The sequence below is a fragment of the Podarcis filfolensis genome (genome assembly GCF_964270895.1).
Source record: "Podarcis filfolensis genome assembly, chromosome: 8".
NCBI lineage: Eukaryota > Metazoa > Chordata > Lepidosauria > Squamata > Lacertidae > Podarcis > Podarcis filfolensis.
The window spans coordinates 27,353,438-27,497,616 of NC_139611.1; the positions used below are offsets into that span (position 1 = coordinate 27,353,438).

General features: G+C 46.6%; 1 protein-coding gene across 2 annotated transcripts; it reads left to right on the forward strand.

Moving 5' to 3' along the window:
• Window positions 1-671: 671 nt before the first annotated feature.
• Window positions 672-94,822, forward strand: NPHP4 (nephrocystin 4). 2 transcript variants are annotated; one of them, XM_083628453.1, is made up of 30 exons: window positions 672-899; window positions 5,633-5,823; window positions 11,991-12,143; window positions 20,590-20,762; window positions 21,317-21,381; window positions 23,267-23,416; window positions 31,965-32,092; window positions 36,340-36,521; window positions 36,812-36,938; window positions 48,194-48,376; window positions 49,344-49,485; window positions 59,962-60,020; window positions 61,383-61,499; window positions 63,078-63,226; window positions 63,855-64,046; window positions 65,518-65,708; window positions 69,068-69,228; window positions 70,601-70,781; window positions 76,205-76,333; window positions 81,378-81,589; window positions 81,947-82,173; window positions 83,757-83,943; window positions 84,178-84,267; window positions 84,946-85,102; window positions 85,648-85,733; window positions 86,331-86,416; window positions 86,936-87,107; window positions 90,495-90,674; window positions 93,122-93,265; window positions 94,117-94,822. In XM_083628453.1, exons 2-30 carry the CDS (start codon window positions 5,686-5,688, stop codon window positions 94,255-94,257), a joined length of 4,302 nt encoding a protein of 1,433 aa, XP_083484579.1. In that variant the 5' UTR covers window positions 672-899; window positions 5,633-5,685; the 3' UTR covers window positions 94,258-94,822. The 2 variants fall into 2 exon arrangements, with proteins under 2 accessions (XP_083484579.1, XP_083484580.1); XM_083628454.1 differs by having other exon boundaries at window positions 5,637-5,823.
• Window positions 94,823-144,179: the final 49,357 nt, after the last annotated feature.

A 144,179-nucleotide genomic window follows, 5' to 3' on the forward strand; every position in this document is an offset into this window, starting at 1 on the left:
AGACTAAGCCCCCAATTTAAATCTTGCCTCTCCCAGGTAGAGGACACTTATCTAGTTTGCAACTATGGACAATACCGAGCGTGGACAATAAACCATTGGTCTGACTTGGTATAAGACAGCTTCCTATTTCCCTTCTTAGGCCCAAAGCTCAGTGGGCAACGATAGGCCTCACAACCTCTCAGCCTTGCCTACCTCATAGGGTTGTTGTGAGGGGAAAAAGACAGTGGCACAGGTTAACTTTGCATGCCTCCTTTAGCTTCTTTGCTGAAAGTATGAGGTACACGTATAAATGGGATAAATACATAATATTGGAATTAAGGGAAATTGCACCAGTTTTTAAAATAGCTGGAGGGAGGTGAGGAAAGGAATAAAGCTTCCAATTGTAAAATTGGCTGCTTCTCGGGCTGTTTAATTATATCAAAGTAATTGTTGCTAAATTGCACAGGGAGCAGGGACAGGATAATAATAATTTGTGCTTCCATTCTCTTAAGCTATACAGTGCAGCTAAAATTTGAATTTTCTTTTTCCCTCGCGCGTGCGGTTTCCTGCCCGCTTAAGGCCTCGCCCCTTTTCTCCGTTGCCGCGGCAACGCCTATGCTACTACAACGGCCGCCACGCCGGCTCGGGCCGTGCCATTTAGCAAAGTTCGGTGGGGAGGGTAGGTGGCAGAAGAGGAACGCAAGGAGACAAAGAGAGGGCGGGCGGGGCGACAGGCAGAGGAGAATAAACCCTAGAAGGAGATGGAACGATACTGGGCGAAGGGCAGTGGCGAAAGGCAACGTTTGGCCCCTAGTGACGAATGGGTGCCCTGTCCCCCCTCCAACCAATAGGCGAGTGGTTCAGCCCGGACAAGATGGCGGCGGCTGCGCGCCCAAAGAAGGAGAGCATGAAAGCGGCAGGTAACGGGAGGTGGGAGAAAGTGGGGCGAGTACCCCGTCCCATTGAGAGAGGCGATGAAAAGCAGCACGCTGAGTGGCTGGCCGGCTTCCCCTTCCTCGTATAGCTTTAGGGGTGCACTTTGATTTGCCCCTTTCCCATTGGGGAAAAACAGAGGAGCCCGCTGATTGGCTAGCAGATTCCCTTCACACACACCCCCAACTCGCGAACTGTGGCGCCAACTGCCTCTGCCCCTCCCTTAGTCTTCCGCTAGGTTCTAGAAGGTTCCATTGGTTCCTCTCCCTGTAACTTGGCCTCTCTTGACATATTAAATGCTGTAAATATATAAGGTGGTTTGTTTTTTAATCACACACCAGTGCCCTCAAGAAGCTTCCCAGACAAGCTGCTAAAATAAATTGATAATTTCCATGGAACACCCCACATATTATATTATTATTATTATTATTATTATTATTATTATTAAATTATCGCCATATACTATAACAGTGGTTTGCAACCTTAAATTTTGAGTCCATGGCTCCGTGACCCCTTGGCCTGCAGATCTGGCAGCCCTTCGCCCCTTTTTTCAACACCTTCCCTTATGGATGGACGTTTCCCTCAGCCTCCTCTCCTCCCCTCCTTGGGAGTCCTCTGGGCAGCAGCCTCCACCACTCCAAAGAGAAGTGCCTCCTTGTGCCTCTCCACAGGGGCCTGGGAAAAAGATGCCCCCAGCCTTAAGCAGCCCGGCAGAGATTGACTAAAGATGAACATGAAGCCAGCTCCTTAACTTGGGAGGCAGAGATGCAAAAGGGTATCCGAGGAGGGAGGAAAGAGGGACGGAGGCTGGTGTTGCCCACGGCACCCTTGACCATCCTTCAAGGCACCTGGGGTGCCATGGGACACTGGTTGAAAAACCCTGCCCTATACCATCGTACAAACTTAAAAGAAAATAGCCCACCCTGGCCAGTAAGATGAAGTTAAGGCAGTACATCAAAATAAGACAAGTTCCTAACCCAGGTAACCATTTATAGAGAAGGCAATTTATATATAGTTTATGCTATCCAAAAAGTTTCATAATGTGAAGGGAGTGCTCTGTTTTTCATTTTTGGCCGTGTATAAATGTAATAAAGCTGTACCGATTAGTTGTGGAGGAGTCCTTTTGTGCCAAACCTTGTGCTGGTTTTATTATACTATTTCCCACAAGTGCTGTTTGCCACAAGAGCACAAAGGAAAGTTTTTTAAAAAATAAATATTAGTGTTCCAAAAACTTGGTTTTATTGATTTTTGAATGGTACCTATTCAGTTCAGATCTGTTGAACATAATAATAAGGATGTGTGGGAGGAAATGGGAGCTTGGCTAGGTTACTACAGTCATACCTCGGGTTGAAGTAGCTTCAGGATAAGTATTTTCGGGTTGCGCGCTGCGTTACTTCCGGGTTTCGCTGCTCACGCATGCGCAGACGGTCAAAATGACATCATGCACAGAAGCGGTGAATCGCTGCACGTGCAAACACACGGACGCGGGTTGCGTTAGCTTCTGGATACGAATGGGGCTCCAGAACGGATCCCGTTCGCATCCAGAGGTACCACTGTACTTAACTTTAAAAGGTAATATTTGCACACTGATTGGTACAGTGAAGACATACCACCTAATTTTATATATATAACCACAGTGACTGCCTGAGATTTTACATTCTCCATTTCCCTCCCTCCCTTCCTGGTTAAGTCAAACCATAGTTTACTGTTATGTTCAGACTGTGGCATACATTAAGGATGTGGAACTCAATACCCTTCAGATGCTGTTAAGACTGTAACAGTATGATTATTATTAAAATGTTCCTGCTTTTTTCTCAGGCAGTGAAGAGCAAGAGTGGGATTCCCTTCAGCTAGTGTATTATTATTATTTTTTCCCTATGTGATGACTTGCCCATAGTGTCATGATGATTTGCAGTTCTGTAGAACTCAAAAAGCTTGCTTGCAATTTAATTTATTGCACAGTTTCCTCCAACCCTTCCTCCAAGCACAAGGTGGCTGACAGCAAAGAATATACAATGTAATATAAAAATATATACAAGAAAAGCAGCCTAAAATGAAAAACACAAATCAACAACACTAAGAGCCCCTCCAGATTTTCTTTTTACTGCACATTCATTATGATTTATGTTCATGATGCTATTTGGGCAGTCATACACATTCCTGCGTTCAGTTCCCTTTGTCCCTATAAACGTTTTGGGGCAGTCACACTGCTTCATTTTCAATCTGTGCACGCTCAATACCACAAATGCTCTGGTTTATTTTTGTCCCGCTTTTGGTTTGCAATAGTCCTTCTGCATAGCAATAATGTCGCACTGGGGAATCATCGCAGAACAAACCAAAGTAGACTAAATCCACCCCTAATTCTTTATTGTTGGGTCGAGAATATGTTGTAGAATACACCTGTAATAAAATAGCAGTCTGGAGAGCGCCTAAATAGTCTGCTCCAACTTCAGAAGGAACATTGGCTTTAAAAACAAAGGCCTAGATGAATAGAAAACTGATTTGGTCTTGAAGAAAGCTAATGCAGAGGAGAATCTCTTGGGAGGGAGCTGTAAATTGGGCACCACCACCAAAAATGCCTTGTCTCACATTGCTGTCTTGCCCATGGTGCTGGTCATAAGTATTATGGCCAGGGGCCTCTCAGTTGACTGCAGGGCTTGGGGCAGAAAGTATTGCGGAAGGGTGCTCCTTCACGTATCAAGGTTCCAAGAGGGAGAGTGCTTTTGTGCTTGGATCTTGCTTGCTGGTTTCCCTTTGGGACATCTGGTCAGCCGCTATGATCCTGGGAGGCCTTGTTCTTGACATTCCTTGTAGTGGGTCTTACTCTCACATTTACCTGTCCTGTTTCTTTGCTGATTCCTCTGCCTGTCAAAAATGCCCCCCCCCCAATTGGTAGGACTTCAACCTTGATCTGAGGCAGACCTGCGCTGCCCACCCACCTCGCATCCCAAGGAAGTTATTTAGGTACAGATGGTTCCTGTCCTCATTGAAGTGATGGGCCATAGGCCTGCATTGCATACATACAGCCTGGCTTCGGCTTACAATGCCTGCATACATAAGACTCTTGTTGATTTTATCTATGCAGTCAGAAGACTGACCCGACATCTTGGGGCTTTGGCAAGGTGTGTGTGTATGTGTGCCTCCCTATTCCCAAACTAGGGCAGGAGGGGTGCTTGGAAGAGGGAAATCTCTGACAATGAGGAAGGCAGAAGAGGGAAAAGAAAGCTATAGAAAGGCCAGCAAGAAGAGGATGTGAAGGTGCCCTCTTCCACCTGAGCTGGAGCTGCAGGCATATTTCATTTGTACAGACGAGCTCTAGAAACCCCAGCATGTCATCTATGAATGTGCACAGTGCTGGTTTTCCCGGTGGCAGGTCAGCTGCCTGCCCTTGAATGACTTATCTGGCATCGTCTCCAGGCAGGGCTAATTTGGCAGTGAGTCATCCTTAGACTCCTCAGCTGGAAAGCGAGAGGATTTCTGGATGCCCTAGCCCTGTATTTGCCCAGCAAGCCTGTGTTTTTCACTGTCACTGCTCTGTTTACACACGCACCCACCTCCTTCCTGGTAAAATCTTCCTATACATTGTGTGAAATCAGGTGGCAATGTTTATTTTAGATTACCCCCTTCCCCCTCCTTTTTTTACTGCCCTTTACAATACAAAATTCCCAGGGTTGTCAGTGTAAAAAGAAAATGCACAGTTATGATACATATAGAATTCTGTTTACAAATGACAGTGATGGAGTTGGAAATCACATTCCTGGATGCTTCTGCACGTTTGGTTTTCATATATTTCTTATCAAGTTTTAATAGCAGCAGACATGCTTCAGGAAAAACAAACAACAGAAGAAGTAGTGTTGGTTATCACTACTGTTAATAAAAAGTATAGGATTCAGCTCTGCATTTACCTAGTCAGTAAAAAAACATACCGAGAGGAAAAGAATGCGTGGTCTACAATAAGAAAGTGTTCCATGGTCTAAAGGAAAACAACATCCCACCCCCAAACCCCCAAAGGATAAAAAAATAACCTTTGGCTGTTCGAAACCCAGACACTTGCATAGATTTGTGGAACCTAATGCTTCTGAGCAACTTTATTTGTATGTAAAATAGAATTAGACATTTGTTTTAGATAAGGGGGGGGGTTAATTCCAACCCCTTTATATTTAGTAAACTGCTACAGTAGGAAGAAAGATTTGGCCTATATTCCTGAAGTGCTAGAGGAGCACAATTCTCTCCTCAACACGCAAACACCCCTGTAGTCTGAAGTGATGGAGCAGCCTTTGCCAACCTGGTACTGTCCAGATATGTTGGACTACAGCTGCCACCAGCCCCAGCCAGCATGTGAGAAACAGGGTGCTGGACAAGATGGACCATTGGCATGATCCGGCAGGCTTTTCTTACATTCTGCCATGTTGCAATTACTTCTTCTGGAAACTGGAAGAAAATGCATAGGCAGGAAGTGTGGAGCGTGGGCTCCTATGCACGGCCATCTCTGTCAGTAGATAGTGAGGCAGCTGCTTCAAGCGGCAGATGTCAAGAGGCAGGGAACAGCAGTGAGGTAAGTATTACCTTCAAGCAAGAGTTTGTAAACTGGAACTAGCAAAAGCTTTGAAGGGGTTATTGGACCTTGCCAAATGCACAGGAAGACACGTGTAATGGGAGGGTGGACCCAAAACGTTTCTTGAGTCAGATTCCCTTTTTGTTTTTTGTTTCCCTTTGAAAGGCAGAAGTCTCTGTAGCTGAGGTGAAAACGGTGCCAGCATTTCAGGCAGCAGGATGGGGGAGTGGCAAAGGATCTTTGTACAAAACTTGACGGTCCCTCCACACAACCAGAGGAGACGGCACTCTCCACCCAGGGAATCAGTGGCGTTTCAGTTCATCCTGAAGTCTGTGGAGGGAGATGCATTGAAGCTGGTAAGATACCCCTCCCGTGAAGACCAAGGTTGTTGTTTTTTAAAGAAAAAGTATGTCTGTGCAGGGACATTTGGGGCATCGCCTCAGCTGAGATTATTATTAAGATTATAATTATTATTTATTAAATTGTAAACTGCCTGTCATCCGAAATTCCTAGGGTTGTTCACAACAGAAAAATACAATATGAGAATACAAAATACATAATAAAACAAAAACAAACCCATAACCCCAGGGCTTTGATAGGCATGCCAGTCATATGAGCCAGAAAGCCCGCCAGAGCTGTCCGGAAACCCATTAGATCCATCAGCCTCTGAGGGCAGACCATCCTAATAGATCCCCCATCTCTGCAGAGAGGAAGGTGCTGAAAACCTAAATCTCAACAGGGAGTGATCTGACCATGACAAGGGGCTGATGTCAATAAGACGCCAATACAATAACATTTAGATGAAATGCTCATGGAGGACACCACCCCACCGAAGTGAATCTATGATACTTCCACTGTCACAAAGATAATTCCCCACTAGCATCAGTGTCTATAAGTGGTAACCATCACCAACATCAAGTTGTTGGTGGGGAAAAAAGGTCTTTTTAAAAAAGGAGTTTGCAGTGTAGACGATGACATCAGGGACTTGAACTTGGGAACCTTGGGGTCTGTGGGTGGGGTCTGGCACCGGAACTATCTCAAGCATGTATTCTGGCAGAGAAAGAAATAATGTGCTCAGATAGCCAAACATCCTTCCGCTGCAGTTTATATTTTTAACTGGTGCTGCTATTTGGTGTAATCATTTGTGTGCATGTGGCTGTATACCTATGTACTCACTAGTGGGGAGTTCTCAGCCCTGCCTGGGAATTTTTAGCAGCAGCAGGAGCAACAACAACAACAATGGCATCTGCCTGTCTCAGGAGACAATGGAAGAGTGTGCCTTCAGGGGTAAAGTCAAACCATTGGAGAGTTACAGCGCCTGCTGTGGCTGTAGAGACCAATACGGGAGGGACATGTTTTATTGCAGGTGGAGCAGATGAAGGCGTCTGGTTTTGCTGCTGCAGGTGCAGTCTCTATCTATCTATCTAATTTGGCATGGGACATTCTCAAACCTACCTACATTTTTAAACTACATACCATAGAACCTACTTCCCTACCCCATCACTGATTTCTCATTATAATGGCAGAATGTGATCTGGCCAGCTTGCCTTGTCTTTCTCATTTCCCCTTCATTACCCTGTCTGTCTGTCTCCAGAATATGTGGTGCTGCTGGTGCATCTCACTTAAAATAAGTAGGATTCACCTGCTAAAGCAAGCCTCTTTCATGTATAAGGGGGTGTGGGGTGGTAAGTGGGCAAGCTCAGCCCCTTCTGAACCACTTGTGAAAGTATAAAGTGGTTGATTCAACTCCCATCTACCTTATCCAACCTGCAGGCAGAGACCTGAGAAGGTGAACCTGCCACTCTCTAGGCTGAAGTGTTCAGGGGTTTAAAGCCCTGTCATGCTAAATAATGCAGAGCGACTAAATCTTTAATAGCACACTTGGTAAAGTCTCTCTCCTCTAATCCTGGCCTTGCTGATGGTATTGGAGACGAGGGGCAGCTGGGAGTTAAAATACCTTCTTTTGGATCGGGGGTCAACGCTGAATGTACATGGGCTGACCCAGGCCCTAAAGGGAGTCCCTGTGCTCATACCCTCCTCTGCCATGGTCCTGTTCCTTTTAAATCAAGGTGGGATGGGAAATTGCTCACTGATTATTTTGTAAGATAAAGAAACAATAAGCAAAAGAGATGCTGCATGTGTTTAATGCACATTTTATAGGGTTTCTGTCTCAAAACACTGCTGCTGGTCTTGGGACTGGAGTGGGTTGTTGGAAGTGCATGGCTTCAGGGCTCCAGTTTCTGCAGTGGCTGCCTCTTGCCATCCCGGCTCATTTCACAGCGGTGGAGATCAGGGAATGACAAAATCTGTCAGTTTTGGTTTCTGACAGTTTCTTGTTTTTCCAAACCTAAATTCAGGTCACCCACACTTGTGCATCACTTTGTGCCTTTTTAGTAAAAAAAAAGTTGCCACATTAAACTTCCTGCTTCCCTGGCTGTCTGAGGGTTCTGCTTTCCCCAGGGCAGCATGTATATATATATATATATATATATATATATATATATATATATATATTTTTATAAATTTTTTATTGGTTTTTCAACACATATTAAAAGACAATACAACACAATACATAGACAAACAAACATATAAACATGTATAATTTCTTGACCTTTCTTTCCTAAAACCTTCTTTCAGCGACTTCCCCATACCTCCCCTTTCTGCATCCCTGTTTTAAATCATTCCAGCAACCCCTAATTTCAATTTCTTGTAGCACTTTCTTTAACTCTTTTTTTTTATGTCCAATTGTTTGTCACTGCAATTCTATTTTGCATTACCCAAGACATTTTAACATTCATTAATTTTACAGCAATTCTTAAGATAAACTTTAAATTTCTTCCAGTCTTCTTCCACCGTCTCTTTCCCTTGGTCACGGATTCTGCCAGTCATCTCCGCCAGTCCCATGTAGTCGATCACCTTGGTCTGCCATTCTTCCAGTGTGGGTAGTTCTTGTGTCTTCCAATACTTTGCTAAAAGTACTCTTGCTGCTGTTGTAGCATACATAAAAAACATCCTATCTTTCCTTGACACCAATTGGCCTACCATGCCCAGGAGGAAAGCTTCTGGTTTCTTCACGAGCATGTATAAAACTAAACAATCAACGGCAAGTTACTTCCCTTTAACAGCACCTAAAAACCTGGCCAAGATGAGTTGTTCTTCTTGCTGTTATTATTTGTTATGCACCACCCTTTCCCTGCTGAGAGCATGAGACAGACAGGAATAAAAACACAGCATTAAAAACAGGAACAGAACCACGATGTAAAATACAAGGTACAGTAATAAACAACATTATGTTATGCAAATGGTGGCACTTCTCTTATGCTCTAAAGCAGTGGTTCCCAACTGGTGGTCCACAGACCCCAGAGGGTCCACGTAACCCACCTGGGGGGGTCTGTGGCATGATTCACATAACAAAATCTACCATAAAGATATTAAAATTTTCTAAAGTAGGGAGTCTGTGGCTTTTGAAAAACCGGGTGTCTACTGTACTTAGCTAATTGGGAACCTCTGCCCTCCTGGAACAAATAGGTGACTTGCTGCACCTTCTCTTAACTGTGAGGACTAGAAACATGATTTATAAATAAGACTCTGCTCCAGCTTAATCAGATTTCTTCACCAATAGCAGCACACGTCTCCTGCCATGGCCAACCTTGTAAATATTTAAGATGGATGGGGTGTCTAATCTTTTTTTTTTTTGGCCTAAGGGCTATGGTCTGCTCCACAGCCCCCTGCCACCCGCCCCCCCCCGAAGCAGACTTTGAGGATGCACGAGGGTGCTTTAGAGAGGAGGGGAGGAAAGTGAAGCCCCATTGCACAAGTAGAAGCCCAGGCTTATGCACAGACTGCTTTGCGTATAACCCATTGACTGTAGTGTTATTTTTTAAATGAAAATAAAAAGTGTATTATTAGATGCCCACTTAAATTTGTATGAGAAAAGCAATCCGTGAATAATTTAAGCGGCGCTGAGTGCCATGTTCACACAGAGAGCTGCTGTGTGGGCTCTTGACCTTACCATCACCCAAGAGCGCTGCCTTAACTATGCAAATCTCTGTGTCAAGTTTTCAGGACGTGAGCCTGCTTTAAGCAGCTGCTGTGTAATGTGCTGGTGGCTAAGAATTCCAGGGGCCAATTGCTTTCTATTTGACAGAGAGTGAGAACGTCGCCTTGTTTAAAAATCAGATGCAGTTAACTTTAATTACTTTCCCTTTGCTTCTGATACTGGCCAGCTGTTCCCTCTCTATCCTGCCCTCTCATATTACTGTAAGATATTTTTTTTAAAAAATATTTAATCCTAACCTAGTTCCTATTCGACCACATTCAGCTCTCCCCCTTGCATTTGACTTCCCACACCCATGGCTGTCTTCTGCGCTATCTCATACTATATGGAGCCCTGTGCCCCTTGCAATTTATGTTCTTCTGTGTACTTTGCCAGTTTTGCTATAAACTCTTAACTCCCCACGGGGATATTGCAAAGGTGGGTTAGCATTTTTATATAAAACTTATACACCCAGTTCTCTTTAAAGTGGATAAGTATAAACATGCGTTCAGCTGCTATCCTATATTCGTTTACCTATATTTGTTTACCTGGTCAGACTAGGATGGGGAAGAATTGGAGGATTTACCTACTGACAACCATGGGGAGCGGCCCAGCAGGTTATGACAGGTAGCGCCTGGGCTGTGTGAGATGGAGGAACAACCCAGAGGGAAAGCTACAGATGAGGACTCGGACCCAGGGGAGGGTCCCAGGGTTGTGTCACCCCAGTGCTCCACCCGAACCCCTTCCGTGTCACCCAGATGCTCTGTGCCCACTTCTCCACCAACTTCTGTGCCAGCCTTTTCCTCCGCCCCTGGCACCTCTGGAGCTTGCCCCTCGTCCAGCCTTCCAGGAGACACCACCCGTTTGGTCCTGAGCCGGTGGTGACACCTCCTACCTTACATAGGTTGTGAAGAGTCCAGCACTGGCACAGACAGCTTAGGCTCAGCCCATCAGAAGGTATTCCCATTTGCTTGCCAAGTCCAAAGAAATAACCTGCTTGCCACACTGAAGTGGTGCCTTCTACAGTGTTTATATCAGGACGTAAGGGGGCATGCCGTTTGTTGGATCAACGCTGTGCATAACACCCCTTGGGTCATTGGTCCTTGCTTTGCTTATGTACTACACTGATCTGAGCATTAAAAATTTTGGCAGAAAATTTAACCTGAGATTGATTTCTTTATACAGCGGGAACCAGGACATTACCTTGGAGTAAAGGTAAAAGGACCCCTGACCATTAGGTCCAGTTGCGGACGACTCTGGGGTTGCGGCGCTCATCTCGCTTTATTGGTCGAGGGAGCCAGCGTACAGCTTCCGGGTCATGTGGCCAGCATGACTAAGCCGCTTCTGTCGAACCAGAGCAGCGCACGGAAACGCCGCTTACCTTCCCGCCAGAGCGGGACCTATTTATCTACTTGCACTTTGACGTGCTTGCGAACTGCTAGGTTGGTAGGAGCTGGGGCCGAGCAACGGGAGCTCATCCCGTCGTGGGGATTTGAACCACCGACCTTCTGATTGGCAAGCCCTAGGTTCTGTGGTTTAACCCACAGCGCCACCCGCATCCCTTACCTTGGAGTAAGTTCTACCAAATTCAGTTCATCCTACCCTTCTGAGTAGGCACACCACATATACCAGTTAGTTTACGGCAGCCTTCTCTGGCCTGGGGCACGCCAAATATTTTGGATCACAACTCCCATCATCCCTGATATTTGACTGTAATAAATGGGGCTGGCGGGAGGACAGCTGGTTGGGGAAGAAGTAACTTTGCAGTGTTTTCCAAACTTGGGTCTCCAGCTGCTTTTGGACCACAATTGCCTTCATCCCTGACAGCTAGTCGTGCTAGCTAGGGATGACGGGAATTTAGTCCAAAACCAGCTGGAGACCCAAGTTTGGGAAACCCTGAGATTTGTTAAAACAGGTGCAAATAGTTCCCTTTCTCCTTAGGATAGGCCCTTCTCTGTTCTGATGGACAGACCATGCTAATCAGCTCACTGCTACTGGCCTTGACAACTGTGTTCTGCCTCCATGGTCAGAGGCAGCACTGTAAGAACAGGATGCATGGATTGATGGGCCATTGGCCTGATCCAGGAGGCTCTTCTTAAGTTTTTAACAGTTTGCTGCAAATTCCATTTGTAATCTGAGAACTTGTAGATGAACCCTGCATTCTGCATGTTGCTGGAAGGGCCACCTCCTCTGGACCCATGCCTTGAGAGAGGCAATGGAATTTCCTAGTGCTGCACTCTCCATGTTTAAGAACTTAATAAGAATCCTTGTCAACTAGACCAAAGACTTATCCAGCTCAGCTTCCCGTTTCCCTGGAAACCACAGGAAAGGAGGGTGCTCTTGTGCTCAGGTTCTGCTTGCAGGCATTCCATAACTGGCACCTGGTTGGCCGCAGTGATAACAGGATATTGGCCTATATGGTCCACTGGCCCGATCCATTTGGTTCTTCTTACATTCTCATGGTTTGCTTTGGTCTACCACTGGCAGAGAGCGTTGGACGAAATGTCGGACGTGGAATTCCAGCTGCGCCTTTCCTTCTTTGATGTCACCTACCACCATTTCTTTGGGAAGACCTGGAGGAGTGCCACGAAGCCCCTTAAAGCTGGGCTGGGACATCCCCCTGCAGTGGTCTTCCACGAGGTAAGGAAGAGATGCTTTGAGTGATGTCTGAAATTGGGGTGTTGGGGGGCACAGGGTGGTGAAGTAGAATTGGCCCAAATCCACAGGGTGGTTAAAAAGCCTGTAGGCGACTCATTATTTCTGCAGTGGGGTGAGGAGTTCATGCTTATACCATAATAGACGTGATGCTAATTTGAGCTGTTTTTAAGGGCCTTCGACAGGATGGGTGGAAAGCTGGGATCAGGGAAAGCAGGGCAGGAAAATCCACCTCCATTGTACTTTCTGACAAGGTAACAGGACAGAGTTGAAGAACTGAGAGTCCTGATAGCCTGGTGAGGGCTCAGTAGTAGCTCACAGCTTTGCTGTTTCAAAAAAGTTGGCACCTCAGCCCCAAAGACGGGTTCAGTCTGTTCATATATAGGTCCTGCTGCTTTTGTCCATGTGATGGTGGTTCCACTGCATGTACAGAGGTTCCTGTTGATTTCTCAGGGACCTGTGGAAGTTTAGATCGCCAACGTGCCCCAGGATTTCAGCAAGGACTGTGTTACAGGTTGCAAACAATACTTTGCCAGTATCAATTATTAATAATCATAATGAACTAGAAAGATAGGTACGTGTCTGGGACGCGAGGTTAGGAATGGGTCTCCCGCTGTAAATCATGCAGGCACCTGCCATTGCAATATCTCCCCTTAACTGTAATTGTAATCTGGTGGGTGGTATTGATGTCACAGTGGAAAAAAAGTTCTTCCCTTACACTTTTATTAATAGCTTAATAAACATAATACATACCTCTCGGCTTCTTGGTTTCTGAAACTGGGACCAGCGATTCTCTGCCCCCTTAGTCTCCTCCTCCACCACGTTGGAATCGTACGATGTGGGGCCGGAAAGATCCTGGCACCTGGTTGCTTGAGGTGTTAAAAATTGTATGCTGGTCTCTTTTGCGACCTCTTGCAGCCTTTTTGTATGCTTTGTTCTCCTGAACTGCTCTGCCAGTGCATGTGTTGGAGGTATTGTCGGAATGCTCAAATGGAGAGGAAGGCGAACCCCTTTCCCACTAGGGATTGCATAAGTGAATTTTCCCCACATCTACTGCTTTAGGAAGCTGCTAGTGTCTTGATGAAGGCCGCAGCCCCTACTCCAGTCCCCAGCCTCATCTCAGACCTAGTTGCATGCCCGGCAACCAAGTAACATGAAGGCAAAGGGGGATTCTTATCAGACCTGGAACCCGGGTGTTTTCAGTGAATATAGGTGGAGGTCAGCAAAACGTTGGCTGGCCTTGCTAGCCAACCAGCAGTTTGTGGTTGCCAGGAACCTCACCCTGAAGTCAGCAGGAGGTCATGTGCAATCCCGTAAGAATGTAGAAAGAGCCATTCTGGATCAGACCAATGGCTTGCCTAGTCCAGCATCTTTTGTCTGCAGGAGAGCTTCTCTTGCAAGTTCAAGAGGTCTGAGAAGCCCATTCTGCAGTAACTCGGAGCAGGGCTTTTAGTGTGCCTGCCCTTGTTCTGTGGAATATCATCCCAATTGTTGAGCCCTGATCTGCACTTTCTGGAAACAACTAAAAAAACTCCAGATACTATAACCTTTCCTCACAGAGCAGTTGCTCCAGCCCATTGATTTAGGATGCCCCTTTATGTGCTTTTGCTTAGAAGGCTGGTGATCTCTTAGGAGTTGCATGAGGTTAGATGCTGGAGCCTGAATGATCGCAGATACAGCAAGTTAGGATCCTACAATCCTGAGGCTTCATGCATCTGTGATTCTATGGCCATGCCAGCCACAGGGGCAGAGTGGTGTGATCTATTCCTCTCAGCAGCTCAAGTTGAGGGTGGGGCACACCCAGACTTGGCTAGGTCACAGCCTTGGACCCTGCCGGAGTCCCTGAGCTCATGCTTCTTTCCTGGTAGTTTATGTATTTATTGCATTTCTATCACACCTTTTTCTCCAAGGAGCTCAAGGTGGTGTACATGGTTCTCCCTCCTCATTTAATCCTCACAACCGACCTGTATCAATAACTTCTTAATGTTTGATGTTTGCTATGTTTTTATTATGTTGGAAGTCAGCCAGAGTGGCTGGGACAGCCCAGTCAGAGGGGCAGAGTATAATAGTAATAGTAGTAATAATAATAATAATTAATAATAATAATAATAACAACAACAACAACCTTTGAGGTAGGTTAGGATGAGAGCCAGTGACTGTCCCAAAGTCACCCAGTTCCATTCATGGCCGAATGGAAATCTGAACCGTGGTCTCCTACGTCCTATTCCCAAAACACTACCCACTACACCATGCTGTCTTTCCCCCACCCCCATATTATAGGTCTCTCAATATTCTCCTGGATGCCCTGCCTTTCTTCTTTCCCCATTTCTAGTAATGTTAGCTGTAAAATTATACTCTTTCCCTGCTCCTCTGCGGAATGAAGGGTTTGAACAGAACTGGGATTGCTCTTGAGTGTAACTTGGTGGAATTCTCTCCTGCAAGAGGTAGTGATGGCTACACACTTTGATGGCTTTAAAAGAGGGTTAGACAAATTCCCTGAGTTACCCTGGACATAAGTTGTTCAGGGCTTTGTAAATGAACTTGACTCGCTATTGTGCCTCCATTCTGTCTGTCTGCTCTACCCTCACCCCCCAGTCTAGTAAATGATGGAAGAGATTATAAAAAAAAGTAAAAAGTAAAAATTATCACTACTTGTCATGCTTAAGATCAGGCAGCAGATGGTGCTTTTGCTCCAGGAATGACGCAAGGTCAGCAAGCATATCCAACCAATTCAGGGATGGTAGGAGCAGCTGAGGGTGACGGGGTGTCCCTCCCCAGTAACTTTATTCTGTGTTGTCTTAAACTTGGCACCACTAGACCTTGCTCTGAGTAGCCCTGCGTCTTCCCTCCCTCCCCGATGATCCCATTAAGTGGATTGCCTTTCTTTCTTTAAATGCATTGTTGCGTTTCAGTATTGGTAAAGCACAATTCCTGGGAACTTTAGGATTACGGTGCATTTTACCATTTCTCTCTCTTCTCCAGTAGCGAATGGATGCAGTGGGCCAATCAGGTGTTCAATAAGCTCATCACATTTGATATAGAAAAAATAGGGGGGTTGACTTTTGCTGCCCAACTCCCCAAGGGACTGAGTCCTCTCTAAGTTCATGATCAGTCAGAGATGAATGGATGGAGGCAGGATGCAGTGAAAGCAAGGCAGATCTTTATTTTTCTGTTGCAACAGAGTCCACCCCCCCTTGCAAAGAGGCAAGAGAGACCCAGAACCGAGAAGAAACATCTCTTTTAAGGGTTTGCATTTTAGCGTGGAGAAGAAGCACATCCCTGCTACAAACAGTCAGAAATTACATCACGCACAAGGTGGGGTTACTGTGGCTCAGGCAGGCCAAGGTGTGATATTCCTTAGGATTTAGCAAGTTTTGCATAGTTCCAGACACAGTTTACACAAAACATTAGCATTTGATAAGACAATCAGGATACCGTCAGAGATCCCTCAATGCAGAGCATCTGGGCAAACAATGACAATTAATACCAAGGAGGTTCATAGATATAGGAGAGGAATCCCTTCAGGAACTTCCCCACTGAGGTCCAGCTCCGAGGGCCTTCTAGCAGTTCCCTCACTGCGAAGAGTGAAGTTACAGGGAACCAGGCAGAGGGCCTTCTCGGTAGTGGCACCCGCCCTGTGGAACACCCTCCCATCAGATGTCAAGGAAATAAACAACTATCTGATTTTTAGAAGACATATGAAGGCAGTCCTGTTTAGGGAAATTTTTAATGACAGATGTTTTAATGTATTTTTAATATTTTGTTGGAATTTGCTCAGAGTAGCTGGGGAAACCCAGCCAGATGGGTGGGGTATAAATAACAATAACAATAACAATAACAATAACAATAACAATAAGCTCTCCAGACCACTCAGCCAATTTTGATCCAAAAGTAGAATTATGGCAAAGAGTGTCTCTAAGCAGAAAAACCATGTGATTAGTTGGGGTCCTGGAAAGTCAGACCTGCTAGGAAAGCTCTTGGACTGTTGTTTTAAGGCCTCCCCAGCACAGCCACTATGGCAGATATGGGAGGAGCCAGGACTGCTTCAGAAACAGCCTTATGTGGCAGCATTCACCTGTCAGAATCATGCATTGTTTCCGAGCATGCAAAGAGACGCTTCCCTGAAGGCCAGAGAAGCAACAGCGAGCGCTTCTTACTTTAAGGTCCGTTTTTGTTTCTTTAGTAATATAAACAAACAACAGTTTTCAACCTGAGGATCTTCCAGTCTCCATTTTGGCTGGTGGGGAGTCAACGAAGGGAGGGGAGAAGCAAGGAGCAACAAGTGTCAGGATGAGGGCAGCAGTGGAAGGAGGAAGAGGTGATGAGGGCGGATCAAGGACAAATGCAGGCTGGCCTCTGTGGGCTTCTCTTTGGGCGGGAATGAATTATGCTGGAATTGCAATTCAGCATTTTTGTTCTTTCAGTCAAGGGTGGTATCATGCCCAGTGAGATCCACGTCTTACTTGTTGCATTTGCAGTCTTATGATTGAATTGAAAACCACTTTCCTGCCATTCCCATTCTTAATCATACAGAGGTGGCCGCTAACGCTTTCAGCGATGCCAGCATGACCTCACAGGGGGGCGAGGGCATGCCACTTGTGGCTCTGAGACCCTTGCTTCCAGGACAGATTTCCCTGCTAGTCTGAGCAACTCGGACACCTGCTTCAGCTGGCTACCAGGTTCCTTTGCCTTTGCCTCACATTCTCCATCCTTCTGCCATTTGAAGAGGCTCAAGACCTTCTTGCGACCCTTCTTTCCCACAATAATGGCAGTGCAATCCAAAGGAGCCGGTAAAATTGTTCTGCTAAACACTATCAACAGCAACAGAAAAATCCAGGTTTGGTTTTTTTTGTTCTTGTATTGAGGGTATTCCAGGGATTGGAATGCAGCACATGTTAATGGTTTAGAAAGTTGTTTATTCCGTCACAGAGAATAACTGTCAAATCCTGATAAGCCGCTCCAAAGAGGGCAGGAGAACATCGTCTCATCTGTCACAAACACGGTTCCTGCGTGGATAATTTGCTGAGCCCCGTTTGCCATTCTCCCCCAGCCGTTCCGTTCCGGCTAATGAACAGCTTCATATCACTGTGATTATTCAATTATTATTTCCCCCTGATGATAATGGGGGAGCACTTGTGTGGAGAGGTTTGCCAAGGTGCCATTGCAAATAATTACATTTCCCACGTTTACCTTCCTGGGAAGCTGCTTTCAAACCTTTCAGAGAGAGCTGCCTGTGCAGGGGAACCGTCTCTTAATGCTTGTCTTCCTAATGGCAAACAGAGAGAGTTGTCCAAGTTCCTGGATGCCCAGCGGATCCCCCCTGTCGACAATTAGGCATGTGAAATATGCTGCATGCAAGTAATCCTGCTTCCATTACATAAAGCTAGGCAAGCACATAATAAGTAAAAAAAAAAAAATTATTTGGATTTAATCGTGCGTTCTGTGCTGTGGATCCTGGTGGATGCAAGGTTTTAAAGAACTCACATGTTGTTCCCAGGCTATACAAAGTCCAAGCCAAAGAAGGCTCATTTCTATGATGCCTGTGGAAGAACCTCAAGTGATATCCAAGTACAACAGCCCTCTCCCCTCCTGTGGTTTCCAGCAGCTGGTATTCAGAAACATTACTTCCTCCAACTGTGAAGGCAGAGCATAGCCTTCTGGCGGTTCCCTCGCTGCGAGAAGCCAAGTTAAAGAGAACCAGGCAGAGGGCCTTCTCGGGAGTGGCACCCGCCCTGTGGAACACCCTCCCACCAGATGTCAAAGAGAGAAATAACTACCAAACTTTTAGAAGACATCTGAAGGTAGCCCTGTTTAGGGAAGCTTTTAATGTTTAATAGGTTATTGTATTTTAGTGTTTTGTTGGAAGCTGCCCAGAGTGGCTGGGATGAATAAATAACAACAACCACCACCACCACCATCATCATCATCATCATGGCCAGTAGCCATTGATACTCCTATCTCCATGAATTTGTGCAATCCTCTTTTAAAGCCATCCAAGAGAATTGTGATGCCCACAGAGACCAGTATGTGTGCCCTTCCTTGTCCTACTCTGTCCTACTCCAGTGAGGGGACACCACTGCCAAGTTCCCAATCCCTATAAGTACAATTCCACATGAGCAGGGCTTTTTAACTGTTCCCTGTCATGGCCCTCATGAAGATGCCCCACCTTGAGGCTGCAATTTGTGGAAGGAAGGCAGGCCTGATTTTGGCTGAAACCATGGAAGTGGGTGAGGAACAGTGGCCCTTTCTTCTTCAACCACCCAGTTAATGTCAAATGCAACAAGACATTTAACGTAGCCCGTATTGCATTCTCCTTCGGGAGGGAGCTCTGCCAATTTCTCTCCCAAATCTTCATCCCGGTGTAACCCTGGTGGCTTTGACCAGCCATTGTGGTAGCCCCATTCAGGAAAGGAGGTATAAGACTAGGAAAACCAATATTGGCACTTCTGGAGACAGCAGTAGGCTTAGCGACGCAACGGATACCCACTTTGAGAGAGGTACCCAATTCTTCAGGAACCTGCACATAACTCTGCCTTGCCGGTCCGCTTGTCAACGGTTGCTGACAATTTTTTCCATCATTTTGCAATAAAAGATAATAGAATAACGATTTATTTCTGCGGACTGATGCTTTAATGCCTCCCTCCGTTATCCTTCCCTGACAGTCTGTGATTACAGCAAATGTTTTGCCTGTGACACTTGGATAATGACTCTCTAATAGAAGGATTAACCTGCTCTTCAATCACACGCCTGCCAGGGATTGCACCCAGACTTTCCAAGTCATGCTGGTCTAAGGAGAGGCTGCTGGACAAGGTTTGGGAGTGGTCCAGAAGTGATTCCCTTGGACGGGAACTGGCACAGGCTAAATGCCTTCGAGGATCATACCCTTAGTAAGCGCTGCTGCTTTTTGGAATCTTGAGATTGTGCAAATGTGCCAAGATAATCTTAGGGTTTCTAATCTCCAAATGGAGAACTACTTAGCCCTTAGCCCACGTGACCTTAGAAATTGGATTTTTGATCAGGAGGGCAACCAAGACAGAGCATGCATGATTGCTGCCCGTTACTCTACTTGGTACCCCCAAATTAAGACCAATCACTCAAGGCCCCATTACCTTGAGACTCTGGCCTTCGCACAACTACACAGGGCCTTTGTACAACTAAAATTTCAACAGATGCCCTCGGCATATTTGGAGGGGAGATACCGGGGAATTCCCCATATGGATCGCAAATTTATACATGGATGCAATCAGGTAGAGGACATCACACACTACCTGCTGATTTGCCCCCCCCCCCCGTATACAACGCCCAGAGGAAAATTTATATCGCCAATTGGCTTCCAGGTCGATCCATACAGGAAGTGACAGCTGAGCAGATAAACATCGGTACATTATCCACCAGGTAGCCACATTTGCGCTGGCAGCCAAGAAGCTCTGTTCCAGCTATGTGAATGCTCTCCAGTCTTAATGTTGTAAATTTCTTGTTATGTTGTAAACTACTACGAGGTTACGTTGTATGATTTTAGATTAAATTTCATTTTATTCTCTGTCGTCTATTGTAAAGGCCTTTGGCTATATGCAATAAAATGGATTGATTCCCTTTCAACGGGGGTCAAGGCTGGCCCACCCATTAGCCTTGGTGAGGCAGTTGCCTCGGGTGGCAGGCTAGGGATGACTGGGAGGGACAACAGATCCAGCCTTCCCCAGGAGCATACTGCTCACTGTCTCCTGTGCTTGCTTCCCATGGCGGCTAATGTCACTTGCTGCTCTCCAGATTCCTTTTTTTCCAGCTCCACCCCCTTCACTGATTATAACTGATTTTATAATGAATTGATTTTAGAATGTTGTATTACTTTACTGTTGTTAGCCGCTCTGAGCCTGGCTTCGGCTGGGGAGGGTGGGATATAAATAAAAATTTATTCTTATTCTTATTCTTATTATTCAGCATGCTGTGGCTTCTAGTTACCTCAGGCAGAGGTGGAGGCAGTGATGGGCGGGCTCCCCTGCCCTTTTCTGTTTCGCCTTAAGTGGCAAAATGGCTTGGGCTGGCCCTGCCGGGGTTGTTGGGTGTTCATTTTCACTCCCCCCCCCCGGCTACTGCTAATGCCATGACTGATATGGACCCAGCGCTGTGGGTACCCGCTCTGGGCTGCCACGGAGGGCCAAGGACTGCACCCACATGAAAGTTGCAGAAAGTTGGAGTATGAAACCTGAGTGAGAGGTGGGGAAATCAAGATCTCCCAGGGTGGAAGACTAGGAGGTGAAAGGCTTGATTCAGCAGGCTCTTCTTCTATTCTTATGTACCATATTTGTGTCCTTGGAAGAAGTTCCAGATATACAGGCAGCAAGGGTCCGCAGTTTGGAATCGGCTTTAGTTAGCTGTAAGCTGCTATGATAACCCAACTCATCTCCTCTCCCCTCTTGCCCTCCCCTTCCAGACTGTTTATTTCCACACATCTTTGGATTATCCCAGCATCATTTTGGTGGTGGAGGTCGTAGCAACAGCCAGGAGGCGGGACGGGACCCCGCAGGAGATGTCGTGTGGTTTTGGGATCGTACATTTGTTTAACAGCAGATCTGAGCCAACAAACTTGAACTTGAAGGACAAAGGGTAAATGGATAAACTTTTGTAATAGCAGAGGCAGATTTCTGTGTCTTTAGGGCTGTTCACATAGTAAAGATTAGCTGGTTGTTAAGCCTAGAGCTGTGTTTGTGTAGACCTGGTTGGGGAACCTGCAGCCCTCCAAATGTTGTTGGACTTTTAACAACTGACCAGTGTGGCCAATGGTCAGGGATGATGGGAGTTGAAATCCCAACAACATTTGGAGGACTGAAGGTTAAAGAGAGTTTCTGGTTTTTATTTACTACAGTGGTACCTTGGGTTAAGAACTTAATTCATTCCAGAGGTCCATTCTTAACCTGAAACTGTTCTTAATCTGAAGCATTACTTTAGCTAATGAGGCCTCCTGCTGCCGCTGCGCTGCCACTGCGTGATTTCTGTTCTCATCCTGAAGCAAAGTTCTTAACCTGAGGTCCTATTTCTGGGTTAGCAGAAGCGTATGTAACCTGAAGAGGTCTGTAACCCGAGGTACCACTGTACTCTGCACTGGGACAAAAGATGACACCAACCCTCTGTATCAAGTTCTGTCTCCTTTTTCTCCCCAGGCTCAGTTTGTATCATGGGACCCCACGAGCCCTCTTGCACCCACTTCTCCAAGAGCCAGTAGAGAGTAAGTCATGAGGCATATCGCCATTTTCACATGCTAGACAGTGTATTCTTTGCATATGTATTAAGGTGGATCCATAAAATTCTGAGGGAAAGCAGAACATGGACTCAGAGGGGAGGGGATGAATGAGCCCAAAGTACCCACCCACAAAAGAGTCTGCATGCTGTGTCTCTGTATGCTTCAGCAGTCTGGCTTCCCTCCTTCCAATCAGCCCTTCCATGGTAGGTCATTCTGTCTCATCTTTGCACTGAGTGTGACTGGAGTATACGGTCACTTCTGAGACAGATGCACTCTTTGCCCACTCTCAGAGACATCTATCTGCCTGTTGCATCTCACCTTGAAGCACTGCTCTGGGATTGTGTTATTCTAAATACGTGACACACTCAAGCAAGCAAATCATGCACAAACCCAGGGCACGGTCTTGTTTACGACCAGCTAGCCCTTAACACACTCTAAAACTAAATCTCTTGGGAAGTAACAAGAAACATGCCTCTGATTTTAAATCAGATAAAGAGTGTGGTTCAGAAGTCTGGAAATGCCGATCCAAACTGCCTTTAGACAGACTGCTTCTAGGGAACTGTCAGATTTAATTTATTGTTTGTTTTCCATCTTACCTGCTGACCGATTCCTCCCTTATCCCACCCTAATTGTCTGCTCTGGTGCTGCAGCAACCATGTCAACCTTTTACAAGAGCCCAGCTGTTTCTGGACAGTCGCTCTGTGCAGCCCAGACATGAGCCAAATCCATTTGGGAGGGACAAAGATCCTTGTTGGCGGCAGTTTTGCAGGAGGGCACAGTCTCATGCTGAATATTTTATGCAGATTGAATCCCTCCTTGAGGACAGTCCCCAATTGATACATAGCAGCAAATGGGATGGGATGAGCTATTTAGATATGCTGCAATGGGTTTTCCTGCTGCAGATCTGGCTCCTGCCAGAGAGCAAGAACAACCTTGGAGTGAGGCAAGGTTGGCCATGCTGATGGGAAGGCAAGCTAAAAGGAGAACATGAGCAATACAGTGGCCTGCTTTGTGCCTAACACTAATCCACGGTTTATTTAGCCCAAGCTGAACCATGGTTTGTTTGAATGTCTGAACCCAGCCAAGCAGACTAACCTTGCATTGCTTTCTGAGAACAAACCACTGTGTGAAGGCATGGTTTGTCGAATTGCAGACCACTAACAAAACAACAACAAACAAACCTATGGTCAAGTAAAGCATCCTCAATAAACACACGAGAATTGCAGACCACAGCTTGTTTTAAGTGTGGTTTAGTGTAACATCCAAACTAAACAGCTTTGCTTAACCAAGCTTTGTTTGGCCGCCCCAGCCCAGGTGCTTTCTGGCTTACAGAGCCATGAGAGGGAAGAGCAGCAGGAAAACAACAAAATTTGGAGAGTGAAGATGTGGGTTGTTTGTTCATCAGTGAGATGTTGGTCAAACTATGGTTAAAACAAACCATGACTTAGCACTTTGTGGGGACACAACCATTGTCTGCTAAGCCTGTGCTCCTGATTGAGTTCCAGCTCCCTTTAGAACAGTGCAAAAGAAAGAATTTTGGGTGTGATTTGTCAAGCGGGGGTGAGCAAAGACTCACCTCTTAAAAATCCCCCCTTACATATACCCTTACACACATACACAACACACATAAACAGGCTAAAGATCCAGAGATGTCCCCAATTGTACTTTGAGTACACCCCTCAGTATCAACGGCCTTGACTATTTCATTTCATTAATTTTAGTGAGTTTATTCTGAATAAACTTCGTTGAAAACAATCCATAGGAGTCCTGCTGTCTTCCTTTTCAGTGTGACTTATTTTCTTGGGCAAGGCAGGGCCCTTCTCGGTCTCACCGAATTAAGAAAAAAAGTTTCCTATTCTCCTTTTGTTAGTGAACAAGAACCTGATGGTGATTGACAGCTGTCATCTTCAATGCAGCTTGCAGCCACACCCACCCCTGGAGACTGTCTATCACCTCCTGCCAGAGAACACCCCTGTGTCCAGCTTGCAGAGAATCCCTGGCATGCTAGCAGCACATGAAGGTATTGTGAAAGACACACTTTTTCTTTTTGCGGTGTGAAAGACTAGGAGCATAGGATGGAAGCTGCATTATACCAAGCCAGAGCATTGGTCCATCTTGCTCTGTACTGTCAACACTGGTTGGCAGCAGCAGTTCAGGGTTTTGGCACTGTGACTGCTCATCCTTTTGGCCTTCCTCTTGACCGTGCTAAAATTGTATACTTTCCTAGATTTGACCTGCCGAATTCCTCAAGTCAGAAAATGTGTGATGATTGGAAAACTTGCTGATAAATCACTTCAATAAATCAGGCTCTGTGTGGGGCTACCCTTTATGTTAGTCCAGAGGCTGCAGCTGGTGCAGAACACAGAGACTTAGGTTGCTTGAGTAGGCAAACTACTGCCAGCATATAGCATCCTACTTGCAGGATTTGCGGTGGCTACCAATCTGCTGTCGTGCCAGGTTCAAGGTGCTGGCACTAACATGAAAGCCTCTGCAGTGATTGAGAGCAGGGCTTTTAGTGTGGCTGCCAGTGTCCTGGGGAATAGCATCCCTGTCGAGATGTGACAGGCACCCACTATCTGCAGTTTCCAGAAACAGTTGAAGGATTTCTGTTCTGATTGGCTTTACCACAAGTGTCCACCTGTTAGGGCTTTAGTCTTGTTTTGCAGTGGAGGGGAAACTTAACAGACTGTGCTCAGAACGCAGGTAACTTTCAGCTTAGGACAGAGCTCCCTAAATGTGCATTCCCAAAAAGAACTGTGAAGGGGAAGTTCCCTGCTTTCTTGTGCTTGACTGGAGCCTTCTGTTCCTTTGTGGCATCGGTTATACCAATCCCTACCTATTTGCATGCCTAGCAATCAATGAACCTCCCACTCATTAAAAGGGCCAATGACTTCTATGCTTAGCCAAAGCAGTAGGTCAGGAATGTAGGTGGGCAAATGGAGGAGAGCAACATGCAACAGACATCCTGTCCGGTTGCACATTTATGCGACTGTTTGGGAATTGGGAAATGGTTAAAGGTGAGGATCCGAAGGGATGGAGAGGGGAAGGGAGCAGGTTTCTGGGGTTTGTGTGTACCTGTATGCACACACTCTCTTTATCCGCAAACAAGCCAGGCCGCACTCTGTCACATGGCCATTCCCAGAGCACCCAAATTAACATTCATCAGCTGTACTCGTACACCAGGATTTCCTGATTGTTGTCCGTGTTGGCTGTGCTCTGCATCATTTACAGAGCATACCATTATCATGGACAGCTAACAAAGTGACCTGTGTACAGGAAGGTCCTGTATATTGCAGACTTCCTGGGTGGTAGGAAGGGGTAGGGGAGTCATGCCCTGCAACTAGACCTAGTCATGTTTTTTGTTGATTGGTTGGTTAAAATGACTTGCAACCAAAAAGGTTCTCTGAGACCAGTGGCTAGTGTTGGGAGTTTAGACCGGAGACACTAGAGCCATGAAATGGAGGAGGTGAAAGATCCCAACTTGTTTGATCAGACCAGGGCAGAAGGACAGGTTTCGCGGTACTTGTACCCGGCCAGGCTAGTCTACTAGACGCTTCATGTGACCTGTCAGTTGTGGGAGGCAATGTTTTCCCTTGGTCTTTGTACCTGAAGGCCTGAACATGCAGCCTGTGGGAGCTCATTAGACTTGATTCTAGCCCCAGGTCATGAGATCCCTTGTTTGAGTCACAGAAGCCCAGAAATAAAAGCCCTTTCACTTTAATTGGATTTCAGTCTGGGATTTCAGAGGAAAGGGAGGCGGGGTGTCAAATTTCAAAGCTCTCCCTCAATGCACATTTTTGGATTGTGCTGAGCACCCCTTTGACTCCATCTTCATCCAAAAGTTGAAACTCGGGAATGGGGAACTTTTTAGGTAGGGGGCGCAGAAATTTCATTGCTTCCTTGGAAAGCTGTTGAGAGTCTAAAAGTGGGCATTCCAAAGTTCTATGTGGCAGACCCTATGTCATGGGGTCAGCAAACTTTTTCATCAGGGGGCAGGTCCACTGTCCCTCAGACCTTGTGGGGGCCCGGACTATATTTTGATTTTTTTTAAAAAAAGAACAAATTCCTATACCCCTCAAATAACCCAGAGATGTATTTTAAATAAAAGCACACATTCTACTCATGTAAAAACACCAGGGAGGCCCCACAAATAACCCAGAGATGCATTTTAAATAAAAGGACACATTCTACTCATGTAAACACGCTGATTCCCAGACTGTCTGCAGGCCGAATTTAAAAAGCGATTGGGCCGGATCTGGCCCCCAGGCCTTAGTTTGCCTACCCATGCCCTATGTTGAGGGCTTCATTATATACCTTTTGGCAAATGCTGAACATGCACTGATTTACCCTGGCTTTTCTGCACTTGAGATACATATGTTTTTAGGACCCGCCTTATTTCTGCAGTTCAACGTCATTTGAAACTGCTTTTAATATTTATTCATTTATATTTCTTTATTAAATTTATTGGTCGCTTTTTCTTACCAAGGTAACTCAAAACGACTTACAATATATAAACAAGCACACGCATTAAAAGGAAAAAACAAAAACAAACTGAAAGACAAACCTATTTTTAAAAGGCAGGATTAAAACATCTCACCTACTCAAGGAGGCCCAAGGCCTGATGGAAAAGAAATGTTTGTGTAATGATGGTGTCAGGTGAGCCTCCCCGTGGAGAATGTTCCACAAGTGGGGAGCCACCACTGAAAAGGCTATGTTCTCATACGGCTACTCTCCAGACCTGCCAAGGAGGATCCACACGAAGAAGGGTCTCAGATAACAATTGAAGGGTCTGGGTCAGTTCATGTGGAGAGAAGAGGTCTTGAGGTGTTGAGGTCCTTAGCTGCATAGGGCTTTATAGGTCAAACCCAGCACTTTGAGAGGTGATCTGAAAACCAACTTCAAATGTCTGAAGGACTGCCACATTTAAGATTGAGCAAGCTTGTTTTCTGCTCCTCCAGAGGGTAGGACCTGAACCAATGGATTTAAAAGAAAAGAAAGAAGATTCAAACTAAACATTAGGAAGAACTTTCTGATGGGAAGAGCTGTTTAACAGTGGAAGGTGGTAGACTCTCCTTCATTGGAGGTTTTTATGCAGAGGTAGGGTGGCCATCTGTCAATGATTCTTTAGATGTGATTCCTGCATTGCAGGGGGTTGGACCAGATGACCCTTGGGGGTCCCTTCCAACTCTACAATGATAATCATAATAAAAGATCCTCACACACAATCAGAGCACACATAGTTAGACAGACAGGAAAAAAAATCACAGGCACACACACACCCAGGCGCACACACTCTAGAGCCTAGATTCAGAAGGGCTCTTCTTACAGTATATTCTCAGCGGCACTTAGAGAATTTTTAAGTTCTGGGCATGGAATGGCCCTTGCTGGCTGTGTTACTTTGACAAAGATCTGTGTCCTCCAAAGTTAGCACTCCAGCCCTTCTGTTCTTGTTTGTTCTCCTTAACCAAGACGGCCCCACAGTAAATACTACTTGGTTACTGGACAAGACAGAGCCGAGGGCCTGAAATTGGCTGCAAATGGGCACTTCCAGCCAAATGTACCCTGTAATTTGATACACTGAAGCTTTGGATAACAGCCTCTATGAAATTGAGGAGGTATATTTGGCTCCCAAAATTGAATTAAGGCAGATTCTAGTGTTAGCAAAGCTAATTTGTCAGAAACTCTCCGTTCCCAGCACTTCCTGCGGCTCTTAAACTGCTCCGCCAGCCAGAGATGTATTATTTCATTCTATTGCCGGGTGCTTTCTGTGTCGCCGGGGCTGTGCCTCCTAACTATACAGTGCAGGCTCAGTAATGCACAGTTGTGTATCTTGGGGAGGACAAGAAGAATCTTTAATCAGCTGCCTCTTGGGGAGAAAAGCGTTACGGGATGGTTTCCCTTACCACTTTCTTCCCTTCCGGGCATGTAGATTTCAGGCACACCGCAGGTAAGTAGGAGGAAACAACACTTGGCAATAGCTCAAGGATTCTGAAGGTGAGCCGCCTCACCCCAGCAACCATTCTGGGAGAGGAACAAGTCAAGGGGATGATGTGCCTCTTCACAGCTTTCATGTCACTGGAGTAGCGCAAGGCAGGGCTGATCCTGTCCAGGTGTTGCTGGAATCCAGCTCCCATCAGCCCCAGCCAGAGTGGTCAGTGATAATGGGAGTTGTAGATCTGGAGCTCAGCAGGTTGCTCATCCCTTCATTAAAAGGAGGAGGAGATGATGGAGGTATCTAGGCTATTAGTACGTTATGTTCAGTACAGGTGAGTGATGGAGGTAGCTAATGACATTAAATGCAAGTAACAGTCTCATTCAGGGATGGGGAACCTGTGGCCCTCTCTATGTTTTTGGACTCCCAACTTCCATCAGCCCCAGCCAGAGTGGTCAGTGGTCAGGGATAATGGGAGTTTTAGTCCACAGCATCAGGACCGGCACCCTGTTGCCTGCTCTTGCTGTAAGGGCTATCTGTCAATTGAACTGAGAAGGCACTCTTGAGTTAGAATGTTCTGGGTTCAGCCATGAGAACAGCTTCGGTCCCTACTCCTGTAATATCAGGACAATAATACAGATAGTCTTTCTTCTGTGCTCTTTTTAATGCTGTGTCTCTTAACACTGTAGAGTACCTTGCTGTTACTTTTAGGTGCGTGATAAATATTAAAAATTAGTATGTGGTGCTTCAAATGCTTTGAAAAGATATGAGTCATGCGTGGACAACGCTCGCCCCATAAGTCAGCCTGCTGTCTTTTCAGGAATATTCCCACAGCAAGGAAATGTTAAGAATCTCCAACTCTCCTCTGGACACTTCCTTGTCCACAGAATCCAGCTGACATTGCATTCATGCAGATGACTTTCCAAGTGGGTCCTTCTCCTCCTGCCATGCCCTAAAGATCTTTTCTTCTGCAGCTGTATCCTGGGGATTCAAGGAACTTGATCCGTCATCCCCGCCGACAGGCTCATCAATCTCCCACTTGGCTGCTGTTTGGCCGTGAGCTTTTCCCGGCAACGAGCTTAGCAACCTTGTCACTTCATGCAAAGTCACTCTTGGCTGTGCAGAGGGTCGGAATCACACCTCTCCAGCCTCCATTAGCGTAATGGAGATAGATGGGTCGTGCAGGTGAAAGGTGACTCTCTGGTGCTCTGCAAAGCTGTTGGCGCATCACAGGCTGGGAGAGGATCAGGCTAGCTTAGTCCATCCCCCCCCCAACCTTAACTGGCTCTGCTGTAGATTTGCGGTGGCTAAGCTCTCCAGCACCCCCCTCCGGTTAACTCAAATAATTAGCCAAGATCTTCCAACCCACCTCTATGAAATCTGGTACTTTTATCCTAGCGATATACTTTTTATAATTTTTATTAAAGGTTTTCCTAATTTGAGGGGCTCAGAAAATATGCCTACCCATCTCTGTTGCCTTCTTGCATTTCCAAAATGCATTTGCCACCTAAGAAGAGCTACTGGATCAGGCCAACGGTCTATCTACTCCAGCCTCCTATTCTCACAGTGGCCAACGTGTGGGAAACCAGCAAACATGATTTGAGCGCAAGAGCATTCTCCCCTCCTGCAGCTTCCAGCAACTGGTATTCAGAAGCATTTGCCATGGAGGTAGAGCATAGCCATTGCGGCTTGTAGCCATTAACAGCCTTCCCCTCCATGAATTTGTGTAATCCTCTTCTAAAGCCATCCAGGTTGGTGGCTGTCACGGCCTCCTATGGGAGTGAGTTCCATAGTTTAGCTGTGCGCTGTGAGAAGCCTCTGTTGCTGTCTGGAGGCTGCTCCTTGCTGGAGATACCTTTGAGTCTTAGTGCTGGCTCCTTACCTTTTCACCCTGGAGAGCTCTCTTGCCTCCAAACCCAGGCTAGAAGCATCCTTCATGAATCTGCCCAGTTCTGTTTTCAAAGCCATCTGAACTAATACCCTTCCACCTACTACCACTACAGCATTTCTGGCTGCCGGCCTACATTTCATCTCCCGCCCTCCTTCTCCCTGGCAGATGCCTTTGGAAGGGCCCCAGGTGTTGACATGGTGGGCCCCAAGGCTTTCTGTTGGAAAGACCAGCATGGAACCTTACAGAGGGGCTCAAGAAGAGGTTGCTGCCTTGCTGCTGGTTTTCTTCCCATGCTTGAATTAGCTCAAGTGCAACTTTCTCCCGGCCGGCCAGAGAAGGGGCGGGGGAAGGCTGAGCCAAAGGGAGAGAACATCTGTTCCGGTTCTTTCCTGATGCGCTTTTCTTTGAACGATTGAATGCTACAATTTGTCGCCCAAGGCGTTTTTTGTAGTAGGGCTCAGATAGCGTCAGCAGTTTTAACATTTGTTTGTTTATTGTACTTCTTGTTGGGATTATTATTTTTTTTTAAGAAAAAGGTGAGAAGTCCCCCCCCCCCATTTCTTTTAGTATAAGATTTTATGCAGTTCATTGCTTTTTGAGGCCTGGTATAAATGCTGCTTCTCCCACAGAGGCTCTCAGAGAGCTCTGCTTCTTGCTGACATTGTGTGGGTAGTCGGCAAAGCCCCTTTGCTGGTTGCTGTTGTTAATTCGATTTACAAACCGCCCTTTATCAAAAGATCCAAGGGTGGTGTACAACATGAAGAACACATTTTACGGAGCATAATAATGAAAAGATAATAACAGGTATCATAATAATAACGTAAGCATAATAACAGTCCCCCTCCACAACTTTAACAGGCCAAAAGCATGGGTAAAAATGAATGTTTACAGGGCTGATGAGTAGACACTCCGTGTTCTAGGTTTTTTGTTTATTCCCCTAACATGCTTACATAAAAATGACATTACAAACACTATATTGGGATCAAATAGGCCCAGCCATAATCTGAAAAAGGCCTTCCTCTTTGCATTCAGACGCCTCCACATTCAATCCCTAGCATCTCCAGGCGGAGCTGAGAAAATACTTCTGCTTGAAGCCCTGGGGTTCTTAAGTGACACCCATCCCGCTCACACCAGCCGCAGAGTTGCCTTCAGACTTAGCCTTTGTTGTAGAGTTTGTCCCTCAAAAGCAGATGCCTTGCCTGTGCCACAAGACACTTTGTGGGTTTCTTTCTTTCTTTTCTTTTTTTAAAGAAAGAAATGATATATGGGAGCCTGTAATCACGCAAGCACAGAAACATCAATCCGTTTTTATATTGATTTTTAATTTAAAGCAAAGCAAGAAAAAGATCCAACGTATGTAATATGTATTAAATTGTAAATATATGTCATTCCAGTGACGCTGCATACAATATATTTATTCCAATAAGCACATGTAGAACGGATATTAAATCACAAAAATAAGTTTTCCCAGTGACAATTGTTCCAATATGTATTCTAATAACTGAGAAACACCTTTCATTTCTCTCCTAAGTCTCATGGAATATAACCCCTATTATGTTAGTTTATTAGTTCAGTCAGTTTCCAATAATATCAAGAATTTCCCTCAGCCGCTCGGAGTCAGAGGGCACGATGTACATTTTTTTCAACACCGAGCCCCAACCGTTTCAGTTGCTGCTAACGCATGTTCTCAAACCGCCTTCTCTTTTGTTTTTAATGAATCTCCTATTAAATTCAATGAAGTTGTCAGTGGATGAAGAGTTACAGTACAGCAAAAAATTACTTCCAGTACAAGCTTCCAAGATCACTATGCTTTCTGCAGATTTCCGCTATAAATGAAGAAAATCAGCTCTGGCAGCCTGAAATTTCAACATCTGATAATACTTGCAGGATTAATTTCCATACCACTGGCTGAACATTTTATATTCAGGCTTTCTGAATATTAAAGTGACGTTTGGTAGTACAAAGTATGTACAGAGGCTCAAACTTCTCCAGGAACTTCAGGCCCTGGATTCCGGAGCTTGCCCTATATATGAATTGCAAATAAATTCTCTAAGTGCCGCTGAGAATGTACTGTAAGAAGAGTCCTTCTGAATCAGGCCAATGGCCCATCTAGTCCAGCACCCTGTTCTCACAGGCGCCAACCAGTTGTCTGTGGGGAAACAGGCAACCAGGGCCTGAGCACGAGAGCCCTTTCCCCTCCTGTGGTTTCCAGCAACTGGTATTCAGAAGAATTGCTTCCTCCGACTGGAGCCAGAGCATAGCCATAATGGCTAATAGCCGTTGATAGTCCCCTCCTATCTTCACTGAGATGAGTACACATTGAGTGAGATTTCAGAAATGCATGTGGAATTATGATGTCCTGGACTTTTATTTTTGATTTTTGTAATAATAATAAACCCCACTACATTGGCTTCCCTTTGCTGATCTCCTTTCCACAAACACCTGCATCAAACGTCTGTAGTAAAATGACATAAACTGCTTGTGGAATTTTGATGCCTCTGATTGTATTGTTTTTTGAAAGAATCTTTTTGTGTGAATTTCAGCAACGTAACCAATAATGCTGTTTTCAAAAACAATTGCAAAACCTTACTTGGGCAAAGTGCGCCCAAGACGAAAAAACATCAGCTTTGTGAGAAAGAGCAAGAGCTGGGAAGTGGGCTCATAAATTCATGAACATTGAACAAAGTGAGGTGATGTCACAACTTGAAACCTTGGTTGTGCCATGACCTGTGACTCTGTTTGCAGGAGACTTATTCCAGAAGCCACGACTCATGAAGACAGTGACGTGGTACTTGGAGAAGCTGTCCATCCACCTCTACCCTTCGTTGGAGAGATTTGAAGAGGAGCTCTTGGACCTGCTCATGAGTGATCAGGTACTCTCCAAGGCTTGGAAAGGCGAGAAATGCAGTAAAAGTCAAGGAGGGGCGGGGAGAAGAGGTTTGAGACCTCCAGGTTGGAATGGGGAATAAATTCAGTTTGGTTTGCATTTTCATACACCCTTACCCTAATTCGTACTTCCCAAAATAATACGTAAACCAGAACACAGCTATCCTTTCAAGCTTGCTCTTCTCTGAATTTTCAGTATAGCTTTCCAGCCTAATAACGTATTGTCAGGGAACTGCCATCGGCTCAGGGGCGAGAGGGGAAAAGCCGGATGGATTACAGAGAGCCCCCAAAGATCGTGGGAAGCAGCACCTCCTCAGCGGAGGAGAGTAACCACGCCTCCAGCGGAGAGGAGCTGCAGGACTCGGGGGAGACCTTGCCTGAGCAAAGCAGGGAGGAGAGAGGTTCTCCGTTACCCATGCCCTCCTTGCACAGTAGGCTTCCACGCAGAAAGGGGAAGCGCAGACTGGGCGTCAAGAAACTACTCTGCTGGGGAAGGTTGAAGAACCGCCCAGTCTCAGATTCTGCCAGTGAATGAGCGAGCCACGGAAGAGTAGCGCTCCGCATGGTGAAGGTTTTTTTGGCATCAATAACAAGGCTTTACAGCTGACCAGGGAGGAATTTGCCTGATTGCTCTCCATCAACCCCCCTGATACCATTACACGTATACAAGAAAACAAGCATTAGTGAAAATAGCATACAATAACTCATGGTATTAGGAAACAATTGCTTGGGGAAAAACATATATTAGGCCAAGTTGCATAATGAATTTTGCCTATTGGAGCCTGTATGACATAGTGGTTACAAGTGGTGAACCAGGACCTTGGAGACCAGGGTTCAAATCCCCACTTGGCCATGAAGCTTCATTGGGTAACCTTGAGTCAGTCACTGCCCCTCAGTCTAACCTACCTTACAGGGTTGTTGTGAGGATAAAATGGAGAGGCGGAGAACCATGTACGCCACTTCAAGCTCCTTGGAGGAAAAAGGGTGTTATATAAATGTAATAAGTAAATGGATATTGCGAAATACATGCACTAAAATTCTGACACATTTTCACGAGGACTTTGGAAAAAAACCAAACACCACAAAACTGATGTGGAAATGGGGGGAATCAAATTTAAGAGTGGAGAAAACAAGCTACTGAAAGAAATAGAAAATGACAGATTCAAGAGTGTGTTTTATTCAGAAGTCTAGTGGAAGTATTCTTTATTCAACCCAATGCATTTCAGATTGAATTGTTCTTCTTCAGGGGCACTCTGAAGCATAACTAGTTTCAGACTTTTGGTCTCAAATCTCATTGCACATTATTTTCCAGACAATGACCAGACATAACCTGTTGTCAGGAATGCGCATAAGTCATAGTGTCGGTCCAAGACAGCTTGCTTGCTTCTTTGAAGTGGCACCGATGTACTGATCTCCCTTGCTTTGAGGAAGAATTTAAAATCTCTTGCCACACCATTCAGACACCAATGGTTGTAGCCAACTAAGTTTTACTCAGAACTAATGGAACAAAGTTTCTCTTCCTCCCCAGTTTATCCTCACCCAAACCCTGGTGAGGTACATTGGGCTGAGGGACTCTGAATTTCATGGCCAAGCAGGGATTTGAACCCTGGTCTCCCTGGTCCTACTCTGACACTCTAGCCACTAGACCACACTTGTTGCTTCACCCTGCTGCACAGGTAGGCTGGCCCTGTGTTGTCTAAGCTAAAACAACAGCAACCCCCCCCCTGCAATTCTGAGACCAGGTAGTCCAAATTCTTGCAAACCTGGTCCTGTGACCGGTCTCGATTATACAACTAGAGCATCTTTGCACAGCAGCTCCTTTTTTGCATAATTTATTTGACAGCTGTTACATATGGGACGTGGGTGGCGCTGTGGGTTAAACCACAGAACCTAGGACTTGCCGATCAGGAGGTCGGCGGTTCGAATCCCCGCAATGGGGTGAGTTCCCGTTGCTCAGTCCCAGCTCCTGCCAACCTAGCAGTTCGAAAGCACGTCAAAGTGCAAGTAGATAAATAGGTACCGCTCCAGCGGAAAGGTAAACGGCATTTCCGTGCGCTGCTCTGGTTCACCAGAAGCAGTTTAGTCATGCTGGCCACATGACCCGGAAGCTATATGCCGGCTCCCTCGGCCAATAAAGCGAGATGAGCGCCGCAACCCCAGAGTCGGTCACGACTGGACCCAATGGTCAGGGGTCCCTTTACCTTTACCTTTTTACTATATCGCAGAATTCATTCTGTATTGGCTAGTCTTTGCAAGGGGGAGCTATGTATGATCACAGAAGCCCTTCCTGAACCGCTGAAAACCTGATTCAGACACTGGACAGCTACCTAGCTTTCACTAGGGTTTTCTGGATCTCCTCTGCAACAACCTGGTGCACATGTTTTTGGACTACAGTTCCCAACAGCCCCAGCCAGCATGTGTTTCTGGCCAAAACATCTGGATGGCACCAGGTTGGCGAAGACTGTTCTAAGAAGGTAGTCTTGTTCATATGGACTACATCCATTTTTGTTCTTTCAAAATGAAGCTAATTTTCAGGAAGCTGGATTATCCTTGTAAGTAAATAGCTGGGTTTCTTGCCTCCTCCAATACCACCAAGCAGAAAACAATGGATTTTTTCTAAGAGGGATGAATTTTCCATTTTCTGGACAATAACAACGCTTCTGCTTGTTTCTTTTCATATGGATTGCTTTTGAGGCTGCATTTTTTGTGGGGAGGGAAGAGTCCTTTTATTGCCTTAGTTCTCCTTCTGATTAAGAGACTGCTCTCTTCTCAGCCTCCCTGTTGCTGTTTCTCCTCCCCTCCTCCTGGAATAAGCAACTGCTAATGAGCTACATGGTGGCCAGGCTGCTTTTGATTAATGGATACCCAGAACAACTTCTAAGTTTTAATGTTTGTGTTTTCAGCTCTCGCAATTGAGGAAGCGGTAATGACCCCCAAGGATGTGCCTTGTTGATTTGTCAGATGCGCAGTGGATTTTCAGAGAGGAGAAGATGAAATACTTTAATATCCAGCAGTCACTCTGGGGCAGCTTTCATTTTTATTAGCTGAGGACATCCTGCCTAAAATTACTTTTCCCGCCCCCTCCTCACAATACATTGGTATGGGGGGTTAAAAAATGCCGTGGCATTTGATAAGTTGCCTGGGCCCTTACTCTGGGTCTGTTTCCAGTGCATTTGAATATAAGGAAAGGGTACAGCAAGCTGGATTTTCATTTTCCATCAGCCCTGCTGTAGGACAAGCCGCATCAGGCCTTCTCTCCCTTAGCTATCACCCAGCCACCAGCCATTCCTGCAGGCTACAACAGTGGGAGAGATGGGTTGCAGAGCCCATCCCATTGGCTCTCAGTCAAGCGCCTCCAACATGTTCCTGGAATTGTTTCCATTCCAGGTGGTAGTGAAACATGAGGCTGCCCTTAAAGACAACTTAGAAACTTCAATTGGTCTAAAATGCGGCAGCCAGGTTAATGGCTGGGCCTCTGTTTAGATCTCATATAACCTTTGTTTTAAAGCAGCTTCACTGGTTGCCTGTTTGTTTCCGGTCCCAATTCAAGATTGCAGTAAACAATCTAGGCCCCAAATATCTGAAAGATCCCCCCCCTTCCCTACAGACCCTCTTAGGTGCTGAGTACAGTGGTACCTCGGTTTATGAACTTAATCCGTTTCTGAAGTCCATTCTTAAACTAAATCTGTTCTTAAACCGAGGCACGCTTTCCCTAACGAGGCCTCCCGCCACCAGTGCCCTTCCACCATTCAGCTTCCGTTTGTAGACCGAGGTAAAGTTCGCAAACCTGAACACTGCTTCCGGTTTTCCGCAGTTCATAAACCGAATAGTTCGTAAACGAGGCTGTTTGTAAACCGAGGTACCACTGTAGTTTGTCCACCCTCAGAGGTTCGGAGGTGTGTGGCTGCCTGGGAGAGAGCCTTCTCTGTGGCAGCCCCTGTGTTGTGGAACTCCCTCCCCACAGAAGTGCACCTGGCACCTTCATTGTACAGCTTCCGGCAAATGCTGAAGATGCACCTGTTTAACTTGGCTCAGGCTGTATATTTCCAGGATGTGCCTTATTTCTGTAAGTTCTTTTGAGTATTGTTTTCTTCATGTCGTAATACGCCCTGGCACCTTAGGGTGAAGGACAGGAAAAGGAATGAATGAATGACTATGTGACATTTTGCAGGGTAGTTGAATGGCTGTTCCTTGTGCCTTGAGACATGACCTGGCCACCTATGGATTTTCCTAGGGCAACTCGATGCTGGATGGGAACACCCTCGCGGTGCAGGAGAGGCGGCTGCACATTGGGGTACACAACGGCTTTTGCTTTGTGCAGCCACCACAGGTGGTGGTGGTGGTGCCAGAGGCCGAGGTGGCTCGAGGACGGACCGGCAGCTTACAGAGGAAACAAGGAGCCGGTGTCAGACCCAGGTAAGAAGGCAGCTTTCCAGGCAAGCCAAACACATATGTCTCTTTCCTTCCTTCATCCAAGGAAGTGGGGTGAAGGGCCACTGCGGGATGTGGCTTGAAGAGAGGGGTTGTTGCCTGGGGAAGAATCCTGAGGGTTGGATAGAGGGGCGTGGGCACACCCCACACTTTGTTCCTCTCCAAGCAGAAATTAGGGCAAAAGAAAGATGGTCAGGACTATAAACCTGATGGCAGGTGGCTGGTTGGCATATCATATCTGGATCTCTCTGCCCCCCCCACTTCCTTCCTTGCAGTTTGGAGGGGCAAGCTCTTGTGCTGCGAAGCCGCATACACTTGACAGAGATGGTCCATCACCCGGCCTTTGGAGTAGTCCTGCTGCTGGAGTATGTCTTCTCCGTGGCAAGTGGACCAGATGGGAAGGTATGCGTTGCATCTGCTGTCACCTTTTTGGTAGCATAAGGATGGCTTGAGTCTCTGTCTTCATAGGGTCACAACTCAGTTGTGCCAGCTTCGACCTCCTGGTACCTTCTATCCCTTTTTTTCTATGAGGATATCTTGACGAGAGGCGGACAGGCAGGCAATGCTTTTCTTTCCTTGGGCACAGCATAAGGACATAGAAACATCAGAAGAGCCTTATGGAGGTCAATTGTAGCCATTGACTGCCCTCCCCTCCCCTCTACGAGCTTCATCACTCATTTAAAAGCCAGGTCTGCAATGGCGGTAGCTGTGTATCATCCATATGGTGCCGTCTTGAACATGGCCAGTACAGAAGCAATGCATTGGATATAATTGCACACTCACAGCACATCTGCTTCACGTAGGAATATTAGGCCAGAGGCTGGCTAATGCTCTCCCAGGGCATCTCTCACCTGGGACACAACCTGAGCAAGAGGTGACTTGATAGAAGTTCATAAAATTGTCCATGGCACAAAGGCAGTTGGTAGGGAAAAGCTTTCTTCCTCTTTCATAACACTGGAACTCATGGATTGGACAAATTCATGGAGGATAAGACTATCAGTGGCTACCAGCCACGATAGCCATGCTCTGCCTCCACCGTTGGCGGTAGCAATGTTTTGTAATACCAATTTTGGGAGACCGCAGGATGGATGAGTTCTCTTGCCCTCAGGTCCCGCTTGTGGGTTTCCCATTGAGGCATCTGGTTGGGCACTGTGAGAACAGGATGCTGGACCAGATGGGCCACTGGCCTGATCCAGCAGCCTCTTCTTATAGCTAGATCTGATTAGCTACTTTCAGGAGCCTACTGGCAGCACTCAGCCACAGACTCGTGGGTCAGAATTGTTCCTGATAATGAATAACAGAGTCTGTGTACTTCCTGAGTTCCCAAGCCAGCAGGAAACCAAATTGCTTTCTAAGGATTATGAAAATGTCACTCTTTCAGAAATCGTTTGCTGTAGTCAGAATATGGTTCTAAATGTCCTGTATAATTGAGATTTGATGGTGGTTTCATATCTTTACATAGATTTAACTGCTGGCTGTTTTGAGTGATTTTGTAACCTGTATTGGGTCCACATTTTGAATGATGTGGGGAGGGGGAATAGAAGGAGTGTGTGTGGGGGGGGGGTCTCCTAAGTGTAAGCTGCTACCTCCCAGCAAGTGAGAATATAATGTTAGAAATGTTCAGTGGGAAAACTCATTTCAGGAATTATCATGGAAATGATTTTGTGTCCTCCAGGCTGGGCTACCTCTGCCCTCAAAAAGGTCTTCCTGTCTCATATAGCAGTGGTAGTTGTTGCGGAGGAGTGCGAGGGTGGCTGCAGAGATTTACAGCATGTCGTGAGGCTTAGGCGCAATGCACAATATGCTCAAATTGATTTTTTAAGTCCTTTTAAAATTATTTAAGGCTGGGAAGCCAGTGTGAATTTTGCTGCTACCCTTGACTTGTACCGGATGGTTCTATCATACTTAATAAATCCTCTCTAAGTGGTGTTGTCTCAGTGGAGTGCCACCTTCCCCCAAACAGTGATGAAAGATCCAGGGGGAGTTGCATATTTTTGCAGGTGTGCGGGGGTGTTTGTATGAGTTTTCCAGCATAGGTGTTGGCCAAATGCCATTTCTCAGGGGTTCTGTTGCCCAGTAGTTACAGTAAAGGTAAAAGTAAAGAGACCCCTGACTGTTAGGTCCAGTTGCAGACGACTCTGGGGTTGCGGCGCTCATCTTGCTTTATTGGCCAAGGGAGCCGGTGTACAGCTTCCGGGTCACGTGGCCAGCATGACTAAGCTGCTTCTGGCGAACCAGAGCAGTGCACGGAAACGCCGTTAGTTACAGTACCTGGGGAGAGTACCTAGCAGGACCGTCAGGAGTGCTGTTGCCCAATGGTTACAGTGCCTGGGAAGAATACCAATCAATAAGCAGTTGTGGGTAGTGGTGTTGAGCTCAAGATCCCTCCCTGCCCCTTGTACTTCCAAGAGTGGCTGAACAGCCAATCCTTCTTCCCAAGAAATGCTGGGAATTTTAGCCCTGGGAGAGTAATGGGGACTCCCAACAACTCTTAAGCATCCTAATAAAGTACAGCTCCCAGAATTCTTGGGGGAAAGCCATGACTGTTTAAAGTGATATCATAGAATCATGTATGGCATGACTTGTCTAGTTCATCTCACTGCTAAGAGGAGAACCTGTGGCAGGAATGGGACAAAGAGGCATCTAATGTTGAAAACAGTGATGGATTGGATGGATCTCTGGTCCGATCCAGCAGGGCTCTCCTTATGTCCTCCAAGTCTAACTCACCTTGCAAGAATCCCAGCTGGGCAATCATCCACTGATGAATCATAGCCTACCACCCTGCTCACTCTTGGCCAAGATTGTGGTCCAGTCCTAACTGGCCTGAAGCCTACCAGAGCCCGTTGCAGGATGCAGGAATAATCTGGACCCCACCTCCCTAGAGAAGATGAGCTCTCTATGAAGGCAGTAGACTCAGTTATGAAGCATGCACTGTGGCAGTGCTGGTTTGTCTTGTATTGGGAGAGCAGGATGCCAGGAGCCGAGGGAGCTTCTGTGGAGGAGTCACTGGTATATGAAGCATCCAGGACTAGCAGGCAAGCAATCTCAGCAGAGACAGGTGGTGGTGGGAGAAGGGCTGCAGTGATTCTCCTCCATCATCGAGTCTTGAAGTCCCCCCCCCCCATGAGAACTCCTTGCATTTAACAGCAGATCAGAAAAAGTTTTACCAAAGCTCTCTCTCTGCTCTGCAAATTCTGCCTTGCGTGTAGGATTTATTTATATTTTAACACGGAGGAGCATTCAGAAATAAGAGCCTGGAATTCTCCCGGCTCATTTTGCATAATGGGTAGCTCGGCCCTGGATATTTAACTTGGAAGATAACAAAATGCCTGTGGGAAACAATCCTAGTTGCCCTAGTCTCCCGCTGAAAATTACTGCTGATGAATTTAATTCTCTATTTTGTAGAGGAGGCAGGAAAAAGGAAAAAGAAACTTGCCCAGCCTTAGTTTTGAACTGGAACTTGGTGACCTTCTCCTTTTCACCATGCGGATCTCCCTTTCAATATAACTCAATTAGCAAACGTTTTGATTTGGGGCTCCAGTTTCAAGTGTTCCGCTTGACGTCCACGCAAAGGCGAAGGCACCTTCAACACAGCAGGAGTGAAGTCCAGTGCGCTCCTTTTATTTATCCAGATGAAACCCGGGCACTGTGATCAGGTGTTCCTTGGCTTTTTATTAATGAAATTAGCCACCTTAATCCACCTGTGCCGATCTGAAGTGTTTGGTTCATTAGCCAGCGCTTAGCAGCTCTGACCTGGAGAGCAACTTGCTTGCTGTCAAATTGCTTACCTTCTCTAAGGAGCAGAAAGGTCACCTGCTGAGCCCCTCAACCCCTTGTTGATCCCCCACAAGGTCTGACTTCCTTTCTAAGGACGTGCCTGTGCAAGGAGCCACCCAGGTTCATTCTCTTATGATGCCCCTCCTCCACCGCCCCGCCTCCGCTGATGCTGCTGATTTCTTCCCCCATGACCCACACCAAGAAAAAAGGGGGGCGAGGCTGAAAAGGAGGCTAGCAAGGGGAACAAGTCATCATTGTTAGTGCTTATGAGAGAGGGAGAAAAACCCTACCCACATTCTCCATGCCAAGCATGTTATAAATTTCTATCCTGTCACCACTTATTTGCCTTTCCTCTAAACGAAAATGTCTTATTATCTGGAAAGACCCTTGTCCTCAACGAAGACCCAGATGAAAGTGTCTTTGGCTCCCTCCCGGCATTCCCTTTGATGCTGCCAGATTTCAAAACCGTTAATTAGACGCGGAGGTAACTCTTTAGTTAACTTTGCCCTAAATATTTCCAGGAGCAAATGCCATCGAGGAATTGTCTGCCCTTGGGGACGCCACAAACAGCACCATTCTGTTGGTCATTTGGCTGCCCCAGCAGCACACTATGCCCTCTGCCCCTTTTGGTAACATTTGGACGGTGGCCTGTGCTTGGCTCCGAGCCCCTTCCACTTCCGCCTCACAGCTCTTCCGAAAGTAGGTGAGGAGGTTGGGAGGATCTGTCAGTCGTTAATTGAGCACTTAATTGCATATCTTTGTGCAGATTGCAAGCGCCACCTCGACACAGCCAGCGTCTCCTTGGCCTGCTCAGTCTCTCTCTCTCTCATCTCTTTTGCAGGCTGTGAGCAAGCTCTGAGTTCCGCACACAGTGGGCCCGTTCCTGAGCCTACTGTAGAGACAATGGGAGTTGTCAGGCAATGCATCAACCCAAGGCTTGATTTCCCCAGGGGGTTGGCAATGGCCTGAGATGTCATACCTGACCGTGCCGCTTGCCTGATTGTACAGCTGCGCAGTTGGAATGAGCAACCTTGTCTTGACAAATACATTGTCAAAAGTATAACAAATGAACTGGCTGTGGGTCTCCAGGGAAGGAACATCCTGTGTTTTCACCCTAGAGAAAGATTACCTCTCGCATTACAGTGTCACGGATCCAGAAAGGACTTAATAAGTGATGCTCCCTGCCCTGAGTCAAGGTCTTGCACAATGACACAACTGAGAGTATCTGGGGAGGGACCACAGCCTCTCTAAACCAACGTATGTCCTGCTGTTGAACTGTACTCATGAATAGGTTCCACCCTTCACCTCCCTAAGCCTTTGCCGGGGAGTCTGGGGTGGGGCACAAAATCCCATATATTTGCAAACATATTTTATGTATGTATTTATGAAACCAGGAATGCCCTTCCTGTCTCCGAAGAAGAAAAAAGACACCCAACAGATCCCAACAAAAGCGTTGCAAGAAATCAAAATACAGTGGTACCTCGGGTTAAGTACTTAATTCGTTCCGGAGGTCCGTTCTTAACCTGAAACTGTTTTTAACCTGAAGCACCACTTTAGCTAATGGGGCCTCCCCCTGCTGCCACGCTGCCAGAGCACAATTTCTGTTCTTATCCTGAAGCAAAGTTTGTAACCCGAGGTATTATTTCTGGGTTAGCAGAGTCTGTAACCTGAAGAGTATGTAACCTGAAGCGTATGTAACCTGAGATACCACTGTACATTGTCAATATCTTTCTTAAAATACGGTGCCCAAAGCAGACAGTTCATTATATCCTACAACAGAGGGGGAGGGCTCTGGTCTTCCAGATATTGCAGGACTCCTGACTCCCATCATCCACTGGGCCATTGGCCATGGGGGCTACTGGGGCTGCTGGGAGTTGGAGTCCAGCAGTAACTGAGCATCAGTCAACCATGAGTCAAATGGTTGGTCTGCCTGGGGCTGTCTTGTTCACACTGGCTGGCAGTGTGTTTCCAGGGTTTCCCTTCCTTTCCTGGAGATGTCACTGAGGATTGGACCTGGGACTGTCTGTATGGAAAGTGTTAGCTGGTTGTGGCTCTCCAGGATTGTAGATGGGACATTCCAAGCCCTACCTGGAGATGCCACTGGGGATTCAACTTGGAGTCTTCTTTAGGAAAAGCATGTGCTCAACCACTGAGCCAGGCATGGCCAAACTTGGCCCTCCAGCTGTTTTGGGACTACAACTCCCATCATCCCTAGTTAACAGGACCAGTGGTCAGGGATGATGGGAATTGTAGTCCCAAAACATCTGGAGGGCCAAGTTTGGCCATGCCTGCCAGTGAGCGATGGTCTCCCAAAGTCCATTTCTTTTTGCCTTCCTGTGCAATAATGCACCCACTCTCAAAGTAAAAAGCCGTTTTTGATTGCAACACCATTGGCGGTTTTGCTTCCGATGCCTTTCAAGGTGTTTCATCGATCATCTTCAGATTCTGAGCTTTGCAGAGGTGTCACATGTAACATGCTAAAATAAGCATATTAAATCTCTCTCTCACACACACCCTTCAGTCCATGGCGTTCAGTCTCCTTACTGACTGTGTGTGCAGGAAATACTGACTTGCAGCAGGCCTTTTGGAAAGCTCTAGAAACAGTGACCTCCAGAAGGAGCACTCGAAAGCTCTCTATTTTTTTCTTTCATTTAAAGAATTATTGAGGTCATAGCACAGAAAGAGAAGTGGCCTAATACACACACAAATGCTTTCTATGACTCAGAAGTAAAAACAAGCCAATTTCTTGCTCCTTTAACTCTTAAGAAGCTTGGTATTGTGTGTTTGTGTTATTTGTGTTATTTTTTAAAATTCTGTTCAGTTTTTGACACCTCACAGCTATGTTGCTGTAAAGGAAATTGACCTGTAGAAGCACTGAAATAATATAATTACATGGGAGATGGTTGAATGGAGGATTTGAGGAATTAGAGTGAAAGAATAGGGGTAGAGGAAGGAATCTGTTGGGATGGCAGCATTGTGTTGCAGTGGGTGGAGGTGCCTTTATCCAGTACTGACCCAGTTTGTATTAGGGATTTTCTCTCTTGCTAATACCTGTATCCTGCTTCCAGACTCACTCGATCTGTGTGCTGATGACTAAGGAGAGCAAATAGAAGCAATGCAGTAATAATCAACAAAACTATGGGGCTTACATGGACCCGCTCCATCCCCTCTGTTCATACCTAGGCATTATTTGCTGAATGATAATATGAGGGAGGCTCAATCTGGCTTCATGCAGACAGGTGGACCACAATGGTGGTTGATGGTCAGCTTTGCATAAACAAATCTGAGTTATGCTTAGTTCTCATGGATGCGTGTGCTGAACTTCAGGTGGCAGGTGGGAGTCAGGTGCTGTAGGGAATCCACATGATTCCCTATATAGAGAACACTAGCATGCCCACAAAAATGCTAGGCTAGAGCTATCTGTCATTTGGTTTTCTGTGTGAAGGCTGGATTTCTTTAGTTCATCTCAGATGCTTTGGCCCAGACACATATTTATAGCCCAGACACTGAGACCTTAGGGCAGAAGACAGCTGATCTGGTGCTCTCTGGTTGTTGTTGGATTCCAGCTACGATCAGCCCCAGGCAGCCTGGGCGATGGCCAGGATTTGTACAAGCTGCTGCCCAGAGAATGCCAGGGGGTGATGCTCTTGCCCTAGGGCTCCAATGATGGACCTTGGTTGTGCCTTTTCCCCTGGGAGATCCATCAGAGAGGAAGTTGTCTTGGTGTACTGTGCAGCCTAATCCAGGCTGTGGGTTATGTGACCTGATTCTCCTGGTTTCACACCTGGTGAACTGACCCATCCTTTTTGGAACTGAGATTCCAGGGCTATGAGATTGCCTGGGCAGGTGGCCCCAGCTCGGCTTCCCAACTTGGGGAGCCCCTGTCAGAGCTGTCTGCAAGCTGGGTCTCAACAGATGTGTGAACAGGCGTAACTAACTCAAATCTTGAAAGGTCTGGTGCAATAACCCTGGAGCACCCATTTAAATTTAGGATTAAAGCAGTCTATTCATTTGTAAAACCGAGCCTGTCGCCTTTCAAATGTGCCTTTCTAATCTGTGCATGCAAATCTAGCAGGTTGTAATTATGCTTGATTAATTAACCTGGAATAAAGGAACATGATTTCTTCCCCCACCAGCTCACCACAGCAGAAGCAAATGGTGTATCCCCAGGATACATCAGCAGCTTAGCCAATCCCCCCCCCCCCGTGAGATATTTTGCATGCTTGGAAGCTATTGGCTAGGGCTGGGATGACGCAAGAGAATGAGAACTGTCAGTGCATCAGAGAAATCTCATTGGTATTTTATGTGTACTGATCCCATGCCTGATGTTTTCCCCATACATAATCTAGGAGGGCACTGTGCGCCCATTGCTTCCCACAGCTCCATCACACTGTGAATACCAACCCAGTGCACACATTTTAATATTTATAGATAGGCGATTGTATCTCCCCTGTGGGTCAGAGAAGACACCATTTGTGAGTTCCTGTTTTGAATTAGACATGCCAGGCTGTGGTAATAATGGAATTCACTTTCCTGCTGGATGGCACCTGGTCCTGCTGGGGGAAGGAACAGCTCCTCTCCTGTGTTCTGCATGTCAAATCCAAACCCAAACTGGTTTACCTTGCATTAAAATAGCTTGCATTATAAAAATAGCCGGTCTTTATTAACCAGCTCTGCCTGAGATATTTGGGGCCTGGTGTTTAGATAGCTGAGGACCCAGTTGTCTTGAATTATGATCATCAGGTTGGTTTTTGAAAGTAATATTTGTGAAGCAAAAGGTAATCTTTGCTTTTAGGTTATGGACTTGTATGTCATCATCAATGACTGCTAGCTATGATAACAGTGTTCTATCTCCAATTGTTGGAGAAGGCATGCCCCTGAATCTTCCAGTAGCTGAGAATCACAAATGGGGAGAGTGTGGTTGCACTCGGGTCTTGCTTGCGGGCTTCTCTTTGAGAGATCTAGTAGGCCACCCTGGCAAGAAAGCTGAAGCACTCTGATGCAGACTTTGGGCTCCCCACCAGGTCCACTGCAACCTTTGCTCTTGAGAACCTGGGAGCTGGGGAAGGGTGGAGTGCCAGAACAAAGGCTTGATAACCCTTCCTGCCATGGTGAGGGGGTATGGCCTAGCTAAGCCCAGTGGGGCAGCTTACTCTATGGTCTTAACCCCTTCATGCATTAATTAGAGTTAAGCATGCTGGTCATATGAGGCTGATTATCCCAAATTATCCTCCATGAAACAGGAGGAAGCAGTTTCCCCAAAGTGATCAACTCCCGAGCGGGTGCCCCCAAGTAAGCCAGTTTGTATGCTGAGCTACCGTGATCAGGCTCCTGCACCAGACAGTCTGCCCGTCATATGAGTGTGAGATGTGCAGATTAGCATGCCTCCCAGCGCTCTAGAGTGTCATCAACAGCCCTTTTGCGCAGCCCGGCCGTGGCTTCGCACTGAACCCAATTAACCCCCTACCCTCTCCTTTCTGGAGGGTGGATAATCCCTAAGCTGATTGCCTTTGTAGCTTTCGTAATGAGCAATTTACAGGGAGCCGGGAGAAGGATTTCAAAACGCTGGGACGCAGCCGTGAGTTCCTAGGCTTTTCTTTTGAGACCCTTCTGAAGAGTCCTTAAAACGGGGACAGCCTGAGCCTCCTGAGCCTCTCTAGCTAAGAAGCCAGCCCATAATGTTATATTCAGAATGGTGTTTCCTACCGGTGTAGCCCATCCTGTCCCTAAGAAAATGCATCACTTTCTCTCTGGAAGGTCAGGTTACTGGCAGAATTAGTACTAGAGCTCCAGGTACTGGAGAGAGAATCCTGATTGCTGGGGTTGATTAATGGGGCTCATATTAAAGTTGGTAAGACTTAGGAGAAAAGAAACAGTTCTCTCCTCTTCAGTTTGAATGCCAAACGATCACCAGCCTTGCAGGATCTGCTTTGTTATTTTTATTATTGTTATTTCTTAGAAGCCTGGACCTGTAACTAGAATCGGGTGCACAATACCAGCCAGAAGGGCAGACACGCATTAAGAAACAGAGCGCTTCTGAGCACATGCTCAGCCGAGGAATTGCGATCAGTTTCAGAAATTAACTCACAGTCATTTCGTACAAAAAATCCAATTCTGGTTGCTGCCCACATGCTTTCTTTATTCCATCACTTCAATTTAGGGGGATAGGGAAGCCTATTAGTCATTGCTACTGTCAGCCAAGTGGGAGTCGCAAGCTCTCCCTGACCCACTGCGAAAAATCAACAGATCTATCAGTAGAGCTCAGTCTACCAAGTATCTCACCATATAAACTGCCCCAGACCCTGCAATCACCATTTAAGGCCTTTTTCTGTGTTCTCCTTCTATGGGAGGTCTGGAGGTTAGCAACCCGAGAACGGGCCGTTTCAGTGGTGGCCCCCCTCTTGTGGAGTGCTCACCTAGGGGAGGCTCGCCTGGCGATTATTCCATACCCTTAGGTGCCAGGCAAAAACATGTCTTTTTTCTTGGGCCTTTTAATTATCTGAAGCCTCCTTGAGTGGGTGGGATGTTTAAATGTCACCATTTAAGAACAGAGTTGTCTTTTAGATTCTTATTTTACGCCTCATTTCAATGCCTATTTATTCATGGTTGTAAATCACTTTGAGTTGCTTTTGTACAAAATATGAACCAAGCTTAATTATTGTTATTGCTGATAATAATACCTACCACCTACTCCGGAATCTCAGTGCTACAATGGCCCTTTCCCAGCCACTCTACCATAGACTGTGGAGTGGGAACACAGACAATGAAGGTTTTATTCCACAGGGACATTGGTACAGTGGGAGGAAGTTGCCTTTGAAAAATCCTGGGGTTTTTTGGCTCCAGGATCAGCTTGAACATAGCACATCATTTTAGAAGCAGCAAGGAGTTTGAAACTATGTATTTTTGGGAAGGGGCTTTTTCTGGATTATTACTTGATTTTATCCAAAATCATGAATCATATTCACATTTAAAAGCTAACAGATTATTGCAGATAAACTTTTGTGGTCCACCGCCTATTTTATCAGATTCATGAAGTTGGCAGAGGCAGGCATATCAGTACATAGATGCTTACATAGGGTGTGGGGCCCAGGGGAACGAGGTCACAGGGAGATTGTGTTCATATGGTTGCCACTGTGCTCTTTAAAAAAATAACCATTGCCTGCACCTCCACGTATCATTGCCAAATTAAAAGGTACAACCAGTGTATCTGATTTAGAAGATCTGGAGAAGGGCAGCCCAACTGGGGGAAAGTTGCAGCATTTGGGACTTCTTAGTTTAGAGAAAAGGCAAGTAAAAGGTGACATGATGGAAGTTTATAAAATGATGGATGGCATTGAGAAAGACACTAGAACTCACAGGCATCCAGGGAAGCTGAATGTTGGAAGATTCAGGACAGGTAAAAGAAAGTCCTTCTTCATGCAGCTCATAGTTAATCTGCAGAGCTTTCTCCTGCGGGAGGCAGCGATTGCCACCATCTTGGGCAGTTTAAACAGAACTATTAATTAATCAATTAATTCTAACATGAATCTTTTAGTTGCCTTAAACCACTGTCTCAAGGCAATTAACACATAATTATAAACACACACACACAAAAGCAACAAATCCATAACAAGTGGACATTCATGGTAAGGACCTAGCTAATGAAGCCTGTCTGAACAAAAATGTCTTCAGCCGTTTCTGGAAAGCATGTGCCTGTCTTATCTCAATAGGGATGCTATTCCACAGATACCTGTATATATCTGCATAATCCGGACTGCATTTCTTGGTCACAACGGTGTGCAATGCTAAGAGTGTAACAGCCCCATGGAACTTACATTTGATAAGTGATGTCTTCATTCTCACATCCATTACTCCCCCCCCCCCGCACCCTTGAACCACAGACGCCATCCGTTACATCGCTGACAACGCCGGCTTACATGCACTCAATTCGCTGGGCTGTTTGGAACCCCTCACCGGACGCAACTTCTTCAAACGTGGTCCTGCCATTGCAAGGAGGAGTGCAACATAATCCCAGTCACGTTTTGGTTTACAAGACACCACCAGCCACCATGAGCTCAGAAGAGGTGAGTTGTGATCCCCAGAAACATATTTTGGGGGGAAGTATTGGCAGAGCTGGTGGTTTGGAGGCAACAGGCCCCTAGCCAGGGACATGATGAAGCCAGTCAGCAAATCAGCCATAAAGAGCAGTCAAAGGGAGGAACCTATGAGAAAAAATTGGCAGAATTGGCACTACTACATGTGCCACATAATACCTATTACTTATTTGTCAAAACGCAATCATTTACTGTGGCAGCACTTACACTTTGGAACTCCCTGGCCATTGCTATCAAGCAGGCACCTTCACCGTATTCTGTTCGGCTCCTGCTAAAAACATTTTTGTTTAGTCAAGCCAGGTGGTTAGAAAATCTGATGTGAAATTTAATCTGTTTTCATTTTAGCTTCTTGCATTTTGTAACGTATGGCAATTTTCTCCTGATTTTGTGGTTTTACATTTTTGTAAGCTGCTTTGAGGTTTCTTATAATTAAGCAGCATCTAAATTTTATGAACTAAATAAAAATAAACAGTCCCAGGGCGCAAAACCGACCAGGAGCATGTGCTAGGCTTGGATTCCAGGGATGCAAAGCCACATGCTGAGCATTGAACCTGGGACCTTCTGCACGAAAGCAGGTATTTTCTGAGAACCCCAGCTTCTTTAAGAGAGAGAAAGGAGTTTCTAGTCCTTAAGGTGTGTGAACACCTGCTAAAATCTGAGAAGGCAGAAGGGCTGCCAAACAAGAACTCCAGTGGTTGGAATAGGGTGCAGAAAGTCTGTGCTTCTTCTACCCCCAAGGTCAAGCCAAGACTACATCAAATAGTAGAAATTGCAGAAATGTGCACAATTTATGCAGGTCTCAGAATTCTTGGGGCAGAAGTCAGATTCCTTCTATCCAGAACATTAGGATTTTATACTGTTCCACAGTGGCAGCATGAAGAATAGGAGAAATAAGGACGTCCTTGCTTCCTCTCCTCTCCTTTTTTCCAAATCCCAGGTGAAGCAGGTTGAGTCAGGGACTGTTCAGTTCCACTTCTCCACTGGCTCCGAGGAGCAACCTGCAGTGGCTGGAAAACCCTCAAGCAGCACGAAGGGAGAGGCTCCTCTCTCAAAGAATCCTCCGCCCACGCCGTCCCCCAGTGAGTTCTTTTTCCAGATTGCTAACTCTTCAAACGCACAGCGGGATGTCTGTTCCACTCCAGAACTTGGTGGAGGTGGGGAGAGACCACTTAAAATGCGCTGCTGTAGTCGGGGAATTTTGAGAGATAAGGCCAACAACTTGGGCTCTGCTTTCTTGGCGAGATTCCCACTCTCTTCCCAGCCTTTCAAGTGCTGCCATTCAGCTGCCTGCAGCTCGAGAGGCTGTTGTTTCTGGTGCACGAACGTGGGCTCCGTAATGGGAGACACGTGCTCCCATGGCAGCCACCACAAGCGCTGTGGCTGGAGAAGGGAACACAGTGCCCTCCGTCAAGCTCTGCTAAGATGGAGTTGACTCATAGAATAGAATCATAGAATTGCAATCCATCCCCATGTAAAGCAGAAATCACAACTAAATAATCACCGACAGAAGGCCTTCCAACCTCGGCTTAAAAGCTTCCTGCGAAGGAGAGTCTACCACCTTCTGAGGTCATAGAATTGAAGAGTTGGCCCGCTGCAATGCAGGAATCACAGCTAAAGAATCCCTGGAAAGGTGGCCACCACCTTCTGAGGGAGGCCATTCCACTGGCAAAAGAGCTGCTATTGTCAGAAAGTTGTTCCTAATGTTTAGTCAGAATCCCTTCTCTTCATATTTTGTTGCACTACAAGGTGGAGATTTCACTCCTGGGTTGGAAAAAGTGTTCAGTTTGTAATACAGTCGTACCTCGGGTTACATACGCTTCAGGTTACATACGCTTCAGGTTACAGACTCCACTAACCCAGAAATAGTACCTCGGGCTAAGAACTTTGCTTCAGGATGAGAACAGAAATTGTGCGGCGGCAGCGGGAGACCCCATTAGCTAATTTCAGGTTAAGAACAGTTTCAGCTTAAGAACAGACCTCCAGAACGAATTAAGTTCTTAACCCGAGGTACCACTCTATCTGGGCTAGATGTTTCTGGGATGTGCTCCCCTGGTCCCACCCCATAAGAACTTAAGAGCAGCCTGTTGGATCAGGCCAAAGGGGGCCCATCATCCAGCATCCTGTTTTTACAGTGGCCACAGTGGGTATCTTGCAGGCATGACGCAAACACTGCAAGAGCTCTCTCTCCCCTCTTGCAGTTTCCAGCAACTGGTATTCAGGAGTATTACTGCCTCTGATTGCGGAGGTGGAGCATAGCTTCCATTGTGGCTAGTAGCATACAATGAACCCCTACCCCAGACCAAGTGTTGGGAAGCTTTGACCCTCCAGATGTTGCTGAACTTCAGCTCTCATCATCCCTGGCCACCCTTGCTGGGGCTGATGGGAGCTGTGATTCAGCAACATCCGGAGGGTCGAAGTTTTCCTACAGCTGCGCTAGACAGGTGCTGTCAACACTTTCAACCAAATGTACATGGCAAAACTAACCTTTCTCCCTGTGGGTTTTCCATCTTCCTCTGTCTGGTGCCTAAAATGGGAAATGTAATAATTCAGTGAACTTGGGCCCACAATGTAGATTCAGGAACCTGGAGACCTATATTTCCCATGATTCCTTGTACTTGGGGTGCTGTTGCAGTAATTTTGGGCACCGGAGGTAGGGAAAGGGCTGCAGGTGAAGAGACCTTGCTTCTCTTGCTTCCATAAGTCTGAGAGAAAAGAAGGAGACAGTGAGGCAGGGAACATTCCATATAGTAGCTGAATTATTATCTAAGATGGAGAAGCTTCTGTTTGGATTGAATAGGAACATTATGAGTCACACATTCTAATCCTAGAAATTACAAACACCTTTGGCCATTGCTGGGTTGTCTCCAGTGCCCATGCTATTCAGAGTAGACCCACTGAAGTTAATGGGCATAACTGACTTGGGTCCATTCATTTCAATGGGTCTACTCTGAGTAGAACTTACCTGGGGACAAGCCACTGGTTATATCTCTCCCACTTGCCCAAGAGTCTTAGATAAGAGACATATTAACACATTAGGCTTCCTTGAATTTACCGACAACATAACAAAAGCCTCCCCTTTCAAAAACAAACCGAAACATATCTCTGCAGATAGAAAACTAGCATGTTGGAGAACTGAGCTAGAACATTTCATCCTGAGGTGCTGCATTTCCTCAGACAGTTTTTTTTTGGGGGGGGGAGCACCCTCAAGCATGCAGCACGCCTCCTGAAGTCTGAGCAATAACTGCACCATGTAATTCTGCTGACTGCGAAGGCCAGATCCTAGACTTTATCATTCAGTCACTTAACAATAAGACAGGAAATTGCATTGAACTCCTCAACCTTACCTGGCTGGCTCCTGTTCAAGAACCAGCAATAGGAATTAATGCATTTATATAGTTTGCCTTTATCTGGGGTGGGTAACGTACAGCCTTGCATTAAAAGATGAAGTGAAGCGCTGTCCCACCGTTCATCAAAATCTGCTTTGCATTGCTCTTTTTAATCTTTCCCCATTTGTCTGTGGATGTTTTAACTGTATTCCTCTCAACTTAACAGCCTGTGTGAACACTCATATGCGCCTTTATTACTTTATTAATGTGGTGCAGTTACTGAATTTTTTAGGACTGTGTGCACTTGAGAAAGTGCCAGAGAGGATCCGCTGGTAGCAAAAACTTTGGTCTCCTAGCAAAGAGCCAGTTTCATTGTGGAATCAGGAATAAGATCCTCCTCATTTTAAAAAAAATGGAATTAAGCACAATTTTACAAAGACCTGTGGGAGAACAGGGTGTTCTTAGAAGCTTGTGTGTGACCCATGGGGCTTTAGGAAGTTACATATGATTACCCCATGGAACCAATGTTCTTACGTTACAAAAGTAATTGTAAGGATTAGCTTGATGTGGTGGAAAGTGGGCATCAGAATGGCTTACAGCAGTCAAAGGGGGCCACCTCTTCTGAATCACACCAGACATTTACCCCTCATCCCCCTGGAGCAGGAGTGGGGTGAACTTCAATCCTGGAGGCCAAATGCAGCACTGCAGACTTTCATCTGGCCGTCAAGAGTCTCCTGAGTCCATGAGAGCTAGTGTGGCATAGTGGTTATAGTGTAGGACCTGGAAGACCAGGGTTCAAATCCCTGCTGAACAGTGAAATGCCAGTCACTGCCTCTTAGCCTAACCTGCCATGCAGGGTTGCTTTGAAGATAAAACGAGGAGGGGAGAGAACCAGGTACCCCACCCACCTTGAGCTCATTGAAGGAAAAGCGGGATATAAATGCATGAAATAAATAAAATTTAAAAACCACACCCCTTACTTGCCCTGCTCCACACTCTTCTTGAGTTCTTTGTCCTGGCTGAAATGCAATAAAATACTTATTGCCTAGATAGATAGATAGATATATAGGGGGTGGGATGTAGAAAATGCTGGCTTTTGAATAGCTAGAATGTAGTCTGTCGCACATAAGTAAAGAATCCACTCATTTTTGCCTCTGGCTCCACCAGGCATTGGCATCCATTTCCCAAAAGGCTGCCTATGAGGGATTGTTGCCCTCAGGGTGAAGTAAGGTCCCCTATCCCTGCCTGAAACTGAGCACCCATAATCCTTTGGGCTCAGAGTTGGTTTGCTCATGATTTTGCTGCCAAGATACATTTCAGTTTAGCTCTCCCGCTTCAAAGCATCCTTTTCAGAAGAGTCTGGAAGAGGCAAAATAATGTGATAGCATTTAAAGTCCTGGCTGAGACCTTTCCCTGCCTGAATATTTCACCAGCACTGAAAGTTCCTTTGGTAATCCTGATGCCACTGAAGCTGTCAGCTTGAGAGAAGCACTTAGGCTGAGAGATATTACGAACAATCCTCCCAATTGTCTTTTATTTCTTGCTGCAGCAATAGAAGCAGCAGCAGCAAAATAAGATGCATTTCCTCTGTGGGGCCACTAGAGCGCAGTGTCTCCCAGGCTTCTGCCTTGCTGGGACCTGTGCTGACCTATATTCTGTTTGCAAATGCTCTGGTTTCAACAAGAGGTGGGTTTCATGTGTTGTTTAATAGGTTTTAAAACCTGGAACTGGTGAGGGTCAATTGAAAAAAAAAAGTTTAATGGTGGCAATTTCACTTAGACTCTCCTTGACATAATCCTGAGCGGTAGTTGAGTTAGCCGTGCTGGCACAGGGGCGTTGGGGAGGGGAGCAGTAGCGCTTAGGAGACAATCTAGTTTATTGTGACATAAATGGAAGTGATCGAGGCACTGCTGTGCCACTGACATTCCTCCCCACAGAGGTAGTTCAGCAGGTCGGAATCAAGCCCGAATGAGAGAGGAGGGGGAGGACGAGTCCTCTGAGCATGCTCTGCACACCCCTACTGCCTCTTCCAGCTGGGTCTCTGCTTGAGACAGAGCTTGTTGGGACTCAGCTCAGGACCCTTCTCATTCCAGGCTGGGCTCCGCAGGGATGTTCGTAATCAGACAGCTGGGGTTCAGGACCAGGGAGAGCTCCCCATGGAGCCACTTTTGCCCAACACCAGTCTGGGCCTCTTGATCAGGACCCACAGAGCCTGCTTCACTCAGCACTAGTCTGGATGGACTACTTCCTGTTAGAATTCCTGCTCCATGATTGCAGTCGTGGGATTGTTGTCTATCACATGACGGTATATGTTTTTACTCCACAGAGTGGGAAGTGACGGAGACAGGATGTTTGTGTTACTGTGTTCCGTGAAGTGGGACTATTGCCCTTTGTTCTTTTTTTCTTTGCTGTCTGATGCTAGAGAGAGAGGGAGCTATGTTGCCGTGCTCTGTGTGTGTTTATATGTAAATAAAGTAGATTAGCCAAAATGCTGAGTTGCTGAGTTGCAACTGGAAACTCTGCGGATCCCTAAGTGTGCCGATATCTGTTGGCATCAGCCGCTGTGATGTTCGGGCAAAAGAAAGCTTTTGAAGCTCCTGAACGATCGAGCAAGAGGGAGGGAACATGCCAGTTGGGCATGTGTGTCTGCCAGGGTTCTACTTGAGTGTAGTCTGAGCTCCTAACACTTCCTGTGAAGCAACCTTAACTCAGCACTAGCCTGGAATCAACTTTGGGGGGGGTCAGTCCTATAGAGAAAGAGTCTGATTCTAAAGGGACCAAGCTCTTACACAGGGTTGGGATGCCTCCCATGATCCCTGGGCTTGGCGAGGTGTTGGAGAAGGAGGGTTCCCAAGCTCACCATGGACATCTGCCAGGAAGACCTAGTCAATTCTGGCTTCCTCGCTTATGCCCCTAAGTACGCCTTCCCTTTGGGGCCTGGCTGCCTCATCCAGTATGATGCGAAGGTGCTCGTTGGCGAAGCAGAATGACTGCTTCATTGGCTGCTTCTTGCAGTGGTTCAGGGGCCCAGACTTCTTCATCCTCCCATGTCATAGGAACAGAGGAAGCTGGCTTATACTGAATCAGATCATTAGCCCATGTAGCCCAATGTCAATTCTGTTCTGACTGGTGATAGCTTTCTGGGCTTTGCAGCAGGAGTCTTGTAGCAAGATTCCCCTGGGGCCTGAACCTGGGACTTGCTGCATACAAAGCAGCTGCTCTACCACTGAGCTACAGCCCTTTCCCTTAAAATAAAGGAAGATGGTAGTCCTCATGGTTCTAATATAAATAGAAAGGTGCCTTATCTGAAGTCAGAGCATTGGTCTGCCTATCTCAGTATTGGCTTCATTGTCTGTGACTCTCTTTAGTTTCAGACTAGGGTCTTCCTTATCCTTACCTGGAGTTTCCGGAGCAGAACCTGGGGACTTCGGCCTCCAAAGCTGATGTTGTACCACTGAGCCCATCCCCAAGGTCTTTAAAATTGTCCTCTGCTGGGTGGGGTCCAGATTGTGGCTTCAATAGAAGCCCCACAGATTCTGACAGCTAGTGGAATTTCCCACAGTGAACATGTAGCAGGTGCTTGTTGCATGTTGAGCATGGTATGTATGCCTGGGAACCACGTATTTTCCCCAGACACATGTACACTGGTGGTTAGAGATGCAGATTTCCTTGCGTGTGCTGGCCATGTGTTATATGTTTCTTGTGTGGCAGTATCCTTGGAAAACTAGCGGTCCTTGCCTTGGTTACAATATGCGGAGCAGCTCTTAAGGCCATTTCATGTGTGAACAAGTCATTGCAGATCTTTTGCATTGCTCAGCACCAGCTCATACGGGGAATAATTTTCCCTAGTAAGTGCGCCTAGGATTTATTTATTTATACTTCCCCCTCCCAAAACTATATATAATGTTTTTTGTTTTTCCTTTTAAATCCAAAGTGCAGAAGGCAGAAATGCCAATTAAAACAGCATTATAAAATGCAATTAAAAATAACGCAGATGCTGCCTCCTTCTTCTCCTGGTCCCCCTAGCACAGCAACTGGTGAACGTTCGGTGTGTTGTCAGATTATGTCTTCAGCAGAGCAACTTCTTTCTGCATGAGGCAGAACCAAAGAGGGAGGGTATGCGCCCTGTGCTGTCCTAGCTCATCCTCTGCCTTGGGATTTTGTCTCTTTGCAGCCTCCCTTTGCCAGCTCCTTTCAACCCCAATTCGCTGAGGACCTCATCCCCCCCCCCGCCCCATTTGGTCTCCTGATCTCTCCTTAATTGCCGGCTGAATATGTCTATTCAAGAAGCGGCAATGTCACGCTGATTGAGACTATTCAGGAGTGGCTGCACAGAAGCCGGTTCCATTGCATTTTGGGGAAGGCTGACGGAGGTCACAATTACTGACAGCCTATTTCAGAACATACTCCTCGCTGCTGCCACTGAAATATTACCAGCAGGAAAACACAGAGCTTTTAAATTGTCTTTGGCCGAGAGATCCGTGCATCTCCCAGGGATGGAGAGCGGAGATTGACTGCTCTGGAGGGAAACAGTTCAGTGCTGCCCATGCTTTCTCTCTTCTCACTCAGATCATTAACATTGCGTCCATCACTGCAAAAGAATCTGTGGGCCTTCAGTGAACAGAATCGTTCCATAGTAAACAATGTCCAGAGTCCTGGACCTGGACCCTGGGAGAGAGAACTGCCAGTCTCTGTTTAGAGATGATTCACCCTGGACATGGCCAGCTGGTGTCAAGGCAGGCCGTGCTCCCTAAATGCTGAGGGGGGCACACAAGGGAGCTGTGTTTAGCTGTGTCTTTCCAGGGATGGGGATGAAATTAATCTGGCTCATATTTATTTGCTTGGAGGGGAGAATTCTCTGGTGCTTGGGCCCTGCTTAATGGTTTCCCGCACGCAAGTTGGTGGCCACCATGAGAACAGGATGCTGGCGTAGGTGGGCCATTGGCCTGATCCAGCAGGTTCTCCTTATATTTTCAATGTTTTAAATTATTAACCACACTGTTTCATTACATGAATGCTACGGATCCAAATCACATTTAGCGATAAGCTAGTAGCCAAGATTGCATGTCCATTTGGACTCACAATCTTTAAAAAATGGCCTGCTTGGGACTCCACTCAGCTGGATAGGTGGAATTGAGCCAGGCAGAAATGTTCATGCAGAAACCAGCCATTTTGGTGAGGTGGAAATGGGCTGCCGTGACTGCTTCTTCCTTCCTGGGTTTGTTGACATGAGTGATCCCACCCAGTCAGGGATCACACAATAAATGGGACAATGTCAGAGTGCTGCATAGTCAAATCAGATTTGGCTTCATGATGGCAATAACTGAGGGACAATGTAACTGAATGAAACAAAGTTTTTGTATGGAGTGTGTTTTGTTGCCACTACCCACTTTTCCCCAGCTCTATCCTTGTCTCCTCTTGCAGCTGTAGCCTTAGCATTGGACTGTCCTGATCCTGTACTTCCTATGCTTCTTGGTGAAGGTTGCTTGTCTTCTTTGCTAAGCGGAGGAGAGGGATTGCACTCATCCATCACTTTCTGGTGTCGTGCAGGCCACGCGTGCCTCGACAAAGTGTCCTTGCATCATGTATCTTATCAGCCAATAGGCTTCCTCTTAAAAATAGATCTGACCCCTGTTGCTGGTTGCTCAGGACAACTCCTCCAGAGGATGGCTGTTCATTTTGCCTTCCTGGCCCAGGCGTGGTGTGACCATGGCCGCTCTTACTTTAACTCCGCTCTCCTTGAACAGCTTGGCTCCGAACCAGGAGAGAGAGAGAGAGAGAGAGAGAGAGAGAGAGAGAGAGAGAGATTCATTGTTAACTCTTCGCAGTACAGAAGGAAGGAGCAATCTCAAGGATTAGAGGGAAACAGTGTTTTCATTTGCAGGGTGAATTGTCCACTCCAGCAAAGTTGTCAGTGATGTGAGCTTTTGCCTTATTTGTTTATTTTTATTGCTCTTGTTTTGCTTTTATTTTCTTTTTTGCATTTTCTTTGAGGAGCACAAGGTGATGTACATGGCTCTTTCCCCCCATACTTAATCCTCACAACAGTCCTGTGATGTAGGTTAGATTGAGAGGCAGTGACTGGTCACTTGGTGAGCTTCATGACCGACGGACGGGGTTTTGAACTCGTGTCCTAGTCTGGCACTAACCACAACACCGCACTGGCTCCCCACACCACACTTTTAACCATGGACTGTTCAGACCATGGTGCACCTCAAGCTTTATCTAAAGACCCTCAAGGATGAGCTTTGGAGAGAACTCCCCTATGAGGACAGATTGCAGGGTTGGGCACTTCTTGATTTAGAGAAAAGGCGATTAAGATGATAGACATGGTAGATGTTTATAAAATGATGCCTAGCATGGAGAAAGTGGATAAAGGAAAGTTTTTCTCCCTCTCTCATAACACTAGAATTTGTGGACATCCGATGAAGCTGCATGTTGGAAGTTTCAGGATAGATAAAAGAAAGCCCTCATCGAAGTGCATATTTAAACTATGGAACTCAATCTTGCAGGAGGCAGTGATGGTCACTACCTTAGATGGTGTTAAAAGAGAATTGGACAAATTCTTGGGGGATACGGCTACCAATGGCTATTAGCCATGATGGCAATGCTCTGACTTTATGAAGCAGCAATGCTTCTGAATACCAGTTGCCCGAAGCCACAGGAAGGGAGTGTCTCATTGTGCTTGGGTCCTGCTTGCAGGTTGCCCTTGGGAGTACCTGGTTGCCCAATGTGATAACAGGATGGTGCACTAGATAAGCCATTGGCCTGATCAAGAAGGCTCTTCTTCTGTTCTCTGTCCATCGCAGAGTGATGGCCTGGCTAGGGCTTGAATGGTGAATGTTCAGATCTGCAACTTGGACTGCATCCAGCCTTATGAGCTGCTACCCAGGCTGCAGAGGGGAATCTGGCATGTAGAGTTGACCCCTGCCATCCGCAGGCAGAACAAAGCCTCTGGATTGGCTAAGCCTGCCCTATTACCAAGCAAAATGGCAGCAGCAACAGGATCAGAGTCCTATGGGGCAGGAAGACTCGTATGTTTGTGTGGGTGGAAGGCACTCCCTGCAGCCCACCTGAAGCCAGTTAGGCCATTTTATACCTCATATGTTTCCACAAAAGTGGGGGGATGGCACCTGTTTCTCTTCCAGTTAGGTATGTGGGAGGTGGGGTGGAGAACAACACCCCTATACCAGCTAGGTACAAGGATGGCAGCACAGCTTTTTGAAGCAGGCTCGCAGGGTCGGAACGCTCCAGCAGACTAAAAAGGTGACAAGGAATGATGTAAAAGGCAGGCGAAACCTTAAGTATTCGGATGCGTTCACGTCTCATTAAACAACCCATTTAACCGGGGCCTGTATGGCTGTAAGGGAAAAACGCAGCACATTACAGTGATGAAGAAGCTGTGTTTTACAGCAAAGAAGGAACATAGTCTTATCTCTGTGGAGGTGGTGTGGGGCGGCGGGAAATTGCTGTGCGAAATAAGACACCAACCTCCTGAACTTTTTCTTTATGTAATATCCCATCTTTTTTTCTCCTAATGGTCATAAATGGTTCTTTCCTTCTCTCTCTTTGTATCTGCACAACAACCCTGTGATGCAGGCTAGGCTGAGAAAGGATCGCTGGCTTGAGGTCACCAAGTGCATTTCCTGGAGAAGTGGGGGATTTGGGTTGCTTCCCTCACCCACTCCTGAGTCACAATTTGACACTCTAAACCACTAGGCCACACTAGGTCTCCAGAGGACAAGTGGAAATCAAAAGGACTCCCATTCCTCCATTGCCTCTTCAGGACCAGAAGGGTTGAGGGTGAGACCACACGCCCCGTTTCATAGAATCATAGAATTGTAGAGGTAGAAGGGACCTCAAGGAAGGCTTATCTAGTCCCCACCCCCCTGAAGTCTCTACTGTCTCCTGGGTTCTGGAGGCTGGAGAGAATGGGATGCAATTTAGAGCCCAGCTAGGAAGGCAGGGCTCGAGTGAGGGTGGACTCTGGGCCACACACAATAATGATTGGCCTGTCAAGCCACACCACATTACTTTTCTCCACTCTTTTAAAACGATGGCACATTAGATCTCCAGGGCAAACACAAGCTCTACTTGGTGAAGACCCGCCTGTGTGATTTCTAAGGAGCTGGCTGTTAACATCCCCTTGACGTTAAAATTGGCCGACCAAAACCCAACAGACAACCTTCACCTCCCTGCTGACCATACCTGATCTTCTGTCTCTCCTAGGGTCTCCACCTTCCCCTCAGGTGCTGGTTTCCACCCAAGATTATTCCCGAGGTCCTGGGGTAAGTATGTGCTTCGGAGGTTTCCCACCTGTTCAGTTTAATGCTGTAAGCTTTCAGTAACAGAGGCTCACCACTTCCTGAATTAAAAACTAGAGTACCGAAAGGTTCGCCCTGAAAGACTGGGAAATTATCTGCTCTCGGAGGAGCCTACCCTCTTTATTTCTGCGTGAGTCACTGTTCTGGGCATGCCTCCCCACCCAGTGGCAGGTCCATTTGCCACATCCCTGCATTAGGAATGATGGAATGATACAATCTCACGTAATGCTGAGAGCTGCGTAACAGCTATCCACCACCCGTGGAGTCTGATTGGAAAGTGGCAGGCTCTGAGTGGTGAGTCAGACAGAGATGTAGCGAACAACCTTACTTGAAAGTGGGCCTTTCAGATCCCTATGATCTTTTTGCACTGTGGGTGATCTGACGATCTGATTGTCCCCAGTGCTGAAGAATTACCTGTTCCAGCAAAGGCTGGTGGGGCAGGGGGGGATGCCAACCAGAGCATTGGTAAGGGTAGGTAATTCTGCATTGGGAGGGTTTCTGTGATTCAGTTGCCAGTGTCTAACATGGGCCAGAGTGGTGACTCATGAAGAGCTTAATGTTTTGTTTAGTTTTAACAGTGGAGTTCTAGTTCTTGTCCTTCTCTTTCATGGAGGGCATCCCCCCCCCCCGGTAAATTAAGGGGCTTGGACAATGGCAGAGAAAAGGCAGGGGGAAAATAAAGGAGCTTAGTGGGTCAACTTGCTAGGAAAAGCCATTTGGATTTGAAGGCAGAGGAGAAGGACTGGTGACTTGCTTTGCGACCCTGTCGTTGCTGTCATTGCATGAGAAGCTGATGTTGCACAAATCCTGCTTTTAATGGGATGCAAGATAAAAGGGTGGCTTTGAGCTGCCCGCTTCTCTTCCGCTCTCTTTCATGTTCACACTAGGAAAGCTCCCCCGCTTCACTCGAGCTGCTTACCAGTGCATTTTTTAGCTTCATTCTCTTCTCATGGTGGTCAGTTGATTTGTAGTGGTTTGAGAGTTGGCCTATGCCTGGGGAAGCCTGGGTTCCACTCCACGCTCAACCAAGACAATCCATCGGTTACCTTGGGTGTCTTCAAAAATATCACACACGTGATATTTATGTAAAATTTATGTAAAATTTAGCTGAATGCCCCATTCTGTATTATGTCTAAGTCAGCTCTTAATTGGACCGCCATGCAGCTGCTTGCTTTAGGAATTCATCCATTCCAGGCATCTCTACGTGCCTATTCTGGAGAATAGAATAAACAGAATAAACTCTTTTCTTCTCTCCATCCCTTACCTTGCATCAGAAGAGTGAGCAGCAGTGATGCTTCCTACATAACGCTCATATTTTCATTTCAGCTGTCAATATCCCAGCTCTCTGTGCCTCCAGTGAGCTGCTCCTCCAAAACCCCATCGCAGCCATCTGGAGGGGCTCTGTCATCCCAGTCCTCGGAGGCTCTGAGGCAGCTGCAGGAGGTAAAGGTTTGGACAACGCTGTTGCCCCAAGAGCTTGCAAAGACTCTCAAGGGCCACATCAACCCTTTCTCCACCAAGCAGCCTCCGGAGCATCTCCAAATATTCCGAGGCAGTCAATTTTTATTGTATATAGCCAAAGGCCTTTACAATGGGCGACGGAAAATAAAAGGAAAACTTTCATCTAAAATCGTAGAATGTGACCTGTAGCAGTTTACAGCATAAAAAGAAATTTACAACATTAAGATTTAAGATTGGAGTGCATTCACGTAGCTGGAACAGAGCTTCTTGGCTGCCAGCACAAATTTGTCTATCTGGTGGGTAATGTACAGATGTTTATCTGCTAGGAGTTCAACTGTCACTTCCTGTGAGGATCGACCTGGAAGCCAATTAACAATTGGCGATATAAATTTTCCTCTGGGTGTTGTATACAGGGGGCAAATCAGCAGGTAGTGTGTGATGTCTTCTACCTGATTGCGATCCATATGGGGAATTCCCCGATATCTCCCCTCTAAATATGCTGAGGGCATCTGTTGGAATCTTAGTTCTACAGAGGCCCTGTGTAGTTGTGGGAAGGTCAGAGTTTCAAGGTAATGGGGCCTTGAGTGATTGGTCTTAATTTGGGGGTGCCAAGTAGAGTAATAGGCGGCAATGATGGATGCTCTGTCTTGGTTGGCATCCTGATCAAAAAATCCAATTTCTAAGGTCATGTGGGCTAAGGGCTAAGTAGTTCTCCATTTGAAGCCTATAAGCCTTAAGCTTATCTTGGCACTTTTGTGCCCAGCCCCCTGTTCTTAGTTGATCTAACCAGCAAGCTTAGTAAGAGTATAATCCTCAAAGGCATTGAGCCTGCGCAGTATCTCAGGTAGGCTAGATCAATTCTGGCTGCTAGCAAAGGGAGGCCCAACTCAGCTCTGAGGTGGGCTGGCGGTCTCCCGTATTCTGGGGCGTGTTATTGTGCTTGCACACTCAGCGCGGTCCTAATCTGTTGCGCCTCCCCATCACCCTGTGGGAACTGACAGCGCATCCTGAACATCCAATTCACGCTGGCTCTGCCATTGAGCAAGGTGAGGCAGATTTTGAGGGGCAGGGAGTGGACAGAGCTGCAGAGCCTCTCTTGTGCACGCTAAGCTAGCTTGCTGCCCTTTGATGCAGTGGAGGACAGTGTCTTTCGCTGCCAGTGTTGAAATAAGACCCAGTCATTGGTCTTTGCTGGCTTCTGTATTTGGAATGAGCGGGGGTGGGGGGGAGCACTGCCTTCATCTCAGAGCTGGTCCTGCATCCAGTACCTTTCAGGCCCTGCTTGTGGGATATCCAGAGGCACCTTGTGTTACTTTGGAAGGTGGTGGACTCTCCTTCATTGGAGGTTAGGTGGCCATCTGTCAGGGCTTCTTTAGCTGTCATTCCTGCTTTGCTGGGGTTGAACTATTTGACCTTTGGGTGCATTCCAACTCTACAGTTATATGATACTATGCTTTGTTCTGTCTGCGCACAGCCCTCTCTGCATCCAACCACAGGCATGTGTCAGCCAGCTTGCCTGTTTTGGATGAACACCCATTTCCTTTTCCCCTTTGCAAGCAGGATAACCCCCGTGGAGCCATCACCCACTTGGAGTCCAACCTCAGCCACAGCTCGCTGGCCCAGGAATCCCCCACCGCAGATCAGCTCCAGGAGCTGCCCTTCACACCAGTGCACGTGCCCATCATGGCCCTGGGGCCGCACTCAGAAAGGTGAGGTTGTGCAGGGAGGAGGCGGGGCCTAGTCACCTGTCGGTTGGCCCTGACACAGCAGACGGGATTGTGGGGTGTGGCTGATTGACATGGAGAAGGGGACTGAGAGCCCCCATTTCTGCTGTTGAGGAAGTGCTGCTGAAGACAGCACAGCCTCATTGGCAGGAATAAGACAAAGCAAGGGCTTGTTGGTTTGAGTGGGGAGGAAGCCAGAGAAGATTTCAAGGGGTGACGAGGAAGCCTTCTCCACCTCCCCTTTCATGTAAGCCAGGGATGGGGAGCATTCTGTGGACCCCCAGGTGTTACTGGACCCACATAACCTTGGCTCCCATCTTGAGGACAGTGGCCTGGTAGAACATACAGATCTTGTTTTGCAAAACAGATGATTCAGCAAGGCTTTTTAAGGAGCCAGATGGGAGTAGAATCCCCCTTCCCTGCTCTGTGCAGAAACACAAGTGCTGGGCACCTCCCCAAAGCTTTTGGCCACTGGACACCTAGATATTTGCACCCTTGCTCTTAAGGCCAGCTGATTTCCCCAGATATGTGCTAGAGGGGGAAACGCTTAGGCTGAGAGTCTGTTGGCGGCACCCGGCTTCCCCCAGACTCAAGCTGCCTGCCTCTGCTTCAGTCCCAGCACCGGCCTTACGCGGGCTGCTCTCGCCCGCTTGCGTGCATCGGGATTCCCTCAGCTCCTGGACTGCAACAAGGAGCCTGTCCAAATTGTGGACCCTGCGGACCCTGTGAACTTCATCCCACAGCGGGAAGAAGCTGACCTCCTGCAGAACAATGAAATCATCCTGCAGTTTCTTGCATTTACCAGGTAAAGCCTGTTTCTGGGGTTCAAGACAGGTCTGAGTCCAGAGATGGGAAGGCCTGGGAAAAAACTGGAATAAATGGGGGGGGGACACCCAGGGCCCCCCCATTTTTTTCCTTAGCTGTTTTTCCCCGGGGAAAAAAGTAAAAAAAAAAAGTGTGTGGAATATTCAAACTATATCAAACTGTTTTTTACAATTTTTCTGGAAAAAAAAGGCTTTGGAAAAAACTGCCCCCCCCCTTTTTCTGGTTTTCCCCCCAGGCCTTCCCATCTTTATGAATGAGTCAATGCTTTAGAGGTAGTTTGGGTTTTGTTGTTATCAGAAAAAAACTTGGATTTTGCAGTAGTTTTGAGCTGCCTCAAAAATGGCACTGTTTTCCTTCTGAGCCCTGGACACCTAGCATTTTGCACAAAAAGCTGTGCTGGAAGCAACAAACAACTGTGTCATGATGGTTGCTTTGTTTTTAAGGCTCCAGAGAGCTATGTAGTTCCTGAACTAGCTGACAGGGAACCCAGCTGAGGGAGGCAGTGCTGTGTCTCTGAGCTCGTCCACAGGGACTAAGTCTTGGAGGAAACACAGGCATTTCAGATTCATTGTTTACAAGTTTTGCATGACTATTTGCCAAATAATTCCCCTTCATTAAACAGGGAGATTTCTTCAGGCAATGTATGAAGATTTGGCCCAGCTCTTATTTGTCCATAAGGGGGAAAAGAGACATCCTTATTTCTCATTTCTCTTTTCCTCAACCAGTCTCTGCTGATCTAATCCATCCACCGTGAGTGTGTGGAAGTGATTGGTTAACACAAAGGAAGAAATAAAATAAGTAGAATAGCCTGTAGGGATACCAGAAGACCCATTTGAGAGGTTGTTCTGTGTCTTAAACATGTCTTTTTGCATTGTACTGAAAACCTTCCTCTATCAGCATCAGACTCCTGTAATGGTATCATTCAGAAATAAAAAATTGCTCTCGTGTTACCAAATGTGCCTGCCCAGACTTAAGGTCTATGGACTTGTGGGTTTTTTTATGCAGGGGGAGGAGGAGGCTGGGGGATGAGCACCAAGATTCTCAAGGATTTAATTCCAGGTGATCTGAGGAATAGCTCCAACAGCCAGTCCAGACAGGTAGATCATTCAAGGTGTGCCAAGGCACGCAAGTGTTTGTTAGGTGTGTGGCAGGGAGAGGTTCCAGTGATGCAGGGAGTTGTCAGAATGACCAATCCCCCAGCTGAGGTTGATTGGAGGCAGGCAAGGTCAGAGCAGTGACTCATGCTGAGACAGAGCAGGCAGCCTCTGCTGTAGGAAGGCAGGTCCTGTCTCTCAAAAACCTTTAGCTTTTCAAAGAATTAGCTAGCCATCCTTTGAGAGGTGTCCTTGGCCCAGCCAGTACATACCCTGGGAATTGGTGACTCATGGCATAGGGATTTAAATCATCAGGATTTAATTGTCTTCTGTCCCTTTCGGTTGTTGTTAAACAAGGGCTGCAGAGGACAGGACAGCCTTGGAGACGTGGCCCAAAACCATCTATTTCACCTTCCAGTTCTACCGCTTCCCTCCAGTCACAACTCCTCGATTGCAGCTGGTCAATGCAGATACCTCGAAGGCAGCTCCATTCATTTCATCTTCTCACATCTTGGTGCAAATCAAGGAAGATGGGACCCTGAACCTTGGTAAGGCCTGAGGGGAACAGATGGGCAGAAACTTATTTCTATCCTCCAGTCCTTCCCCATGGTTCCCTTAGTTAGCTGCCTTCCCTAGTATCCCTCCTTAGTCTGTCGCTCTTCCTTAGATATGTCTTCCTACCCTTCTTCTCTCTTCCTATGAGCCAAGAAGCTCCACAAATGGTGTTTGGATGCCTTTAGAATCAGAGCAGCTTAGTTAAACACTGACAAAGACTCTCTCTGATGTCATAGCAATTAGGCCTGCAGTGTGTCAGTAAGGAATATCTAAACCTTTCCTATAGTCACTTGAACATCACAGCTATCACTCGGATCTCTCTGTTTCTGGAGGGAGGGAGGGAGAGAGGCTATCATACTAGAGAGTGTGAATTCCAGGCAGACTTGAATCCAGCTGTCTCTCCAGTTTGAAAAATGAGGCTCTCCAAGAAGGATCATTCCCAATTCAGAATGCAGCACTCAGAGCCGGCTCAGAGCTTGTTGCAGCATCCCCCAGGGATGAAGTCTCAAGCTGCGAGTCAGCAAAATTCTCCTTTCCGCCGTGAGCCTGATGGAAGTGGAAGCTGAAGGGACACCTGCGAACAAGGTTAACTCCAGTTTTTAATAGGTCAATGGCACGTATATCAACTGACTCCCAAGCACAGATAGCAAGAATTAGAATCTGCTATGCTGTTGAGCCATCATTCCTTCAGAACAGAAGTGTAGCTAGTAAAGCCCACCATTTGAGAGGCTTCGCTTCAGATACTGCATTGGTGTATTGCAAATTCTCCCTTTCCTCCTTTAAAACAGTTTTGGTTTTCAGGTTGGAGAATTAGGCCATTGACATATGTGCAAGCCAAGTTTTACTCCCATCTCCCAGATGCCTGTATTCCCAGTTCACTAAACATCGTGTTTCTGATCTTCTTGAAAACAGACATAGAGGTTGAGTGGGTGTTTGAACTTAATAGCATAAGAACCTGGGAAGAGCCTTCTAGACCAGGGCAAAGGAGGCCCATCTAGTCCAGCATCCTGTTTCTCACAGTGGCCGGCCAAGATGCCCCAGGGGAACCCCACAAGCAGGACCTGAGCACAAGAGCGCTCTCCCCTCTTGTGGCTTCCAGCAACTGGTATTCAGAAGCATCACTGCCTCTGACCATGGAGGTAGAACATTGTTAGTAGCCATCGATAGCCCTCTCCTCCATGGATTTGTCTAATCTTTTTTTTAAAGCCACCCAGATTAGTGGCCATCACTGCCTTCTGGAGTCAACAGATCCTATGGAGGGAGTTCCATAGTTTAACTGTCTGCTGAATGAAGAAGTCTTTTCTTTTATCTGTCCTGAATCTTCCACAAGTTCTAGTGATATGAGAGACAGAGGAAGACTTCTCTCTCACCAGTCTCTCCATGCCGTGCAAAGTTTCATAACCTTTCTTCACAGGGGAGTTGCTCCACTGCTATGATCATTTTGGATGCTATTTTCTGATCCTTTTTCAACTCTGCAATATTCTTTTTGAGGGGAGGCAACCAGGACTGTGCAGAGCCTTCCAATATTCAGATATGAGAAGCCTCATCTTCAGTCTGTAGCAGTACAGTTAAGACACAGGTTCAGTATACATAATCTGCTCTTTGTAGAACTAGGACGGAGTGTCAGGCACTGGTAAGCATCAGGGCTGAGATTTGGCAATCCAGAATGCTGACTTGCCAGTTAGCTAAGCAGATGTTTCTTTATTTATTTCGAGTTCTACGCATCCGAGCAGCCAAGCTTCAGACGCCTTGTTTCGCTCTGCAAAGTGCTTTTTGGTCTTATTAAAGCCTCGTCCCAGGAGAGGCGGTCCTGTTCCGTACCCTGCTGAGTGTCTCTGGTTCATAAAGCCACCCCTCTCCCCCGTGGAACAGTTAATGGAAATTAAAAAGGGGGAAAGACACACATTAAATGCTGCTCTGTGCTGGGATAGGACGCTCCCAGTGTGACTTTAAAAGTTACTTAGCCAGATCTTTCATAATAGCCTTGATCATTCTGTTTATTAAAGTGGAGCCACACAGCAGCAGCAGACCCCTCATTTGCTGATGACTTTTGAAAAGGAAGGCCCTCAAGGGTTGGTCTTCTTGTTGGAGCCGAACTGCTCATCATCTTCCACTCCTCAGTTGCTCCCTGGATCCATTGACAAATGCCAGTGCTGTTCTAGTCAGGAAGGCACAAGGCCTCGCTGTGATCCGATGCCCCTTCCTTTCTGTTCTTTCCCTTTTCAACTCTGTTGCTGAATTATGCTGCCACACCCTTCTCTCCTTCTTTTAAAAATCATTAGCTGTGATTCCTGCATTGTAGGGGTTTGGACTAGATGAGCCTTAGAGATCCTTCCAACTCTACAGTTTCTATGATTTTATGTTTCTATTATTCTGCAAAGCTTTTTTTTTGGAAAATTTAATGTAGCATAAAAAGTACAAGCCAACAAGAAACAAAACATAATGAAAGTTAGAAAACATAACACAAGAGCAGTACAGAGAGCAGATAACGTGGTGGCTTTCCAAGTAAATAGAGTGCATTAGCAGTACGCCTACTTTGCCTCTTAAAGGTCCCGTCTTCATTTAAAGCCCCAGAGAACCACTGCCATTCCATTTAGACCAGGGATAGAAAGTTTCAGATACAGGGGCTGAGAGTAGCCCCAGGAGCCTTTATATCTGGCCCTGTCAGGTTGCTGCCAGCGACTCCCGGCTGGTTGCCCAGGAGCATACAAAGACAAGGGAATGTTTCTTACCGTTCTCTTTTTATTCAGTATTTACAGACAGAGGCTATAGAACCCAGACTCTTGGATAATGGCGTTGTCCCAAATGAATCTCCACCCTCCATCTCTCCCACTCCCTCATTCATCATTCTCATTTTCTCTCCTACTGGTGCTGCTACATGCCCTCTGTACTTTGCTCTCCTACTTCCAGGGCTTGCCGGGTTCTGGGAGAGGGGGGTCTGGAATGCATTCTAAAGACACTGTGTCCGTCAGCTGTTTTCCCCCTGATGCTTTTCCTCCTCTCCCATTATTTCCTAGCTTTTCCCCTCATCTGCCTCTGAGCTGTAACCTCCCTCAAACCCCTGTTGCAAATCTAAACCGTCTTCCTCTTCCTTCTCCCTGGGTCAAGCTGAGGAGGCGGTCTCCCCCATTGCTCCTCTGCCCAGTCCCTGGCAGGTCCTCAGGACATTCCCCAGTCTCTACACCCCCACCTGCCCAGCTCCACACCCTCCTTGAATGCTTCTCCTAGATGGAATGTGTCCCTGAGCCCACCACCACCCAAGAGAATTGGTTCAGCTGTGGAATGGCTCATACCCTCAGTGAGTTTTTTGCTTTGGGCCTTACACACCTGTAACCAGCAACTTTCTCTGCAGGCTCCCCAGGTTTCCAGCTGAAATATATGGTGGATCCTGGTTTCCTCAAGCCAGGTGAGCAACGGTGGTTTATCCGTTACCTGGCCGAGCACACTCTGCAAATAGACGCGTGGGATGGCGATTCATTGCTCCTCGTCGGATCTGCTGCTGTGAAGCTGAAGGTGGGGATTTGTTAAGTTGGAACTGACTCTTGGGAGGGACAACCCCCACCCCACCCTGAGCCAATTCCGTAAAATTTAAATACCACTTGAGCGTAACAAAAACCTCAAAGCAGTTTACAAAAAGAATAAGGTTATCAGTAACCCCCCCAGCTATTTAAAACATTCATATAGTAATTTAAATCAGCAATAAGCTAAAGACAGATTGAAACCCAGCCAGATGGGCGGGGTACAATAAATTATTATTATTATTATCATCATCATTCTGCACAGCTGGGTAGCTTTGTTTAAACAAAAATGCTGTTAGCAGGTCTCTGAGCACAAGTGTTATATGTTGACAGGATCTCACTCAAAGTGGACATACTGAAATATAGAGTATTTAGAGATGACTAGACCTTTTAAATTTTCCACTGATTCTACTCCCTATGAATTATATCAGCTGTTGCAAACCTGGTGTGCTTCAGACGTTTGAGACCACAGCTTCCATCAGTCTCAGCATCATATGGCCGTGCTGGTTGGGGCTGATGGGAGTTGTAGTCAAAAACACCTGATTGGGGACAGCTGACGTAGACAAGGGTGACCTAGATGGACCAATGACCTAACTCAGTGTAAGGATGTGTTTTATGTTAAGAACAAAAGAGGAGCCAGTCGGATCAGGCCATCTTGTCCAGCATTCTTTTCACACAGCGGCTAACCAGATCTTGCAAGGAGGATATGAGAGCATCCCCCGCCCCTGCAGTTTTCCGTATCCGCAAAATGTTCCTTATGGTTATTTGTGACTAGGAGATCTCACACACAAAAGAGCATTGGTGGTTGTTGGCTGCTAATGACAATGCACCCCCATGTTCTCAGGTTGAGACCTAGATTGAAAAAGTTGGGATTTGTAGTTCATCCCCACAAAGGAGATATACATCTTAGGCAAAAATAAGGAGTCCAATGGGAGTTGTAGTCCAGAACAGCTAGAAGGCACCAACTTGGAAAAATTTGGATTATGGCTACTGCCAGTCTGGCAGCCAGTCTGATAACTTATTTCAGAGGACAACTCAAAAAAGGATTGGCTTTTTATTTATTCATTTATTGCATTTATATCACTTTTTTTCTTCAAAGAGCTCAAGGTGGCATATATGTACACCTCCCAATTTTCATTTAATCCCCACTACAATCATGTGAGGCAGTGACTGTCCCAAGGTCTCCCAATGAGCTTCATGGCCGAGTGGGGAATTTGAACCCTGGTTCCCCTGGTCCTGTTCTGACACTTTAACCACTACACCACACTGGCTTCCTGCTGTGTGGGTCCACACTCTCCAACACACACATACACACACACACATCTGAATGATCTGCCAATCAGACACAGAATTTCCTTGTTCTGCAGCATTTGCTCCGCCAGGGCCGGACAGCTGTCCAAGTCCACCATGAACTGGAGGTTATCACCATGGAATACAAGCAGGACACAACCGTGATGAGTGGGGAGATTCTCAAGCACGGGGGTGTGAAGCCCATTGGAGTCCATGCTGTTGTGCGAGGGCGTCTCCACCTGAGCCTGGCTAACATCGGTAAGAGTCCTGTTTGTTCAGGCATTTCCATTGGCTTTCCGGGGCAACCTATGGCTCTGTGGCAGTGTGGTGTAGTGGTTAAGAGCGGTAGTCACGTAATCTGGGGAACCGGGTTCGCGTCTCCGCTCCTCCACATGCAGCTGCTGGGTGACCTTGGGCCAGTCACACTTCTTTGAAGTCTCTCAGGCCCACTCACCTCACAGAGTGTTTCTTGTGGGGGAGGAAGGGAAAGGAGATTGTTAGCCACTTTGAGACTCCTGAAGTGGAGTGAAAGGCAGGATATCAAATCCAAACTCTTCTTCTTCTTCTTCAGCCTCAGGTTAAAACAGAACTCAGCTGTACCCAGGATTTCCTTCCCAAGGAGATCCGCCCAGGTCAATTTTGTTTAATCCTGGAGGACAGGGCTCAAAATATCAAAAAGTGTTGTTTAGTCGTTTAGTCATGTCTGACTCTTCGTGACCCCCATGGACCAGAGCACGCCAGGCACTCCTGTCTTCCACTGCCTCCTGCAGTTTGGTCAAACTCATGTTGGTAGCTTCGAGAACACTGTCCAACCATCTTGTCCTCTGTCGTCCCCTTCTCCTTGTGCCCTCCATCTTTCCCAACATCAGGGTCTTTTCCAGGGAGTCTTCTCTTCTCAGGAGGTGGCCTAAGTATTGGAGCCTCAGCTTCAGGATCTATCCTTCCAGTGAGCACTCAGGGCGGATTTCCTTAAGAATGGATAGGTTTGATCTTCTTGCAATCCATGGGACTCTCAAGGGTCTCCTCCAGCACCATAATTCAAAAACATTGATTCTTCGGCGATCAGCCTTCTTTATGGTCCAGCTCTCACTTCCTTACATCACTATATCAAAAAGTATTTGCGTATAAATGTAGAAACAGGGCCACATGGGATCCCAAAGTGACATGGACCAGAAATAGTTTGTTCCATCTCTAGCCCCAGCCAGGGTTCAGATAAGCATAGTTCAGTAAAATCCCAGAGCGGATCATCAAACCTCAAAACCTCTCCAGCACCCCCTCTGGCAGAGTGGTTGGTTTTTGTTTTTACGTAATAGAGTGCTGAAAAAATCCACCCCCACCAATCACAGCCTGCCAGGGGTGTTTCTAGGAAAGGACCTCTGCTGTGATTCTGACTCTGCTGTGCCTGCCCCACCTGGCCCCGTAGCCTAGCACCCCATCCTACTGAGACACGGGCATCAGCTCCACAGCTGACGGAAAACAACCGTTTGGGCTGTTTAGGGAGGATTTCCAGCTCCTCGGGGGGGGGGGGAGGGGAGGAAAGCAGAAGATTTGCACCTTGCGTTGCGAAAGCTTATTATCCCCCCTGTGCCCCGACAACGGTAATAACATTGGGTTGTTGCGGCATGGTGGAAATACACAGGCCATTAATTCTGCTTAGTCTTGTTTACAAGCGGGCAATCCAAGGCGGCTTTGAAAGGAGACAATATGGAAAAGGCGACACTCAATTAGATGCCAACAAAACAACAACGCAGGGGAAACAGAGGCGGGGGCGTTGGAAGCTGCACAGAACCGTACCTGGAAGGACGAGGAATCCGGGCTTATAAGGGCCTTAGCGCTACAGGCCTCGTAGCAGGTGCTTTAATTCATCTGTCTGCAAAAAAATAAAGGCGGTGTGACTCCATGTGTTTCCACCCCCCGCAAAAAAATCTTATCTTCAGAAGAAAGATTAGCTTCCATTCTACCGTATCATAAATTGACATTTCATACTTTGCCTGCAAGTGGGTGATAAGCTCTTTAGCAAGGAATGGGGGAGGGACGGGAGCTGCAATGATCAATCCAGAGATGAATCAAAGGCCGGGGAAGGAAATGATCTAATGGCGGAGAGAGATTCAAAAGGGACTTGGCAAGTCCTGGCAAAGGCACAGAGCCCCATTCCTCCTCTTTGACTCCACAGCTACATGTTCCTTGATCCTGCATTTCAGTCGTCTTGTTGGCTGGTTGTTGTTGGCATCTACTCTACCAGTAGCAAGGAGGTACTGGAAATTTCTGGAAGGAGCATCAATCGCCACCCTAGTAGAGACGAAAGTATGGCAGTTGGCTTTGGCAGGGAAATTGACTGACAAATCAAAGTTCGTGAGAGGTTTGAAAGGGAAGGGCACATTTACAAGGGTTATACCTTTATGTATGCAGCTAAAGGGGACACGGAGGAACCCCCTTCACTCTACAACATTCTCTGGCTAGTTTAATGTTTATAATTTGTGTATTTGTTTGAGTGACTGGCATTGTGTTGGTCCAGGAGGCTGCCGGCCTCTCAGTAATCAATCATCTCATCTGGGGAAGGCGGGGGAAGCAGGCTTGTTGGTTCTGTTGTTCTTTGAAGATCTGCCACATGAGATGACAGTGATGACGATGATAAAAAAAGTTCTCTGATCCCGTGCTGTCTGAGAACGACTGAGTTTGGATGGCTGAGTAATAGGGACACTTCTTGCCTTGCTGATTATGCAGGGACCAGAATACTTGTGGCCAGGGAAAGATCGATTCCCTTGCAAGGGCCAGGCCAAATCCTGCTCTTTCTCTCAGATAACTGAAAGGCATGATGATTTGACATTGCTCATAGTCCCAGCCCTCCTGACCATCCCCCTCATCATCCCAAATTAGTTCATGCTTGGTGCCATTTTTTTGCCCTGCTCAGGACTTTCTAAATTGCTGCTCTGCGGTTCACAGATCACCTGTACTTTGATCTCTTTGAGATAAACTAGATGTTACTTTAATTGGTGCCAATGGGAGCTTTTTATGAAGGCTTGGAGCCAGCGTTGCCATTAAGCAAAGTGAGGCAGCTTCCTCGGGCAGCAGGTGGTGGGTGGTGGCAGCACCCCCACAACAATCCCTCCTGAGCCCCCTCTCTTGGAGAGCAGAGCTGTGCCCCTCACCTGTGCAGATCATGTGCTCTGACCACCGAGCAATGGTCCCCCTGCTAAAATTAAGTAAATACTTCACCATGGCAACTATGGGGACTGTAGAAATTGTGACTTCAAAGAAGGACCTTCCTGCATCTGGAAGGAACAGATCAAGAAGGAACTGCTTGAAGGAGCCAGGAAGCATAAGCTTCCTTCAGAGGATCCAAGGGATGAAGGCGCTCACTTGCTCCCGTTTCAGAGGATCCTGGCTTCCGTTGCGCACTGCAAATCAAAGACTCTCTTATGCAGAAAGAGCCTTAAGGTGCCTCCTTTGATAACTCTCTTTTTCTGAACGGGCTGTGGGTTTAGATGGGAGAGAGGGGCTTTTTTATTTTTTAAAAAAGAGAGTTTTGGCTGGCAGGTTGAGTCAGAGATCAAAGGAGCTGTCGGACTTGCAAAGAGACTGGATAAGCTTGCCATTATGCATCAAGGTGTTTATTTCCGAAAGTCAAAGGAGATCCCACTGAGTTCCCCTTCGGTGTCAGAAAGGTACAAAATAAGATAAGGCAATTGCCATGAGGGGAAAGGAATTGATTCTTTGAGGGGGTGCTTTTGGGGCTTAGAATTGCTCTGGTGCCTCTGCAGACGGTTCCTGTTAGGCTCCTTTCTGGAAAGAAACCCAAGCTTGCTCAGTCACCTTCATTATTAACATTGCTCCGGGGAAGGTAGACTTTGTTTTCTGTAGCGGACTTGTTCTGGTGCTTCTTGTAAAAAACACACAAAAAAACTCCCATTAATAAACCCCCCAAAAGCAAACCTAGCTTGAGGCTTTGAAAGATCTGAGAAAAAGAGGAGGAGGAGGAGGAGGGGAGGAGGGTAGAGAGAAAGCTCTCCAACAAGCCAAAGGCACGTTCTGAATACTATATCTTAAGACTGGAATTAGCCACTTCGAAATGCACATGCGTCTCCGGATATGCTTTGGAAACATGGAAACAGAAGGCTATAAGAAGAGCCTGCTAGAACAGGCCAACATCTTGTTCTCACAGTGACCAAACATTGCCTGTGGGAAACCTGCAAGCAGGACCCGTGCACAAGAGCCCTCGCCCCTCCTGTGGTTTCCAGCAACTGGTATTCAGAAGCATTATTGCCTCCAACTGTGGAGGCAGAGTGTAGCCATCATGGCTAGTAGCCAATGATAGCCTTGTCCTCCATGAATTTGTCCAGTCCTCCTTTAAAGCCATCCGGGTTGGTGGCCATTACTGCCTCCTGCAGGAGGGACTTTCATATTTTTAACTGTGCGCTGTGTGAAGGATGTTCTGTTATTTGCCCTAGATATTACAAGCTTCAGCTTCAATGGGTGTCCATGTCTCATGAAGAAGAGAGAAAAACTTATGTCTATTTACTTACGACATGCATAATTTTATAAACTTCTATCATGCACCACTTACCTTTTCTCTAAACTAAAAAGTCCCAAACACCTTTCCTCATTTTGATTTTCTTGGTTGCCCTTTTTTGAACCTTTTTCAACTCTACAATATCCTTTTGAGGTGGGGTGAGCGGAACAGTACACAGTATTCCAAATGTGGTTGCACCATAGATTTCTATAACGGCTTTATGATAGCTGTAGCTTTGTTTTCAATTCCTTTTCTAATGAGCCTTTGCCTGGAATTTGCCCTTTTCACAGTCGCTGTATGCTGGGTCAAGATCTTCGAGCTCTCTAGTGTGACCCCAAGGTCTCATTCCTAGCCTTTCATCACCAGTTCAGACCCCATGAGCATATAGGTGAAATTATTATTATTATTATTATTTTAGCCCTGACTGCATTACTTTGCACTTATTTACATGGAATTGCATTTGCCATCTTACCCCCCATTTATTCAGTTTAGAGAGGTCCTTTTGGAGCTCTCCCCAATCCCTTTTTGTTTTAGTGACCCTGAACAATTTAGTATCGTCAGTAGACCTTGCCACCTCATTGCTCGTGCCTAACTCTAGATCGTTTACGAATAAGTTAAAAAGCACATATCCTAATAGCGATCTTTGGGCGACTCCACTTTCAACATCTCTGCATCTAGAGAATCACCCATTTATTCCTACTCTCTGCTTTCTGCTGCTTAGCCAATTTGTGACCTCTTCTCTTATTCTTTGAGGGCTAAGCTTACTCGGGAGACTTTGTCGAAACCCTCTCAAAGTCCAAGTACACTATATCAACTGGATCACCTCTATCCATATGCTCAGAGAAGGTTCATGAGACAGGATTTGCCCTTGCAGAAGCCATGCTGACTCTGCTTCAGTAATGCTTGTTCTTCTTCCTACAACTTAACCAGTTTGTAATCCACTAGAGGAGCTCTCCTGCTGCATCCATTACAGGCCATCCAGGCAAGACTACATTCCAGGGGAACATTCAAGCTATACAAAAGCACTTGAGGAGAGTGCAGGGCAGGGACTGTGGGGTGTGTGGCTTGAGGAGGGAGGAGGTCTGTGGAACCCCCTGGGGTTTGATAGAGAGGTCTGTGTTCATCCCCTGAGCCTGTGCTCCCTGAGTCTCTGCCTCGTCTTCTTTTGTAGGCCATCTGTGTGAACAAAGGCAGAGGAAGTCCATCTCCTTGCCACCTTCTCGCTCTCGGATCATCTCTTCCCATGACGGGAACAGTGGCTTCCATGGGGGCAGCTTGCTGTCTTCAAATGCTTACAGCGGTAAGTCGGCTTCTGATTTCTCAATTTTCCTTATTGGGTTATGCTGAGGAGGCAGGTGGGAGCAGAAATGGAGAAGAGGAGAGACCACCGCTTTCTCCTTCCCCAAACAGTGAGTGATGCACCATGCAGGTGGATGCAGGGAGGGGTGGGGTGGACCGCCTGCTAAGGGCTTTGTGGCTTTGTCTTCTTCCTCCCCTTCTTCCCCTCAACATTTTTGAGTTTATTTTTTATTTTTCTAATAATTTTTATTGATTTCAAGAAAACAATCGAACAGCTTCGAGTAAACATACATAGCAGAATCCAGTTACAGACACAGGTTATAGAATACACAATCAGACTAGATAACAGCAAATGATTAAATTACCTTAGAAGAGTCATTACCAGTTTTGTGTGATTATTGATTATAGGATGGAGCAAACTTGTTTTCTATTGCTCCGAGGGGGAGGACCCGAACCAATGGATTTAAATAGCAAGAAAGGAGATTCCAACTGAACCTTAAGAAGAGCTTTCTGACAATACAAGATTCCTGCATTGCAGGTGGTTCGATTAGATCACCCTTGTGGTCCCTCCCAGCTCTATGATTCTAAAAAGAGCTGTTCAACTGTCGAATGGACTCCCTCGGAAGGTGGTGGACTCTCCTTCCTTGGAAGCTTTTAAGCGGAGTTTAGCTGGCCACTTGTCAGGGTTCCTTTAGCTTTAAAGAGATTTGAATCTCTGGTGTCCAAGGGTTCTGAGAAGGGATTTGTTTCAACACTTTAGGCTCTGCTTCTAGACTTGCAATTTTTCTCCCTTGCATTGCAGGGGGTCAGACTATATGACTCTTGGGGGCTGCTTCCAGCTGCAGTTGTAACCCCTCTAAAGTGAGGTGTGGGTGGAGGGCCTGAGAACTTTGAGTCCATACTAATAAAGGGGGAAAAAATAAGACCACACTCCCTCACACTGATCTTTCTTCGCTTCACCCCTCACCTGTGCTGTGTGAGACATTCAGACAGGGCTATCTCCCAGACGATATTGAGCCATGCCACTTCAGGTAGCATTTTTCATGACTTCCCTTGTTGAGCAATGACCACCCAAGCCACCGCCAGTGAAAGCAAGAAAAGAGCTTTGTGCTTAGCTTTCGGATTCAGGTCACTTTCCAGAAGTAACAATTCTAAGGGAGTGTCAGACAACGGGGTGGACCAGTTACTGATGAAATTGTGTCCGATATCCAAGACCAGACCATTGAGTTTATTTTGAAAAGGTGAGGGTAGGTGGCCACTCGTTCCCTTAAGGGTATGTGGATCTGTTAGCTTGCTGGTACCTTGTGTATGAATATGTGTCCTCTTTGCAATGGGCTACGGGGACTGGCTCAGAAAATGCAAGATGTTAAACCTCAACACACAGGGAAGAAGCCTCAGATGAGGCTGTGCAAACTTGGCACTTAAAGCAGCTCTTCAGTTAAGCCATGTTTTCTTTCTAGCAAGGGATTGTGTTCAAGGTGTTCAGTGAAAAGCCAGCTTGACTTGATTTATTGTATTTACCCTGCTTTTCCTGTCTGTGGGCCCTCAAAGCAGCTGCCAGGATTGAAAACAGTCATGCAGAAGTACCAAATCATCATTAGAAAACTCCAAAGAGTTGGATGAAAACCAACCAGCTGCTCTGCACCTGAGCCGCTTTTGAGAATGGCCAAGCTCACCTTTGTAGCGAGGCCTTGGTTTTTTTGTTTTTAATTCCAGACACTGGCTCTCTTTTAAAGGTGAATGCTGGTGGATTTAGTGATATGAACAGATCTTGGTTTGGGGCTTGGCAAGGGCAGCAGACCAAGCCAAGCAGCACGTTTGTTGCAGCTTCTCATGGGCACAGCCATTGAATATTGGGGGGGGGGAGGAGTTTGGGGGAGGGAGAAAATCAGAGGTGTATTACTCTAGCCAACTGCTACCGCGCAGGTAGAGACTACCTGCAAGGTTTTTGGGAACCTGATTATTTTACTTGTTTAACTTTACTTTGGACTGCTGTTCCTGCTTGCATCACTCACCAGTTCCACCTATCCACCACCCCATTTCCAACCCTCTCTTTACATCTCACCAAAAGCCCTTTCCTCTATCAGATTGCCCACTCCCCCAGCTCCTCACAGTTTGCCTAACCTCCCTCCTCCATAGCTCACCCCCAAACCCCTTGCAAAAACCACCCCTCATTGCCCAACAGCTCTCCCAATGCCCCAAACTTTTGTACCCCAGTCACAAACCGCTCCCTTGCTCTGCTACAAGTGCACACACATCCATCAGTGTGACGACATATGAGTGCAACTATAGTAAAGAGAGAAAACATTTATACGTCTCCTTCCATATATATATATATATATATATATATATATATATATATATATATGGAATATTCATTCCAAGATGGCCTACGTATTTTATTTAAATATGCAACAACTGTAGCAGAATAAAATAGCGCCCCCGCCACCAAAAAAGAACAAATGACATAGGACAATTATTTTTGTTATTTATTTATTATGTTTATATCCCACCTTTTCCTCCAAGGAGCTCAAGGTGGTGTGCACAGTTTCCCTCCTATTATCCTCACAACAACCCTGGAAAGTAGATTAGACTAAGAGGCAGCGACTGGCCCAAGATCATCCAGTGAGATCCATGGCTGAGTGGGGGAATTTGAACCTACGTCCTAGTCCAACACTCTAGCCGCTACATCACACGGGCTCTCTATATCTAATAGCAGAGAAGATCCCCACAGCTAAATATGCCTTAAAGCTGCTTGAAACAGCTTTCCAAACATGTCAGGGTGGAGTAGATATGGTTGTCAACCGGTAGGGAGTTTCTGAGTTACCCATAGGGAGAACTCGGAACTGCTAGCGACAGTGCCCCGAACGATCCACAAGAAAGATATTCTGGGTGGGAAGGATAGTGAACTGGGAGCCTGCCCTAGAAGGGGCTAGTTTCCAAAAAGAGCTCTTGTAACACCTGCATCTATCCGGATGCAACCTCCAGAAGCAAGGGGAATCCTGCTGCACATCTTTCTGGAGTCAGCCAGCCTTGGGCAAGCGCCACTTACAAAGGTTGTGTGGCATTCACCCACCTTAAACATCCCCTTCCCTCAGAGCAGTCTTGTCCAGATGTATCTTCAGGCTTTGTGATTCATTTGTTGTTGTTGCCAAGGTTGCCTGAGCTGATCTGCCGCAACTGGGAGAACAGAAGGTGGACTGAGCATCCAATTAAGGGCATCTAACCTGCAAATAGGACTTACTATTTATAAAGAGAGAGAGAGAGAGAGTGATGCAGTCAGACTAATAGGCAACCTTGTACAGCAGTCCACGTCAGATGAAGAATTTCATTTGGGAACCTGAATGGTGGAGTTGCCAGGAGACCAGTGGACCTTTCCTTTTGAACTGCCAACCACTCCAGGTTGTCATAAATGCTTTACACGGAGTAAGACCACCAGCCCTTCATGACCAGCTCTGCCTATGTATTAAAACTATTCAAGCTCTCAGGCCGAGAGAGAGGAGAGGGATGCGCGCGCGCGCGCGCGCACACACACACACACACACACACACAGAGACAAACATTCTCTGGCCTGACACCCCTTCAACCAGACATTGAAACTAAGGCCTTATGCACTGGATCATGCAGCCCTTTAATGCATAGCAGTTATTTACTTACTTTTATTTTACTGCATTTATACCCCACCTTTTTCAAGCTCCTTGTTCGAGGTGCCATACTTGGCTCTCCGCATCCTCACAACAACAACCTTGCAAGGTAGGTTACGCCGAGAGGCAGTGACTGGCCTGAGGCCACCCAGCGAGCTTCACCATGGCTGAGCAGGGATTCGAACCCTGGTCTTAGTCTGACACTTTAACTGCCACACCACACTGGATCTCATCAATTAGCTGTGGTGGTGGATGAAAGTGCAGCAGGAAGTGGCCAGTTCAGTGTAGACAATAACTTGGTGGACAAATTGGGTGATCCAATAGAAGGCAGCTTGCTATGCTTTTGAAACTCCAGTTGCATCCACCGTCAGGGCTGGCCCCAAGACATTTTGCCTGAGAACTGGATGCAACCCTCCAGGTTTATCTGCCTGGCCCTTAGGACTCTCCCTACCCCACCTCTGTGCCTTTCTTAAGGACATTTTCTTGTCAACTGGAGTCTCTTGTTTGCCTTGGTGGAGAGATGTGTGTCTAGAGACCTCCGACTCTTGTGTGGCTGAAATGTAGCCAGCTGTAGAAGGGCACAAAGAGTCCCATCTATTCTTCCTCTTACTTTTGTCTCTAGCCTAGCCCACCGCTGGCATGTGGCCCCCAGAAGATTCCCCACGGCCCTTGGACTGAGTAAAGTTCCTCACTCCTGGTGTAGACTGAGCTAGATTGCAAAGGTGGTTGCCCTACAGTTCCGTGATTCTATGGCTAATGGTTGCAGCATAAGACAGCTTCTTATGTTTCTCTGCTTTAAAAGCTCTTTGTTCTCCTTCTGCTTTACCTCTGATGGTCTTTTTCTCGCTATATAAAAAAAGCATATTACTTTATTTGCAAAGCTATTTCCCACCACAAAGGAAAGAAAAGGCCACATCAAACAAGGAACGGAAGAATATGAAAGTGTAGCCAACTGGTGTGTTGAAAATTGGTCCCCCAAATGAAATCAACCCGGGGAGATAAAGCCGCAAATTAATAACTTAATACTCAACCATTCAGCAGAGTAACGTGTAGCTAATTCATTAACGTTGTCTTCAAAACCAAACTTGAAGCCTTTCATTTTGAGATCTAATGGAATTTGAAAAGAGGGCAGAGGTAGCCACGGTCTTAATTGCATTTTTATCTTTATTGCCCAGTAAAAAAAAGAGGGGAGGGGCAGGGAGAAAAGGAAGAAGGAGTAATTTTTTTTCTTATTAAGGAAACAGAAAATGCCACAGGTTTAAAAAGCAGCATTCAGGCAGGTATCAATCCCACAAGTAATTCCTGCGCATCAAGACAGAGAAACGATGTGATTGGCTTTTGCTTCATCCCATCTGGCCATTTCCATCATGACGTCTCTCTGTCTGTCTGTCTGTCTTCCAGTTGGGAACGTGTGCCAGGCACAAAAACTGGCTGATGTGGACAGCGAGCTGGCGGCCATGCTCTTCTCGCGCCTGCGCGAAGTCAGCGCCACGTTTCAGCACAGCAGCCGTGAGGCCAACGTCACCCGGAGGCGGAAGCTGGAGAGGATGCTGTCGGTCCGGAGGCGGGAGTCCCAAGAGGGCGATGCTGTGAAGAAAGCCAGCCTCATCACGGTGAGAGACTGGTTCCCCCATGGCCGCCTTCTGAGCTGGACCCTTGGCCCATTTAGCCAAGTACAACTCACTCCCAAGTAATGGCATCTCTACAGGGTCTTAGAGCTGAGCCGTCAGGTGGGATACAGTCAGTGGTCTTCTACCCGCTGTCCGAACACATTGTCCCAGAGAGAGCTGCAGGTGGCATTGCCCTGTGCATTGTGTGGAATAAACATGTTCCATACAGTTTCAGAACTGTCTTTGGTTTTTGTGTTCCCTAGTACTCTTAAGATGCTGTGTTAGTTTCTCTGGAAGAGCTACGTCCCATAGTCTACCCTGCCCACTCAGCCAGTTCTTGAGCCTTTCCTTCCCTCACAGGGACGGCATGAGGATCGCATCCAGCACTCCCGGGACCTCCAGATCATCGAGGCCTACCGGGAGCGCATCAAAGCCGAGAGCATCGCCAGCATGCTGAGCCAGGCCATTACCACCCGTCACACCCTCTACACCACGTTTGGCACGGCTGAGTTCTTCGAGTTTGCCCTGAAGAACCCGTATAATGTCCAGCACACGGTCACCATAGAGACAGACAACCCAGAGCTCAGGTAGGAGAAGTCCCAGGGGAGCAGTTGGGGGCCAAAGCAGGCAATGCCCTTCATTGTGCTTTCTGAGCCCCAGCCAGATCACTGTGAGAGAAAAAGCGGCTGCATTCTGAAGGCCAGAAGGATCATGCAGAAACTGTCGGGAGACACACAATCGATCATAAAAATGCTTGGCATTAATATCCATTTGTGTATCTATGGTGCGTTTCAAGTGTTCAGATCACTTCACGTGCATTAGCTCAGTAATCCTTACAACATATTGCTGGGAATCGCAGGTTTGGAGAGCACTCTTGCCCTTGGATCCTCCTTGCGGGTTTCCCATTGGGGCATCTGGTTGGCCCCTGGTAGAGCACGATGCTGGACCAGATATGCTCTTGGCCTAATCCAGCAGGGGTTCTCCTTATGTTCTTATATTGAAGTGTCCTTCATTTTGGGCCATTGGAACCGGGTCCCTTGAAAAACGCCAGGTGTGCAGTCAGGTCAAGATTGATCTTTTTTCCTCTTCCCTCCCTGTTCCTTTTCCCTCGTGTGCTGTTCTTCTTTTGTTTTGTTTTTTTAGGTTGTAAGCCTGTGTTGCCAGGGACTGCCTTTTTTAATTGATCATATGTAAGCCACTTCAGAAGCCCTTTTGTCTAAGGAGCAGGGTGCAAAAGCTCTAAATAAATATTAATTAGTGGGGGGTAGAGGGGAGGTTTAGTTCACACACTGCACACACAGGCTGTTGCATCCCCTGTAGGATCTCTGCCAGTGGGAGCTGCAGTTCCCAATCTCAGGGAGGGAAGACAATTTTGGACCCCCACCCTGCCCGGCAAAAGCTTTGCTTTTCTCTCCCCCTCCCCGAACCAGTGAGCAGCATTCATTTGCCTACAGGCAATAATAAAAGGGTTCTATGCACATGAATATGGGACGTGGGTGGCGCTGTGGGTTAAACCACAGCACCTAGGGCTTGCCGATCAGAAGGTCGGCAGTTCGAATCCCCACGATGGGGTGAGCTCCCGTTGTTCGGTCCCAGCTCCTGCCAACCTAGCAGTTCAAAAGCATGTCAAAGTGCAAGTAGATAAATAGGTACCACTCTGGTGGGAAGGTAAACAGCATTTCTGTGCGCTGCTCTGGTTTTGCTAGAAGTGGCTTAAGTCATGCTGGCCACATAACCCGGAAAAACTGTCTGCGGACAAACGTCGGCTCCCTCGGCCAGTAAAGCGAGATGAGCGCCGCAACCCCAGAGTCGTCCATGACTGGACTTAACTGTCAGGGGTCCCTTTACCTTTATGCACATGAATGCCACCAACCCCAGTTAGAAGGTAAATTCTTCAGTTGTGATTCTTGCATTGCAGGGGGGTGGACTAGAAGATCCACGGGGTCCTTCCCAACTCTACAATTCTATGCTCCTGTGAAATTAATTCTCCCTCCACTATACACGAGGAAAGCCGACACATGTGCTGCAACAGACATAGGCTCCCAGCCACAGTGTCAAAGGTGGCAATCCAAAGTTTGATTTTGAGATGGATCACAGGTAACAAAGAGGTTGGAAGTGCTGCCTGGAAGTAAAAGTGTTTGGCCTTTGTTTGGTTTGTTTCTCCCTCCAGTGTCATTGTGGACGCTAGAGAATGGAGGCACTTCAAGAAGCTGACCCAAACCACCACCCCTCTGGAGGAGGACATGTTTCACCTGCAGGACGACCTCACACCTCAGGTGTACCTGCGCCCCAAGGAGACGGTCCACATCCCCTTCAAGTACCAGGCCTTCTCCCTGGAGCATGCTGCCACCATGCAGGTAGAGAGGCGTTCGTGCTTTGCTTTTTAAAATACTTCCCAAATATTTGCTTTTGAGAAACTTTACACAAGGTGCAGCACCGGAATCTCATTTAAGCCTATAGCAGAATGAATTCCACAGCATATAAACCAGGATAATGGCTCGCAGACATTAGACTCCCAGAAGATAGTGGGAGGATTGGGGGGGGGGAGTTAAAATGGGAAGCACACTCCAACTCCTCTCTTTCATTCCCAGCAAGGTCCCACGGAGCTGATGTTCAGCAAAGGCAAGGAGGACTCCGCAGCCCCCTGGAAGTCCTGTGGCATACAAACAAAGCACATCAGGGTAAATCACACTGATTGACAAGGAGAGTGATAGGGAAGCACCCAGTGAGTCGGCTTGTGGGTGCTCTTCCCTCTTCAGATTTGGTGGTTCTGTCATTCTCAGTACATTCCTCATGCAGGAAGGTTGACGGGGTGGTGGTGGCAGTGGCGGGGGTGGGTCTGTGTGCAGTGATGGGGTGGGGGCAGCTCCAGACATGCTCCCCCCCAACTTACCACCCCTGTGCCTTTTGATCTCCAAACCTTGCCCAGCTCTGTAATAAAGATGCGGCCTGTTTTCCAAAAGGCACTCAATTTTATTATTTCTTTAAAGGTACACAAGGACCTGATTAGTATTACAGGTGGTAGTACTGAAATTACTCGAGGATTATTTCTGCTCTCTGCATTTACGGGATGTAACAAGGATATCAAGCCTCAGGACTTAATTCCGCATTTGCTAATTGCAGCTTAGGCAAACTATCCCTCAGCAGTGCAATGAAGATTCAGCCTGTTTTACGAAAGGCAGCTTTTCCTCCAGGGCGCTCAAGGTGGTGTATGTGGCTCCCCCCCCCACTTCATGTAATCCTTGCAACAATCCTGTAAGTTAGGGCAGGGTGAGAGGCAGTGACAGGCCCTCACGGTCACCCCCATTCATGCTGTCCTGTGGGAACGACACTAACTTTCTCCCTCTCCCTCCACCCAGGTCTCCTTCACTGCAAGCGGCGGGAAGCTCCTTGCCATCCTCAGCGTGAATGTGGAATCCCAGCCCCATGTGGTAGATCAGACCTTCCGCTTCTATCACCCGGAGCTCACCTTTCTCAAGAAATCCATCCGTTTGCCTCCTTGGCACACCCTTCCAGGTAGCTCTTAGCCAATTTCGCAGGCAGCCCCACCCCCTGAAAGTGAAGAACGAGAAATGGCACGTTGAAAATCACTGCCATTGCCAGGGCCAAGCTGGATATACTGGATGTATGCAGTGGGAAAGGGTCATAGCTCAGGGCACCTGCTTTGCATGCAGAAGGACCCAGTTTCAGTTGGGATCTCTGGGTAGGGCTGAAGAAGACCCTTGTCTGAAGTCCTGGAGTCTTCAGGACTGCCAGTCAGTGCAGACAATACTGAGCTAAATGGCCCCGCGTGATACAAGGTAGTTTCCTGTACTGAGGTACAGGCCATTAGCTCAGGGGTAGAGCATATGCTAGGAATGCAGAAGGTCACCAGTTCAGCCCTTGATTTCCTGACTGGGCAGTTGGGTGGTCTTAGCAGTATAAATACGTTGCACACATTGCTTTCAGCAGATGGGAGGATTTTGCATTGTATGCCGCAGCAGCAATGGCAGAGATTATTTTTATTCATGCTGTTTTTGTGGGAATAATCAGACCTCACAATCTATTTTTGTCCTTGCCAGGTGCCCCAGTGGGTATGCCGGGTGGAGAACCAGAGATGTTTGTGCGTTGCAGTGACCCCAACATTGTTTGTGAAACCAAGAAAATGGTACTGAATGCCCCACAAATCTTTGAAAATTATTCCAACCCATCAAAGATTAGCGAGTTTTCCCCCACCCCCTTTTGCTCCTGCTCCCGAAGTTCCTGTAAATGTGCTGAAAATATTTCTTTCATAACTTCCAGCACAGCTCTGAGTCTTACACAAGTTATAAATTAACTTTTCCAGATGCAAAAAAGCAGACCCTTTGGGGAAGAGAGCGGTATGTCAGTGCATTGTCCCTTGTGTGATGAAGGTCCCAGGATCAATTTCCAGCATCGCTGGGAAAGGGCTCTCTCTGTATAACACCCTGGAGAGTTTCTTCCAGGCAGGGTGGACCAGGGTGAGGTTAGCAGTGCAGCCCTCCAGATGTTGCTGGATCCCAGTTTCCGTCAGCTCCAGCCAGCCCAGCCAATAGTCAGGGATGACAGGAGTCTTACTCTAGCAGCATCTAAAGGGATGCACGTCAACCACCCCTGGTGTAGATCAGTGATGGAAGGCAGTCTCCTTGGTTCCCAAACCTGCTCCCTGGTTTTAATTCAGAAATTAATTCAACACTACTGGGTAAGGTCTGGTACGTCACAATCTGGTCTCGGTCTTCCCACCCAGGGGCCTGGCGAACCTCAGGATGTCTTTCTGAAAGTCGCAGGGGGCCCAAGTCCACAGATCAAGAGGTTCTTCCTTTCTATTTACACGTAAGTAGGAAACCATGACGGCACTCAGATTCTGTGCTGCATCAAAGTTACTAAGGGTGGAGGGTTCCTTCCTTGCTTGCTTGCTTGCTTGTATGTGTGTTGTTGTTTAACAGGTAAGAAGCAAAGCGATAAAAATTAATTTTAAAAGATCAAAAGGCACCTGCAGCCTATGTTGCTCTGTCTTCTTAAGGAAACAGACCCTGGAACATTCAGCCACTCGGAGAAGCCCAGAGCTGAGCACAGAATTGCGTTTTATTTGGATGTTTTCCTTTTGGTTTTTTAACAAGGAAACAAACAAACAAACAAACAAACCAGGATAGGATTGTGCCCTTCTAGGCCATGTGAGCATTCCCCAGGAACTGGGCGGCTGGTGCTTAATTTATAGAACACACACATGTGGGTTTGAGGGAGGATTTTCCTTCTTTCCCGGCTCGCAGTTTTGGAGCCGTCACTTCCCCGAGTATTTTTCACTCTGACAAGGCTGTGAAGCACCATCTGTTGCTCCGTTTGTCACTCCAGGGACCCCTGGCTGGCTGCTCCGACACAGATCTGGCAATTCTACCTCCATTCTTTGCAGCGGGTGGATGTTAGCTGCATAACAGGGCAGCTGACCCGCCTTTCACTGGTGCTCAGAGGGACTCAAGCCATCCGGAAGGTGAAAGCGTACACCTCACACCCGCATGAGCTGACGGTAAGATCAGACCCCGGGACTCCGTGGGGACTTTACTTTATTCTGTGGTTGCTCAGATCTTAAAAGAACAGGAAACCTTCTGTTTCATTTTCCTCCTCCTTTATTATGCTTTTCTCCCTCCTGCCTGGATTAGTCAAACGGTTGATCCTAGCCAATCAGGGATCACATGATGCAGCTAATCAGATTCGGCTGGGCAATGTTTTTCCAAGGACAAATAAAAGCAATTGAGAAAGAAAGGGTGAGGCACATTTTCACAAGAAACTGACAAGAAATCGCACAAGGAGGGTGACACACACACACACACACACACACACACACACACACACACTTATTCTGCTGGGAAATTTGGTTCCGCCTCTGCAAGTGCCTTTGCTTGGAGATTTTCATCAAAGGTCCCCACGAGATGGGCCATCCGCTAGGATGCAAGAGCCCGTTAGGAGACCTCAGACAATTTACAGCTGCAAAGCCTCTTCTGTAATTGTCTTTTGATTAAAGCCATCGTACGGAGGGATCAGTGGCCCAAAACCCCAGTGGGCAAGTTATCAGAATTAATGAGTCTATGGAGAATAATAATTTCTTTAGAATGCATTTAGTCATAATTATAAATGTGAATAATAAGAGAAACACAAACTCCGCTGCCCTCACATAAATTGAGGGGGGGGGGGCTTGAAAATTCTGAAGCTACATGAGTTGAAAGGGAACAGCAAAAGACAAAGGAAACTTGAAGGAAGCTCCAGCTTCACTCATGGTATGGAGTCTAAGTGAGATTCTGCTGATCGGACCTGGGATCACTTCCTAGATGTGGATTCTCTGATGAGCCCTGGTCAATCCCTCACCCTCAACTTCACCTCTCCAATCCGTATACAAGCCCATACAGTACTCAGTGTGACATGAGGTTATAAGAGCATAAGAGAAGCCTGCTCAGAAGGGTAATGGGTTGAGATGTGAGTAATCTGCAGTTCTCTCCAAACTCAGAATTTGGCATTAGGTTCATGCATAACTTAGGTGGATGGTCAAACAGGTGCACACCTGTATGGGCAGTTGGTCTGTTGATGGTGCTATTGGCGATGTTTGTATGCCAGAGAAGATGCTGAGGGAGTCATGGAGGGACTTGACCTCTGGTGAGTGTGCAGCAGCAAGTAGCAAGAGCTCAGGGAGCCAAATCTAGTTCAGATTGTGCAGCACCTGGGCCAGCTCCCAGTGGGAGTTTTCAGAGAAGATGGGTGTTACAGGCAGAGTGCCCAGGTCCTGGCCTTTAGCTGAGAGTGAGAAGGAATTTAAAGCTGGCAACAATTTGAAGTCAGGAGGCAATGTCAGCGGGTTATTGACATCTGTAAACTCTCTGCTCAGAGCTTATGAAATATTGAGAGTCTTGGCCAACAGGTCTTTGTTTAGGAAGTCTAAACTTCCAGCCTCTGGGGAAGAGTCAAACACAGGATCCACTCCTTGAGACTGCCCTCAAAGTGGGCCTCGAAATGTCTCAGGGTGTTCAGGGTCCTCAAGGCAAGCTCCTGCAGACCCTCATCCATTGAGACCACCTCCCCTGCCATCCAGAAGCACATGCAGCCTGAGCCGTGGTGGAGAATGGCCTTGTATTCTCTGGAGAGCCTCCTGTGGAGTCAGCTGATTGTTATATCTATAGAGCAGCCTTTCTCAACAGACGTTGTTGGACTACAACTCCCATCATCCCTAGCCAGCAGGACCAGTGGTCAGGGATGATGGGAGTTGTAGGGAACATTTGGGGATCCAAGGTTGAGAAAGGTTACTCTAGAGCAAAGGGGAGGAGGGAGCCAGTGGCAATTATGCCTTAGGCCAAGCCTTGCTTTCAGTTTCTAAAACAGCCCTCCATTAAATGTAATGGGCATTAATCACTGCAGCTGGACAGACTGACCAGAGATGCCTCCTAAATTGCTGGCATAAGGCGGATGTAGCCCCATTGCCAAGGGAGAACCTTCATGAAAAGAAAATGCGAGGCCCTTGCCTTTTGCCTCTGCAGGCTCTCATTTCCATGTCGGCAGCACACATTGAATCATCGCCTCATTTGCATTCCAGGCTGCAGACAGAGGTAGAGCAGATTAGCTTCCCCCGTGGCTTGATCAAAGGACACCAGGGTGGTCCCTTTCGGAAGAGCCTCATTGGTGTCTGTAGCATTTTGGATTAACCTCTGAGAAGTCCCTCCTCCTCCTGATCCTCTGGCAGGGGGCTTTGGCAGCTACTGTTCACAGCATCACTCAGTCACCTAGAGTCCATGGCCTTGAGGTGACTGTCCCCATTGGGGCACCATTGTTAAAGGGCCAAAGTATGGATGCTGACCCGAGCAGGGATACATCCATCACCTTTCTCATAGTTCATTTGTAAGCCACCTTTCCATAGTTAAGCCCTGTAGCATCTCTGGATATGATGTAGAGGGAGGTGCCCTGTGAGGTGAAGGAGAGGACTATTGTGCCTTACACCTAAACAGGATGTTCCCTTCCAAAATGCTTACCTGGCTTTTGGCAAGCCACCCACACCTTGTAGCTCACATCTAACAAAGAAGAAGGGAGGAGTCTTTCTTCCTCACTTCCTCTGTGGGGGAGACATGGATTTCCCTTCCCAGAATCCTTTGACAGTGACTTTAAAATGGAACAGATTTTAAGTCTTAGCTAGGCCTGAAATCACTTATGGTTAGTAAAACCACCCATGGGCTATTGAACATAGGCTAGCAAGCAAGCTACGTTCAGAGTGAGTGATGGAATGCCTCAAGTCTCCTACTGTAGACAGACCAGGGGTGGTTCTGCCATTGACCACAGTCTTTCCTGCTAAAGGTGGATCTAAGGATCCATGCAATGAGGCTGATGAAGCAGCCCCGAAAAGGATTTCTGGGTCCTCAGCAGCTTCACTCCATGGTTTAGTCAGCAACTACTCCCTGTTTTCCAGAGCAAGCTACGTGTGGGCAGAGGTACAGGCGCCGAAGACTGTGTAATATTTTGCAGTAAGCTCCTTTCCCCGTAGGCTCGTTATGAAGCTGAATGTTGGAAGATTCAGGACAAATAAAACAAAGCCTTTCTTCATGCAGTGCATAGTTAAACTACAGAACTCGCTCCCGTGGGAGGCGGTGATGGCCCTAACTTGGATGGCTTTAAAAGAGAATCTAAACAAATTAATGGAGAATATGGCTATTGATGGCTACTGGCCATGATACTTCTGCTCTGCCTCTGCAGCTGGAGGCAGTGATGTTTCTGAACACCAGTTGCTGGAAGCCACAGCAGTGAAGAGGGCTCTCATGGTCAGATCCTGCTTGCATCACTTTGGCCACTGTGAGAACAGGGTGCTGGACTAGATGGGCCACTGGTCTGATCCAGCAGGCTCTTCTTCTGTGCTTATGTCTCCTCGTTCTTCCTCTGCTAGGTGGACCCAGAAGGCATCTTCATCCTCCCTGCAAATGGCGTGCAAGATCTGCACCTTGGCGTGAGGCCTCAGAGTGCCGGCAGCCGGTTTGTCTACCTCAACCTGGTGGATGTCGAATACCATCAGCTTGTCTCTTCCTGGCTGGTGTGCCTATCCTGCCGGCAGTCTCTTGTCTCCAAGGTAGTCAGACATTTGCCTTTAATTCCAGGTTTTATTAGGGGTGATGCAAGGGGGCCAGAAAGGTCAGGTGGAGGCTGAACATGAGGGATCCAGAGTCAGCAAGGACAAGACCTTGCTTCAGGTGGGTTTTCCTTTCAGTCTGAAAGTCAAAATTCTTCTTACACTCCTGTCTCAGGAGTGCCATTTAGGGGGGACTCGGGTGGCAATTTCAAGGCTGCCTGCATGGTTATTCTTCAGGAGTTTTCTTGTTTCTGGTCATTATTAGGAATGATAAAGGTGTGTCCTAAAAGGCAATGCACTGTTTATTTCCCCCTCTTGTTGTAATTTAAAATCCAGGTTTTTAGCTGCATAGCTTGTCTCCCATCACTGAAATCTGTTCTGTGGGCAGGAAGGAACTTTGCCTCTGAGCTCTGCCCTTGCCTGTTCAACAGAGGAGCAGTTTGCCATGCTGCAGTTCAGCCACCCCCAGCTCCCCAGATTTAGAGACCATGCATCGGAGAACACACAATTCGGTTCAGTTTCATGTCCACAGCCATGGTCTCCTTCAGCTCTTCCTCAAAACCCTTTCTTAGAAGCTTTATAATTTTGTTTAGCTTCAACCCACTCTGCAGGGAGTGAGGGTAGATTGGCAGACCTATAGTTTCTGTATTTTCCCAACAAAGAGTGCTTCATAGCGAGGCATTCCTGATTGAACCAGGGTTTAGATTTGTTGGAGTATAATGGCCGCCATGTTGCATTTTTTGGGGTCAAATAGGGTTGAAGAAGTGAAATCAAATCCTGAAACAAGTTTATTCTAGTTTCAGGACATGAGGAGTTTAAGAGGTTGTCTCTCCTAATGAGGAATATATCTGAGTGTAACCTCCCAGATACTTTCTCGTCCAGTTCATCAAACCATCTAATGTTTTCTTAGAAGACAGTGGGTAGGGAGGCAGGATCCCACAAGCCTTAACCTTCTGGCTATTTATTCATTATTTAATGTATTTATATCCCACTTCTCTCCCATACTGGGATTCAAAGCAGCGTGCAACATTTAAAAACATAATCATAAAATACAATGTAATACAAATCTAAAAACAATAGTTAAAATGCATCAAAACACACTTAGAACCAGCAGCTGAAGTACAGTTTGCAGTGATCAGCACTGTCTGCTCCTTAGTTCTCCAAGTCCTGCCTGAACAGGAAGGTCTTGGCTGGCCAGCAGAAGGATAGCAAAGAGGGAGCCAGGCTGACCTCGCTTGGGAGGGAATCCCACAGTCTGGGAGCATCCGCAGAAAAGACTCTCTCTTGTGTCACCACCAGCAATGCTTCTGATGTTGATGGGACCAAGAGAAGGTGCTCACTGGAGGAGCTTAGCAAACAGGCGGGTTCATACAGGGAGGTCTTCCAGGTAGCCTGAGCACAAGCAGTATAAGGCTTTATTGGTTATAATCAGTGCTTTGCATTGTGCCCAGAAATGGACTAGAAGCCAGTGAAGTTGTTTTAAGAGGGGAGCAACATGCTCCCTGCAATGCCCCCATCATTAGTTTGGACCAGCTGAAGCTTCCAAAGGTAGCCCCACGTAGAATGTGTTACAGTAGTCCAACTGGGATGTAACTAGGGCATGTGTCACTGTGGCCGGATCCAGCATCTGATTTGCCCCCTTCCCCCTTTTCTCCGCTGTCTCATTATAACAGCCTTCTCTAGTTTGCTTATTAGATATTAAGTCCTCTGGGTAGGAAGTGTGCCAGCCCTGTAGAACACCTGATACTCCAAAACTGGAGACAGTAGCAGTTGCCCTGGCACACCTGACAGCGGGCTAGGTGAGAAAGCATGAGCTATTCAGCAGCTGCTCAAAAGGCGAAGCTAAGAGCTAACTCAGCAGCAGCTCAAATGGGATGCTAAAGTGTGAAATCAACACATACACACACCGAGTTTTTTTATAGCTCTGCAGCCTCAAGATATGAAGAAATCCAACTCAGTCGCAGTAGACCCACTGAAACTGATGGCCTTCGAATCATAGAACTGTAGAGTTGGAAGGGACCCCAAGGTCATCTAGTGCAACCCCCTGCAATGCAGGAATCGCAGCTAAGGAATTCCTGACAGATGGCCGTCAAAACTCTGTTTAAATTGGGGAAGCTCTTTGATTTCATTGGGCATAGATGTTGAGTGCAACCCAATATATAGACCTCCCCCCCATCTCCTGTGTAATTAACAGGAGGCAGGGGCTATTTGAAACAGGAAGCGTTATGGGAGGAAAAGAGTGAATCACCCTCTCTCAGAGTGTCTCTTCTCCCAAAGCACATTCCTGTACCCACTAAACTGAAAAAAGGAAAGAGACTCAGAGATCTTAAACACAGAGATCTCTCACATCATGGCACTTCATTTGGCCCTGATAGTGGTGTTGCATCATCCCATCCAGTGTAAAATGGTTGTCTCGGACTCCAGTTTCCTTTTCTCCCCACCTCCAGGCTTTTGAAATTGTGCTCCCCCCTGGTGGAGGGAAAGGCTCAAACAAGAGGATCACCTACGCCAACCCCTATCCATCCCGGAGGGTCTATTTCCTGCACACCAACCGGCCGGACCTTCTACAGTTCAAGGAGGATTCCTTTGAGGTAGCATCTTTTTTAAAAAAAATAAAAATATTTTTTATTGGGAATTTTGACATAACAATTTATCAAAAATACATCATCCTCATTCCCCCCCCCCCCGACTTCCCTCAGTTCTTCTCTCTGGTTTCTCAGCACATGTTGTTCTCTGCATGTTATAAAATTGTAAAAATTGAGGTAGCATCTTAAGAGGAACAGGATAGTTTGACTTTGCTGAGGCTCCAGGAAGTTCTCAAGGCAGAAATGCTACCCCAGGCACTGCAAAGTTGGCTCTCAACTGTCTCTGTAATCTGCATGTTTGGATAGAACCACAGACTTGTAGGGGTGGAAGGGACCCCAAGGGCCATCTAGTCCATCCCCCAGTGCAGGAATCACAGCCAAAGAATCTCTGAACGATGGCCATCCAACCTCTGTTTAAAAACCTCCAACAAACGAGAGTTTTGAGGATATTGAGGGCAATCAGCTCTCACATCCCAAAATAGTTCTGTAAGGGTTCTCTTCGCATGTATGTGCCTCATCTTTCAATTTTGATGAGGGTATGCAGTGTTTCGAATGCATGAAACAGCCACCATAGATCAAATCCCAGAGGCAAAGCTTCCGTATTGTCTCATGTAGCCTTGAGCACCATCTGAACACCTTCGAGCCAAAATCCAGCACTAAAATAATAGTAAAAATCCCACACCACCCTTGAGACACAAAAGGTGCTTCACTTTGGCCTGGAATTGGGCCTTGCCCTTTTCAACAATTATACTGAGGGATCATCCACGGAATCACTGCTTACGAAGCAATTTATATGCAGGCATCTATTAGCCCTCAACTGACCCTCTGGCTACCGTCCCTGTTGTTTGTCCTTGCAGATCGGTGGAGGGGAGACGTACACCATCGGCTTGCGATTTGCCCCGAGCCAGAGTGCTGGCGAAGAGGAAATCCTGATTTATATCAATGATCATGAAGACAAGAACGAAGAGACTTTCTGCGTGAAGGTCACCTACCAGTAGTGTTGTAAGGTGTATGCGTTTGTGTGCCCTTGCCTCGATTGTTTCCCACTCTCCTGCAATCCATCAAACTTCCCTAAAGGGACAGTACTGCTCCCTTCACGATCCCTGTCTGCAAACAGCCTTTGCACCCCTGAATTGTCGCCGACCACAAGTCTGCAGAGAGATTACCTCCCCCACTCCGCTACCTCAGAGCGGTGGGACACATGGCCTCCACTTGAGTGTACTTTAGCTTGCATCCCATCGAGCCCCTGCTAAGCCTGCGTGATTGATCGCCCGAGTGGATTCCTGGGACGTCAGCACGACCTCCAACCACGCAGCTGAGTCGTGCCTGTTATACCCCCACCCCCTTTCCTCCTTGCTCCGGATCGAAAATTCATTTCTCTCGCCATGAAATGTCACTGGCTGGTAGAAGGCAGCTGAGGCTTTCAGACCTTTAACACGGCAGTGCAAGCTTGTTTGCCAATTTGTTTGGTTTTGTAACATTATTTTTACACAGAGGTTGGGTTTGGGGCGTGTTTGGGGCGTGTTTGTTTTTTAATTAAAGAAAGGATCATAATCAGAAGAACATACGTGCCTTCTCATTCTTGTTGAATGAATTAAACTTAATTGTTTAAAGCCACCACAATATGGAGAAAGCGGACAGTTCTTTTGATGTAATCAACACACACAAACATAAAAATAAAGCTCACCCCCCCAGGGTAAAAATGCAGCAACCCTCTATAATAAACTATAAAGGTGTTAAAAATGAAATTAAACCAGCAGCGCATCCCTCCCACCCCACCAAGTGTTTGGGGGTTGTTGTTTTTAACCTGGCTGCCCAAACAATTTTTGCCACTTGGATGGTAATGGATATATCTTTGCCTGCAAGAAAAAGATATACATGGTCCAGGATACTGTTGCTGAAAGCTTGTCCTAAACAGACCACACAACTGGGGACCAGCGACCTGGGGGTGGGTGGGGCAGGGGAAAAGAGAAGAAAATGGATCATCGGCATACAAGGAGGTGGCAGCGATTTCAAAGGTAAAAATGGGGTTGAGACTGGCGGGTACCATTTATTTTACAAAGCTCCCACCCATCGCCCACTATGTTATGTACTCTTCCTCTAAAAAGTGTGTCTCAAATGCTTCAAAGCAAATATGGATTAAGACAGGGTCTTCTAAACTTTGGGTACCTGGAGGTACAAGTTTGTTTCTGCCCCCCCCCCCCGCCCAGTTAAAAGAGGATGCATAGTTTGCTGTTAAATCCAACTGCTACATATCTATTTTGGCTACCCAAACAAATTTTGCGGGTGTGCTTCTTTCAGCTGTGAGATGGACTGGGTCATATTGTCCCCCCAATGTCCTGTTCTCCTGCTTAATCAGTTTGTCATTGATAGAGAGATGCTTTCTGGGTTATAGCTGAGCTTTTAGGATTCCCCTTCACTTGTAGCGAAGGTTGCTGTTTGCCAGTACTATATGCTCCATCCCTTGGAATGATGATGTTTCCTCCCGAGATAGATTATATTTGAAGGGGTGAGGGATACAGCTGCAGGAGACCTCACTTAAGCAGGCATAGAGGCATACATCCAACATGGTGGGCTAGTTTTTGGAAGGTACAGTTTGCCCCTTACAGATAGGTAGCCGTGTTGGTCTGCCATAGTCAAAACAAAAAAAATTTTTTCCTTCCAGTAGCACCTTAAAGACCAACTAAATTAGTTCTTGGTATGAGCTTTCGTGTGCATGCACACTTCTTCAGATACTGGATGTATCTGAAGAAGTGTGCATGCACACGAAAGCTCATACCAAGAACTAACTTAGTTGGTCTTTAAGGTGCTACTGGAAGGAAAAATTTTTTTTTACTTTGCCCCTTGTTCGAGAATCAAAGATACACTAAAATAAACCATCAGATGGGGGCAGCAGCATTGATGTGGTAGTTGGCTGAACATCTGGGAGGGTTGTGGTAGAGCATCTGCTTTTCACCACAGAAAGCCCCAGCCTCAATTTCTGGCTTCTCCGGGCAGGACAAGGAAAGTCTCTTGGTCTGATAGTAATATTGAGTGAATGGATCAATGGCCTGACTAGATATATCACGGTTTCTTGTCTTCTATATTCCTGTGTTCGTGTTTGCTTGGGAACAAGCAAGAGCACCTGTGGAAACCTGTGTGTTGTAACTGCTAGAGCAGGACCACCCAATGTGGTGCCTTCCAGATGTGGACTACAACTCCCACAATGGGAGCCCACAATGAGGGATGATGGGTGTTGTAGTCCAACTACATCTGGAGAGCACCATGTTAGCGATTCCTCTGCCTGAGAATCAACTGTATGCTGGAGAGACCCAGTTTCGCCACTCTCAGCCACGAAGCCTTTCTGGGTGACCTTGGGCCAGGCTTTGTTTCTCAAACTTCTCTCAAGATGGAATGGGATGGGATGGCCTCATGTCTGCTACCCCTGAGATCCTTGGATGATAAGCCAAGTAAACTTACTATTTACCAAGTAAATAGGCTCCGATTTCAAAATGGTCATTTCCTGATAGCCATTTCAGCTAGCAAATGGGTGCATCCCATTAGAAGACGGGAAACGGTTTTTCCTCGGCTTCTGGGAGAGGGACCAGCGCTTCATTAATTGAATGAAAACTACAAGCCCTGAAATGCAATTCCAGGGCTGAACAAAAAAAGCCCAGAGGCCAGGAGCGTCTCAAAAGAATAGAGACACTAATTCTGCCCAAACGGCCGAGGGATGGAATTTCCATTTCGTGGCACAGGTAGCAAAGCAGCCAGCAGACTGGAAAATGAGGGAGCCTTCGTTAGTTAATAACCTCTTGTTTCGTTCAAAGAGGAGGTGGAGGGGAAAAGGGAAATAAAGCAAAAGGAGCCATTGAGGATTAAACTAGGAAAATGCTTTAGGGTTTGGTGTGTCTATCTCAGTGTGTTTTAGTATTAAATCTAACCGGTGGAAACGGCAAACAGCAGAATTAATTGGGGGCTTAAAATCCATCCATATGAAGGTCAGTGACATGGTGGCAAAACTCTGTATATTGGTCCTCCTTAAGAAATTTAATTCCGCTCATCCCAACTGCGATAGCAGCAGTTGTAGCAGCGAGAGCAGGGAAGCAGTGGGGACTAACTCCCTGCTCCAAAGTGCTGCTGGTTTGCTTCTTCTATATTTAAGACATTTATAGACCTTTTAATCCTTAGCATGGTTAGGAGCTGGTGGCATTTGACACCAAGCCAGGATGGTAATTCCACGTCCCTCTTGGTCAGTTGTGCAGACACCAGATGACTTGCACGATACAGAGCCCCCTTCAAGAATGAGCAAAAAGCACCATCTCCAAACTTTGAGGACACCTCCCACCCCACAATGGGCTCAGACAGATGGGACGGGGAATAGCAAATAATTTCCAGCCACATTGCACTGACCTTTTAAAGATTTCAGGGTCTCTGTACAGCTTTATAGCTTGCTTCCCCCTCCTCCCCATGCAGAGAACATCCTTCCCTCAGCAAAATTGGATACAGTAGTTAAGGAAACTTCAATTACCTAATGTCCCCAGACACCCTAATTGCAATCCCCACTCCAGGCTTTAATGCAGTTTTCAAAAGCAAAAGGAGAGTTCTCTGAGGATCTCAATAAAAGCTCTTTTCTTTAAATTAAAAAGGGAAAGGGAACTGTCTCCAGTTCTGCGTCTTGGCATGAGTGTGACGACGACGATAGCAGCTACTCCCACCAACCTTCACTATGCTGACTTTCGTTCTTTTTTTGAAATGAGGAATTTGCTTCTTCCGTGGCTCGCAAGCTTACCCACATCTCTCCCTCCCTCAACTCTTAATTATCCCAACAAATTCTTCCAGCAAATGCATCTCCAATTAGATACAAAATTATGCGATGGTTCCCCATAATTAGAGTTGCTTCTCTTGTGAGACAATCTGATTTTTACAGAAGTACAAATATAATCAGTTTATGGTGCTCCTCTGGGGTTCTGGTTAACGTAGTGGTGACTGAGGACACCAGTGCCCTTTGAGGCAAAGGATTGTGGGTAGGGCATCAAACAGCAGTGGAGAATCTCCCCAAGGGACCCTAGAGGGTTGGGAGATTCCATGGGGCTGTAGAAAGGCAGGGTAGTTTCTATTCTCCATTCACTTGGGATGAACCATTTCTCTCTGCTTCTTGTTTTCCCCCAGCCTTCAGTTAATCCCGGTTCTGTGTTAGAATGCATTTTCTTTTTAGGTCCATGTGAAAATTTGTATGCATTTGGGGGTGGGGCAGGGCTTGTAGGCTCTGCAGACCAATTTCCTGCTCCATGCAGGCAGCCCAGAGGTAGATAATCCTGCAGCCCAGATGGTTGCCTGGCCTCTGCTTGAAGACCTCCAGGGTGAGTGAGTCTGACATCCCTCTAGCTCAATGGTTTCCAAACATTTTTGGGGCACTGCCCCCTTGGCTCCATAAGCTCACCCCCAGTGCTTACTCTACCCTATAAAAAACGTACAGTGGTACCTTGGGTTACATACATTTCAGGTTACAGACGCTTCAGGTTACAGACTCTGCTAACCCAGAAATAGTACCTCGGGTTAAGAACTTTGCTTCAGCATGAGAACAGAAATCGCGCAGCAGCGGTGCAGCAACAGCAGGAGGCCCCATTAGCTAAAGTGGTGCTTCAGGTTAAGAACAGTTTCAGGTTAAGAACAGACCTCTGGAACCAATTAAGTACTTAACCTGAGGTACCACTGTATGGCGTTTTGCACAGTCCACTGATAGTTTGATAGGCATCTCCCATTCCTGCTGCCCACTTGCCTCTTAGCACCCCTCTAGGTCACTAGTTCCATTGTCAAACTGTTGTTGCCCCTGAGACATTTCTCCCAATCCTTTAGTGAAATATTAAGTCCGACTGCCAAAGTCCATTAGAATGACCAATATGCCCACCTGTTTTATACCGAATCAGCCCAGTTGATGGAGCACAGAATTGTCTGTTGCTCTGAGTCTTCTCCAATTAGGTCTTTCCCAGTCCTGCCACTTTGGTAAGCCTTTCTGAAACTGGAGAAGCCAGGTAGTGGATGTGGGATCGGCGGCAGGGAAGACATGCGCTCTCCTGCTCAGCCTTCTCTGTCTCCCTCTTAGTCACTTGCTAAGCACTTTTGTGGAAACTTTTCACCAGCGGCTCCATCAGTCAAATTGCAATGCATCTGTATGTCAATTAAACCTTGGCCGAGTTCCTTGTTAAGGCCATGTCATATAACACAATTTAATAACCAAAAGCCGCTACTTGGTATTGTTATGATAAGGAAAGAAAGGGCCATCAGTAACAGCTTGTTTTCCATTGCCTCCTACAGCTAACACACCGGAAACAAAATAGCTTCGAAAGCAAATGTGTGCACCATTAATTAAAAATCACGCTTTCCAATTTAAAATGCAAGCTTTAGTGCAATGCGCTGCAGTCAGTTTGCACTTTCAGCTGCCGGTTATCAAGTATGATAGTGCTCAGATTAAGGGGGTGGAAGAGGGTCCTTAGCTACTGTTTTTAGAGGAACCAGGATGGGGCATGTGAGCTTCATTCCCCCATGAAAACTCAAGTATGGAGAGATCAGGTGATGTTCACACCTGAGCCTAATACACTGACCATCTCGCCATACCAATATATGTTTCCTCCCTGTTGTGCAACATTGACAAGTCCTAGGGTTGCTTTAAAAGAAACACACAGCTATTTTTCATAGCAAATGCAAACCACTGTATTAGGACAATTTGAGAGCTCTGCGTTTTGTTTCTTAATCATTCTCTGCAATGCTTTGCTGCTCAGTCCAATTAATCCCGGAGCACAATGGGTGATTAAACAGAATCGTAACCGTGTGTGAGAAAGATGAGAGAAAAATCTTAGGGAATTCAAAACTGGCCTCGAAACATTCCCTTCTCCTCAAGCTTACCAAACCTTTGGGCCTCTGTTTCTCTGCCCTCCCTGCGTCACACAATTTTCTGTTCTGGGTTGAAAGTAACAGGATCAAAAGGATAACTGCTTTTGAAGATGTAAAAAGAAACAAAAAGCGGTGTGATTGGCCAGGACCTGCAGTCGTTACACCACAGATATCTCTTAATTAAAGCAGCATAACCATCTTGCCAGTGCTGCTGCTTTCCTTTCGGGAATGCAGAAAGCCTCCCCACCACCCATGTTTCAAGTTTAAATTCTCCAGCGATTTCTTCATTAAGGTGGGTTCTGTCATGACCCAAACTAGGACTCCTTGGAGGCAGGGTCCCCTAACAACTGCAGTTCCGAGGAGATGGATCTATGTTCTGCTGCACCCTTTGTGGGCCCACAGGCACTGAGGTCTGCTTCCCTCCACCCTCAGGGATAGACCTTTAATGGCTGGTCTACAGATGCCTCAAGTCAACAGAGGTCTGAGAAGAGGCCCCTGCACATGGAAACCCCATTGCCAACTACAGAAAAAGGCACTGGCCCTTTGGCAAGGAAGCAGCACTGGTGTGTGGGGTATGTGTGTGTGGGGGGGTGTAGACTCCAATTGATTACTATGGTGTGGTGCTGTAAAAACCAGTTGCTCCAGGAACTTGCTGAGACAAGTTGGATGTTTGGCTTCAACTGCAGGAGCACTGTCCATGGTCCTGAACCCACACCCTGCTTTTCCTCCAAGCTAATGACTTTTACCTTACTTGTCCAATCAACCATGGGAACCAGCCACCACTGACATAATTGTGGAGGTGGGGAGGGGGGCATAATAGAGGTCAGAGTCCCATCCATTGCCCCTAAACCTGCCCACCCACTGACAAACAGCCCCCAAGAGTTTCCCCACAGGGAAATGCTGCACGCAAGCTGAAAAAGGTTCCTCACACCCCTTGTTGTTGTTGTTGTTGTTGTTGTTGTTGTTGTTGTTGTTTTAAAACCAGCACCTTGGAAATAGATAGGGAAGCAACTGCAGTTGCTATAATACTGGAGCAATACAGCCAGCAGTCCTGCGGTCCCATCAACAGCCTCGTTGCTTCATTGTACACCAATGGGTTCCTGTATGCTTTCTAGGGCAGCCCCATACAGAGTGTGCTTACAGTAGTCCAATCTGGATGCAGTCAGGGGATAGGCAACTGTGGCGAGGTCAGTCCATTCCAGAAAAGCTGGTAGTCTTAAGACCACCCTCTGAAGCTTTGCTCTCTGGTTCACTGGGAAGGGCCAGGTTGCAAAATACCAGACACAAGAGACTCTCATTTCTGTGTAACTTCCTTCCCAGAGGCCTTTGTCCAATCTGACTGCTTTTAACTGGGCTCTACAATCTCGTTTGTCTTCCTGAGCCTTTCCTGATCGATCTCGTTTTATGCTTAAGCCTCTCCTGATTGATTCCTTTCATGTCGGCTTTGCGCTGCTGGTTTTTAATTGCCATTTATTTTTTAATTGTATTGCTTCTATTGCTGGAAGCCAGGTTGTGAGAGCATCGTATGAGGGTGCAAATATTTAAAAGAAAGAAGTGGTTGCAGCCAAAGTTACACAAAAGCGCTCCTTCCCCCAGTTGTAACTCTTTATCCAGGGGCGAAGCTGGGTCCCCCAAAGGGAGTCCCAAACTGTTCACCTGCTCCTTCTGCAGAAGTAAAGGAAACCAACGTGGATGGCTTTGAAGGAGGATTGGACAGATTCATGAAAAAGTCTATCAATTGCTACCAATGGCTGCTCCATGGCTGGAGGCAACAATGCTTTTGAATACCAGTTGCTGGAAGCCACAGAAGGGGAGTGTGCTCTTGTGCTTGAATCCTGCTTGTGGATTTTCCATAAGGGCATCTGGTTGGCCAGAGTGCTGGACTAGATGGGCCCCCTTTGGCCTGATCCAACAAGCTCCTCTTACATTCTTAAGTACACTACCATTCAGAAAAAGAGGGATACCTCTACCCTGATTGACCCACCTTCCTACCAACAAGACATCTGTGTTGCCTGGATTGAGTTTCAGTATCTTAGCCATCCACTCCTTCAGTGACTTCAGGTATTGATTGGGGCTATCCCTCCATTTCCCAGAATCCAGTGTGAATGTTGGGTGTCATCAGCACACAGTGAATACTTTAGGGTTTCATGGAGGTGTTAAATTGCATGATTGGACCCAAAAACCAAGGGCCAGACCAGAGAGCACTACATTCCAAGACCTGCCATCTGTGTAGGGTTGTCACAAAAGAGTATCCCCCTTTGCTTCACAGTTCCCTCCCATTCAGGTGATCTGGAAGGATACAACAATGGACAGTGGGGTTGGAAAATGAGTGGTCCAGCAGAATCAACAGGGATGCTCTTCTGCTTTTCCTGAAATATTTTATTGGGAACTTTCAAAGTACATAAAGTAGTTAACCCCAATACAGTCATAGCTCAGGGTAAACTTACAACAATGAAAAATGTTTTCCTGTTGCAATTCAACCTTTATGTAACAACACATCCCCATACTCATTCATTTTATCTCCTGAGCCTCCCTGAGCTCTTTTGCTGAAGGGTGGTGCATAAATCCAATAAATAAAAACAAATGAATAAAATAAATGGACATTTAGGCAGCCCTTTCATCCTGTTATTTGATGTGCTACCAGTAAGTGGAGCCCTTTAGAGTTATTGCTTTAGCTTTTAAATGGAAACCAGACTTTATCAAACTGTTCATATTTTGCTACCTCTTGCACCACCCTCTGGTGATACGACAGGCATTTGAAAAGGGTGATGGCCCAGACAGAATACACCCAGCCCTCTTTAGAGGGACATTCAGCTGATTTCCAATATTTGGCAATTTCTATTTGAGCTGCAAAAAGCTTTGTGCGCTTCTAGCTCCTCACCCTTCCCGGCCCAACTACTTCCTAGCATAGACACTCGTCCATTCAACCACAGCTGTTTCAACAATTAACATTTTACCACCACTGCTGCCCATAGCAGGCAGTGAAGTGCCCCAGTTTGTGCTATTAAAGCATATTATTTGAGGGAAACACAGTTCAGTGCATTTCCCCCCACTCGCTCCCCCATTGAAAACAGGGGCACAAGTCCTACCAGCTTACATACTTCAAAAGAAAGAATATGTTCCAAGCATACAGACCACGTTGTATGGTGTACTCTCAGCACCCGAGTAAAAGATCACATTGTGGTGTGTTTTACATCCTTCCTGACCCTCTTGAAAATTAACAGGGAAGTCAATGTGGCTTCAGACTTCAAATATAGAACGGTGTCTACCTCAACAGACATGTTTCCATCCTGATCTCTCAATCTTCAGGGCACATATTTTATTACAATATATTTATCATGCATGAGTTCATAGCCCAGTAGTGGAGTGTGTGCTTTGCATGCAGAAGTTCCTGTCAGGATATTGGATACTGTGACCCCCTCAGAAGGAACATAAGGAGAGCCCTAGCGGATCAGGCCCATAACCCATCTAGTCCAGTATCCTGTTCTCATAGTGGTCAACCAGATGCCCCTGGGAAACCAGCAAGCAGGATTCAAGCACAAGAGCCCTCTGCCCTCCTGTGATTTCCAATAGCTATTATTTAGAAGCATTACTGCCTCTGACCATCGAGGCAGAGCAGAGCCATCATGGCTACTAGCCATTGATAGCCTTCTCCATCCATGAACTTGTCTAATCCTCCTGTGGGAGAGAGTTCCATAGGTTAACTATGTGCTGTGTGAAGAAGTCCTTTCTTTCCTCTGTCCTGAACCTTCCATCATTCAGCACCATGGAATGTCCATGAGTTCGAGTGTGACTTGAGGCTTTCCTTGGTCACCTAATGGGGGGAACAAGATCTGTTGGGAGGTTAATGCTGCGAGCCCCTCCATCCACTGCTCAGGTTGCATATATGTGTAAATACAGCTATATATCCTAAAGACACTGCAGTCTCCAGTGACCTTCATTCTAAGGAAACTGAACCCTGGAGAAGCACAGACACCCCTGGAGGCTCTCGCCACTCAGAGATCAGGGTGCACACAGCAAATATTTTGCCCAAACAATTGATTCCAGCTCCCTAAACCCTGGTGATGCTGCTGGACTTCAGCTGCCATCACTCCTGACCATTGGCCATGTTAGCTGGGGTTGGTGGGTGTTGGACTCCAACAGGAGAAAAGCTATAGCTCTGTGGCATGCAAATAGTCCCAGGTTCAATCCCCAACATCTCCAGGTAAGGCTGGGAGATGTCCCCTGTCTGAGAAACCTGAAGAGCCACTGCCAGTAGTGTAGACAATACAGAGCTACAGGATCTGTTTTCAATTTGGTGGGGGCTTTTTTTTTTTTTGAGGGGAAGAGTTTCTAGACTTCATGAGGTTTGGTGCAGGGGTAGGGATGCTGTTGCTGCACCCCAGATTCCAGCACCCCCAGCAGCCAGCATGGCTTAATGGCCAGGGATGATGGGAGCTTATAGTCCAGCAACATCTGGAGGACCATGAGTTCCCCATCTGGCTCCTTGTAAGTGAGGTGCACAAAATTCACTTCCTGCCTGGCAGGGACTGCAGAAGATTAGCAGTCAGGCCCATGCGGTCTGCCCCCTGTCTTTATGGTGGATTAGGCTGATGAATTAGCAGGCTTCATTAATGCATGCACCGGGATCCCAGAAACTGATTGAAAGAGACAGCTAATATTTTGTCAAAATTATTAGTCCATCCACCATGCACAGAGGCCTTTCTTGCTTGGGTTATTAAAGTAGATTAGCTGAATAATTTCCATTACATTTTCTCAAAATATTTCTTAAGGATTATGAGCAAGCAGGAGGTGAATTGCTGACCCCCACAGGCCATAAATCACCAAAGGTAGACAACACTCCTTTGCTTTTCAGTTTTTAAACAGACACCCCAGATTTGCAGGGAGTAGGTGTAGGGAATAATGTACATTTCAGTCCCTCTGGCCAACCCCATCTCAGAAAACATGGTAAGGAGAAGAGAAATTGTGTAGAAAAGGCCATCCAGGAGACCTTGCCTATGAGGAAAGGCAGAAGCATTTGGGGAGTTTGAATTTAGGGGGAAATGTCCACATGAGGGGAGGGGATCTAGAAATGTCAATGGTCTGGAAAGATCAAAGCATCCCCACTCCGAAATAATAGAACTGGATTATGCAATAAAATTGATGGTCTGTAGGTTCAGGGATGATGCACCCAATGCATGATGAATATGTTGTAATAGGTTTGTGAGGGTCAGTTTGGATGGTGCCTGTTGGTCCCTTCCAAGCCTGTGGTCCTGTGTATGTGGGGTTAGAGAGAATTTGCTGAACCTGTCAAGTTAGTTTCTTTGTAAGATTATAGCCTGAGCTGGCTGGTTAAGTCCTGCCATTTACATGTCCAAAGAGGTTGCTGGTTGCCATAGAAACAAATGGGTGGGCATTTCCCCATTGCACATAACTGGATGCAATCTCAGACTAGCACAGAAGACTTTCCTCTACGCACCTGGAGAGAGACTGCCTTGTATTTCCACAGTCAAATATGGCAGGTGGTTTTCCTATTAGCCGCGCCACATGCCCTTTGGATATTTGAAGACACGGGTGGCGCTGTGGATTAAACCACAGAGCCTAGGACTTGCCGATCAGAAGGTCGGCGGTTCAAATCCCCACGATGGGGTGAGCTCCCGTTGCTCTGTCCCTGCTCCTGCCAACCTAGCAGTTCGAAAGCACGTCAAAGTGCAAGTAGATCAATAGGTACCGCTCCGGCGGGAAGGTAAACGGTGTTTACCTGCTCTGGTTCGCCAGAAGCGGCTTAGTCATGCTGGCCACATGACCCAGAAGCTGTACGCTGGCTCCCTTGGCCAATAAAGCGAGATGGGAGCCGCAATCCCAGAGTCGTCACGACTGGACCTAATGGTCAGCGGTCCCTTTACCTTTACCTTTATCATATCACCATCTTCCTTACCATTGGAAACTTTGAGACATAGTGCTTGCCTTGTGGGATCATACTATGAAATCCATCCAGACCGGTTGTTGGTTCTCTGGGTTGGGGGAATGGAATCTGCCCATTGCATAGATGCTTGTTTCTGAAGAAAGAGAAGAACAAATGGTGCAGCATGGCTGTACACACAAATAAATGATTTTAAGGGTTGCAAAGGGCAGCTGAGCTTGACCCACAGAGGCTGAGGGGGCAGCTGCATACATCCCTGCAGAGAGACGGTCCAACTCCGTCCCTTTCCAGAGAAGTCAAGTAGTTTCCTGAGGCCACTAGCTCTTTTTTGGAGCAGTTTCTCTCACCTTGGGGAGGGCAGTTTCTCACTCCAAAATCTTCCAGGTTTTTTCCTTAGTTTATGGGTGGGTAAATACGTCAGCTAATCTTGGCTTTAGCTAACCTCAGACTTCAATCCCTGATCCTTGGGATCCTCTTAGATCAGACTTTCCCAATCTGGTACCCTTAAGATGTTTTGGACTATTACCGCACATCATTTGGCGCTATCGCCATCCCTTCCATCGTCTCTGGGTATCGACCATGTTGGTCCAACAACCTCTAGAGTGCAAAAGGTTGGGGAAGGCTATCTTAGAGCCTAACAACCTTGAAAAACTGGGCTTTCAATTTGCATCATCCTTGAGTGGAAGGTTTGTATTGCTCCATCCACCTCCCTCTGCAGCTCTGAATGGGAAATGCGGCGATAAAACTCACTCTGCAGGAACGTTCATTTGCTTCGTTTCCGGGTGGTGAGATCTGTGACTCTGGGGTCAGCTATAAATCCCGCTGCCAGGCTTTGCCTCCCATTAATAGGCATGTGTATTTTATTTTATTATTTTTTTTTAAAAAAAATCTAATTAAAGCTGTCACATTAAGGCTCCGTGTAGCTCATATCCCACGCCGGCGAAGCGCACCCTGAGCTATAAAGCGGTTGCCTTTGTCAGGCATTGGGGAATGAGAGGGAATAAACAGAGATCCTGATCTGAATGTCTCTTGACACAGAGACAGAGAGCTGTAGAGTTGCAAGGGACTCACAAGGGTCATCTAGTCCAACCCCATTTGCAAAGCAGGAATCACAACTAAAGAATCCCTGGCAGATGGTCATTCGGTATTTGCTGAAAAGCATCCAGCACAGGAGAGTTCATCACCTTCTGAGGGAGTCCATTCCACTGCGAAACAGCTCATAGTATCAGAAAGTTCTTCCCATTGTTTAGTTGGAAATGCCTTTATTGTCATTTGGGTCCTAGCCCCTGGAGCAACAGCAAACAAGCTTGCTCCATCTGCTATAGGGTCTTATCAATATTGTTGTTATTATTTTATAATCACCTCCCAATGAAATTTACAAATACAGTGGTACCTCAGATTAAGAACTTAATTCGTTCTGGAGGTCCGTTCTTAACCTGAAACTGTTATTAACCTGAAGCACCACTTTAGCTAATAGGGCCTCCTGCTGCTGCCACGCTGCCGGCGCACGATTTCTGTTCTCATCCTGAAGCAAAGTTCTTAACCCGAGGTAATATTTTTGGGTTAGCGGAGTCTGTAACCTGATGTACTGTAACCCGAAGTACTACTGTATACAATATAAACAATTAAAAGCCAACCAATCTATATCACGTATTACCTATATAGCAATGTTGTGATTTGTTTCCAAAGCGACCACTTCTCCTTTTTTGCTGCTCAAACAGGTCCTAGTGCTAAGACTTCATTTGCAGGCCAGGACCCTGGCCTTGGCAACCTGATCTGTTGCAATTGCTATTCTAAGGTGCAGTTTGCACCCTTTCCAATATAAGGAACCCATTGAGCCCACCTTGAAAATGTTCCCCCGATCGTATATACTGCCAAGTGAATCATGCAGTTAATGAACATAACTGGGAGCTCACCAAATAAAATGTTTTTGGGGGGAGAGCTGTGTTGAAATTCCAATGGACTTACTCTCTGCTCCCGCTCTCTCCTGCTTCTGCACAAGATGCTAGGCTGATGCTGCAAAGGATGGAGGTATAATGAGATTACTGAATTATTTACATGGCCCTTTATATTTAATTCCATTCCTTAGAAATAGAGAGAATTTGGAAGGGTAGATGGGTGAGGGTGAAAGACAGACAGTGGGGGGGGGCATGATTCTTAAAAGATTTACATTATTGACGTCTAACTGCTCAAGTGAGGCTGTAGGTGGGGGGAACCTAAACTGCTTGTCTCAATGCTTCCAATTTTCCTTTCTGTCATAACATCACAGGATCATAGAGTTGTAGAATTGGAAGGGACCACAAAGGTCCAACCCTCTGCAACGTAGGAATCACAGCTAAAGAATCCTTGACAGATGATCAACCAGTCTCTGCTTTCAAACATTCCACTGTCAAACAGCTCTTAAAATCAGAACGTTCTTCCTAATGTTTAGTGGGAACCTGCTTCCTCGTCATTTGAATCCATTGGTTTGAGTCCTCCCCTCTGGAGCAGCAGAAAACAAGCTTGCACCATGTGACAGCCCTCCATGTATTTGAAGATGGCTGTCATTTTCCCTCTCAGTCTCCTCTTCCCCAGGCTAAACATACCCAACTCCTTCAACTGTTCCTCACAAGGCTTGGTTTCCAGATCCTTTGTGATCTTGAAGCTCCAAATTACTCTGATAAGAAAGCCAAAGAAAAAACAGTCCCAGCAGGAAATTTCCATTCCCTCGATTTTTAACTATGTAATATTTTATTGATTTGTGCACACATAACAAAAAGAAAACAAAGAATCACAGAACTGAAGAGCTGGAAGCGTCCCTGAAGGCCATCTAGTCTAATGCAGGATCTGTTAATTGTGTATCTTTGAGAATAGATGCTTGTAGACAGGTAAAGAATAGAATAATTAATCAGAAACTAATAGACTTTGGAGGATGACAGAAATGTAAACCACAGCCAGGAAGGACAAAAGTACAAAGATGAACTTCTCCAATGTCTTCTGTGCTTTAAAATTATTCTGTCTTCCACACTGTTCCTGCCCGCAGGCCCTCAAGACAAGGCAGGTTTTGGTGGATTTGGAGGAAAAGAGAGACAGTCTTTAGGGAGAACATAGAAACAGACCAGAACAGACCATCAGTCCACCTAGCTCTGTATGGTCTGCACTGACTGATAGCAGCTCTCCAGGGTTTCAAGGTAGAGGTCTCCGTGAGCCCTACCTGGAGATGCTGTTGGGGATTTAACCTGGGACCTTCTTCACACAAAGCACCTGCTCTGCTACTGACCTTTGGCACCTCCCCACATTAATCATTCCTCTGCATTGCATTGTCTTGTGGGATGCTTAGAATCAGCTGTTCAGGACTGACAGCAAGCCTTGAATGAGTCAAAGCAAGACTCATCCGTATCTTCCTTGTCTCATCAGCCCGAGGCAAAGGCAGACGCAAATTGAGAAGTCACTTCAGCCTTGAAAGATGAAACATGGAGATTTTTTCAGAATGCGCAGAAGGCAAAGGATCCTGTAGTTCCCACCCTGGTGATGCCGGGGCCAGCTGCTGCTGAAGCTCTTTGCCGTAAGGGGGGGGGGCGCGAGAGAACAGCAGGCCTTTATAGACTTCTTCTCAACTGCTCACACAGCTGTGAAGGTTAAAAGATGCAGATGACAGATATTTTTTGGAAGGCAGGTATTTCCCCACTATAGCTGCAACTCTGAAGCTACTCTGAGCAAGCTGTAATAATGCCTTATCCTCCGTCATGCAGTCCTTCCTGCTTCAGGAGAGAAGACAGTCATTTGTGGTGGGTAGAGTCGCTCAAAGGGACGCGGGTGGCACTGTGGTGTAAACCACTGAGCCGTGGGCTTGTTGATTGGAAGGTCGGTGGTTCAAATCCACATGACGGGGTGAGCTCCTGTTGTTCGGTCCCAGCTCCTGCCAACCTACCAGTTCAAAAGCACGTCAAAAGTGCAAGTAGATAAATAGGTACCGCTCCAGCGGGAAGGTAAATGGTGTTTCTGTGCGCTGCTCTGGTTTCACCAGAAGTGGCTTAGTCATGCTGGCCACATGACCCGGAAAAACTGCGGACAAACGCTGGCTCCCTCAGCCAGTGAAGTGAGATGAGCGCCGCAACCCCAGAGTCGTTCGCAACTGGACTTAACTGTCAGGGGTCCTTTACCTTTAGAGTCACTCAAGCAAGTAGGAGGCAACCTTGGCCTTCCCCAACCTGACATCCTCCCACACTGGTGGAAGCTGATGGGACTTGTAGTCCAAAACATCCAGAGGGCACTGGGTTGGGGAAGCCTGCTCTAACCTGTAACTCTGGGGGAAAGAGTTACTTGCCTTTACCATTCTTCCCACACTTCCAGTTCTCATGGAATCATAGAACCGCAGAGTCAGAAGGGACCATGAGGGCCATCTAGTCCAATTCCCTGCAATGCAGGGAATCTTTTGCCCAACAGGGGACTCGAACCCACAACCCTGAGATTAAGAGTCTCATGCTCTACAGACTGAGCTTTCCATTAAATAACAGATTAAGCAAGGATCAGAAAATTGGGATGACCACAGGTAAATAAGGGGTCAGCAGCTCACACACTTAACAGTCTCACTCATATGGTCTCCATCTCAAATGCAGACCCCTTCAGGTCTGCTGCACTTTCTCTGGAGCCTCCCTGCAGCCCCAGATTAGGGTTTCTCTGACCTTCCTCCCCTCCACCCGCATTTCCATTGCTGTCAGCCCTGGCACTGTGAGCAAGTGGTGCTGGCCAATGACAGACTGAGTGTACACCCCCCCCTTATGGGCTGCATTTTATATACACCCAGTTGCTGCTTATTAGTTTGTTTTCACTACATTAGCTTTAATTAAACAATTAACTCCCTTTCAGCTTAAAGGCAGAGCCCTGCTTGCTTACGATTATGCTTAAAAGCAATGTTTTAAAGAAGTGTGTGTGTGTGTGTGTGTGTGTGTGTGTGTAAAAAGCAAGAAGGGGAAAGATATGTGCTGAAATCCCTTGTCAGCTGGCCAAAGAGATGCCTCCAAATTCTAAGATGAGCTGGCCTGATTCGCATCTCCAGGGGAAATCTGTGCAGGTGGAACTCAGTTATCCACCAGCTTTTCCTTATTAAAAACAGAAGTATCAAAATGTATGCCCTGGTTCCCTCTGTCAGAGCCAGAACTCTCAGTCTCAGTGTGGCTGTTATATTTGAAGATTTTATTCAAAAATTCAGTACGTACGATAGAAGGGAAGGGATCCTTTGAGCTTGTGGGGAGGATATTTCTCCTTGGTGCTATCCAAGGTCCTGAAAGGCTACTCTGACTTCAAGTGCTGGTTTTGGGTGCTGCGGGCTCCTGCATGGAGTCAGGAAAGGACAGCCAAGCTGATTCATATGTAGCTCTTTTACAAGCCCCGGACCTAGGAGATTTGGGAGAGGAAAAGCTTTCTGAAGGCTTCTGGCAGGCTTTGAAGTCTGAGCCAGGGAGGGTTCTTCCTGATAGTTCTGGCTGAGAACCAGCAACATAACTAAGTGTTCCCCCTTTTGCATAGTGAGAAAGGGAGTGGGGGAGAAAAGTGCCCAGATATGCATAAAATTTGCATATGCTAACTTATAATAATCAATGCACATTCAGGAATGATGACTGTAATCTAACTAGAAATGCAATTCGTAGCACCATATGAGGGAAGCCAGTGAACTTCATGCCACCTCCACCCACCCACTGTGAGTCGCTTCTTACAGTTCTTTTTTATCTTTAATGTGGACTTGGACCAGACAGCTGTTCATGTAAAGGACTGTCCTTTACATGTGAATTAGGACATAAGGCCAAACCAAGTGAGGTGTGATTTTGTTGGAATTTGGTATATACACAAATCGCAGCGGTGTAAGACTGTGGGTGGTAAGAATAAATGTATTCTTGGCAAACAGAGCCACTCTGAGTCCAACCTTCCACATAGCCATATCATGGAGTTGTGGGGTTAACAAAAGCAAGGCCTGTGTGAAGAAGCATCAGGAAGGAAGTAGACACTGAGAAACAGCAATCTGCATGTAGTAGATGGATTCAGTGAGGGAATCAATGAGGGAAGACTTCAATGAGGGAAATAATAGGTTGTTTTTCTGTATATACCCACCCTAACCCTGCAGTTCACATAACTTATTGCTAGCATTACTCCTGACAGGGGTGGACTTTGGTCTTTCAAATATCAGCAGTGCCCTGTGGAAGCCCAAAATTCAGACCCCCCCTTGTCTTCTGTTAATACCATAGTTTTGACATCCCTGTGACACCCCCTAGGCTTGGTTCCCAGTTCAGCAGAACCATGCTGTCCTAGATCTGCCTCTGCTCTCAACAGATTTAGCCCTTTCTCAATGGATTAGAAGTATGTGTGGGACACCTCTTCTGCTTTTTTTGGGGGGGGGGCTGGTGCAATACCATCCATGACACACCAACATTGGGTCTGGCAGCAATATGGCCTTTGATGTTTGTTTATCCTAGTGTGGGATGCGGGTGGTGCTGTGGTCTAACCACCAAGCCTCCTGGGCTTGCTGATCGGAAGGCCGATGATTCAAATCTGCGTGACGGGGTGAGCTCCCATTGCTCTGTCCCAGCTTCTGCCAACCTAGCGGTTCGAAAGCACCCTAGTGCAAGTAGATAAATAGGTACCACTGTGGCGGGAAGGTAAATGATGTTTCTGTGTGGTCACGGTCCTCCATTGCATCAGAAGCAGTTTAGTCATGCTGGCCACATGACCCGGAAAGCTGTCTGTGGACAAATGCCAGCTCCCTTGGCCTGAAAGCAAGATGAGCGCTGCAACCCTATAGTCGCCCTTGACTGGACTTAACCATCCAGGGGGTCCTTTACCTTTACATATCCTAGCAACATTGTTTGGTAGAGTGGGGATTGTATAGATGTGCCAGTCATTCAGCCACTGTTAGACATTGGGAAGGGCCTTGGCTTAGTGGCAGAACATTTGCTTTGTACACGGAAGGTCACAGTTTCAATCGCTGGCATCTTAAGCTAGGGCTGGGAACATTCCCTGCTTGAAGTCCAGGGGAGTTTCTGCTGGTCAGCCAATGCTCTGCTTCAGTATAGGACAACCTCCTGTGTTTCTTGTGGGACCATAATTGCAACACAGTAGGTGTCCTCCTCTATCCTAACCTGGCAGCTTTAGAATTAATGGAGAGACACCCAAGCTAGAGGCTGAACAAAGGCTTCTATTTAAACTGGTTTTTTGATAGGCCCAGGATAAACTTCAACAATGAGTGTGCTTTTCTTTTGGTAGAAAAAAGAAGTGTCAGTACTCAAATTATGTGTTATATGTGGGACTGCCTTTCAATACGGTTTGGGAACTGCCACTGGGGCAGAATTTGGTGGCCAGGTTGTTTGCCAGGCAAGACGGTCTCTGAACACACAACACCAATCCTGCCCCTGCGTGCATTGGCTACCAGTTAGTTTCTGGGTCCAAATCCATGTGTTGATTTTGACCTCTACAGTCTTATGTGGCGCAGAACCTCAATACCTCAAAGACCACCTCTCCTTATATGAACTGACGCAGACCCTGCAGTTGTCACCTGAGGCCCATCTTCATGTGCCCCCTCCATGGGAGATCCAGAGGGTGGCAGCACAAGAGCAGGCCTTTCCAGTGGTGGCTCCCTGCTTGTGGAATGCTCTCCCTATGGAGCCTCAAGTGGCACCATAATTATGTGGCAGGCAAAAACTCCCCCCCCCCATCCCCATCTCCTTGAATGAGTGGGATGTTTGAATCTTGCCTTTTGGAAAACAGAATTGTCCTTTATATTTTTCTATGCTCTGTTTTATGCTGGTTTTAACGTATGTGTTCCTTTTACTGGTAAAAAAGAGTGACTAAGAAGTTTAATGAATAACAACTAAATAATAATAATAATAAAAGTGCAATGAGTGCCTGCACAAAACAGTTGACTTGGGAAGCAAAGAAAAAGGTATCATAGAGCTGGAAGGAACCAAAGGATAACCTAGTCTAACCCTTTGTGATGCAGGAATCTCAGCTGAAGAATCCCTGACAGATGGCTACACAACCTCTGTTTAAAAGCCTCCTATGAATCATAGAGTGGTAGAATTGGAAGGGATCCAAAGGGCCATCTAGCCCAACCCCCTGCAGTGCAGGAATCACAGCCACCAAATAAGCCCTGGGTGCATCCAGTCCATCACCAGCACTTTGGGCAGGGCTGTCTTGACCCTCTTGTCCTCCTTGCTCACTCAGAACAGGATTCAGTTAAGAGTCGAGCCACCCTTTGCTCAGATGCACTTCCAGGCAATAGTTTGCAAAGAGCAATCCACCCCCCGCCCTGCCGTTTCCCCTTTTATTGCAATCCAGCTTGTTAATGAAGCTGTCCCCATTAATGACACTAAGCACAGCTCTCTGCTGCAACCCAACACGCAGCTTATTATCCTCTCTCCATTTCATTCCCGTCAGGAGGAAAATTGGATTCCAAGTAATGAAAGAATTAAATCGTCCTCCAATCTCCAGCTCTCATCTCAGGGAGAGGCAGCAGTCGGGTTCAGAGATATCTTCAGAGGCCCCGCAGGGTCCTGCGAACATCCTCTCAAGCACCCTCTGGAGTGGGCAGCAGCTGACGCAGGAGGAATGTGCAAGGGAGCAGCTTCAAGGAGTCCCACCTGGGTGTTCACATGTCTAAGAGGCTTGTATGCGCTCACAGCCAGATCTAGCTCTGAGCCACAGAGCGAGGAACACAGGAGGAAGCCTTATACTGAGTCACAGACCATTGGCCCTTCCTGTTGTGCTTCTGCCTGAGTCACCGTCCTGGGGGAACCTCCTCGGGGGCAGAGCATTTAGTTCTCCTCTGTGCTTGCCCCAGGAGTGATCCAAGGCTGAAACATGCCAGAGACCCACCTCCCAGCAGTATCTGATTGGCAGGAGGTCAATATTCATGGCAGCAAGCATGCAGAGATACAGCAGGGCTCCCCCTCCAGTGGGCGAGTGCACATGAGCTTTATTAAAACACAACAACAACAACAACAACAACAACAACAACAAAGCTAAGATGGTAAACCAGCAGTTCTCTTACAGTGCCCTAGCTACATGGAACTTGGGGGGTTTGTGGGTGACTGATTGACAATAGCCTCTGTGGGTCTCGGGCTCTGGCTTTCGCTCCCCCAATTACCTGAGATCCTTTTAAGTGGAGAGGTTTGGAATTGAACCTTTTCCGTGCAAAAGCATGGACCCCAGCTAGTTTAAGGGTGTCTTAAAGGTTCTGGTCACATAGCAGAGGGCAGAGTTGACGGCCACACACACTCGGGGTTAATCTGTGGTAAGGAGGGTGCATACTAGTGGTGGGAAGGACCTTAGCCTGTGGTGAATGGGGCCACTCCTCACTCTCTGCCATTGTGCACTTTCACTCTTTCTTTGCCTCCCAGCAGTCTGCATGGAAAGGGACCTGAGGTATGAATTGACTGATCCCTTTGCAGAGGGCTTTTGGAATTTGACCAGAACCCATGTTCATCACTAGAGCCTTTCCAACTCCACAGTTCTAGGATTCTTCTCCAAATGTCTCCATTGACCAGGGACAGCCCCCTATTTCCTGCTCCATGTCCCAGGGGTGAGGGGAACCCCATTGTCCTGCCTTTTAGCCCATTGGCTGCATAGATGTTAATTAGCTGGAACCAGAAGCCGTGCAGTGTAGCGGCTGGAACACCGGACCAGGAACCTGGGAGAGACCGGGTTCAAAACCCCATTTGGCCATCTATGAAGCACACTGGCCCTGTCACTGCCTCTCAACCTAGCCTACCTCACAGGGTTGTTGTGAGGATAAAAGGAAGGGAAGGAGGAGAACCCTGTGCACCACCTTGAACTCCTCGGAGGAAAAAAGGAGGGATAGAAATGCAATGAAACAAACAAACACGAGGCAATTTTGCAGCCCGCCATGTTGCACACGGTTTCTGAAGCGCATTGTGAACTGCTGATGATCTTTTGCAGAACCATTTAATGTTTTCCTTGCATATCCTTAAACAAAAGGGACAGATCCTCTCTTAGCTTTTAAATCAGCAGGGGAAAGGCTACTACATAATAAATGAACACGCAGCATGCAGAGAGCGCAGCCTCCCCAAGGTGGAAATGGGAAGAAGGGGGATGACACGGTGGGAAGCGGAGAGAGAGAGAGAGAGAGAGAGAGAGAGAGAAATCCTCAGCATGCTAATAGGGGTGTTATGTGCATGCTGTTATTTTCATCTATAGAACGTTGGAGGGTAATAAAGGTCTCATTTGCTCCCTGCAAAACTCTTGTCCTCCAGCCTCAGCTTTCGAACGCGACATGCGGTCTGGAGCTTCCAACCCATTAGCCACTGAAACTTAATAAAGCAGCTTGGTTAAGCTAGGCTTTTGTAGAGGCCTCTGGAGAAGGGATCTGGCTTGGTCTCGTTTTGCTGCTCTCAGACAGACTTTTCTTAATAGATCTTCAAAATGGGCCCTGTCCCTGCTCACAGATACTGTCTGTTTCCAGCACTGTGTGTCTCTGGACCACAAACTACCTGCGCATGGCTTTTGTTGGTGCATTGATTATAGCCATTAATAAGCCATGTGCCATGCTTACGAGCTCTCCCTGCAACGGCCTCTGGGCCATTGAGTTCATTTTACATTTAAATCATCTCCAGGTTGTAAACCTCAAGAATTCTCAGTTTCTGAGATGAGGCCTGGTTTTGCTGTGCTTCGCGTGGGTCAGTCAATGTATTTTCAGCTATTTATTTCAATTTTCCAGGGGGGGGGGAGGTTCCTCCCAGAAATGCAGGTCCATTTGAAGCCAAGAAGTTTAGGGAGCAATGGGGAGGGCCATAGCTCAGTGGTAGAATATCTGCCTTGCATGCAGAAGGACTCTGGTTCAATCCCTGGTATCTCCAGGTAAGTCTGGGTGAGGCTTCCAGGCTGAAACCCTGGAGAAGCATTGTAGACCTAAGAGGCATGGGACTTAAGATCCTAAGAGCAGTGGCCCATGTGGTCCAGCCTCCTGTTCGCACAGTGGCCAACCAGGGAGCAGAAGATGAGCACTCTCCCCTCCTGTAGGTTCCAGCAACTGGCATTATGTCTCCAACTGAGGAGGCAGAGCATAGCCATCCTGGCTAGTAGCCTTTGGTAGCCTTCCCTTCCATGAATTTGTGCAAACCTCTTTTAAAGCCGTCCAAGTTGGTGGCCATCACTGCCTCCTGTGTGGGTTCTGTAGTTTAATTTCGCACTACCTGAAGAAGTCCTTTCTTTTATCTGTCCCAACATTCAGCTTCATTGGAAGTCCACAAGCTCAAATGTTAAAGAGAGAGGGGGAACCATCTCTCTCCACCCTCTCCATGCCTTGGAGAATTCTATAAGCTTTCATCCTGTCACCTATTATGGTCATACCTTGGATCCAGAACGCCTTGGTACTCGGATGTTTTGGCTCCCGAACGGCACAAACCCAGAAGTGAGTGTTCCAGTTTGCCAACATTCTTTGGAACCCGAACCTCCGATACGGCTTCTGATTGGCTGCAGGAGCTTCCTGCAGCCAATCAGAAGCCACACTTTGGTTTCCGAGTATTTTGGAAGTTGAATGTACTTCCGGAATGGATTCTGTTTGACTTCCAAGGTATGGCTGTACAGTGGTACCTTGGGTTACAAATGCTTCAGGTTACAAACACTTCAGGTTACAGACTCCGCTAACCCGGAAGTAGTTCCTCGGGTTAAGAACTTTGCTTCAGGGTGAGAACAGAAATCTCGCAGCGGCGGCGCGGCAGCAGTGGGAGGCCGCATTAGCTAAAGTGGTACCTCAGGTTAAGAACAGTTTCAGGTTAAGAACGGACCTCCAGAATGAATTAAGTTCTTAACCAGAAGTACTACTGTACTTGCCTTTTGTCTTAACTAAAAAGTCCCTAATGCTGCAACTTTTCCTCATTTTTCCTCATAGGGGAATCTCACCATCCCTTGGACCATTCTGCTTGGCCTTTCCCGAACCTTTTCCACTTCACTAATGCCCTTTTTTGAATAGTGCTAATGAGCTCTCCAATAAGGCAAGCAAGAGTCACATAGCTTTCAAGTGTCCTAATTTTCCAGGGGCAGTCGCAGAATTATGAAAGCCATCCTGGCTTTGGATTTCATCCCAGAATGTCCCTATTTCCCCCTTCTGTCCTGCCTCTGCTGAGCTCGGGGAGGAGGATGAGCTGGCGCTTTCCCTGAGGGCTGGATACTGCAGTTCTGAGGGAGCATCCTGTTGGCTGTTCATGGTCGCTTCTGCCAGCCTCCTCTATTGGGCAGCTCATAGTGACTGCTGGAGGAGGAGAGGCTGCTGCAGCCACAGCCCAGCTGTGCGTGATGCAATGGTTGTGACGGGCAGGTAGAGGGCAGGGCCATCCTGGGCGGGAGGAAAGGGGGAGCGGAGCATGAGGAGTCTTGATTTTGGGGTGTTCTTTTGGAACACGAAAAACCTTTATAAAAACAAATTTTAAAAACATATTTTAAAATGCTTTGTGCATCTGCATCTAATCTTGCCCCTTTCTAAAATCTATTTATTGGTGTGTGTGTTCTCTTTTTGTAAATCTCCCAGAGAGTAAAGTCAAATCAGATTGGGATTCAGGAGTTTTCTCAGGATGGAAGAGGGTGTGTGTGCTGTGTTCCACTGGTGAAGCTTTTGCCCTTCTACCTATAGGAAATACTCAGGGCAAGGGACACACACACACAAAATGGGGCATGTAAATGAATTTTGCCATTCGATATTGTTGACTAAGCAGCAGGAATTTTAGAAATAGGACCACAAGCCAATTTTGATTTTTGTACAACTCTTTCTGCCCAGGAAGAGTCTCTTTTCCAACTGTGAAGACCTGGGATTTCAGCAATGCATCCCTTTAACAGTCCAGGGCAATTATTAGCTGTTTCAAGGCACGTGCAGGTAGAATGGAGATATGTGACTCTCACCCAACATCACCAGCTAAATTGGGATGGAACCTGTTTTTCTCACCACAACTATTTTGAGTGGCACTATTACCCCACCTGCACTGGGAGCTGAATTTGACAAGTGAGTTTTTAGAAGGCCGATAACCATATGTGGGGAGAGACGTAAGCCGCCCTTTCCCCCCAGTTTGTCTGCCTACAAATAGAACAGAAAGTTTGGAGACACTATTTGCGTGCAGCTCTAAGTTATGACTCACCTGAACTGTTTGGAAACCAGCATGGTAACTCTGCATGGAGGATCAAACTAGGATATAGAGATATGGGGTTCAATCCAATTCTCGGTTTAGCCTATCTCGCAGGGTTGTTGTTGTTGTGGCGGTGAGAATACAGAGAGGGAGAGAACCATGTACACCACCTCAGACTCCTTGAAGGAAAAGTGGTGTAGAAATTTAATGAATGAATGATAAGTAAAATAAGATTTACTGCCTTGTGAAAGAGGTTTCTGTTTTCCTCCATTTGGGTTAAACCACAGAGCCTAGGACTTGCCAATCAGAAGGTCGGCGGTTCGAATCCCCGTGACGGGGTGAGCTCCCATTGCTCGGTCCCTGCTCCTGCCAACCTAGCAGTTCGAAAGCACGTCATGTGCAAGTAGATAAATAGGGACCGCTCCGGCAGGAAGGCAAACGGCGTTTCCATGTGCTGCTCTGGTTCGCCAGAAGCAGCTTAGTCATGCTGGCCACATGACCCGGAAGCTGTCTGCGGACAAATGCCAGCTCCCTCGGCCAGTAAAGCAAGATGAGCGCCACAACCCCAGAGTCGGTCACGACTGGACCTAATGGTCAGGGTTCCCTTTACCTTTTTTTATAGGACTGAGTTTACCTTTCCCCCCTCCCCCCCATTTTTTTTTTTACAAAAAAGCTTTACAAATTTTAACCTAGACTGAAAATTACTGTATCCATTGACTTCCCATCCTCCCTTTCTATCATTTCCAAATGCAGTTTCTTTTCTCATGAACTGATGGAGAAAAGAAAACAGGAGACTATATATATATATATATATATGCGCACACATCATTAACTGATTGTCTTTTTCTGGATCAGGGCCCAATTCTGGGACACCAGAATTCATAGCAGTGAATGCTGAGACCAATTTATGGGTGTCATCTGGGAGTCTGAGAGAACTTAAAAGCTCTTCAACAAGCTCAGCAAAACTTCTCTCTGGGTTGTGCGATGGTTTTCCAAAAATAAAAACAAAGCCTCTGTAACAGAAGCAAGAACTGCTGCAGCTTTCTCCCCGAGAAGACAGTTATTTGGCTTTGCTAGCTGACGATGGTGCTATTGCATTGTGCCATTCCAAAGGCTTTTTATCATGGGAGAAGAGCAGACTGGTGGGTGAGATTTCTCAGGGACAAGAGGAGGATGAGGATTAGGAGAACACTTTGCATAAATCATGCCAAGCAGTGCGGTGCTTCGGAGCCCACCCACACCTCTGCTTAATGTGGATTGTGTATCCTTGCGCACAAATCCATGAGGCGGCTGCATATTGAATCCGATGCACCGTTCTGGCCGCCTCACCTCAAAAAGGATATTGTAGTGTTGGAAAAGGTTCAGAAAAGGGCAATCAAAACAATCAAGGAGATGGAGCAACAACTCCCTTAGGAATAAAGTTCGCAACGTTTGGGACTTTTTGGTTTAGAGGAACGGCGGGTAAGCGGTGAAATGATAAAAGTTTATAACATTGGGCGTGGCATGGATAAAATGGAGGGAGAAAAGTTTTTCCTCTCCTCTCTCATCACACCAGAACTCATGGACATCTGATGAAGCAGAATGTTGGAAGATTCAGGACAGGATATCCTTCACGCAGCCCAGAGTTAAACTATGGAACTCCCTCCCACAGGAGCCAGCGGTGCTCACCAACCTAGCTTTAAAAGAGGATTGGGCAAGTTCGTGGAGGAGGAGAAAGCTATTGATGGCTACTAGCCATGATGGTTATGCTCTGCCTCTATGGTTGGAGGCAGCAATGCAGAATAGCAGTACAGTGTTACAGTACAGGTTACAGACACTTCAGGATACAGACGCTTCAGGTTACAGACTCTGCTAACCCAGAAATAGTACCTCGGGTTAAGAACTTTGCTTCAGGATGAGAACAGAAATCGGTGCGGCAGCAGCAGGAGGCACCACTAGCTAAAGTGGTGCTTCAGGTTTAAGAACAGTTTCAGGTTAAGAACGGACCTCTGGAATGAATTAAGTTCTTAACCCGAGGTACCACTGTAGATGGGAATCACAAGTGGAGAAAAGTGGAGATCATAGAATCATAGAAGGGTCACCTAGTCCAGGCCCCTGCAATGCAGGAATCCTTCCCACAGCCCTCCTTGGGTGGGCTTGAACCACCAACCTTCCGCTTAACAGCCAGGCGCACTAACCCATTGTGCCATGTTCAGCCAGAGGTGGAAGGAAACCTGTCAGGGATGATGTAGTTCCATCCTGCATTGAACAAGGTACATGACGACTCTATAATGCTGTGGACTCAACTCCCTCACTTTGCACTCAGCGCTCAAGAAACTCAGAAGCAAGGGAGAAGTGATCTCAGTTTGTAGAGAGGATTATTTCTTTATTGAGACTGAAACACTACTCATCTCCAATGATGTCATTAGGGTGCTCCACCTCCATTGTGGAAGGCAGTAGACAGTGCTGGAAACCACAGGAGGGGAGAGGGCTCTTGTGTTTGGGTCCTGCTTGTAGTTTTCCCACAGGCATCATGTTGGTCACTGTGAGAATGCTGGACTAGATGGGCTACTGGCCTGATCCAGCAGGCTCCTCCTCTTATCTCTAATCAGGCTTCCATTTAAAGAAGAATCTTGGTGAAGTGGAGGAGCGGACCGTCAGGTGGGGAGAGGACTGGGGCCAAGACCATTGAGGAACAGTTGGAAGACTTGAACATGTGTAGCCTGGAGAACAGAAGTTTAAGTTGAGTCATAACAGTGACCTTCACACAGTGGTGTAGCGTGGGGTGTCCCGGGCACAAAATTGTTAGGGGGCATGAATACCCAGTGCTGCCACAATACAACTGTGTGTTTCCATCACTGGGCTCCATTGAAAACAGCTTCTCCATGTGAACCAGGAAGTGACCTCTCCAGACAACAGAACGGCTCTTCTTTTCTTATCTCCGCAGCTGCAATTTCCTGGGTGATGTGGATGCCATTAGGCAGTTGAATGCACAAGTGTGCTCTGTCAGCTTCCCTCACACCCACCCACCCCTCCGTGCAGCCCTGGGCACTGGCAAGCCATGCCTTCATAGCTCTGCCATGCAGAACACAGAGGGGGCTTGTCCTCTGTTGCCCAAAGTGGACGGGATTAGAACTGAGGGGTGGAAACTGGCTACTAGTCATAATGACCACACTCTGTCTCCATTGTATGCCTTTGAATACCCATTGCTGGAAGCTGTGGGAGGGGAGAGTGCTCTTGTGATTGGGTCCTGCTTGTGGCCTTCCCACAGGCATTTGGCCAGTCACTGTGAGAACAGGATGCTGGGCTAGATAGACCATTGGCCTGATCCAGCCAGGCTCTCCTTATATTCTTCTGTTCTGCTCCATGGCAGCCTGTGCTCCTTGCTAGCCAGCACCACCCCTTTTATGACCTCACGGATTTTCTCTGCATTTGCCGACGTTTTAAAGACCTCCATCTTTCACCCTCCTGGTAATTGCAGTTCTTTTCCTTCACAACCTCTCTCTTTCTTTAGTGGCTATTTTCTCTACCAGACACATCATATGGCACATTAGGATGCTGAGTTCCATAAAGCGCTCCATGACGCGGCTTGCAACGGGAGACACTGCGTAAAAGGAAGTTTATCGCCGTGGTATTTCCTGACTTTATAGGCCTTGAATTAAAGAGAGAGGGCACTAAATTTCCCCCCTGCGCATTGAAGGCGAGCACAGTGACTCTCCGGAAAGAGGCTGTGCCGTGTTGATGGAGTTGGGTTGCCTCCTTCCATCTCTCCCTTCATTTTGACTCTGCCTCTCCTAGATTTCTCCACTCTCAGTCTCCTCCCTCTCCAGCCTCCAGCTCACCAATCCATATGCCAAGGGCTGAAGGTTGCCCTCTCTCTATTTTAATGCAGCCAAGATACTGAGCCTGCAATAGGTCTCTATGGACCAGGGGTGGAGGAAGGGGGTGCGGTGGGGGTGGGCTAACCCGGGTCTCACCACTGAGGGGAGTGACAAAATGCTGGGTGGCACTCGCCGTGGGGCCTGCGGCGCACCTGAGTCATGCGTCTCTCCTGGGAGTGACGCAGTGGCTTGGGCGCCTGCAGGCTCCACGCTGCTCCAAATGGTCTGCCCCTGCCTTCCCCCCAGCTGTAGGGCGGCTGAGTGGGAAGAGGCAGGCAGACTCCTCAGAGGCCCCATGGAGCGTCCTGTCCCAGCTCAGCCTGTCCCACAGGGGCGCAGGGCATGTGACCACCCCTGGTGCCCGATCGGCTTGCTCTGCTGCTGCCTTGGACAAAAGCATATTTGATTTTTAAGGGCTGGGGTGACGAGGGGGCAAAGATTAGGTTTAGCCTCTGCCTCAACGTGGTGACCCTCTTTAATGCAGCCCATCTGACTGTGGGTGGGTTAACTTTCTCTGCCAGGGTCATGTGACATGTCTCCAGGTAGCACCAGAAGTTCCTGCAAGTATAGTGGTACCTCGGGTTACAGACACTTCATGTTACAGACTCCGCTAACTCAGAAATAGTACTTCGGGTTAAGAACTTTGCTTCAGGATGAGAACAGAAATCGTGCAGCAGCGGCGCAGTGGCAGCAGGAGGCCCCATTAGCTAAAGTGGTACCTCAGGTTAAAAACAGTTTCAGGTTAAGAATGGACCTCCAGAACGAATTAAGTTCTTAACCCGAGGTACCACTGTATGCAGCCCTACTCTCCCCACAGGATCTTGCTCATGCTCAAAAGCTTGTATGGTGTAGTAGCTAGAGAGTTGGACTAGGACCTGGCAGGGACCAGGGTTCAAATCCCCACTTGGCCATAAGCAGCTCACTGGGTGAAATTGGGGCCAGTCATTGCCTCTCAGCTTCATTCTCCCACACAGGGCTGTTGCGGGGAATAAACGAGGAGTAGGTCATGGTAGAGACGAGGGTTCAAATCCTCTATTTGGCTAGGAAGGCCACTGCCTGGGGCAGTCACATTGAGGAAGGGGAGAACCATGCAATGTCACATTGTGCTCCTTGGGAGGAAAGGTGGCGTATAAATGTAAGAAACAAATGATAATAGCATACTTCCCCCCTGCCCCTCCCAGGGTTCAGAACAAAACCACTTCTGTTTCAACCACACGAACTTGAGCTGGTTTTGATTTCTGGCGGCTGCTCCGGTTCTGAGAAGGCCAAGGGAGAGCGATTGTCTTCCCTGCATAATATTCCACCAAGGGCATAGCCCTCAGTGCCCCCATAGAGCAGAAACAAGACAATGCCACCCCAAGCTCTTAATTTATTATTGTTTAACATCCTACGTGGGCAATTGGCTTGCAGGCTATTACAGCAGGGAATTTTTGTCTCTTTTAGAGAAACAATGGCCAGGAACACAAAAGACTGGCTTGTACGTCGAGTCTGCTTTGTGCCTTTTGATTTTGTGGCTTTTCTTGATTATTGCAGCAGTTTTGCAAAGAGGGGAGGGGGGGAAAGCCCACCGCCATTTGATGTATTGAGTTGTTGCCGTCTTCTTTTTAGCCTACCCAGAGACAAAATTATCTTTTGTTATAGATTTTAAAAGATCTCATGGACAAGCGACAGTACTGTTTAAATTGCCTGGATGCTACCACTCAACCCAGATGCTCCCCCTGATTGTTTGCACCACCCTTCCTTTCTCTCTCAAATGACATTATTTGTCCTTGATGATGGCGTCATGTTGGCTACGCAGCTTAGGGATGCTGTTGAAGACACTTCAGCATCCCTGATAGGTTGGGATCAACAACGCAGCTAAAGAATCAGAAGGTTGAGTGAGTTGTGCCAGACCACTAGGGCGACCATGGTACCAAATAGCGTTGCAAAAAGAAGTCCCCACCATCAAATCATTTATTTTATTTCTGTTTACTGCATTTATATCCTGCCTTTTTTACTTTTTCCCTCCAAGGAGCTCAAGATGGCCTACATGGTTTCTCCCCTCCTCAATAAATCTCCACAACAATGTTGTGAGGTAGGTTAAGCTGAGAGGCAATGACCAGCCCAAGGTCACCCAGTGATCTTCCTACCATGTGGGGATTTGAACCCTGATCTCCTGGGTCCTAGTCCAACACTCTAACCACTAGGCCGGCCACCAGGCCAGCTACTCCCAACCTTAAGAGCACAATGCTAATCATATCTACTCAGAAGTAAGGCTTGTTGAATTCAGTGGGATGTACTTCCAGACATTTTAGCGTGAATTTTCGCTAATATGCAAATACACACATTTTTTCCAGGCAAAATGCATCACCCTTAATTACAAAGAAGCATATACATTATTACATTTCCTTATGAAAAACATTATTAAGGTTGCAGCTCTTTCCATCCTTCCTTAGGAGTAGGGATGGGTGAATCAGTCAGTTTCAGGTCTTCTCAGCTTCCTGTTTTTCCTATTTTATGTTCAGTTCTCCGTATTTCCATATCACAGAATCATATAGAGTTGGAAGGGACTCCAAGGGTCATCTAGTCCAATGCACTGCGATGCAGGAATCTCAGCTAAAGCATCCATGACAGATGGGCATCCAACCCCTGCCTAAAAACCTCCAAGGAAGGAGAGCCCATCACTGGGATGGCTCAGCCGGTAAAGAATAAGACACTTAATCTCAGGGCAGTGGCGTAGCGTGGGTTGTCAGCACCTGGGGCAAGGCAAGTAATTTGCGCCCCCAACCCGTGGATTTGCGCCCCCTAACCCGTGGATTTGTGCCCCCTAACCCTAACCCCCAGATGTTGCGCCCGGTGCGGCCGGCCCCCCCTGCACCCCCATGCTACGCCACTGTCTCAGGGTCGTGGGTTTGAGCCCCAGGTTGGGCAAAAGATTCCTGCATTGCTGGGGGTTGAACTAGATGACCCTTGGGGTCCCTTTCAACTTTGCATTTCTATGATTCTAACCTTCCGAGGGGAGTGCATTCCGCGGCCAAACAGCTCTTACCGTCAGAAATCAGTTTGCAATTGTGAAAATTCGCCAGAAATTTAGTGTGCATTTCTCCTGAAATATATACATGTTTGCATGCAATTTTGTTGTTGTTATTATTATTATTATTATTATTATTATTATTATTATTATTATTACAGTTGTACCTCAGGTTAAGTACTTAATTCGTTCCGGAGGTCCGTACTTAACCTGAAACTGTTCTTAACCTGAAGCACCACTTTAGTTAATGGGGCCTCCTGCTGCTACCGTGCTGCCGGAGCACAATTTCTGTTCTCATCCTGAAGTAAAGTTCTTAACCTGAAGCACTATTTCTGGGTTAGTAGAGTCTGTAACCTTAAGAGTATGTAACCTGAAGCGTATGTAACCTGAGGTAACACTGTATTATTATTACCCATTCTTTGCCAGCAGGTCCCAGGGTGTGCTACAGCAAATTAAAATTCAGGATTAAAAACAGTTAATACCTTTCACATTCACAAGAACAGGGTGGGTCCTGAAAGCGCACATCTCAGGTGCCGAAGGCCAAGATAAATGCACATTTTTGCAAAGCGACTCCCCCCAATATAATGCATGTTTGTATGTCATTTTCACTAATACATGCATTTCTATGCACACTTATATGCACATCTCTACACATTCCTTCGCTGGAGAACTGCGTTGCGAACTTTAGAGAAGTGGACATTTCAAAGGATGGCTGCGTTTCATTTCACATAATGCTTTGGAGAGTGTGACTTAGGAAGCTTCGCCTTTAAATGCAAACTGAGTCAAATCCCTCCCCCACCTCTACAGCGCCTACCCAAATGTTTATCATCCCTGGGACTTACTCATTCTGTGTGATTTGACCCAGTACAAAATTTATAAAATCTCTCTTCCCGTCTTGTTTCTCTCTCCCTCACCCTCCCTTTGGCTTTTCTCTATGCCAGGAGTAACCTCAACAAAGAGCTTTGCAGCTTCCCCAGGGGAGGAGATCTTTTAATTGACATATAGATTTTCTTGTCATCTGGGCAGGCAGGTCTAAATTGCTCATTAATTTTTACAGCGGTTACTTGCTTTCTGTAACTTCCACTAAGGTGATTAGATATTAATCTAAACACACTTGGGCTGGGCCATGACATTTAAAGAGTTCTCTTGGTGCAAACGCAATCTTCCAGCGTGGGTCTCCCGGGGGTGGAGCCCAAATGCTGCACAGCTGGCAAACAATGTAAGGGAATTCGTGATCACTGATCTCAATGTATCTGTCCAGGATCTTGCCCTTCCCAAGGGGAACCAATCCACAACTCCTTTGGAATAATTAAGCAAATAAATAATCAGTAATAATACTCTGCAATAATGCATAAATAATATGGATTGTAGCCAATTCCTACTTACAGCAAACCTATTGGAATAAGTGGGTATAAGGTAGTCATGCCAATTCATTTCAATAGATTTGAATCTGTCCAGCAATGCCAGCATCTGAACGTCACGCGAAGGTCCTTTCTTTGGCTGCTGCTGTTTCAGCTGTTCATATTTCTTTTTTTCTTCCAGGTATTCTGCAACAATGCTGTTTGGAGCAGCTTTGTCATCTTCAATTTTATTCTCCTCTAGTTTGAAGGCATTTTCTTCTTTCTTTTGCTTTGCTGCTAACAGTTCACATTTCAACTGGCACACTTCCTTCCGTAGGTCCTCACTGTGGCTACTTTTCTTCTCTGTCTCCTCTTTAGTTGGTTTTTGAGCTGTTAGATCAGCATCTTTCTTTAACTTCTTCACAATGCGTTCTTTCATTTGATGCTTCTCATCACTATCAATTTCTTCATCTTCCTCACCATATGCACCCTCTTCCTCATCCGAGTTATCACCGTCATCTGCTTTTTCACTTTCAATGGCAGGTATTGAGCTCAGATGCGGATCGTCTTTCAGCAAGTTGTGAATAGGTCTACTCTGAGTAGGGCTAATTGACTACAACCCTCTGCATTCAAGATGGCTTCTAGTGTAGATGACATTAAGTCAGGCATAGGCAAACTCGGCCCTCCAGATGTTTTGGGACTACAACTCCCATGATCCCTAACTAACAGGACCAATGGTCAGGGATGATGGGAGTTGTAGTCCCAAAACATCTGGAGAGCTGAGTTTGCCTATGCCTGCATTAAGAGGTAAATCAAATTTACCTCTTGGATTGCAGATAATCATTCATGACCTGGCACATGGTTGCAGTTGCAACTCCTCCTGGATTGTAATATTTTTAGGCTGCGTGGATTTCCCTCTTTTACTGATCAGGGTCAAATTTTGCAAGGATATTTAGTCTGGGGAAAAGGTAACTAAGGGATGGGGGACAGAACCATAACTGTGGAATATAAGCGCAATGCATGTAGAAAATGGTAGAACACAACAGGAGCGTCCCATAAAGCTGAAGGTTGGAAGTTTTGGGACAAACAAAAGAAAGCATTTCACAACACAGCATGCAGTTGAAGGATGGACTTTGTTCCCACAATATGTAATGATGACTACCAGTTTGGAAGGAATAAGATTAACTCATGGAAGGTAAGGCTACCAATGGCTGCATTTTGATGGCTATATACTGCCTTCCGGTTTAAAAACATAATACCATTTGCTCAGATTTGTGAGCAGGACCATGCTGTTGCACTCATGTCTTAGAATCCTAGAACTGTAAAGTTGGAAGGGACCCCACAACCCCCTGCCATGCAGGAATGTCACCTAAATCATGCAGGACAGATGGCCATCCAACCTCTGCTTAAAAACCTCCAGGGAGAGGCATCTGGTTGTCCACTATGAGTACCTAATGCTGGACTAGATGGACCTTTGGTCTGGTTCAGCAAAGCATGTCTTCTGTTGGAGTGGAGTCTATCACACTTTCCCCCTCTCAACTTCAAACAAAACATCACAAAATGTATGTTCCAAACTGCTTACCCAGCTCCCGTTCAATATGCCTGGAGTTGGTTGATCAGTTGTGTCTTCCTCATGGAGGATACCAACACCTGTGTGTGCTTTGCTGGAGGGAAAGAAACAGTTGGAACACATTTGAATATTTGTTCTGCCTTTCCAATAGCAAGGAGTGATATTTCTTGGGAAGAGTTTCACGGCTCTTTTCCCTGGTGTTATTGGCAATTTGGCTTCCAAGTCCTGCGATGTGGTTTTTTTTTGGGAAAATAAATAAGAAAAATGACTTAAGATTGGACCCAAAACCTTTATTTTAACTTAGCAGACTCACAGCTGTGTGGAATCCATTGCGCTGGAGCTAGTTTTGTTACATCCTCATTGCCTGAGTCTTTATGGGTGAGTCTAGCCCTGGGTCAAGGGACACAGGTGGCGCTGTGGGTTAAACCACAGAGCCTAGGACCTAGCAGTTTGAAAGCACATCAAAGTGCAAGTAGATAAAGAGGTACCGCTCCGGCGGGAAGGTAAACGGCGGTTCCGTGTGCTGCTCTGGTTCACCAGAAGTGGCTTAGTCATGCTGGCCACATGACCTGGAATCTGTACGCCGGCTCCCTTGGCCTACAGAGCGAGATGAGCACCACAACCCCAGAGTCGGACATGACTGGACCTAATGGTCAGGGGTCCCTTTACCTTTACCTTTAGCCCTGGGTCAGTTTGGAGTAATGGAAGCTCATCTTCTGCCTGACTTACTGCCTTCTGCATGAGAGAGGCCGTCCTAATCCACAGACCCCTCTCACAATCCCCAAGACTTGGGATGTCCACTCTAGACAAGGCTCAGATAGGATTGTCTAGGGAATCCCCTTCACCACAAAGGTGTCCCCTCACTAGCTGCTGGATAGCTCAGTCGGTAAAGCATGAGGCTCTTAATCTCAGGGTTGTGGGTTCAAGCTCCACATTGGGCAAAAGATTCCTGCGTTGCAGGAGGTTGGACTACATGACCCCCGTGGTCCCTTCTGACTCTACAATTTGATGATTCTAAATCTGTCAGTTTCAGTTTCTCTCAGTTCAGTTCAACCCATTTCCACATGGGATTATTTAATGCATAAAATTTATATGACACTTGATTGTAAACACAAAAACCCTCAAAGTGGTCAGTTAGTAAATACTCTTTATGTATTGCATTTATATCTCACCTTTTCCTCCAAGAAGCTCAAGGTGGCATTCAGGAGTGGTTTCATTACTCCTCATTTTATCCCCACAACAACCCTGTGAGGTAGACTGGGCTGAGAGGAAATAACTGGCCCAAGGTCACCCAGTGATCTTCTGACCATGTGGGGATTCGAACCTTGATCTCCCTGGTTCAACACTCTAACCACTACACCACACTGACCCTAATAAAACAATGCCACCTGTAAAATACAAACTCTGGACACATTTTTCACATAAAGCACCTCTTTAAGTGTGCACTATTTATTTTTTAAAAAATTTGCACACTTGAACTGCATCACAAAATCCAGAGGATTGTGTAAACTGAGTAGGAGTTGAATTCTAATTCACACAAGCAAGCTTGAGAGTCTGTCGGGTCAATCCACTGCAAAAAAGGGGAACCAAATGAATTCTATTTGCCATCCCTAATACCATCTTTGCAGCAGGAATAATAATAATAATAGAGGTCTAGGTTGAGCCAAGAAGCTCACAATTGACTCTTTGTCGCGAAAGCCTCAGATAGGCTGGAGACGCCATTTGTCAGGAGAGGATGCTGGCTTGGATATTGATTCCGACAATGGGATGTGATCCCACCCATCTTCTCCTCTAATCTTCCCCCAGGCTAGCATTGCATCAGTTCAGGCAGGCGATCAGAATTGAGGCAACTGACTTATTGACAAACATTACTTTTCGTCTCAACAGACCATCTCATTTTGGAAGGCGTCCTGTGGGGAGCTTCAATTGGTTAAATGGCAGGCTGCTTTCCTCCATTATTCAAACAGCTAAGAGCCATTGAGATTATGAATAGCAATTGGGCAGGGTGTGTGTGTTGGGGGGGAGAGATACTGTTTAGCTGTGTTTCCTCTTGGTGACAAACACAATTCTGCCTTTTTAGGATCTCTTATGCTTGGAGATGGATGTGAGGTTGGCACCGGGCATTTCTACACCAAGCCAAGGCTCCCAATTGTCCATGGGGATTGGGTTGCGTTAAGAGCGACATTGAACATTCAAGCATTTTTCTTAGCTCTCCCACTGCTTTGCTTAGAAGCTGTTGCAGAAGGAAACAGCTGGTTACAGTTCTCCAGTCAGTAGGAACCAGTCTGAGTTCCTTGCCTCTGTTTTTTGCTTCCTCCACCAACAAAATTATGTGTCTTGGATGTGCTACCTTGCCTGTCGTCCTGCCTTCTCAAAGTCTCGAAGTGAGCTGGTCAAAGCAAATGAAATTGATAGGTACAGGAGCTCCTCCAGAGTGGATTAGGCCTGCCAAATTTCAGGTAAAAAGGTCCAGGGGCTTTTTTTTTCCTTGAGGAAGTGAAAGGGATTCAACAGGCCTAGACCATGGGTAGGCAAACTAAGGCCTGGGGGCCGGATCCGGCCCAATTGCCTTCTAAATCCGGCCTGCGGATGGTCCGGGAATCAGTGTGAGTAGAATGTGTCCTTTTATTTAAAATGTACCTCTCAGTTATTTGTGGGGCCTGCCTGGTGTTTTTACATGAGTAGAATGTGTGCTTTTATTTAAAATGCATCTCTGGGTTATTTGTGCGGCATAGGAATTTGTTCATTCCCCCCCTCCAAATATAGTCTGGCCCCCCACAATGTCTGAGGGACAGTGTACCGGCCCCCTGCTGAAAAAGTTTGCTGACCTCTGCCTAGTCTGACTTTTCTCTCTCGGACTCTTGAGTTTGAGGCTGGAGCCCTGGCAGTCTCCAAAAAAAACACCATCTTACAAACTTTTATATTCTCTTCAAAGGACACCTGGAAGACTGGGAAACCGATTATGCCTGCGTAATTTTCCGCCCACAAGTCTGGCAGGATTAAATAAAGAAACAGAAAACAACCCACCAACACATAAATATACAAGAGATGCAAATATATTTAAAGCTGAATAACATTAATTGCCTTACTGAACAGCTCTAATAATCATTCTTTCTCCATTAAATGTGTACAGTGTGTGAGGATTTCTGGAGTTCTTAGTCCTAGTCAGGCTTTCCAAATCCCTGACGAAGGAGAGCTGGGACAAGCATGCTAGATTTACTCCTCACACTGTCCCTGGATGGCATCTTTACACCCTTCCAACACCCCCTGCCCCATACTGTGTTGCAAGGCCAGTGAATAATAATAATATAACAATATTTTATTACTTATACCCCGCCTATCTGGCCGGGCCTCCCCAGCCACTCTGGGCGGCTCCCAACAGAATATTCAAAACACAATTAAACATCAAACATTAAAAAGTTCCCTGAACAGGGCTGCCTTCAGATGTCTAAAATACCAGTGCCTTGACACCTGGCCAACTGCCCTTACTAAGCCTCCAGGTAAATTGATGTCTGGTTTTTAATTTCTCAGAATGAAAACCATAAGAAAGTAAGAAGAGCCTGCTGGATCAGACTAGTGGCCCATCTAGTGCAGCATCTTGATTTGGGACCTGGAGAAGACCTACAAATGACCCCAATCTGCTTCTTCATTCTGCCCTTTCTCAGAACCAGGGCCGGATTTACGTTTGATGATGCCCTAAGCTACTGAAGGGAATGGGGCCCTTTATATGTCCAGCTGTCCTTTGTCAACAACAAATTGTCACTCTTTTTCGTGTTGAATATATGCCATATGGTAATTTATGGACCTAATAGGTATCTAAAACCATTTGCACATGCAGAATGTAGGCACCCTATATATAGAAATGAGCAAACCAGTGATATTTTAGGGAGCAGGCTAGCAGGCGGGGCCCATTACTTACATCATAGGAGCCTACACAACACAAAACACTGCTGCTGTATGTAGGTTTTACTTTATTTGTTTTTTATCTTATATTTTGGAAATGTACATCTTTAGTTTTTTTGGGGGCCCCCCAAGAAAGTGGGACCCTTAGCTATAGCTCGTTTAGCTTATACATAAATCCGGCACTGCTCAGAACAGGTGCATACCTTAGTATATACAGGAATTATGTTCTACTTAGACTTGATTCACTGAACTTTATGGTCCTAAGTTGCCCCATAGGGTGGGACCCAGGCCAACAGATTCAAATGACAAAAAAGGAGGTTCTGACTGAACATTAGGAAGACTTTTCTGGTGGCAAGAGCTGTTCAACAGTGGAACAGACTCCTTCAGAAGGTGGAGTTCTCTTCTTCACTGGAGGCTTCTAAACAGAGCTTGGTTGGCCATCTGTCTGGGATACTTTAGCTGTGATTCCTGCATTGCAGGAGGTTAGACTAGATGGCCCTTCCAGCTCTACAGTTCTAGGCTTCCATGAGAACTGGGAGTATAGAATCATCATCATCATCATCTTTTTTTTAAAAATAATTTTTATTAACTGACCAATCAAATCAAATCACATCACATAAATTCCGAATTACAAAGCCGAATTTTTGTTGGGAGGACCCATATTTCAAGTTCCGAAGGGGGATTCCGATCATCTTCTTGCTGCTGCGTTAATATCCACAAATCTGTCCAAATAATGTTCATAATTCTATCCAATCTTATCTTGCTGTTTCCACATCTCATCTTGTTCGTATATGTCAGGGAATCAGGAGCAGGAGCACTAGGGAGAGAGGATTGGGAGAGCGAAGGGGAAGAATCCGAGGGCAGCGTAGGGGAGTATGACAGTGGCCCAAGAGATTCCATGAGCTTCTCCAGCGAATCAGAAGATTCCCAGAAGGGGGCGCCGATGGTCAGGGCAAGGGGGGTCCCAGGGGGGACGCACCAGAAACAAGGAGCCAGAGGGGAACCCCAAAGCAGCAGTGGAGGATCGGGACCAGTTTCCCCACCAGAGCGTAGTGGGGGGGAGGAGTCACATGTGTCAGGAGCAGTGTCTCCTCCAGAGAGGGAGTCAGGGCTGACCACGCCTCCAACGGAGGGGAGGTCAGTTGCAGCTAGCCCCCCCCCCCCGATGGGGGAAGCAGTGACAGCAGCAGTGGAACGGTCAGGAGGAAAGCTGCTGGCTGGGCGCGCGCGCCAAGTTCAAATGTGCAGGCGCGCGGAACAGCAGGAGACCCGGATGGGGAACCAGCTCCTAAAGCCCACCGGAGGGAGGGAGAAGGCTCAGGGGAATCAGCGGGAGAAGAGGCTAGAAAGGGTGGAACCCCGGCGGGCAGGCGGACCCAGAGGAGGAAGGAGCAGCGGAGAAGGTGGAGCAAGGCTAGAATCTTAAATTGGTGTCAAGGGGGAGGAGACTCAGACGGAGCATCAGTGGTCTGACACTTTAGACGTGGGGCTGCGCGCTGCGGCTCTGGAAGTGAAACTGAACTTCAATAAAGACTTTTATACTTAACAACAAAGCAGCGTTGGTCCTTTGTGAGCTGGGACCTAGGGTAGCTCTGACAGTATATTTTTCTTTTTTTCTTTATGATCTCTTCTGATAATCTCCTTAAGCAGGTAAACACCAATTATAATCCTGTGCGAATTTTTCTGTTCCTCTAATCATCATATCAAGATGGTTTCCATATATCATCACTTTCATAAATAACAGCACTCTTTCCATCATTAATCTCGCAAATCTGTCGCTCTTTAGTCCCTCTGAGGAGGCTCACCCACAATATAAAAACAGATATGTTCCTCCTCCCAAACATAAGTCTTCCGACAGAACTTGCCAAAATGGCGACGGTATTTTTTGCTGCGTCATTCCAAAGCTCTTATGCTTTCCACGATCTTCTTGAAACATGCTTTGGTTAGAAAATTATCTCCACACAGTCTTAAATCCACAGCTTAAGTCATTTATACCGCATTTCTGACTTGTGACTTGTGTGTGTGTGTGGGGGGGATTCTTGGTTAATCACATAGAGAAAAGAAAGGAAAGTTTTCCCCCTCCCCCATCCAGTCCCGTTGCCGAACATACCGAGCCTTGGTGTGTCTTCTCATGATTTATTCTTGTTCCTCCGACCCGTCTTGTTTATCAGAGATCTCTTCAGTTAGTAGTCTTTACTCCCCCTTCTTCCTTGAAATATGTGCATTAGCTTCCTCCTAATTGTTTCTTTTGAAGTTGCTGCAGCTAGAGGCGTGGATCAGAGACAGCGTCCAGGAGCACCGAGATCCGCACAAGGGCTTTCTGCCTAGTGCCCCCACCCCCACAAATTCGGGGGTGGTATAGGGCACAGCAGGCAAGGGCAGTCCCCCCCCACACACTTGGGGGGGGCAGGGAGGCTGTTTACTCCCATCACAGCCTCTTAATTACCTCGTGTGGGTCGGAGAGATGTTATTGTCAGCCATCTTCCGATGCGCCCCTAGTGGCCCCCCCATCATCATCATAATCATCAAACTATTCCCAAGGTGGCTTACAACATGACAAGATCCGGGACTTCCGGAGGCGGCGCCAACGGCAATGGCGGTCTCCTTCTGAGTAAGAGGGAGAAGCCCCGCAGAAAGTGGGTCTATCCACTACGGCGAAGCGGAGACCCGATCGGAAATCGCAGGCAGAAGGAGCCTGCGAGCGTGGGACTCGGCGGGCACCATTTGCGCCCCCTGAATCAGCGAAGGAACCCCGCAAGGGGCTCTGGAGCGTAACGGGAGGCGCGGTGCTGAGAGTCAATTGCTTCTTCTGTGGGGTGAAGTATTTTGTGCTTTTTGTATTTTGTATTTTCTTTTTTTCTTCTCTATGTATTTTTGTATTTTTTGTATTCTTCTTTTTCTTTGTTTTCTTTTTATTCTGTAAATCTCTGTTTTTTGTAAAACCCTAATAAATATCTTTTTTTAAAAAATACAACATGACAAGATCTACATAATTACAAACATAACAGATGTCATAAACAATAAAGCAGGTCAAAAAGTACACAACCTAATGGAAACAATTCCCACACAAATCATAAGATCTAAAACTAAAGATACAACAATAATATCAATAACAGCAACAGCTCTCTCAATGCCCCCGTAAACAATACTCCAGCCCAGGAATCTGTTCAGCAGCCTCAGCTTTTGTTTTTTTTTTTTAAATAAATTTTTTATTGGTTTTTCAACACATATTAAAAGACAAAACAACACAATACATTAACAAACAAACATATAAACACGTATAATTTCTAACCTTTCTTTCCTAAAACCTTCTTTCACCGACTTCCCCATACCTCCCCTTTCTGCATCCCTGTTTTAAATCCTTCCAGCAACCCCTAATTTCAATTTCTCATAAACACTTTCTTTAACTCTTTTTTCTTTTTCGTATCCAATTGTTTGTCACTGCAATTCTATTTTGCATTACCCAAGACATTTTAACATTCATTAATTTTACAACAATTCTTAAGATAAACTTTAAATTTCTTCCAGTCTTCTTCCACCGTCTCTTTCCCTTGGTCACGGATTCTGCCAGTCATCTCCGCCAGTCCCATGTAGTCGATCACCTTGGTCTGCCATTCTTCCAGTGTGGGTAGTTCTTGTGACTTCCAATACTTTGCTAAAAGTACTCTTGCTGCTGTTGTAGCATACATAAAGAACGTCCTGTCTTTCCTTGACACCAATTGGCCTACCCAGCAGCCTCAGCTTTTGAAGCTGGAGTCAGTCAGCACTCCAGTCTCCCAGGCCAAGATGGGAAAGGGCCAGTAAGGCAGGGTGCAGGTCTTCCAGGACTCACAGCCAAGATGGTCTCATTTAAAACAACACAGATAAAAATTAAAAACTATTTAAAAGATTTCGGAACCAGCAGGACCAGACTTTCCTAAAGGAATGGAAGAAGATTTCAGCGTATTTGGAAAGCAACTGTAACCAATTGACATCGCCTATAGGGCTAAAAGAAGTTTTGTAAGGAGTAATATGTAAATTATTGTGAAGAGAATTAAGAATAGGTATTAAGATTTGAATTTACAGCAATAACTGCAGTAGCAAAATGCATAATTAGAAAGGACTTTAGAAAACCATCAGTTGAGGCTGAAGGAAGGCTTAGGCTGTGATAGCCAAAGATTTTGAAATGATGTTTAAAAGGATGGGACGCGAGTGGCGCTGTGGGTTAAAGCCTCAGCGCCTAGGACTTGCCGATCGAAAGGTTGGCGGTTCGAATCCCTGTGGCGGGGTGCGCTCCCGTCGCTCGGTCCCAGCGCCTGCCTACCTAGCAGTTCGAAAGCACCCTTGGGTGCAAGTAGATTTTTTTATATATATCTATAAATATTTATTAGATTTTCCAATTTTATATAAACACAAAAAGAAAAAGAAAAAGAAAAATATTAAAAACAGTTCAATTTCAATAACAATCTTTCAATAACATATTTCTTTGACTTCCTCATACCTCCCCTTCTTGTTTTCTAGTTCAACCTGATAATTCAGCAAATCCTAATCTCTTAACATTCCTTTTAAAATAAACCTTATTTTCATTCCACTTTTTTTAAAAAAATAATAACTTAAACAATCTTAATCCCCATTATCTTTATCATAACAGCTAGAGACCACCAAAACTCAAACCAACATCTTTTCAAAGTTCATTAATTTTATAGTATTTCTGTAAATAGTCCTTAAATTTCTTCCAATCTTCTTCTGCTGACTTTTCTCCCTGGTCGCGGATTCTGCCGGTCATTTCTGCCAGTCCCATACAGTCAATCAACTTCATCTGCCATTCTTCCAGAGTGGGTAGATCTTGAGTCTTCCAGTGCTTTGCTATAAGTATTCTTGCTGCCGTTGTAGCATACATAAAAAAAAGTTCTGTCCTTCTTTGGCACCAAATGGCCGACTATGCCCAAGAGAAAAGCCTCTGGTTTTTTCAAGAAGGTATACTTAAATACCTTTTTCATTTCATTATAAATCATTTCCCAGAAAGCCTTAATCTTTGGGCACGTCCACCAAAGGTGAAAGAATGTACCTTCAACCTCTTTACATTTCCAGCATTTATTATCGGGCAAGTGATATATTTTTGTAAGCTTGACTGGGGTCATGTACCACCTGTATATCATTTTCATAACATTTTCTCTTAAGGCATTACATGCCGTAAATTTCATACCTGTGGTCCATAGCTGTTCCCAGTCAGCAAACATAATGTTGTGTCCAAGATCTTGTGCCCATTTAATCATGGCTGACTTAACCGTTTCATCCTGTGTATTCCATTTCAGCAGCAAGTTATACATTTTTGACATAATTTTAGTTTTAGGTTCTAGCACTTCTGTTTCTAATTTAGATTTTTCCACCTGGAAGCCAATTTTCCTGTCCAAATTGTAAGCCTCCAGGGTGCAAGTAGATAAATAGGGACCGCTTACTAGTGGGAAGGTAAACAGCGTTCCGTGTGCTGTGCTGGCTCGCCAGATGCAGCTTGTCACGCTGGCCACGTGACCGGAAATGTCTCCGGACAGCGCTGGCTCCCGGCCTATAGAGTGAGATGAGCGCACAACCCTAGAGTCTGTCAAGACTGGCCCGTACGGGCAGGGGTACCTTTACCTTTACCTTAAAAGGATGATATTCTGGAAAATATGGGTAAAAGCCAATATTTTTAAATTAAATTTTTTTTTAAGAATGCAAGGTAAAGGCAAATAACTCACCCCAGCGCTCCAGTTGGTTATGTCCATTAATTTTAGTGTGTCTACTCTGAGTAGAGCTAATGCTGGCTACAACCCATATAATATAATTTTGGGGAAACCCAAAATACCCATCGCATTGTAGCTCTTCCCCCATGTTAAATGCCCTGTCTCTGTTCTGCATGCAAGCGGCACATTCCCACAGCAAAGATGCATCTCTGACCTGGGCTCAGCTGGCGATTCTTTCCCCGCTTCTAAGTTCTTTTAACCATAGACATTTTTTTTTGCCGCCTCTGTGGCTTCTGCTATATAATGACTCCTGCTTCAGTTTGTCAAAAGGTGCACTTAGGAATCCACTCAAAGTTACAAAAGCTCATTAGCAGATTGGAAAAACATTTGCCTAATGTTACTCTGCCGTCCCTAAGTAAGTCTGTCATCTCTCAATTTGGCACCAAGTCTAAATATTCATTTTAACTAATAAAGATCCTCGGCAATGTCTTATTAGACAGCTGGCAAACTCCCAGCTTTATACGATTATGATCTTTTGTTTAATTAGGGGTTTCTCATGCAATCTCAGCTTCATTCTGACATAATGACAGAGGGAACATATTCCCCCCCTTGCTCTGAAGTCAGGGAAATGACAATTCCATGTGTGCTCTGTTTTCTGGTCCTTCTACGTGGTCAAACACTGCTCTCTTATTTTTACCTTAGAATGCTGTTGGAGTGATTTGCCAGCACTAACTTCCAGGATCCATTACCTAGGATCACTGGAAGTAAAAACCTGTTTAGTACACATTTACATCAGCCACAGAATCACAGCATTCACAGGTAACTTAAGGACCACCTCCTCTGACCCTCGACTCAAGGCAGAATCGGCAAAGCAGATTCAGAGTCGTTTGTTTGGATCTGGACATCATATAATAATAATAAATTTTAATTTCTACCCCGCCCTTCCCGGTTCAGAAAACCGGGCTCAGGGCGGCTTACAACAAATGTAAAACACTTAATTGATGCAACAAAAAACAGCTTAAAATACAGTATAAAACATGAATAACAGTAAATTCAGAATTCAAAAATCAATTTAGGGGGGAAATCCACCCAATAAACATTAGATGATCACCAAGGCTAGCTGGCTAAATTAGTCCTATTTGGGCCAGCGAGGAGACCAGGGGAGAATTAGCTGTGGGATCCCAGTGTGGGTAATCTTCATAAAAAGGGGAAGGGGAATAAAAGATCAGGCTAAGTTCAAATTGAAAGCCAGGTGGAATAGCTCTGTCTTACAGGCCCTGCGGGAGGAAGTTACATCCTGCAGGGCCCTGGTCTCATGGGACAGAGCATACCACCAGGTCGGAGCCATCACTGAGAAGGCCCTGGCCCTGGTGGAGGATAATCTCACTTCCTTACGGCCCGGGCCCTCTAAACTATGATTATTCATGGACCTTAAGGTCCTCTGCGGGGCATACCAGGAGAGGCGGTACCGTAAATACGAGAGCCCTAAGCCACAAAGGGCTTTAAAGGTCAAAAACAGCACCTTAAACCTGACCTGATACTCCACCGGGAGCCAGTGCAACTGGTAAAGCAGTTCTTCACAGATCAAGAATTTAACAAAGGGAACTGCATGAGGTTGACCAAGTTGATCAGAGGTCTGGAAATTGAACAGCAGTGAGAATTGGGTACGGCGCTGGTTCTTCCCATCCCTTCATTTTTCTCTCATGCGCCCTCAAATTGCACGGAAACAGAACCTTCCTTTCCATAAAAGGGCCTTTTCTCATGAAAATGTCACTTGTGATAAAAATCAGAGAATAAGAAAGATGGAAATAGAGGTACGAGTTTTTGCAAAGTTTCTGAAATCTGATTGCTAAATTCTCCCCAGCTTGCGTTTCTGTTCTTTTTTAATGCCAGATGGATTATGCCTGGGTTGGAATAATAAAATTGTGGCCGTTTGCAGGATGCAGTGAAGGATTTATTTTGAACTTGCAAGGTGTCCAACTTATAAGACACCCATTGGATAGTAGGAATGCATTAGGAATGAGGGGGTTTAAGGGTGGCCCTGGGGTGGGGTGGGGGGCAGGTGAATGTGTCTTTCCACTTCCTCTTGCCTCCCTTTCTTTTGGAGTGACACTACCAAAGCCCACGTCTCCTGGTTAGGAAATACAAATGTTGGTGTCCTCTAATGCTTGCTCCAGATATGACGTGAGCATCAGAACCCCACAATTATCTAGCTCCAGCTTTAACTGGAGATTGGAATAATAATAATAATAATATAGGTTTTTTTTTAAAACCTACCATTCAGAACAAAGTCCCTGGGCAGGTTGCAGCAATTTAAAAATACAACCTTAAAAACAGTTTAAAACAGATTACACAGAAAATAAAAAGCTGGGCCTCAAACATATGCAAGTTGAATGTCAAAGACAGGTGCATTTTCAGCATATGACAAAAACTATATAGAGAAAGTTCTAGATGCACCACTGTGGGGAGTTCCACAGCTTAGGGGTTGCCACAGAAAAGGCCTTCTCTTGGGCCATGCCACCCCACAAATATGGGGTGGCAGTGGAACTATCAAGAGGCCCCCCTCTACTGACCTTACACTTGAGACAGTCTATAAAGAAGGAGGCAGTCTTTCAGACCTGAGCAATTTAGGGCATTGAATACTAATATGAGTGTCTTGAACTGTATCAAATGTGTGTGTGTGTGTGTGTGTGTGTGTGTGTGTGTGATCGTTGTGCTAAGTTTTTGTTCCTTTCACAACATTCAGGCTATCCAGCTGTTCCTTTCCTAAAAACCACCATGGACACAACTTTGTCAATGTCAAGCTTTCAAGCTCCATTGATCTCAAGGGGAGAATTAAGCCGTTCCTATTTAAATCAATGGGATCTGAAGGATTTAACCTTTGAAGGAGTATGCTTGGGTGTGTGTGTGTGTGTGTGTGTGTGTGTGTGTTAAAGCCCAAACCAGAAAGCACACTTTACACCTGCTCTTTGAAATGTTTTGTGATCATTGGGGTCTTTTTGAGCCCTTGGTGGACTGAGGTGACTCTGATGTTTGTGGCAAGGTCTTCTCTCCACAGCTGAGTCAGGCACAACAACACAAATTTCTTAACCCCCCCCCCCGTTCTTTGTTTTGCTGTGCCTGGTACAATAACTCCATCTGTCATGGCATGTGGCGGGCATCTAGCTTTAGAGTGAGGGCTGACCTCTTCAGCCTCCTTTTTCTGTACCTGTGTTTCCCCCCCACTCTGCCTTTGGACAGCTCCCCACTCCAAATTGCCATGAGTCATGAATAAACATCATGTCAGGGCCTCGAGAGCCAGTGTGGTGTAGTGGTTAAGAGCAGTAGACTCGTAATCTGCTGAACTGGGTTCGCGTCTCCACTCCTCCACATGCAGCTGCTGGGTGACCTTGGGCTAGTCACACTTCTCTGAAGTCTCTCAGCCCCACTCACCTCACAGAGTGTTTGTTGTGGGGGAGGACGGGAAAGGAGACAGAGCAGTCTCCCTGGGAGGCAGTCACAGATGAGGAGTTGGATCCTGGGAAGGTCCCAGCAGTGCAGCCCCCCAGCACTCTGCTCTGACCCCTCTTACGTCACCCAGGCATGCAGCACCCACTTCACCCCCTCGGGCACTGCCAGAACTCATCCCTAGCTCATCCTCTCAGGGAAGTATAGAATTGTAGAGTTGAAAGGGATCCTGAGGAGTGTCTAGTTCAACTTCCTGCAATGCAGGAATCTCAACTAAAGCATCTGTACTTGATGGTCACCCAACCTCTGCTTTCAAACCTCCCATGAAGAAGAGTCCACCACCTTCTGAGGGTGTCTGTTCCACTGTTGAACAGATCATACTGTTCTTCCTGATGTTCAGTCGGAATCTCCTTTCTTGCAACTTTCCTGCAGCTTTCCACCACCCACTCTGGTTCAGAGTAATCTCTGTTGCTTCCTCCATTGCCAAGTCACAGAGGCACCAGGGCAGGCATGAACAAGACAGCTCAGGTTCAGCCCTCCAGAAGGCATTCTCCTATGCTTGTCTAGTCCAAATGACAACTTTGTATGCCATGCTGAACTAGGGCCCAACCCGGTCCCATATAACAGGACCCTGTCAGGAGCTCGTCCTATTCTCGAGTAGGACCCTGGCAGAGACACATGCCCAACTGGCATGTTCCCTCCCTCCTGGTTGATCATTTGGGAGCTTCAAAAGCTTTCTTCTGCCCGAACATCATAGCGACCGATTCCAACAGACATTGGCACACTTAGGGATCCGCAGACTGCTTGCAGTTTGCATAACAGAACCCCAGCAACTCAGCATTTTGGCTAATCTACTTTATTTACATATAAATAGACACAGAGCACTGCAACATGGCTCCCTCTCTCTCTCTAGCATCAGACAGCAAAGAGAATGAACAAAGGACAATAGTCCCTCTTCATGGAACACAGTAACACAAACATCCTGTCTCCGTCACTTCCAACTCTGTGGAGTCAAAACATATACTGTCATGTGATAGACAAAAATCCCATGACTGCAACCATGGAGCAGGAATTCTAACAGACCCGGGGGGGGGGCATGCCACTTGTATCAATGTCATAGATTGCTTACAAGTGTTGTGCTTTTGGACCCTATTTTGCCTGTGTGCTGTACTGATCTGAACATTACAGATTTTGGCAGAAATTGTACTCTAAATTCAAGATCTTCACCATCCTGTGAGAGACAGGACATGAGTGCTGTATCACCCTAGGAGCAGCACAGAGAAACTGCACTGTTTTTCTGTGCTTAAGGAGACAACCCACACCACCATAACAAAAGTTAGCTTATTCTGAGACTAGTTATGGGTGAAATCATGCCTACCAGGCTGGCAGCAGTGGGGGTTTTGGAGTCATCAGGTGCAATCTCATCCAATCAGGTATCGCACAGTGAAGGGGGTGAGGTCATGCTGCAACACGGCCAATGAGATCTGGCTATACTATGACAGCACTGGGAACAAGCAAGGTCAGTTGGGCTTGGAGGTAAGGGAGGCCAATGTGGATGAGCATTTCCCCCCGGGAATGGTCAAATAACTTGCTGAAAAATGGATCCCACCCCCCGTATTACCCCAAACATTTGTGAAAATCTGTGAGATGCCAGATTTAGAGCTCAGAGGATTTCCACACTGAGCAGAATCAGTCAGCCTCAGGGTGAACATGGAAGCCCCATAGACCAGGCATAGGCAAACTTGGCCCGCCAGATGTTTTGGGACTACAACTCCCATGATCCCTAGCTAACAGGACCAGTGGTCAGGGATGATGGGAATTGTCATCCCAAAACATCTGAAGGGCCGAGTTTGCCTATGCCTGCCATAGACCAAACCATAAGAATTTAAGAGGAGCCTCTGGATCATAATAAAGAGATTGATTGAGTGTTGGATCAGACCAATGGCCATCTAGCCCAGCATCCTGTTCCCACAATGTACAAACAGATTGGGGGAAGCAGGATCTGAGCACAAGACCACTCCACACTCCCTGCAGTTTCCAGCAACTGGTATTCAGAAACACCCCTGCCTCTGACCACTGAGGCAGAGCATAGCCATCATGGCTAGGGGCATTGAGAACCTCCTCCTCCATGAATTTGTCCAGTCCTCTTTTAAAGCCGTCCAAGCTGGTGGCCCTCACTGCTTCCCATGGGAGGGAGTTTCATAGTTCAA

What these genes read in the sequence shown, in the direction of transcription:
- NPHP4 (XM_083628453.1), top strand. Translation starts at nt 5,686, where the DNA reads ATGGGGGAGTGGCAAAGGATCTTTGTACAAAACTTGACGGTCCCTCCA. An exon ending in CTGCTGCTGTGAAGCTGAAG is followed by an intron (nt 69,229 to 70,600) that starts GTGGGGATTTGT and finishes CTTGTTCTGCAG; the next exon opens with CATTTGCTCCGCCAGGGCCG. An exon ending in GTCTTCAAATGCTTACAGCG is followed by an intron (nt 76,334 to 81,377) that starts GTAAGTCGGCTT and finishes TCTGTCTTCCAG; the next exon opens with TTGGGAACGTGTGCCAGGCA.